General features: G+C 44.9%; 1 protein-coding gene across 1 annotated transcript; it reads right to left on the reverse strand.

Annotated features, from left to right (window-relative positions):
• Window positions 1–12,866: 12,866 nt before the first annotated feature.
• Window positions 12,867–108,401, reverse strand: LOC136573557 (melanopsin-B-like). Its single transcript, XM_066574827.1, has 10 exons — window positions 108,372–108,401; window positions 107,155–107,294; window positions 102,553–102,686; window positions 75,654–75,857; window positions 71,121–71,292; window positions 69,568–69,723; window positions 67,567–67,674; window positions 55,990–56,164; window positions 21,401–21,544; window positions 12,867–14,128 (listed from the first exon to the last, which is right to left on the reverse strand). Exons 1-10 carry the CDS (start codon window positions 108,399–108,401, stop codon window positions 13,718–13,720), a joined length of 1,674 nt encoding a protein of 557 aa, XP_066430924.1. The 3' UTR covers window positions 12,867–13,717.
• Between the last annotated feature and the right edge of the window lie 35,778 nt (window positions 108,402–144,179).

Raw genomic sequence — 144,179 nt, forward strand, 5'->3', positions numbered from 1 at the left:
CCGCCTGCAGACGGGCAGTTCAGATCCGCGCGGCGAGGACCCGACCCGACCGCCAGCAGAGACCAGCAGGGAAATCCCGCCACAGAATTTCCACTCTTTTTTTTCTTCAGTTAACCGAGCCATCATACTTGCAGTGACACGTTCCCTGTGTTTCTGCTGAACGAGGACAACTTGTCATGAAGGAATCTAGGAGAGCAGAAGTGCTGCAGCTTCACAAGTATGGCCATTAAGCTCTCCCAGACCTCACCAGTATGAGGACATCTTCACATGTAGGAGACTTTCTGCTGCCAATTTGGGTGCAATCTGCATCAAAATCCATTTTTAACAGGTGGATTTTGGTGCAGATTTTGGCAGACTTTACCCCTTCGAATGGGATGAAATCCATTCTGAAAATGCGCAGCATAAACTGACACACTGCGGAGTTAAAACCCGTCCAGCGCGTCAATTGCCCTGTGGCTCCCACATGAATGTTTTGTCAGACCATGCGGATAAGATTTGTTAAAATGTCATCCACGTGGCTTGTCCTGTAAATGCCGCAGAAAATCCATCTGAACATACCTGTACAGCGCCCTCTGCAGGGCCCACGGGAGTTTTGTGCGTTGCGAGAAGCATGCATATGAACCCTATTCTTGGATATATTCACATGAGCAATATTTTTTCTCCCCTCCCCCCACCCACCTTTTCCCCTTTGGAGCATCGCTGCGAGGATGGAAATCCCAGCAAGTTTGGCATTTTCTCAGAACTCTATTGTTTTCGATGGGACCTTTAACCCCTTAATGACGGGGCCCTTTTTTCCCCCCATTTTCGTTTTTTCTTCCCCGTTTAAAAAAATCGTAACTCCTTTATTTATCCATCGACGTTGCTGCATGAGGGCTTGTTTTTTGCAGAACGAGTTGTAGTTTTTAATGGTTCTATTTAATGTACCATATAATGTATTGAAAAACTTTAAAAAAAATTATAAGTGGAGTAAAATGAAAAAAAAATGCCATTCCCCCATCTTTTAGTGCGTCTTGTTTCTATGGCGCACAAACTGCAACAAAAACGACATGATAACTTTATTCTATGGGTCAGTACGATTGCTACGATACCAAACTTGTATGTTTTTTTTTTTTTTTTACTATACTACTCTTTTTTTTTCAACGACATTTAAAAAGGTCCCCGGCTGCCATGACACCTGCACGGCTCCCCCGATCTCACCATCATTTAAAGGGTTAATAGCCGTGATCGGCCGATCGCAGCTATTGCCCGCGGGTGTCAGCTGCAGTAAACAGCTGACGCCCGTGCAGTATGCAGAGAGGTCACCCCGCGACCTCTCTGCATACATACCCCAACGTTCCAGGACGTAAATGTACGCCCTGGAGCAGGAAGGGGTTAAAGACATCGCAGCACTTGTGATGTTTACCATTGAAAAACATGATTCTCGGACACGCATGAAACACGCCTGAGGATCACAATTTCACAAAAGCGATGCAAAGGCATTTTGAATAAAACAACTCCTTGTGAAAAATGCACATTGGTAAGTGCGATATGGGGCACGTGTCTGGGGCAGATATGACGCTTGCCTGTGTGAGAAATGATGTTACAGGCCCATAACTGGGATTTCCTTAACTTTTACTGTTAACATTAACATTTTTTGTAGTATTGTAATGTGCTTTTTGAGAATGTCCCATTTAGCTGATAGACTTGATGGTCATGTGCCTGAGTTCTTAACCCCTTAAGGACATGGCCTATTTTGGCGTTAAGGAAGCAACAATTTTTTGACAATTTTTTCCTTGATTTTTCAAAAGCCGTAACTTTTGTATTTTTCCGTCAAAATTGGCGTAGCGAATTGTAGTTTTTATTGGTGCCATTTTTGGGTACATAGATTGTATTGTAAAACTTTTATTATTTTCTTTATGATCGCAGGGAGAGAAAACACATGAATTCTGCCTTAGATTTTTTTTTACAGTGTTAATTATGCAGCATAAATGACACAATACATTTTTTTCTCTGCGGGACGGTATGATTATAACGATACCAAAATTTTAATATATATTAATATATTAAATATATTTTTTTACATTTTTTCACTTTTCCACAATAAAAATCCTTTTTTAGGAAATTATTTTTTTCTATATCGCTGCATTCAAAGTTCTATAACTTTTTTATTTTTCCATGGACGGAGCTCTGTGAGGGCTTATTTTTTGTGAGACGAGCTATAGCTTTTATTGGTACAATTTTGGGGTACATACGGCTTTTTGGGTGACTTATGTTGCTTTTTTGGAGGCAAAATGAAAAAAATGAGAAAAAGCACAAAAAAAGGTCTTTTTTTATACTATTTGTGACTTGCACCATAGCACCTATGATCGCTATGACTTCTGTCCTGCAATGCCTTATGGGTCTGATGACGTCTACATAGATCACAGCAGGCAAGGGGTTAACAGCGGGGGTCGCTGTCCCGATGCACCCCCACTGTTGCAGCAGGCGGCTGGCTATCAGTGACAGCCAGCTCCTGCTGCTGGATAGTGCAAGATCTCTTCTGATCTCGCGCTATCCCCAGGGTGTAACTGTATGCATGCTGCATTTTTTTTTATTTTTTTTCAAATGAGCAAAAAAGTTATGAGAAGTTACCCACTGAAATTAATGGGTTCTATTTAGAGATGAGCGAGCACCAAAATGCTCGGGTGCTCGTTACTCGGGACGAAATTATCGCGATGCTCGAGGGTTCGTTTCGAGTAATGAACCCCATTGAAGTCAATGGGCAACCCGAGCATTTTTGTATATCGCCGATGCTCGCTAAGGTTTTCATTTGTGAAAATCTGGGCAATTCAAGAAAGTGATGGGAACGACACAGCAACGGATAGGGCAGGTGAGGGGCTACATGTTGGGCTACATCTCAAGTTCCCAGGTCCCACTACTAAGCCACAATAGCGGCAAGAGTGGCCCCCCCCCTCCCAACAACTTTTACTTCTGAAAAGCCCTCATTAGCAATGCATACCTTAGCTAAGCACCACACTACCTCCAACAAAGCACAATAACTGCCTGCATGACACTCCGCTGCCACTTCTCCTGGGTTACATGCTGCCCAACCCCCCCGCACGACCCAGTGTCCACAGCGCACACCAAAGTGTCCCTGCGCAGCCTTCAGCTGCACTCATGCCACACCACCCTCATGTCTATTTATAAGTGCGTCTGCCATGAGGAGGAACCGCAGGCACACACTGCAGAGGGTTGGCACGACTAGGCAGCGACCCTCTTTAAAAGGGGCGGGGTGATAGCCCACAATGCTGTACAGAAGCAATGAGAAATATAATCCTGTGCCACCGCCATCAGGAGCTGCACACGTGGGCATAGCAATGGGGAACCTATGTGCCACACACTATTCATTCTGTCAAGGTGTCTGCATGCCCCAGTCAGACCGCGGTTTTTTATAAATAGTCACATGCAGGTACAACTCCGCAATGGGAATTCCGTGTGCACCCACAGCATGGGTGGCTCCCTGGAACCCACCGGCTCTACATAAATGTATCCCATTGCAGTGCCCATCACAGCTGAGGTAACGTCCGATTAAATGCAGGTGGGCTTCGGCCCACACTGCATGCCCCAGTCAGACTGGGGTTCTTTAGAAGTGGACACATGCAGTTACAACTCCCTGTGGACCGACAGCATGAGTGGGTGCCAGGAAGCCACCGGCGGTACATAAATATATCCCATTGCATTGCCCATCACAGCTGATGTAACGTCAGCTTTAATGCAGGTGGGCAAAAAATTAATTTCATTACACTGTAGGCGAGGGCCCCAAAAAATTGGTGTACCAACAGTACTAATGTACCTCAGAAAAATTGCCCATGCCCAACCAAGAGGGCAGGTGAAACCCATTAATCGCTTTGGTTAATGTGGCTTAATTTGTAACTAGGCCTGGAGGCAGCCCAGTTAAAATAAAAATTGGTTCAGGTGAAAGTTTCAACGCTTTAATGAGCATTGAAACGTATAAAAATTGTTTACAAAAATTATATGACTGAGCCTTGTGGCCCTAAGAAAAATTGCCCGTTCGGAGTGATTACGTGAGGTTTCAGGAGGAGGAGCAGGAGGAGGAGGATGAATAGAATACACAGATTGATGAAGCAAAAAGGTCCCCGTTTTTGATGGTGATAGAGAACGATGCTTCCATCCGCGGGTGCAGCCTACGTATTGCTTAGGTATCGCTGCTGTCCGCTGGTGGAGAAGAGAAGTCTGGGGAAATCCAGGCTTTGTTCATCTTGATGAGTGTAAGCCTGTCGGCACTGTCGGTTGACTGGCAGGTACGCTTATCCGTGATGATTCTTCCAGCCGCACTAAACACCCTCTCTGACAAGACGCTAGCCGCAGGACAAGCAAGCACCTCCAGGGCATACAGCGCGAGTTCAGGCCACGTGTCCAGCTTCGACACCCAGTAGTTGTAGGGGGCAGAGGCGTCACCGATGACGGTCGTGCGATCGGCTACGTACTCCCTCACCATCCTTTTACAGTGCTCCCGCCAACTCAGCCTTGACTGGGGAGCGGTGACACAGTCTTGCTGGGGGGCCATAAAGCTGGCAAACGCCTTGGAGAATGTTCCCCTGCCTGCGCTGTACATGCTGCCTGATCTCTGCACCTCCCCTGCTACCTGGCCCTCGGAACTGCACCTTCTGCCACTAGCGCTGTCGGATGGGAATGTTACCATCAGTTTGTCCGCCAGGGTCCTGTGGTATAGCATCACTCTCGAACCCCTTTCCTCTTCGGGTATGAGAGTGGAAAGGTTCTCCTTATACCGTGGGTCGAGCAGTGTGTACACCCAGTAATCCGTAGTGGCCAGAATGCGTGTAACGCGAGGGTCTCGAGAAAGGCATCCTAACATGAAGTCAGCCATGTGTGCCAGGGTACCTGTACGCAACACATGGCTGTCCTCACTAGGAAGATCACTTTCAGGATCCTCCTCCTCCTCCGGCCATACACGCTGAAAGGATGACAGGCAAGCAGCATGGGTACCCTCAGCAGTGGGCCAAGCTGTCTCTTCCCCCTCCTCCTCAACGCGCTGAGATATAGACATGAGGGTGCTCTGACTATCCAGCGACATACTGTCTTCCCCCGCCTCTGTTTCCAAGCGCAAAGCATCTGCCTTTATGCTTTGCAGGGAACTTCTCAAGAGGCATAGCAGAGGAATGGTGATGCTAATGATTGCAGCATCCCCGCTCACCATCTGGGTAGACTTCTCAAAGTTTCCAAGGACCTGGCAGATGGCTGCCAACCAGGCCCACTCTTCTGTAAAGAATTGAGGAGGCTGACTCCGACTACGCCGCCCATGTTGGAGTTGGTATTCCACTATAGCTCTACGCTGCTCATAGAGTCTGGCCAACATGTGGAGCGTAGAGTTCCACCGTGTGGGCACGTCGCACAGCAGTCGGTGCACTGGCAGATTAAACCGATGTTGCAGGGTCCGCAGGATGGCAGCGTCCGTCTTGGACTTGCGGAAATGTGCACTGACCCTGCGCACTTTACCGAGCAGGTATGACAAGTGTGGGTAGCTTTTCAGAAAGCGCTGAACCACCAAATTAAAGACATGGGCCAGGCATAGCACGTGCGTGAGGCTGCCGAGCTGCAGAGCCGCCACCAGGTTACGGCCGTTGTCACACACGACCATGCCCGGTTGGAGGCTCAGCGTCGAAAGCCAGCGGTCGGTTCTGTTCTGTCAGACCCTGCAGCAGTTCGTGGGCCATGTGCCTCTTCTCTCCTAAGCTGAGTAGTTTCAGCACGGCCTGCTGACGCTTGCCCACCGCTGTGCTGCCACGACGCGCGACACCGACTACTGGCGACGTGCTGCTGCTGCTGAAACATCTTGATTGCGAGACAGAGGTTGCGTTGGAGGAGGAGGAGGAGGAGGAGGGTGGTTTAGTGGAGGAAGCATACACCGCCGCAGATACCAGCACCGAGCTGGGGCCCGCAATTCTGGGGGTGGGTAGGACGTGAGCGGTCCCAGGCTCTGACTCTGTCCCAGCCTCCACTAAATTCACCCAATGTGCCGTCAGGGAGATATAGTGGCCCTGCCCGCCTGTGCTTGTCCACGTGTCCATTGTTAAGTGGACCTTGGCAGTAACCGCGTTGGTGAGGGCGCGTACAATGTTGCGGGAGACGTGGTCGTGCAGGGCTGGGACGGCACATCGGGAAAAGTAGTGGTGACTGGGAACCGAGTAGCGCGGGGCCGCCACCGCCATCATGCTTTTGAAAGCCTCCGTTTCCACAAGCCTATACGGCAGCATCTCCAGGCTGATCAATTTGGCTATGTGCACGTTTATCGCTTGAGCGTGCGGGTGCATGGCGGTGTACTTGCGCTTGCGCTCAAACAGCTGCGCTAGCGACGTCTGCACGCTGCGCTGAGAGACATTGCTGGATGGGGCCGAGGACAGCGGAGGTGAGGGTGTGGGTGCAGGCCGGTAGGCACTCGTGCCTGTGTCCTCAGAGGGGGGTTGGATCTCAGTGGCAGGTTGGGGCACAGGGGGAGAGGCAGTGGTGCAACCAGAGGCGGTGAACGGCCTTCGTCCCTCCTTGTGGGGTGCTTGGCCATCATATACCTGCGCATGCTGGTGGTGGTGGCTCCCCAGCTGATCTTGGCGCGACAAAGGTTGCACACCACTGTTCGTCAGGCGTCTCTATGAAAAACTGCCACACCTTAGAGCACCTTGGCCTCTGCAGGGTGGCATGGCGCGAGGGGGCGCTTTGGGAAACAGTTGGTGGATTATTCGGTCTGGCCCTGCCTCTACCCCTGGCCACCGCACTGGCTCAGCCTGTGCCCACACCCTGACTTGGGCCTCCACGTCCTCGCCCGCGTCCACGTCCTCTAGGCCTACCCCTACCCCTCAGCATGCTGTATTACCAGTAGTGCAGAAACAGAACGCTGTAATTAAATGTGCCGCTTATTGGCCTGTGGTTGGAGGCTGACTTCGCTTACGGAACGCACAGCAGAGACAGGAAAGAATTTTGCGCAAGCCTTCTGTAACACTTAGCTGGCTGCGTATGAATTAGGACAACTACCCCCAGCAGAGACCCAGTACACTTGTGGACAGGAATACAGCGGTGATGTAAGAGGCAACACAGAGGCAGGAAAGAATTTTGCACAAGCCTGCTGTAACACTTAGCTGGCTGCGTATGAATTAGGACAACTACCCCCAGCAGAGACCCAGTACACTTGTGGACAGGAATACAGCGGTGATGTAAGAGGCAACACAGAGGCAGGAAAGAATTTTGCGCAAGCCTGCTGTAACACTTAGCTGGCTGCGTATGAATTAGGACAACTACCCCCAGCAGAGACCCAGTACACTTGTGGACAGGAATACAGCGGTGATGTAAGAGGCAACACAGAGGCAGGAAAGAATTTTGCGCAAGCCTGCTGTAACACTTAGCTGGCTGCGTATGAATTTGGACAACTACCCCCAGCAGAGACCCAGTACACAGAGGACGGTCACAGGCAGCCCAAATAGATTTTTTTCCCCAAATGTTTTTGGAAAGGCCCACTGCCTATATACACTAAATATATCTTCTGTCCCTGCCTCACCACTACTGGCCCTGGACAATGTAAATTACTGCAGGACGCAATGCTCTGCACGGCCGATATACAAAAAAAAAAAAAAAAAGTGCAACACTGCAAAAAGCAGCCTCCACACTACTGCACACGGTTAGATGTGGCCCTAAGAAGGACCGTTGGGGTTCTTGAAGCCTAAAATAACTCCTAACGCTCTCCCTATAGCAGCTCCGGCACCAGCAGCACTGTCCCTGATCTCTGTCAGAATGCATCTGTGGCGAGCCGCGGGAGGGACCGATTTATATACTCAGGTGACACCTGATCTCGCCAGCCACTCACTGCAAGGGGGTGGTATAGGGCTTGAACGTCGCAGGGGGAAGTTGTAATGCCTTCCCTGTTCTTCTATTGGCCAGAAAAGCGCGCTAACGTCTCAGAGATGAAAGTGAAAGTAACTCGAACATCGCGTGGTACTCGTCTCGAGTAACTAGCGTCTCGAACACGCTAATACTCGAACGAGTATCAAGCTCGGACGAGTACGTTCGCTCATCTCTAGTTCTATTCTGTGCATTGCACACACAAATACGCTGGTGTGAAGCGGGCCATTAGTCGCGTTCTTTCTGCTTGATGCAGTTTCTTTACATGTATTGCTTATGAACTACGTTCCTGTACTGTTGTTGCATCAAGCTTCCTTTCTTATTGATAACAGAGGACAGTAGAAGGTAACAATATTGTACTGCCTGGTTATTATACTGCATACATGGGGATTCTGTAACTCAGGCAGCCTGGTGGCAGTTGGCACTATTTCATAGCACTGGGAACCTGGATTCCAATCTAAGCAATGACAACACTTGTTTAGAAAGAAAATGTTAGTGTATTTATTATAATCCTTGTGAATTCCCTGAATTGAAAGGTGTATCAAATTATATTTTGAGGCATAACTGAAAAAAAACAGCTTTATTTCATCTACCTCCTGGCAAAAAATAACATTAGTTTGTTCACATAGGGTAGAACCATTACAGCAATTTCTGTCACTCAAAAACTGTCCCATAGACATAAATGGGTCTTTTTCTGCAGATTGTGCAGGCTATTTTAGAAATCCTATGCAGATATATGGGGCAGCTGCAGAAATTTTTTGCTGGTAAGTGGGCTTGCCACCCCCCACCCCCCCTTCCCGCTGCTCAACCTTCCTTCTTCTCTCCATGCTGTGACATTAAACTACAAAGGGAAAAACTGCAGTTGCATCCCCCTCCTTCTCCCAGTCTTCCATTTATGGTATTATAGTAGTCGATTTTGCATTCGCATGTACTGCCTCTCTAACATGCTTTTTATACACAGCCATGTGACTTAGTAGAGAACTGACCCTCCAGCTGAGTCTCTTAGAGGCAAAGATGGTCAGATATTCACCAATGCGTGGAATACTTTAAAAAAAAAATTGTGGAGCAATTTCAGAAAAATATTTTTCAATTAAAAAATTGCAAAGACTTTGAATATCCCATCATCTACAGTACACAGTATTGTCAAAAACTTCAGGGAATCTGGAGAAGTTCATGTGCACAAGGAACAAGGCTGACGGTCAATATTGGATGCTCGAGGTTTACGGGCCCTCAGGCAGCACTGCATTAAAAACAGGCATGATTCTGTAATACAAATCACTGTATGGGCTCAGGAATACTTGCAGAAATCATTGTTTCTGAACACAGTTTGCTGTGCAATTCACTGATGCAAATTAAAGCTGTATCATGTAAAGAAGAAGCCAAATGTCATCAACACAATCCTGAAACGCCGGCGTCTTCTCTGGGCCAAAGCTCATTTAAAATGGACTGAGGCAAAATACAAAACTGTTCTGTGGACAGATGAATCAAAATTTTAAATTCTTTTCCGAAACCATGGACACTGTGCCCTGTGGACTCAAGAGGGGATGGATCATCCAGCTTGTCAGTGCACAGTCCAAAAGCCTGCACCTCTGTTGGGATGAGGCTGCATTAGTGCCTATGGCACGGGCAGCTTACACATTTTGAAAGGCACTATCAATGCTGAGCAGTATATAGAGGTTTAGAACAAAATTTAGATAATGTCTCTTTCTGGGAAGGCCTTGAACATTTCAGCAAGACAATACTAAACCACATACTGCATCCATCACAATAACTAGCTTCACAAAAGAAGAGTCCGGCGGCTGAACCAGCCGCCTGCAGTCCAGACCTTTCACCAATAGAACATATTTAGTGCATTATAAAATGTAAAATCCCAAAGACCCAGGACTGTTGAGCAGCTAGAATCCTACATCAGACAAGAATGGGACAACATTCCTCTCCCAAAACTCAATCAGTCTCCTCACTTCCTGGATGTTAATACTGCTGTAAACTTTTATGAGATGTGTTGCTGCCATCAACTTCTTAATTTTTTTATGTTTTTTAATGAAATGGAAAAGTGTCTCCCTTTCACCTTCTGATATCTATTCAGTCTTCTATTGTGAATAAAATATTGTTCTGAGATTTCCAAATCATTGCTTTTTTGTTTGTTTTTTACTTTTTGATTACATTTTTATGTCCCAACATTTTTGGAATTGGGGTTGTGTGTGTGTATGTATATAGACATACAACACACAGATTTTCTATATACATTCTGCTTATAATCCAATGACATAATAGACATACTTTAGGGGGAAAGATTTAAAAATGGCTTACCACTTTTAATATAAACTCATTACACTATTATAAAAAATAGTTCAACTCTAACATTTACATATTTTGTTTTACAGATTTTTGTGGGTTTCAGGAAGCTGACTTTGTAGAAAAGAGAATTAAAGGGATGGTCCCTCTTCTAGCTGTTTGTAAACCGCCTAGTATATAGCACAGTGGCCAGGGTTGGTATTGCAGGCAGAGTCGAGTTCACTTCAATAGGATTCAGCCTGCCACTTGCCCACTGTGCAATGTACAGAGCTGTCTGAAAACTAGAAGTGGGACAATTCCTTTAAAGATGAGTTTTTATAAATCTGCTTATGTACTGTCAACCAGGCAAAAGGACAATTCTTGAGAAAAATCGCTTTGATTTATTGAGATTTTGGTATATTCAGCTTCTATGTTTACACACATTCATTCACTCCATAGTTAACATATACAGTGATAGATGCAGTATATAGAGCAGTGCATATCCAGGATCATGTAGAGCTTTGGATAGATGTGCTTTTACTGGCTATTCCATATGACCTCGGCTTTCACTGCTGGCTATTGCAATAGAGGTATATTTGTTCATGTAGGTAGAATCATTTGGATGGAAGGTGATTGGAAAGAATTTGGAACATTGAAAGCACTCAGCTGCTAAAGAGGCGAGCAGAGGTCCCCTCTAATAAATGATCATGCTTGCTGCTGTTCATGACAGTCTGATGCTTTGTACAAGGCATCAATGTATTCATCTAAGGCATCCTACACATGGGCGAGCACGATATCGGGCCGTGAAACCTGGCCCAATATCGTCTATGTGCGATTTACTAACCAATGTGAGAGATTTTTCTGTCCCACATGCCTCCCATCACTTCAGCCACATTGTAGGATCAGCAAGAGTTTCCCATTGTTTTCAGTGGGAGACCTCTCATCGCATTTGCGTGCAAATTGCACGCCATGTGATATTTTTTCCTGTCTCATTGGCGATGCATTCCGAGGAACGCGAAAATATAGGTCATTCAAAAGAATGGGGTTCATATTCGTGTGTCTCGTAACGCACAACTCTTGTGCGATTTATCTCAGCCGTGTGAAAGTGGCCTAAGGAGGATCTGCTAGTAATACTGACCTGTCTGTTTTAGTAGATGCTCACATTCCCCACGAGTGATTCTGTTTGTTTTTCTTTGTCGTTCTGTTATTTCTCCTAGAAATTTATGAATAAATTGACAAGTAGGTGTCACCATTTTTCTTCTCAAAGGGGTGTGTCCCTGCACTGCTTGGCACAGTTAGCACTGATTGAACACTGCCCCTTGAACAGATAACATGCAGATGTCAATTTATTCATAAATTTGTAGTAGGGGTAACAGGCGAACACAATACAGAGGTATATAAAAAGGTGCTTCAGAATTGTTATATTCTGGAGAATACAAATATTTATTAAAACAGATGTCCACCAAGTCCTCTTGCGTATATTGCTCTCTAAGGGGCGCCATAAAACTATCACAGGCAGACTCAAACTCTTCATCTTTATCTTTGTGTAGGAAAAATATATCCACAGTCTGGCCCTGAGATGCTGGGGAAGCCGGGAAGTCGTTGCATAGTGTGGTACACTTAGGGCGGTTTTCCATCTGCCCTCAGGGGTTCCGGTTTCCTGCTCCAGTAGGGGAGCAGAAAAGGGCCAAATGGGATCTGTCTTGTGATGTAACTGAACAGTGCTGAATAGAGCCCATTGATCATAATGGAGTCACAAGAATCCATTGATTATAATGGAGTCCATTGATTACAATGGAGCCCATTGATTATAATGGAGTCACTCACAAGATATGAGTCCTTGACGTGGGTTGTGAGTTTGCATATTTTTGGCCAAAATATAACAAATATAACCTCATATTTGTTTCTTTTGCAGAAGCAGTCTGGCTTTGAGATATTGGGGAAGTCCTGGGTGTCAGTGAGGGACAGCCTATAATGTATAGGATGTATAGGGTGCGGGACAGCCTAGTACTATGGATGTCACCAATAGGCTATAGGGTAAAAGGAAAGTGGTGGAGCTATTCCATGGGTGGATGTATAAAGTTCGTTTTTGAATAGTGGTATAATTGTACTAGCAAGGTGCTACCGGCCAGACGTGTACCTGTACAAGACAGGTCAAGAAGTACACAATATGAGCAAGAGAAAAATGGCTCAAGGCGCGACTCTAAAAAATGGTGATGATGGTAAGATATAAAGTTTTTATTATATGAGTAAAACCAGCAGAGCAAATGCGTTTCGAGGAAAAAAACTCTTCAGTAATTGCTGGGGCATCACATGCTGGATGACTGCGGTGAGTATTTAGGTTGCTATGCGAGCACAGCCAATAGGTGAACTGTAGGGAGAGGACCAGGCTGCAGGTGTGGCTCCTGGTGTCTGAAGTGTAGAAACTAGAGATGAGCGAGCATACTCGCTAAGGCAAACTACTCGATCGAGTAGTGCCTTATGCGAGTGCCTGCCCGCTCGTCTCTAAAGATTCGTCTGCCGGCGGGGAGCGGCGGAGGAGAGCGGGGAGGAACGGAGGGGAGATCTCACTCTCTCCCCCCTCCCCCCTGCTCACTCCCGCAACTCACCGATCACCCGCACCGGCAGCCGAGCGGGCAGGTACTCACATAAGGCACTACTCGCTCGAGTAGTTTCCCTTAGTGAGTATGCTCGCTCATCTCTAGTAGAAACGTGTTTGTTCTGCTGGTTTTACTCCTCATATAATATTTGGTAGGTATGTGACTAGCTGCAAATCAGTACTTTGCACCCATGCTATATCTCGCATATAGCACTTTACCTTTTTCTGCATGCTGCCTGGAAATGTTTGTGCCTGCCTTGTATGTATGAGTAAATATGACCGCCTTTTGTAATTTTCTTTTTTTTATACATGGAATTATCAGTTCAGTGCAAATGAAATGAAATAAACTACAATGATCAGATCTCAGGAGCTAAGGAAAAATATGGTGAAAATCATATAAATCACATGGTCAAAAAAGATTTGTCAATTATTTGCTGGGTAGTTAAATCTATATGCGACATTTTGGGTGCCCGATAAGCACGGGGGGCTAATTTAGTTAAACTTACCGATGCATTAAAACATTGTTTCAAATCGGTCAAGCAATGTTTTTCCAAGTGCGAATTCATAAAATCCATTTTCTTAGACAGGTTGCAACATAATACACCGACACAAGGAATTTTAGTTCCGACATGCCACAACTAGAGTTGCTTGGTTTTTCAGAATTTCTAAGATTTTGGTAACAGCTGTATTTTGTTGCCTCTAGGATAAGGCTATATGTCAACAGAGATATTGTAGTCGTATCAAAGCAACAATTTCCTCGTGTCTCCAGCAACATCATACGGATGAGATATTGCTAATGCTTACACAGCCAATGCCTTAACCTTCTACTCCTGACCTGAATACTAAGACTCTATATTTTGTGCAGTACTAGCAAGATCATTTTAGCATGGTGAGTTTAACCTATTGCATATAAACTATATATAACAGACGGGAATTTGTAATCTAGATTTTGTACTTTCATGACAAAAACTTCTCAACCACTTCAAAAAGGTCAGCAGTTGGCGACAGTCCTTCAAAGTCCAATAAACTTGTGTCAAACTTAAAGTTGAAGAAATCATCATCGTCCAACTCTTTTACACTTCTTTCATCACAGTTGTTGTCCGCATCCTCCTGCAGTTCCGAGATGCTACTTTCTGAGGTAGGGATGATGACGATCCGTGGGATTGTGGCATGAATGATCCAGTCTAGACTTCTGCTTGTGTCATTATTCCACAATCTTGGATTACTTACAATATTATCTTTAACAATGGATTCTAAGCCAAGTGGATAGGTAACTGTGTTAAGTGAATTTGATAGAAGAATCTCTTGTGTGTTCGTTTTCTCAGACCACTTAAGTGGATGGTCTAGCGTATGCATGATTGGCATAATCTAGATGGCAGAAATATATGTATAATTAGTTTGATACCAGACATATCAGGATTTTTCAAAATATTTGAGAATTCATGAAATTGAAAGCACAATAATATTATAAAGTGCAGTCTTAGGCCTCGGTCAGACGGGCGTTGTTTCGCGCGATTTGCCCATGCGCATGCGATCTGCGCATATATAGAACCATTGCTTCGCAATGGGATCGGTCACATGGCTGCTTTTTATGCAGATGTCCGATAAATTATAGGACACGAGGAATCGCAGATCGCACCTATCTGCGATTCCTTGTGTTCTATATATGCGCTCAATGGGGCGGTGGCAGCAGCGCCGACCCCATTGAGAACATATACTACAAAGATCATTCTCCTCTGCCAAAGCTGTAACAGCTGTGGCAGAGAAGAACGATGTTAGCCCATTGAATTCAATGGAGTCGGCAATACAGCCGGCTCCATTGAAAGCAATGGGCTGCCGGCGAGCGCGGGATGAATTTTCGGGAAGGGCTTAAAAATATAAGCCCTTCCCTGAAAATCATTCTAAAATGTGTAAAAAAAAAATAAAAATATATATATATATATATACATATACTCACCTTGTCCCTGCAGCCGGAGTTCAGCCGCGGCCGGCCGGCAGTTCTGAACTGCTCTGTGTAGTATTCAGCAGCCGGGGACTTAAAATCCCCACATGCTGAATGGGCTGCCTCAGATTGGTCACAACCCTCACCAATCACTCACCTGGCCGCCGGCTCCGGTCTGTGCATGCGCCAGCTGCCCGGCAGCCGGCACATGAAAGAGCCGGGGCTGCCGGGCGCAGGTAAGTACGCGCTCCTCCCTGCAGGCGCTGGGGTCGGGTCCCGCGGCGAGAATCCTCGCCGCCAGATCCGACCCGCTCGTCTGCAGGCGGCCTTAAACATCTAAAGACCACAATATGTAATAGCTGTAATAAGGAGGTATTTAGTTTTATAGGTGTTATATTTGTTTGTTCAGCAACATTACAGGGATTGGTAACTTTGTCATTTTCCCAAATGTTGTAGTAAGCCACTGATATAGTTATTACAAGTTATTACATAGTATAGTTAGAGGTTTAGCACCAATGCCAACTACTGAAAAGTATTGCTCCTTGTTAGTATAGTCTTCCCCCCCTGTTTGAATGGCACACTGGTTCTCAACACAGCCATGGCATGTTGATGAAATTGACAGCATTCATCTTATTGAATTGCTGTAGTATCTGTTCACGAAGGTGGGAACATTACGTCTAGTTCCATTGAGCCAAACTTGATTATTTTCAATCTCAAGTTATTTTGAGACGAGTATCCTGGGAAGAATTTGGAATTCTTGATCTCCCAGTATTATTGTTACCAGACACTTTATCAAAGGTGGCTCATTGGTTATTCTTTCCCCATTAGTTGATAGGGGTTATATTTTATATTATTCTTTTTTGTTTGTGTGTCTGTAAGCTAGGATTTAGAGTAAACAAATCCTTTTTATTCGAGACTTTGAATAAAGGTTACGTTTTAGAGACTACCTGAGAACCCTTACTGTGACGAATTAATGTAATGCATAGGTCTACTTTTCTACTTCAGACTGTCTGCAGATCATGATGACATTCGTGGGATCTACCAACCAAAATCAATGGCCATAGTCAGCTTTAAAGTGCTCATTCACATTAGACCTAAATCATCCAAAGATGCTATTTCAGTGGAATCAGCCAACTATCAAATGTGCTTGAGTTGTCCTGACTCTCCCCAACAGCAGATACCTGTGACGAAATAATTATACATCTGGGTGTTCTTCCTGCTACTGTGAAACCTATGCATTACATTAATGTTGACACATCTTGGTGACTTTATAATTATGCCCCTGACAATATAGTGTGTGTGTGTGCGTGTGTGTGTGGTATATTTGTAGTCAAACTAGATCTCAATATCTGCAATCTGGAGAAACGGGGATTGAACATCTTGTTCCTGTGTTGTGATGGGAGATAAACAATGCCAGAGGTGTCTGGCAGTAGCTTTTTCTCTATTGAAATAAACATGCATGCTCAGTTGATCTGATAGCACATCTTGGGCTGGGGTCACATGGACTTAAGCGCATTTGCATCGCATGAATGTGTTTTTTTATTGTACGCTTTTACTCACGCAACCATACTCCCATTCATTGAAGTGGGCAATTGGTGTAATTAGTTCAATATGTGCTTTTCCTTTGCAAATGCGCCTGGAAAAACTCTGTAAATACATGTATGTAAATCTAGACTTAATGGGGTGCTTAGAATGTACAGAATCTATATGCCAGATGGTGCTTTGACATCTAGTATCGAGGAAATCTTGCACAAAGATGGAGTTTTACCTGCTTACCTGAGCACGTGTCATCTCAGCAATTGTTTGGTCTATCTTTCACAACAATCAAATACTTTGTTCTTCAGTGCAACAAAAAATACAGAAATTTGTCAGAAAGTTAAGCACAAAATATAATGAAGTGAAGAGTCATTTGTCGGATATGGAGAAGATTGGGCCTGTATAGCAATATATAGAGTTAAGGACTTATTTTTCATTGAGAGCAGTGGCGTAGCTCTAGAGGTCACAGGGGTGGTAATTGCGACTGAGCCTTTAAGCCAGCGTGTCTGAAAGGTTATGTGAAATGACTTGGCTCTAAGTGCTCTATATTACCTTGAGGGAACTTCTTTGGGGGGGGGGGGGGGGGGCCTTTACGTATTCCCCTGATTAAGGGCATTAGGAATGAATCATGAATTCATTTTACTACAAGATAACAAAGCTTTCTCTGGTGAAGAACAATATCAAACAAGGGTGAAGGTGTTCTCAGAACAATACACTAGTTACACCCAGAGCTCAAGATAATTAGATGCTTTGGGTAATAGTTAGTTATTGGAGGAATTTGTTTATCCTAATCTTAAGAGTCTGAGAGTAATTCAAACTATTATCACTCCTGTGATTTCATATGGAAGTTTGAAAAGAAAAAAATATAAGCTCCGCACTCCACGGCTAAGGGAAAAATGTTGAAATAATACAATATAGCTGTAGGTTAATAAACCATACTTTATTAGAATAATGCATAGCCAGACACTAGCTTATGATAGCGTTCCTTCCTATTCTGAGTCAATTTCTCGTGGGCACCGACCTCACTAACATTCATGGTTTGGGTGCTGTAACAGTCGTCTTCAAATCCCACCAAATATTTTCTATGGATTCAAGTCAGGCAGTTGTGACAGGCACACCAGAATCTTCCAGGATGTCTTCAGAAACCATGTCTTGGTGGACTTTGAGATGTGCTTGGGATTGTTATCATTTTGGAAGATCGAATGACTCCCAAGCTTCAGCTTCCTCACAAAAGCCATGATTTGTCTTTCTCCTAGGATTTCCTGTTACTTTTTAAAATCCATTTTGACCTCCATATGCCACAGCTTTCCAGTGCCGGAAGGAAGCAAAACACCCAATGTGATAGCCTCCTCTTTCTGCCATGTCCAGGTATTATAGCCAGTGTTCCTTTAAGTTTGAATTTTGCTATTTTTTTTTCCTTTTTTGTACAAGACAATGATCTCAGCTTGTTGGACTTGGTCATATTTCAATCAGGTTGGTCAACAAAGCCCTAGCCGGTCCCGGTATTTTATCTCAAACACACCTAATCCAACTAATGAAGCCTTTGATTAGTTGCATCAGGTGTACTTGAGAAAACACCTGATTTGCAAATATGTACTCTTATGAGGAATTCTGTTCAGGGGTTGAATAATTCTGGTACTGCAGTAGTCATTAAAGGTGGCATTTTGTGTTGCTTTTGGAGAAACCACTTGTTACATTGTGCCGATCTTTAAATTGCCAGTTTTTTTTGGTGGTGGTGGTGGTGAGAATTTGACAATATATAATAAAAAAAATTGTCCCACTAAGGGACTTGAACTTGCAATCCATCCAATTGCCTGTTTGATATACTGCAATACTTCAGTATTGCATTGTTTTCTATTTAGAATAACTTTCTATTAAATCCTGTTCCATGCAGGGCTTAGTATGAATAAATCCATGACAGGCCTAGGAGCCTTCACAAGGCCACAGGCTGCCATGGCAACTTAACAGTATTATGTGACCTCATTAGGGGAGAGAGGGAGCCCCTCTATGTCCAGCCAATAAAATATTACTGTCGGCACTGACAGCAGTATCGAAATGGTTAAATGGCCGGGCTCTATGGTGTCTCTGATCAACTGTATTTTACACTATATATGTACAGCAGATGTCAGAAAGTGGTTTATAGTAGTTGAGCATCATTTTAATTACTGCATCTGTTTTGTTGGCCATATACATCCATTTATGACTAGTGGCCGGGCAAAATCAAATCGGGTTAGTCCAACTAATTTCTGGCAAAAATTGTGGGAAAATCGAAATTCACATAATACCTACTGCAGATGTCAACATGCAGCTAAGCAGCAGGTAGTGCACCTTGCCGCTATCACCAAATGTGTTCTCCATCTTGCATATGGGCAGTGGTTTCATTAGATGCTTGCATCACATGACCTAACTATATATAACATTAGAACAATGTAACCAGCGGCCATTTTGCAGTTGAGCACAAGCCAAGAGAAGCTGCATCACAATCAAATATCTATGTAACACGTGGTCTGTTAATAGGGATAGATATTCTACTGAGGATATATTACTGCTGGGTGTGAAAGCTTGTAAACCAGCAGAGAACGTATTTCAATTACTTCTTTGTACTCCAGTTGTTTGTATACTAAACTTTTATTGGGCCCTTGACGCTGTTAAATAAGTGAGGTATGTACATCATAATCGTTCAAATTTGCAATAAATCAAGAACAGAACTTGGCACCCACTGAGTTTGATTTCTGTTATTCTTGGATCGATTATAAGTTTGAAATTGCATTACACATTGGTCTATTTGTACTCCAGTCTCCAGATCTCAGTCCAATGTCACCTTGGGATGTGGTGGTGTGGGTGCAGCAAACAAATGTTCAGCAACTGTGTAAAGCTATTATGTCAACTTGGGTCAAATCTTAAATTAATTTTTTTTACAACCTTGGTGAATTCATGCCACAAACAAAGTTAGCAGTATTGTCTGAGGCCCATAACTAAGCTTTATTTATCTACTAGCTGATATATCTTGCTTCGCCCAAGTTAATTTGACACAGGTGTTTATGTGTTGTTCCACAGAAAATTTTATGAAGTCATGGTTAAAATATGTATGCACATAGAGGAGCATTAGAGTCTGCTCAGGCTTCATGTACCAATGTCCCTCTGCAGAATGTGCCACCCCTCCCACTCTCCTCACTTAGGATTTAAAGAATGCTTGCGCCAAATTTCACACTTGTATGACACTGGGATGTTACATTACATAGGGATGCACTTACTTTTGCAATTAGCATTGAATAATCGAGTTGTGATGCCATTATTTTCCTATGTGGACCTAGGGAATGCTCGTGCCAAATTTCCCGCTTGTACGACACCGAACCTTACATTACATAGAGGTGCACTTACTTTTGCGCTTAGAATTGAATAATTGAGTTGTGACCCCTTTACTTTTCCTATTTAGGACCTAAAGAATGGTACTGCCAAACTTAATATTTGTATGTCTCCGGGAAGTTAGAAAATTAGATTAGATACATTACATTGCGGTGCCAATATTGTTGCATTTAGCACAGAATAATCAAGTTGTGACCCCTTTACTTTTCTTATGTAGGACCTAATGAATGGTCATGGCAAATTTCATGTTTGTTCGACCCCAGGAAGTTACATTACAAAGGGGTGCTAATACTTTTACACTTAGCATTGAATAATCAAGCTGTGCCCCTTTCCTTTACCTACTTAGGACTTAAAGAATGCGCCTGCCAAATGTCATGTTTGTATGACATCGGGAAGTTAGAGAATTAGTGGCGAGTCAGTCAGTGAGGGCTTTCACCTTTTTATATATAGATTAATGTTCTTCTTAACATTTTTCATTAATAGGCTGACTATTAAAAATATATTGTATGTTCCATTCTATGAATCCACAGATTGATCACATGTCCCCAGTGTCAAAATCACCAAACTTCTGCTGATCTCATGTACCAATCCATGAGCCTTTGCAACGCAAGGTACATTTGCAGCTATATTCCTGTTGGTGAACCATTCATGTGCCTGGGAAGTAGCTGCAGACACATATGTACACTCCAAGCCACAAAGACTCATGGATCTGTATAGTACTGCAAGTGCTCACTAGCTCCTCCGAGAGAAATGTGCCTGGTGACGAGCTCAAAGGAAGGGATTGCCACAATGACTGCTGCAGCAGGGGAATTGAGCAGCTAAATGACCAACAGCCAGACCTAGAACAAGGGCACCAGGCTCTCTCCCCTTATCTGAACAGATCCATTCAAAGAGGTCAGTGTGACTTAAGGCCCATTTAGACACAATGATTATCGCTCCAAATTCACTCAAAAGCCATCTTTTGAGCGATAATCATTGGGTGTAAATGTGCCCATCCTTCACTTTTTTGCCGAACAATGAATTTCAGTTCTGCATGAAATCCATCCTTTGGCAGAACAGCTGATAAGATGGACCGCACACTGTGTTCTGCCCGGGGAGCGCTGATTACATTGTCTCAGCAGAACAAAGGGAATGTATTCAGGGAACAGTGGGTGATCTGTTCCCTCAATACAGCTCCTGGCGGCTCACATGCTATTAATTGGTACTAATAGGTATTAGTACCAAATATTAGTTTATGCAAAATGATCGCTCAAAAACCATCTTTTCAGTGATCATTTTTGTGGTGTAAATGCACCTTTAATGGTTGATGCATTGGCAGAGCAAGCACATTTGCATAGTGTATGTTTGTTGCAGAGGGTCTGAAGCCGTATGCTAAGCAGGGCAGAGCTGTAGCAGTGGGCAAGTGAGTAGACAAAGCCAGCAATGTAGAGTATTGCCCTTAAGAGTGCTGAGCCATTGCCTGGTTGTGTCAGAGTCCACCCAAAGAGTGAATTCCTGGTGAGTGAAGGCTGCTAAGGGAGAACCCTAAAGGTTACCACCATTGCCAGTCAAATACCTATCCAGAGTGCCTTCCCTATATCAGAGAGGTCCCCCCCCTCAAAAAAAAGTTGCATTTTTAATGTGTAGTGTTTGGAATGTTTCAAGCAATGTGACCTTCTATGAAGTGATCACATATGAATTAACATATTATGGGTCTCTAAACTTCTTTTAAACAGTCTTTAAAAAATACAGCTTTCTCCTTAGCACTAGGAAGTTAAACTTAACAAAGAAGCCGTTAGTTAACCTATCATTTATACCTTTTGTTCAGCTAACGCATTGCAGCTCCGCGTCTTCAAAAGAATCTCTCCCTTTTGTTCATGCTTTTGGTTTGAAGAAAAGGAACTGCTTCTTTGACAACACATATTCTTGTAGACAGCTTCTTGTTCCACATCACTTAATACCTGAAAGTAAAATAACTGTTAGGAAGAAGCATGCATGTACTTTTTCCCTTTAATTAATAATACATTTTAGTGGAGATGTTGGCTAAGGATTACACTTTCTACCTACTATGGATATGCAGTCACTGAAGCGTACCATATCAGTTGTAAAAACGTTGAGGTGTAACCTTGTAAGTTGTTAATACAAGCTCCCACTGGTAACTTATTTATAACATAGTCATGAAAAAAAGTGTTTTCAAGGCAAGAACTTGTTCAGTTTCTGATGTTCGGGCAACTCTCCCCACCCCATGCCCACTCCCAAAGACAAAAATCTTCCTTCCTCCCCAATGTGGCAATAGACAGTAAAGAACTGCGATAAGAGGTGAAGAACCTATTTTAATAAAGATACTCTCCAGGAAACCTGGCACACCGTGTTGTGCCCAGTAGGGGGCCTGAAGGGGTGCTGCATGATACATGGATTCCCTCTGGTGTTCTTTGAATCCCTTTTTGGTTAACTGACACACAATAGAGATGTGTCTTATTTATTTTTATTTTTTTAGGAACCTGGGTTAAAAAAAATTCAGTGCATCAATTTTGACACAACCAATAGTAGAGAGATCCCATAATAAACAAACTCCATTATGTTCAGATTTTTTATTTATTTTTTTTGTCCCTGGGACATTATATTTCCTCCTCCACATCCTTTTCAGGACTCGTGTGCCAATCCCCAATTTCCTTATTTTCTAACAAGAAGAAAGTCCAGAGGTTCTCATTATCCAGTAGCAAAGGGGATAGGATTACCGGGCCCCCTCAGTCCAAGGGCCTCATAGCAGCCACAAAGTATTTTATGCCCTTGGCTTTAATGAGACACATGTAGACAAAGGCTACTTGTTGAAAGTTATCGAATTCTAGTTTCATTTTTTACAAAGGACATGAAAATATAAACAAGCATGCAATTGGTTGATTTTCAACATATTTGTCCTACGGATTATTTTAATGTTTTTCTGCTTGGTGCTTTCCCTATAGTAGCTACTGTGGTTGCTAGAAAGAGTATGAATCATTATTGATGCTTGTCTGCAGGGCTGATGGAATGGAAGCAAAAGCAAAGCTTTTTGGTTTGTTTTCCGTTTCTGAAAAAACCTCCACAGAAATCAATAGTGGTAAAAAGGAATCAGTTCAATTCCGTTTTTGATTCCGCCTTTCTGTTTCAAAAACAGAACGGAGAGATGGAAAGCCTAAGCTGTTGCTGTTTATAGGACAAGATGATGAAAAAGCCAGTACTGTGAAAAACAAAAACCATTGAGGCCTGTCTAAAAATGACCTTAAACAGCCTAAATGTTCTGTAATGCTTCTAAGAAAATATTCTATGGATAAATAAGAGGAAAGTGGAACCTTTTAGCACAAATGTACAATTCTTTTTTTGGTGGAATCAAGAGAAAATTGACACTACACACAAACACCGAATCCTTATCCCAATGATGAAGCATGGTGGAGGGAGCATCATGATTTGGGGCCCTTTTGTTGCCTCAAGGCTTGTATGCCTTACAATCTATCATAGAAAAATTAACTCTAAGGTGGATGAAAATCGGTGATGTAACAAGGCAATGACCCAAAAAGGTAAGGTAAAGTCGCCTGGTACAAGCACCAAGTCACGACTGACTCCTAGGGGGACGTCACATTGTGACATTTTCTTGGCAGACTGTTTTTGCGGGGTGGTTTCACATTGCCTTCCCCAGTCTTTGCGCATGTAAGGCATCTCAAATATTGATTAACTGCAACACATTTGCAGGGAGGACTGTACCAATATTCATTCTCAAATTGTATTTGTAGCTACATGAAACATTTCATGGAAGTAATTCCGCCATCTTTGGGTGCATCTTGTTTCTACGGCATACACACTGCAGCAAAGATGACCTGATAACTTTATTCTATGGGTCAGTACGAATACTACGATACCAAATTTATATGTTTTTTTCTTTTGCTGTACTACTTTTATTTTTTTTTCAAAGATAATTAATTTTTTAAAATTATGTTGTGCTGCCATCTTCAGACAGCTATAACGTTTTTAGTTTTTCGTTGACATAGTTGTGTAACATCTTATTTTCTGTGGGTTGTCCTGTAGATTTTAATTACATTTTTTTTTCTTGGAGACAGGGTGACCGAAGAAGCTCAATTCTGGTGTTCCTTATTTTTTTCTGACGTTCACTGTGGGGGGTAAATAATGCGTTACCTTGATAGATTGGACATTTACGGATGCATAATATCAAATATGTATTTTTGGTTTTATTTAGATTCTAAATTCTTTTTTAAACTTTTATGACTTTTAAAAAAAAATAATTAGTAAAACTTTTCAAACAGAGGGAACAAGAACTTGCGGTGGCTTAATTGTTCCTGCAGTATTATGCGAGCGGGCAGGCAATCTATCAAGCTACCCCACAGGCACGGCTTGAACGGCATTCTGCTAAGACAGCCCTGAGGCTTTTCAAAAGGCTCTCAGCTGCCATGACAACTCCACAGCTCCCTGTGATCTCATCGCAGAGGGCTGTACTGGACCCCGGAACATTGGTCAGGGGATTTAAATGTTGCTGTCCAAATTGGCGGTATTTAAAGGGTTTACAGCTTTGATGAGCTGCGCGGCTTATTGGAGCTGTTGCTGCCGAGTGTCGGCTGTAATAAAACCGCTGGTGCCTGTGTTATATGGAGTGAGATCACCCTGCGATCTCCCTCCATACACACCCCAAATGTGCAGGACGTAAATTTTTGTCCTGTGTTGTTAAGGGGTTAAAGGAACATTTATTGGGCATTTTATGCAACACAATACAAAAAACTTAAAGGAAAGTTCATAACTAATATTTCACAGTATTAGACCTATGATCTATTTTTACCACCTAAATGAAGTACAATATGCGGCAAAATAGAAGTCAGAATTACTTGGATATGCAAAACCTTTACGGAGTTATTCTATGTAAAAGTGACAAGTGTCAGATTTCCAAAATTTAGCCTGGTCATAAAGATGCAAATATGCTTGGTCACTAAGGGGTTAAAACACTGTTAGGCCAGCTGCACATGACCAGGTTGGATTTTTGATGTGGGATCCGACCCTGTGCCCGGCTGGCTTCTGCATGTATCACGTAGATGAGGGGAGGCTTAGATTGTGAAGTTACTGGTACCCAACTTTCTGGAACTCTGCACGTCAACCGGAGAAGCAACCGTCACCTTCTGCCACAATTCTACAGCAATCTGCTTAGCCCCGTGCCCAATATCGCTGAGATTGCAAATTTGAAGTCGCACGCATGCGAAGTGAAAACTCAAATCATCCACCTGATTGTTCCAACGCACTCCAGAGCTCTACAATGCCTACACAAACTACACGCTACAACCACCAACGTTCATGGGTGTTCGACCCGAATGCTAATTACCCACAAGTATGTCTTTGGAGATATGGTTTCATGTTAACACTGATGAGGTTCACTAATTCATTGAAAGATTAATTCTAAAAAAATTTAGAAAGTAGCAGTGCTTATATACAGAAAAATACAAAAATGATGTTACAAGGTAATAAGCAAGAGACATACATAAGATATTCGCACATAAGATATTCGCACACAATATTAAAATAAAAGGATTAAAGTAAGGGCTTAAACTCATTTGTGATAGGGTTTTTGTGTTTTTGCGATGTTGCGAGGCTGCGTTTTTTTTTGTATGACATTAAAATGCATTGAGTCTAATGTAGCTGTGCTCATTTGCAATGTTTTCACATCTGTGAGGTTGCGTTTTTTTCTCGCATGCTATGGTCCTATTTCTTTGCGATGTGCTATTTTCTTCTCGCCCATGTAAGTCAATGAAGTGCTGTAATATCGCATCGCAAAATGCATAACGCGTGCGAGAATGTGGTGCGATGGTGCTGTTTTCTGTGTGGAATAGTGACTAATGGGAAGGGCGGGCTTTTACAAGGAAACAGCAGTACGTCAGCAGTACGGAGGAAGTTTGGACAAAAGCAAGACCATAAAAAACGTAAGAGAGGCATTAAATACTCCTACCATGCGATGTGAGTTTTCAGAGAACAAAAAAGCAGTGCAATCGCACAAAAAAATGCAAGTTCGCACCTGCGATATCGCTGCGATTTTTTTTCTATCGCAAATGAGTGTGAGCCTTAAGAGTGTTACCATTCTATGTAAGGAGTCACACGGAATTATAGGACAGTGCGCACACATGATGCACTCTAAGGGGCTGACGCTAAGCACAAGTCCATGTGCGTTTTTTATACCCTCGGGGCGATAACTCCCATTTAGTTCCTTCCAGCCCACATGGAGGGTCTGGCTTACATCAATGCGCATGGGCAGTGAAATCCACATTTCCTTCATCACTTCACGTGGGTGGGATCTACAATGAAAATATGACGGCAAAGTCTCTTCTCATGATTTAACATACAGTCTGAGCACACACATGAATGTGTTCAGTTCCATATCTTCCCAGATATGCAGTTTTGGGGTCTCTGAGAGTTTTGCAAGGATAGGAGTCCATGCGTCGGATTCGTGGTGACGTGACATTGCGTAAAATATTTTTGTTGGCGGGCTGTGACGAACAGATCAGTCACAATTTCCAAATTCCTCTTTGTTTGAGCGAATTTCCTTTGTTAGAGTTTGGCTCCAAAAATATTAGGTCTGGCTGGTTTCAAAAAGGGGCGGAGAAGTTTCTGGGGTGTGAAGGCTGCCAAAGGTTGAAACATTCCCTGAGCGAGTTCCTGGAGGAAAAGATGTGGCTCTCTAGCCGAACATATGGCTGGAGTTGGTAGGGTGTAGTGTGTTGACTTGTCACGGTGGCACTTACCAACTCCTGTTCCCACAGGGAGTTACCACAGCAAAGGATAGGGCTAGTAGTCCTCAAGATGAGAGGAGTAGTAGTTGTCAGTTTGTAACGCCACCATTACACACATCGGCATTCATACACAGGGGATAAATAACAGTGGACAAGTGTATAGTACCTCGTTTCCTCCGGAATGATAGAGGTCCGGTAAAGCTTTACTAGTGACTTTTAAACATGATACAACAAACGTCAGCAGGTAGGCTTTACAGCGCAGGCAAATTAGTATTATTCAAACAACTTGACATGAAAGTCAATGGCCACAGAATGGCAGTAATTATCACCCCGCTCTCATAGATTTGGGTGTCAGTTAAAGGTGTACCACTATATGGTGATCTAGACTTCAGATGGCAGTATAGGAATCATAAATCAGATTTAAGATTATCTTCAGAGGTTTAGTAGACTTCTGCACTGATCTTGTCATAGAAAACTCTAGTAATGGGACTTTTGGGGACAAAACATTTAGGCTCACTCTCTTGCGCTTCACATACGGTTAGGTGGTCTCTCCTTATCCTCCATATTAGGTTCAAAGAAATCTGAGATGTCTCCCTGCGCCCCTGTGGTTTCTCCAGCTGATCGGGGAAGAGGGAAGATCCTCAGCTGCTCATAAGGAGCCTCTCCTTCTTCTCCATTTTCAATACAGGGAAGCTGAAAGTGCTTCCCTGCATCACTGTGGGGCCTCCAACAGCATGTTGAGAGGGAAGATCATCAACCTCCTTCCTGCTGTCATACACCCCCATTTATCTCTTCACTTGTACCACATGACACAGCAAGATAGATACATTCAACATGCAGCAAGGCTCACAGACAATGATTTTAAAGGAGTTAGCCCTTCAAACGCTGCAGCTGTGCAACACACATACAGAAAATAGACATGACAGTTTTGCACAGTACATCCACATAAGACAGACATGTATGCCAATTATAGAGGGGGTCAAGAATGATGTTCTGGGACACTACATAAATATTTCCTACTCTGGTTTAGCAAGGGGCTGGTGTACATTACAGACCCCCCAGGGGATGTGACAGTCTTTCTGAAGCCTGCTTCAAAGCCCCTGTAACACTCAGCTTTCCTAGATGCTGAAAAGCCTTTAACCTTCCACTTACAAACTACACAGCAGTGTTGCAAAACCACATGGGACTAAGGCCATACCTCACAGCCCGTACCTCTCATTTAGTCTTTGATTCTTTACTTGGGATGGACATGTGCAATAAAGATTAACATTTTCTTTTCAATTCCTACTTTTCCTGAGTTATCGCCTAGCGATGATACAGAATCCGCGGGATCGCATAGCCCCCAGTGACTTCAATAGAAGCCGTCCGGGTGTAATTGGCTCAAAAATTAAGCACGCTGCATTTTTTTTCCCCCAAGCAGAAAATTGCAATTGATTTTCACTCATGTGCAGGAAAAAGCGCTTTGCCATAGCATGCTATGGAAGGTATTTGCCGCAAAACCCGGAGGCGGAAACCCGTCCCAGGTTCTGCAATGCAAATCCAGTCGTATGGAGCCGGCCTTATGAATGCAAACACTTATTTTTATTAACGTTATTCTTATGAATTTTGTAGTAATTCTATAACTGAAATTTGGATGTGTGCGCGTATATATGTATGTGTATATTTATATATATGTATGTGTGTGTGTATTTATATATATGTATGTGTGTGTGTGTGTATATATATGTGTGTGTGTATGTATGTGGTTTAATGCACTGGCATTATTGATTGCTTCAAAAAGGTCCAAGAGAATTGAAATGTTGCAATGAGTGAATAAATGGGCCAAGTTATTGGGTTTGCTGTCCTGGTGACTTTTTCTATAGACATTTATATAAAGTGTATTTAACCCCAATATGTAATGCTGCTGTAACAAAATTAGCTGCAATTTTAATTACATTTGACTTGATGTCTTCTCCTATAAAGCCAAAAATCACAGCACAATCTGTCTAAACTGGAACATGTTTATTTTTAACACATCCATGCTTGCATATCATAATATATGTACTCTTTAGCTCGCAGCGAGCAGCTGTTGAGTAATTATAGCAGACAAGAGCATCTTCAAGAAATGGTCTCTCCTAGAAGCCAACAAGTCTGCGTTTCAATCTATGAAGCAGATTCACTAATCTGCAAACTGTGTAATAAGAGTTTATTTAGCCTGGAGCTGAAATTCAGGTCAATGCAATTATAATATGGCATCTTCATAAAAAAAAAGAAAAAGGAAATCATTCAGTATCAAAAATACTTATTGACTAGAGATGAGCGAGCGCACTCATCCGAGCTTGATGCTCGTTCAAGCATTAGGGTGCTCGAGATGCTCGTTACTCGACACAAGCACCACGCGGTACTCGAGTCAATTCCATTTTCTTCCCTGCATGTTTAGCGCCATTTTCTAGCCAATAGACATGCAGGGAAGGCATTACAACTTCCTCCTGTGACGTGCCAGCCCTATCTCACCCCCCTGCAGAGAGTGGCTGGCAAGATCAAGTGACTGCCCAGTACTTAAAGCAGTCCCGCCCGCGGCTCGCCTCAGACACACTCTGGGAGAGATTAGGGAAAGTGCTGCTGAGATAGGGAAAGTGGTGGTGTAGGTTCCTGTCTTCAAGAACCCGAACGGTCCTTCTTAGGGCCACATCTGATTGTCTGCATTTTACTGTTGTGGCTGCTGGCAAAAAAATTTTCTTTTTTTTCATCTCGGGCTGTGCAGGCTATTACAGCTATAGCGTTCTCAGTCTGCAGTCAATTATACAGAGTATAGGGAAAGTGCTGCTGAGATAGGGACAGTGGTAGTGTAGGATCCTGTCTACAAGAACCCCAACGGTCCTTCTTAGCCTAGGGCCAACACAGCCACTTTTAGAGGGAAAGTGATATACACAGTATACAGCCTGTATTCTTTTTTTTTTTTAAATCCTTCATTGGGCTGCATCTCAGCATCTGCATTTTACTGGGTGCCTGCTGGGAGTTGTAGTGCTTCAGTATTTCACAGCTAGGCCTGTTTGCAGCCTTCCATATAATTTTTTTCTGCCTGCAGTTTGCGTTACAATACCGCTGTCAGCGTGAAAGTGTACTCAAATAATTCCATAATTATTTACACCAGTCTGTGTCTGCAGTGAATTAGACCGCGGTCTCACCGCTAAACAGTACTGTAATATTACCGGGGCCACTGCAAAGTATTTCAGCTCAGCCGCTGTGCAGAACGTCCCACAATACCATTTCCGTTGGTGGGGTTGAGATCGCCGCAGTTACCAGCACTATCCACTGGCTTTACAGTCTTCTCCCACTCCACACAGCCTCTATAATCTACAAGTCTCTGCGAGCAGTAAATTACCCCAAGGTATCAGCGCGAGACAGCAGGTTACTTATTACCTAGTCACAGCATAGAGCCTCCGCTATCTACAAGTCTCTGTGTGCGGTGAATTAAGGCCCAGTTGTTAGTGCTGTACAGTGGGGTGATTTATTTGGCCCCTGCGCTATTCGTAATCTGCCATGATGAGGGGTAGGGGTAGGGGTCGAGGACGTGGACGTGAATGCGGACAAGGACGCGGAGGTCCAAGTGAGGGTGTGGGCACAGGCCAAGTTCCTGGTCCAGGGGAATCACAGCCGGCTGCTGCGGGATTAGGAGAGAGGCAAGTTTCTGGGGTCCCCAGCTTCAATTTATGGGTCCACGTGGTAGACCTTTATTACAAACAGAGCAGTGTGAGCAGGTCCTGTCATGGATGGCAGAAAATGCATCCAGCAATGTATCGGCCACCCAGTCTTCTACGCAGTCCACTGCTGCAACTCTGAATCCTCTGGCTGCTGCTCCTTCTTCCTCCCAGCCTCCTCACTCCATGAAAATGACATATTCTGAGAAGCAGGCAGACTCCCAGGAACTGTTCTTGGGTCCCTGCCTTGAGTGGGAAAAAATAGTTCCTCTCTCACCTGAGGAGTTTGTTGTGACTGATGCCCAACCTTTGGAAAGTTCCTGGGGTCTGGGTGATGAGGCTGGGGACTTACGGCAACTGTTTCAAGAGCTTTCAGTGGGTGAGGAGGATGATGATGATGAGACACAGTTGTCTATAAGTGAGGTAGTAGTAAGGACAGTAAGTCCGAGGGAGGAGCACACAGAGGATTCGGAGGAAGAGCAGCTGGACGATGAGGTGACTGACCCCACCTGGTTTGCTAAGCCTACTGAGGACAGGTCTTCAGAGGGGGAGGCAAGTGCAGCAGCAGGACAGGTTGGAAGAGGCAGTGGGGTGGCCAGGAGTAGAGGCAGGGCCAGAGCGAAGAATCCCCCAACTGTTTCCCAAAGCACACCGTGCAGAGGGCTAGGTGTTCAAAGGTGTGGATGTTTTTAAGTGAGAGCGCGAACGACCGACGAACAGTGGTGTGCAACCTGTGTCGCACCAAGATCAGCCAGGGAGTCACCACTACCAGCCTCACCACCACCAGCATGCGCAGGCATATGATGGCCAAGCACCCCACAAGGTGGGACAAAGGGCGTTCACCGCCTCCAGGTCGCACCACTGCCTCTTCCCCTGTGCCCCAACTTGCCGCTCAGATCCAACCCCACTCTCAGGACACAGGCAAGAGCGCCTCCTGGCCTGCACCCACACCCTCACCTCCACTGTCCTCGACCCCATCCAGCAATGTCTCTCAGCGCAGCATTCAGCTGTCGTTAGCACAAGCGTTGGAGCGAAAGCGCAAATATGCCGCCACGCACCCGCACGCACAAGCTTTAAACGTGCACATTGCCAAATTAATCAGCCTGATGCTGCCGTACAGGCTTGTGGTAACAGAGGCTTTCAAAAACATGATGGCGGTGGCGGTCCCGCGCTACTCGGTCCCCCGTCGCCACTATTTTTCCCGGTGTGCCGTCCCAGCCCTACACCAGCATGTCTCCCGCAACATCAATCGTGCCCTCACCAACGTGGTTACTGGGAAGGTCCACTTAACCATGGACACGTGGACAAGTACTGGCTGGCAGGGCCACTATATATCTCTGACGGCACATTGGGTGAATTTGGTGGAGGCTGGGACCGAGTCAGAGCCTGGGACCGCTCACGTCCTACCCACCCACACCCAGAATAGCGGGTCCTTCCTCAGTGCTGGTATCTGCGGCGGTCTATGCCACCTCCTCTAAACCCTCCCCCTCCTCCTCCTCCTCCTACGCAACCTCTACCTCTCAATTAAGAAGTGTGAGGAGCACGTCGCCAGCAGTCGGTCTGGCGCGGCGTGACAGCACAGAGGTGGGCAAGCATCAACAGGCCGTGCTGAAACTACTCAGCTTAGGTGACAAGAGGCACACGGCTCCCGAACTGTTGCAGGGTCTGACAAAGCAGACCGACCTCTGGCTTTCGCCACTGAGCCTTCAACCGGGCATGGTCGTGTGTGACAACGGCTGTAACCTGGTGGCGTCTCTGCAGCTCGGCAGCCTCACACACGTGCTATGCCTGGCCCACGTCTTCAATCTGGTGGTTCAGCGGTTTCTGAAAAACTACCCGCACTTGTCTGACCAGCTCTGCAAGGTTCGTCGCGTCTGCACACTTTTCCGCAAGTCCACCAGGGACGCTGCCACCCTGAGGACCCTGCAACATCGGTTTAATCTGCCAGTGCACTGACTGCTGTGCGACGTGTCCACAAGGTGGAATTCTATGCTGCACATGTTGGCCAGGCTCTATGAGCAGTGTAGAGCAATAGTGGAATACCAACTCCAACATGGGCGGCGTAGTGGTAGTCAGCCTCCCCAATTCTTTACCGAGGAGTGGGCCTGCATGGCAGACATCTGCCAGGTCCTCGGAAACTTTGAGGAGTCTACCCAGATGGTGAGCGGCGATGCTGCAATCATTAGCGTTACCATCCCGCTGCTATGCCTGCTGAGAAGTTTGCTGCAAGGCATAAAGGCCGACGCTTTGCGGTTGGAACAGGAGAAGGGGGATGACAGTATGTCGCTTGATAGCCAGACCACCCTCATGTCTATATCTCAGCGCGTTTTGGAGGAGGAGGAGGAGGGGGAGGAGGGGGAAGAGACAGCTGGGCACTCTGCAGAGGGTACCCATGCTGCTTGCCTCTCATCTGTTCAGCGTGTATGGGCTGTGGAGGAGGAGGATCCTGAAAGTCATCTTCCTAGCGAGGACAGCCATGTCTTGCATACTGGTACCCTGTGTGAGGGATTAGCGTTTAGGATCAGTAGCAACCTGGGCATAAGCAGTCAGAGACAGTGACACTTGCGATAAAGTCTTTAGTCCAGGCTTTGCCTGGGTTTATTTCCAAGCAAAACAAAAGCAAAATACAGGCCTTAACATCAGGCAAACATAACGTAAATCCTGCTCGTCCGAGCACTTACTAAACGTGTAGCGTCCCTGTCTACGTACTGGTAAACAAATGGCTCCTGCACACAGCCAGCCAGGACTCTCAGACCTGCAGAGGTCTCAGCTCTCTCTAGGCCCAGGCTTTATATGGCCTGGTACCAGCCCCACCTGGTACGTGGGAGTGACCATCCCACCCTTCACTTTGGTCACTCCAGGAAAAGCCGGCCCGGATTATGTGGCTTGGAGCCACTTACATACTACAACGTGTTAGTGGCTTAATGCTACTAACACTATACAGCCGGCTTCCTCCACCGAGCCCAGGCTGCTCGGTGGCACGTATCTGCCCAAGCGCTCCCCAAGGCAGCATAGGAGAGCATCCTAGGCGACACATACCTGCCCTCCAGCACCTTGCCGGTCACCGTCTCACATACCCTCCCCCTCTGTTCGAGCCTGTGGGGTCGGACACCTTTCGCCGTCATGCAATGCGTCCTTGATAAGGCATCAGCATTGCCCTGTAGCTCTCCGGCCCTGTGCTCTACCGAAAAGCTAAAATTTTGAAGGGTCAGGAACCATCTAGTGACTCTGGCATTTCTTTCTTTTGCCTGTGACATCCAGGTTAAGGAGGAGTGGTCTGTGATCAGCCTGAAGTGCCGACCTAGCAGGTAGTATTTTAGGGATTCCAGAGCCCACTTGATGGCTAGGCACTCCCGCTCAACGATACTGTAATTTTTTTCCGGTGGCGTGAGCTTCCTGCTCAGATATATCACGGGATGTTCCTCTCCCTCTACTTCTTGGGACAGAACTGCTCCCAGTCCCACATCGGATGCGTCTGTTTGGACAATAAATTCTCTTTTGAAATTGGGTGTGACTAACACTGGATGTCTACAGAGGGCCCGTTTTAATTCTTGGAACGCCTTTTCTGCGTCAGGGTTCCACTTGACCATGACTGACTTACTGTTCTTGGTCAAGTCTGTTAGGGGCGCTGCTATGCTAGCAAAGTTTTGCACGAACCGCCTATAGTACCCTACAATGCCTAAAAAGGCTCTCACCTGCTTTTTAGTTGTGGGTTGTGGCCAGTTCTGAACGGCTTCAACTTTATTGACCTGGGGTTTTATAATACCCCTACCTATTATATACTTCAGGTATCGTGCTTCTTCAAGACCCAGGGCGCACTTCTTTGGGTTTGCTGTGAGCCCTGCTTTTCTAAGGGAGTTCAGTACTGCCTGTACCTTGGGTAGATGGCTGTCCCAGTCTTCGCTAAAGATGATTATATCATCTAAATATGCTGACGCATATTGACGATGGGGTTTGAGTATGATATCCATCAATCTTTGGAAGGTTGCTGGGGCTCCATGCAAACCGAAGGGTAGGCAGATGTACTGAAACAACCCTTCTGGTGTGGCAAACGCAGTCTTTTCTTTCGCGCTCTCTGTAAGGGGAACCTGCCAGTAGCCTTTAGTAAGGTCGAGAGTGGAAAAGTACCTGGCATGACCCAGTCTCTCAATTAACTCGTCCACTCTCGGCATTGGGTATGCGTCAAATTTTGACACGTCATTTAGCTTCCGGAAGTTGTTACAGAAGCGCAGAGAGCCATCAGGTTTTGGTATCAGCTCGATAGGGCTGGACCATTCGCTTTTCGACTCCTCAATTACTCCAAGGTCTAGCATTTTCTTGACCTCCTCTGAGATGGCTCGTCTGCGGGCTTCTGGAACCCTGTACGGTTTCAACTGAACCTTTACCCCTGGTTCAGTTATAATGTCGTGTTTTATGACACCAGTACGCCCTGGTATATCAGAGAACACATCTGAATTACGTTGTATAAATTCCCTCGACTCTTGTTGTTGGGATTTGGACAGGGACCCTGATACACACACCTCTGGGACCCCACCATGGGGGGTGCTCACTGCAGTCAGGGCTTCTCTGTCCTTCCATGGCTTAATTAGGTTTACATGGTACAACTGTTCTGGTTTACGCCTACCTGGCTGGTATACCTTATAATTTACCTCTCCGACTTTCTCAATTATTTCATAGGGCCCTTGCCATTTTGCTAGGAATTTACTTTCTAGGGTGGGCACCAACACTAGTACCCGATCCCCAGGGTTGAAGGTTCTCACCTTGGCGGACCTGTTATATACCCGGCTTTGGGCTTCTTGAGCCTGCTGTAAATGTTCTCTAACAATGGGCATGACCGCCGCAATTCGATCTTGCATGAGGGAGATGTGTTCAATAACACTCCTGTAGGGGGTGGACTCGTGCTCCCAGGTCTCCTTAGCTACATCAAGGAGCCCTCGGGGATGTCTACCATAAACTAATTCAAAGGGAGAGAACCCAGTGGAGGATTGTGGGACTTCACGGATTGAGAACATTAAATATGGCAGCAGACAGTCCCAGTCCTTCCCATGCTTATTGACTACCTTTTTTAGCATGCTTTTTAGGGTCTTATTAAATCTCTCAACCAGACCATCCATCTGTGGGTGGTACACAGACGTCCATAAGTGCTTAATATTCAGCAGCTTACACAATTCCTTCATGACCTTTGACATAAAGGGGGTTCCTTGGTCCGTCAGGATCTCTTTTGGTATGCCCGTGCAGGAGAACATGTGAAGTAGTTTCTTTGCAATACCCTTGGATGACGTATTGCGTAAAGGAACGGCTTCGGGGTAACGGGTGGCATAGTCTACAACCACTAATATATGTTGGTGACCCCGGGCAGACTTTACCAACGGCCCAACTAGGTCCATAGCGATCCGCTCAAACGGCACCTCTATGATGGGCAAGGGCACTAAGGGGCTCCGGTAATGGGGCATAGGAGCTGTTATTTGACACTCTGGGCACGACTAACAGTAACGTTTTACATCACCATGTACCCCCGGCCAGAAAAACCGCTGAAGGATGCGTTCCCTAGTCTTTTCGCTCCCGAGATGACCTCCCAGCACATGCTTGTGCGCCAGGTCTAAGACCATCCTACGATAAGACTGAGGTACCACCAGCTGTTCCACAACCTCCCCACGGACCTTGTCAACCTGATACAACAATTCTTGATTGACTGCCAGGTGTGGAAACACAGTATCAGCCCCTGGGAATTGAGGCTCCCCATTTAGTACTTTAACATTTTCCCTCGCCTTTACTAAGGTGGGGTCTCGGAGCTGCTCAGTTCCGAAATTGGCACGTGAAGCCTCTAAGTCAGGCATAGCAACCACTTCATCCTGTACCTCTGTCTCACCCGCTAGTACTGTTAAGGGAAAGTTATCCCCATTCTCTTGGGTCACCCCTACTGCTGGAACCGTACCCTCAGGGTCAAACGGTTCTGGACACACATCATACACATTTGCATTATCATGAACCTTATTTGCAGACGACCCTCGGTGTCGCCACAAGTCCCAAAATAGGGGAAAGTCTCTCCCGAGGATCACGGTGTGCATTAAGGATTTTACGACGCCCACCTCATGGGTGGCAAGTCCACACGGAGTCTCAAGTCTTACAAGGGCAATAGGATATTCCTTGGTGTCCCCATGCACACACACCACTCCCATGCGACGGCCGGTGACAGTTGTGGGATCGACCAGGCTGGAGTGCACCAGCGTAACCAAGCTCCCTGAGTCCAGTAGAGCTGTCACCGCAAAGTCATTCACCTTTAGGTGACATAATGGTCGATCAGTCTCTGACACAGTCTCTGCAGAACATACTGGCCGTGCGAACATCGACCTCCGCCGGGCAGAGTCACAGTCCATGGGTTCCACGGTAAGTGGACGGTTGGCGGCAATATGCCCGGGCTCACAACAGCGCCAACATAGTATGGGGCCCCGGTCCCCTTGGGGTTCTACCCGGGACCGGACTGTCCAGTTGGGACTCCTCTTCTGTCCCAACCGATCCCCCTCTGAGCCGCCTCCCTTTGGGACACTTTTGACACCCCTTACATACGGAACAGTCTTACCAGGAGCTCCGGCCGACTTGCTGTTCCCGGGGTTGGAACGTCGAGGAGGCACGGCTTGCAGTAAGTCCTCCGTGGCTTTAAACCTCTCGACGAGGCTCACGAGTTGGTCCACATCCTGGGGACCCCCTTGTCCCACCCAGCGCTGAATTGCGGGGGGCAACGAGCGGATGCACTTGTCCAGAACCACTTTTTGTACGATCTCTGCTGGGGTCGACTCCTCCGGTTGCAGCCACTTTCTCACCAGGTGGAACAGGTCATACATCTGAGAGTGAGCTGGCAGGTGGTCAGCAAAAGTCCAGTTGTGCACCCGCCGGGCCCGCACATGGGTATTCACGCCCAAGCATGCCAGGATCTCACCCTTGAGTTTATTATAATCCTTGGCATCCTGCTCGCCAAGGTCAAAATAGGCCTTTTGGGGTTCTCCCGTCAGGAAAGGCGCTACTACCTCAGCCCACTGAGGCGCCGGTAACTTCTCCCTCTCGGCCACTCTCTCAAAGACCGCGAGATAGGCCTCGATGTCATCGGTGGGTGTCATCTTTTGTAAGGCCGCCTGTACCGCGGTACGGGTGGTGGGGAGCGAACCAGATGTCCTCTGCACACTTTGCGCCACCGCCAGGACTTGCTCTTGCAGCTGCTGGTTAGCTCGTTGTTGCTCCTGTGAGGCTAAACGGTTGGCTTCCACCAGGAGAGCATTAGTTTCGGCCTGAGCTCTCATGGCCTCCTCATGGACCCTTTGCTGGGTCGCCATCATTTGTTGCTGCTGAGCAAACGTTTGCTGTTGCTGCACGTTCATTTGTTGCTGCTGAGCAAAAGTTTGTTGTTGCTGCATGTTCATTTGCACCAGCTGCTTTATCAGTTCTTCCATCTTGGCAGTGTCTGATTGCTGCGCCATTGCAGCTTTCACCCAGGACATGGGGGTCACAGCACTCTCTCGTCAATCTCTGTTGGGCGGTTGCCCTTAGCAACGGTTCTCCAGCTGCTGCAGCAAAATGTCCATTAATTGGTGTATGTCTCTTTAAGACCGCTGCCCGCATCCAAACACCATATGTGAGGGATTAGCGTTTAGGATCGGTAGCAACCTCGGCATAAGCAGTCAGAGACAGTGACACTTGCGATAAAGTCTTTAGTCCAGGCTTTGCCTGGGTTTATTTCCAAGCAAAACAAAAGCAAAATACAGGCCTTAACATCAGGCAAACATAACGTAAATCCTGCTCGTCCGAGCACTTACTAAACGTGTAGCGTCCCTGTCTACGTACTGGTAAACAAATGGCTCCTGCACACAGCCAGCCAGGACTCTCAGACCTGCAGAGGTCTCAGCTCTCTCTAGGCCCTGTAGGCCCAGGCTTTATATGGCCTGGTACCAGCCCCACCTGGTACGTGGGAGTGACCATCCCACCCTTCACTTTGGTCACTCCAGGAAAAGCCGGCCCGGATTATGTGGCTTGGAGCCACTTACATACTACAACGTGTTAGTGGCTTAATGCTACTAACACTATACTACCGGCTTCCTCCACCGAGCCCAGGCTGCTCGGTGGCACGTATCTGCCCAAGCGCTCCCCAAGGCAGCATAGGAGAGCATCCTAGGCGACACATACCTGCCCTCCAGCACCTTGCCGGTCACCGTCTCACACCTGGCACACATGGCTGACTTCATGTTAGGCTGCCTTTCTCGTGACCCTCACGTTAGACGCATTCTGGCCAACACGGATTACTGGGTGTACACCCTTATTGACCCACCGTACAAGGAGAACCTTTCCACTCTCATTCCCGAAGAGGAAAGGGGTACGAAGTTATGCAATACCACAGGGTCCTGGGAGAAAAAGTGATGCTAAACTTCCTATCTGACAGCGCTAGCAGCAGAAGGCGCAGTTCCGAGGGCCAAGTAGCAGGGGAGTCGTGGAGATCAGGCAGCATGTTCAGCGCAGGCAGGGGAAAACTCTTCAAGGCCTTTGCCAGCTTTATGGCTCCCCAGCAAGACTGCGTCACCACTCCCAGTCAAGGCTGAGTCGGAGGGAGCACTGTAAAAAGATGGTGAAGGAGTACGTAGCAGATCGTATCACCGTCCTTCGTGATGCCTCAGCTCTATACAACTATTGGGTGTCAAAGCTGGACATGTGGCATGAACTTGCGCTGTATGCCCTGGAGGTGCTGGCTTGCTCTGCCGCTAGCGTCTTGTCAGAGAGGGTGTTTAGTGCGGCTGGGGGAATCATCACGGATAAGCGTACCCGCCGGTCACCTGCCAGTGCCGACATGCTTACACTCATAAAGATGAACAAAGCTTGGATATTGAAACTTTAACATGAACCATTTTTTTTTAAACAGGGCTGCCTCCAGGCTCTGTTACAAATTACGCAACAGCAAGCTGCATCTTTCAAAAAATATTTATGGGTTTCACCTGCCCTCTTGGTTGAGCAATTTTTCAGGTGTACATTTGTACTGCTGGTACACTAATTTTTCTGGCCTTCACCTATACTCTTATCCAACTAATTTTTCTGGCCTTCGCCTACACTCATGGTACCCCAATGTTTCAGGGGTTGGCCTATACTCTTGATACAGAAATTTTACTGGCATCTGCCTGCCTATACTTCTGCCACAATAATGTTACAGGGGTCTGCCTATACTTCAGCAACTGAAATGTTACTGGGGTCTGCCTATACTTCTGCCACAGAAATGCTACAGGGGTCTGCCTATACTTCTGCTACAGAAATGTTACAGGGGTCTGCCAATACTGCTGCCATATAAATGTTACAGGGGTCTGCCTATACTTCTGCCACAGAAATGTTACAGGGGTCTGCCTATACTTCTGCCACATAAATGTTACAGGGGTCTGCCTATACTTCTGCTACAGAAATGTTACAGGGGTCTGCCTATACTTCTGCTACATAAATGGTACAGGGGTCTGCGTTTACTTCTTCTTCAAAAATGTTACTGGGGTCTGCCTATACTTCTGCTACGTAAATGTTACAGGGGTCTGCCTATACTTCTGCTTCATAAATGTTACAGGGGTCTGCCTATACTGCTACTACATAAATGTTACAGGGGTCTGCGTACACTTCTGCTACAAAAATGTTACTGGGGTCTGCCTATACTTCTGCTACGTAAATGTTACAGGGGTCTGCCTATACTGCTACTACATAAATGTTACAGGGGTCGGCGTACACTTCTGCTACAAAAATGTTACTGGAGTCTGCCTATACTTCTGCTACGTAAATGTTACAGGGGTCTGCCTATACTTCTGCTACATAAATGTTACAGGGGTCTGCCTATACTGCTGCTACATAAATGTTACAGGGGTCTGCGTATACTTCTGCTACAAAAATGTTACTGGGGTCTGCCTATACTTCTGCTACGTAAATGTTACAGGGGTCTGCCTATACTTCTGCTACGTAAATGTTACAGGGGTCTGCCTATACTTCTGCTACATAAATGTTACAGGGGTCTGCCTATATGCTACTACATAAATGTTACAGGGGTCTGCGTACACTTCTGCTACAAAAATGTTACTGGGGTCTGCCTATACTTCTGCTACGTAAATGTTACAGGGGTCTGCCTATACTTCTGCTACATAAATGTTACAGGGGTCTGCCTATACTGCTGCTACATAAATGTTACAGGGGTCTGCGTATACTTCTGCTACAAAAATGTTACTGGGGTCTGTCTATACTTCTGCCACGTAAATGTTACAGGGGTCTGCCTATACTTCTACTAGAGAAATGGTACTGGGGTCTGCCTAAACTGCTGCTACAGAAATGGTACTGGAGTCTGCCTATACCGCTGCTACAAAAATGTTACAGGGGTCTGCCTATACTGCTGCTACAGGGGTCTGCCTATACTGCTGTTACATAAATGTTACAGGGGTCTGCGTATACTTCTGCTACAAAAATGTTACTGGGGTCTGCCTATACTTCTGCCACGTTAATGTTACAGGGGTCTGCCTATACTTCTGCTACAGAAATGTTACAGGGGTCTGCCTATACGTCTGCTACAAAAATGTTACTGGAGTCTGCCTATACTTCTACTAGAGAAATGGTACTGGGGTCTGCCTATACTGCTGCTACATAAATGCTACAGGGGTCTGCCTATACTGCTGCTACAGAAATGTTACAGGGGTCTGCCTATACTTCTGCTACAGAAATGTTACAGGGATCTGCCTATACTTCTGCTACAGAAATGTTACAGGGATCTGCCTATACTGCTGCCATATAAATGTTACAGGGGTCTGCCTATACTTCTGCCACAGAAATGTTACTGGCGTCTGCCTATACTTCTGCCACGTAAATGTTACAGGGGTCTGCCTATACTTCTGCTACAGAAATGTTACAGGGATCTGCCTATACTGCTGCTACATAAATGCTACAGGGGTCTGCCTATACTTCTGCAATAGAAATGTTACTGGGGTCTGCTTATACCTTTGCTACAGGAATATTACAGGGGTCTGTGTATACTATGGGTGCAGTAAGTCTTCCCATCGTGGTGCTCTACCTATCTGGCCCAAAAACACTGGCTGACTAGGGCATGGATTGTGGCCCGAGGCCAATATTTATTTTCTCTTTCGTTACCACAGCTATCCGGGGCACTGCATTGGGACAAACAAGATGAGCGATACTGCACTAATGAGACGTTCACAGCTGCGCTACTACATAAATGTTACAGGGGTCTGCGTACACTTCTGCTACAAAAATGTTACTGGGGTCTGCCTATACTTCTGCTACGTAAATGTTACAGGGGTCTGCCTATACTTCTGCTACATAAATGTTACAGGGGTCTGCCTATACTGCTGCTACATAAATGTTACAGGGGTCTGCGTATACTTCTGCTACAAAAATGTTACTGGGGTCTGTCTATACTTCTGCCACGTAAATGTTACAGGGGTCTGCCTATACTTCTACTACAGAAATGTTACTGGGGTCTGCCTATACTTCTACTAGAGAAATGGTACTGGGGTCTGCCTATACTGCTGCTACAAAAATGTTACTGGGGTCTGCCTATACTGCTGCTACAGGGGTCTGCCTATACTTCTGCTACAGAAATGTTACAGGGGTCTGCCTATACGTCTGCTACAGAAATTTTACAGGGGTCTGCCTATACTGCTGTTACATAAATGTTACAGGGGTCTGCGTATACTTCTGCTACAAAAATGTTACTGGGGTCTGCCTATACTTCTGCCACGTTAATGTTACAGGGGTCTGCCTATACTTCTGCTACAGAAATGTTACAGGGGTCTGCCTATACGTCTGCTACAAAAATGTTACTGGAGTCTGCCTATACTTCTACTAGAGAAATGGTACTGGGGTCTGCCTATACTGCTGCTACATAAATGCTACAGGGGTCTGCCTATACTGCTGCTACAGAAATGTTACAGGGGTCTGCCTATACTTCTGCTACAGAAATGTTACAGGGATCTGCCTATACTTCTGCTACAGAAATGTTACAGGGATCTGCCTATACTGCTGCCATATAAATGTTACAGGGGTCTGCCTATAGTTCTGCCACAGAAATGTTACTGGGGTCTGCCTATACTTCTGCCACGTAAATGTTACAGGGGTCTGCCTATACTACTGCTACAGAAATGTTACAGGGATCTGCCTATACTGCTGCTACATAAATGCTACAGGGGTCTGCCTATACTTCTGCAATAGAAATGTTACTGGGGTCTGCTTATACCTTTGCTACAGGAATATTACAGGGGTCTGTGTATACTATGGGTGCAGTAAGTCTTCCCATCGCGGTGCTCTACCTATCTGGCCCAAAAACACTGGCTGACTAGGGCATGGATTGTGGCCCGAGGCCAATATTTATTTTCTCTTTCGTTACCACAGCTATCCGGGGCACTGCATTGGGACAAACAAGATGAGCGATACTGCACTAATGAGACGTTCACAGCTGCACTAGCATCGGAGTCCGCTCTATGCCCGTGATTGCTGAGGGTTTGTGCAGAGGCCTATGTCCTCGGCGCAGTGAAAGTCTGCCATGTTTGGGCACTCTGATTTCTTTATGTGTACTGTCTTTAAATTCCTTGGACCCACCCATGCTGTGGGTGCACACAGACTTCCCATAGCTGTGTTTTACCTGTCTGGCACAAAGACACTGACTGACTTGGTTATGGTGCAGAGTGCAGATGGCTTTCCCCTTGCATTGTGGATGAGGTATCCTACACCCAAACAGAATGAGTAGTGTGTGGACACATGGATTCCTCATTGCTATGTCACTTGCAGCACATTCGGCCACACAAGGTGTTTGCTGGGACCAAGCCTGACCAAGGGCCCGCTCACATACTTCCCACACAGGCTACAGCGGGTCCTGGTCATGGTTTCTTGTCCTTGTAAGGCCACCTCCTCCTCCTGCTTGCGGTCAGGGGATCAGCACTGGGCATCATGTATTTTCTCTTGCGTTACCACAGCTATCCGGGGCCACTGCTTTGGGACAAACAAGAGGAGCGATACAGCGCTATTGAGACGTTCACAGCTGCACTAGCATTGGAGTTCACTCTATGCCCGCGATTCCTGAGGGTTTGTGCAGAGGCCTATGTCCTCGGCGCAGTGAAAGTCTGCCATGTTTGGGCACTCTGATTTCTTTATGTGTACTGTCTTTGGGGTCCTTGGACCCACCCATGCTGTGGGTGCACACAGACTTCCCATTGCGGTCTTTTACCTGCCTGGCACAAAAAAAAAAAACACTGACTGACTAGGGCATGGATTGTGGGCCGAGGCCAACATGTATTTTCTCTTGTGTTACCACAGTTATCTGAGAAGCTTGTTTGGGACAAACAAGAGGAGCGATACAGCGCTAATGAGACGTTCACAGCTGTGCTAGCATCGGAGTCTGCTTTTTGCCCGCGATTGCTGAGGGTTTGTGCAGAGGCCTATGTCCTCGGCGCAATGAAAGTCTGCCATGTTTGGGCACTCTGATTTCTTTATGTGTACTGTCTTTGGGTTCCTTGGACCCACCCATGCTGTGGGTGCACACAGACTTCCCATTGCGGTGTTTTAGCTGCCTGGCACTAAAAAAACCACTGACTGACTAGGGCATGGATTGTGGGCCGAGGCCAACATGTATTTTCTCTCGCGTTACCACAGCTATCCGGGGCACTGCTTTGGGACAAACAAGAGGAGCGATACAGCGCTAATGAGATGTTCACAGCTGCACTAGCATCGGAGTCCGCTCTATGCCCGCGATTCCTGAGGGTTTGTGCAGAGACCTATGTCCTCGGTGCAGTGAAAGTCTGCCATGTTTGGGCACTCTGATTTCTTTATGTGTACTGTCTTTGAGTTTCTTGGACACACCCATGCTGTGGGTGCACACAGACTTCCCATAGCGGTGTTTTACCTGTCTGGCACAAAGACACTGACTGACTTGGGTAGGGTGCAGAGTGCAGATGGCTTTCCCCTGGTGTTGTCGATGAGGTATCCGACACCCAAACACAATGAGTAGTGTGTGGATACATGGATTCCCCATTGCTATGTCACTCACAGCACCTTGGGCCACACAAGGTGTTTGCTGGGACCGAGCCGGACCCAGGGCCCGCTCACATACTTCCCACACCGAGTATTGCTGCATTGTGGAGATGTGTAGAAGTGCTGGGCTGGCACCTGAATCCCCTTTATGCCCACGTTTGTGGCTTGTGACATTTTTGCGACGGAGGTGGCATGGGATTGGAATGATGATCGTATGTCAATTTATCATCGATTCTCAACAGCATTGTGGGCTATCGCCCACCCCTTTCGAAGGGGGTCACTGTCTGGCCCTGCCAATCCTCTGCAGTGTGTGCCTCCGGTTCCTCCTCATTGCAGACACACTGAGAAATAGACATGAGGGTGGTGTAGCTATGAAGCTAATGTGTGGCATGAGGGCAGCTGAAGGCTGCACAGGGAAACTTTTGTGTGCGCTGTGGATGCAGGGTCGTGCGGGGGGTTGGGCAGCATGTAACCCAGGAGAAGAAACAGCGGTGTGACCCACAGGCAGTGATTGTCCTTGGTTGCAGGTAGTGTGGTGCTTAGCTAAGATGTGCCTTGCTAATGAGGGTTTGTCCGAAGTAAAAATTGTTAGGGGGAGGGGCAGACTCTAGCCCCTATTGTGGCTTAATAGTGAGACCTGGGAGCCTGAGATGCAGTCCTGCGTGCTGCCCCTTCCCTTCCCTATCCGTTTCTGTGGTGTTTCCATGACTTTTGAATGTTTTCCAGAGTTTCACAAGTGAAGACCTATGCGGAGCATCGGTCATATACAAAAATGCTCGAGTCGCCCATTGACTTCAATGGGGTTCGTTACTCGAAACGAGCTCTCGAGCATCGCTGAAAGTTCGACTCGAGCAACGAGCACCCGAGCATTTTTGTCCTCGCTCATCTCTATTATTGACTGCTTGGTAACAATTCACTTCAGCTGGGAAAAGGACTAAACATTAAAATAAAAGATGCCATTTTAAAAAAGTATGTACTCCTATGGTCCTTTTACTGTTGGACAAATGATGCCCTGCAGCTCGTTCCAGTGAAGTTCCTGTGCCGTACACAGGAGAGAGTATGGTTGGCATCACTCACAGCGTGGCCGGCATGGAGGAGGAGCGTCCGTGAGCGTTCTCCCCCATCTGCCTCCATTCACTGTAAGCAAACAGTCATTCAAAAGTGAAGAGTGCTGTTTACACCAAACCAGTGGCATAGAAAGGGGGTGCGGCAGGTGCGACCCACCCCACGTGCTATCAGTGAGGGGGATGATAGCAGAGGCAGAAGGGAGTAGCGGGTAATGAGAGTAGTCAGCAGGGCTTACACGGAGGAGAGGGGCTAACTGAGTGAACTCATGGCCTGCTCATAGTGCTGGGAGGGGGCGATACCGCCCACAAGACGAGCATGCTGCAGCTCTGCTTTCTTTACGCATGTATGTATCTGTCTGTCTTTCTCGCGTCTGGCTCACATCTGTCCCGCACCCACTATAAGTCAGGCTCGGCTCTCTGACTTAGCCATCTTGTCACTTGAAATAAAGTAGCGAAAGGAAATGATCTTGATGATGCGATTTCAAGTAAATCAGAAAATTACACTTGCCACTATAAGTATCTTTTTTCCCTTCTTTTAATAATATCCAAATTGGGTAAGTTGGGGGTGACAAAAATTCTCCGCACCGGGTACCACCTGACCTTGCTATGCCACTGTACTGAACGGCGCGTTGTTCAATTTTTTGCATGCATAAACTGATTAATTGTCTTTCAGTTCCTGCATTAGTTTACATGAGACTATCGTTCAGAGTCCTGCGGGAGTGTGTGATTCTGAACGAATTGTCCTGTGTAAAAGGGTCAATAGTCATTGCTAATGTTAGGACTGAAAAAAATCAGACTGCTTAAGGAGTTATAGTAGTGTGTGCTTTAATTTTACAATACTCCATAAGGGCAAAGTTAGACGGGCGTTTGTTAGCTGCGCATTTTTTTGTACAGAACACAAACGCATAAAAATTCATGTGACCCAAGCGGGCGTCATGCCGAAAAAACTCACTTGGCTGCGTTTATGCGCACATAAACTATGCTGCACCCTATCCTCTTCTGCCGCTGTGACGGCGGCAGCAGGGGATTCCTCTTATGTGAAACCCCTGGATGCTGTCATATCCAGGGGTTTCACCTTATGGTCAATGGGGCCGGCAGCGGCGCCCCCATTCACATGCAGAGAAGATCACGATCTTCGATTCAATGAATGGCTGAGTACTGCTGTTGATTGGCTGAGCACAGGGACCAATCACAGGCAATGCTCAGTTATCATTCAATGGTTGAGTGCTGCCTCTGATTGGTCACAGTGCTCAGCCAATCAGAGGGAGCCCTTTCAGCAGGTGGAGATTTCAGAGCAGTTCAGGAGAAGAAACAGCTGGACGCTCCTGAGCCCTGGCAGCTGCAGAGGTGAGTATATATTTTTTTAATTTTTTACACATTTTAGGGAGGATTTTCAGGGAAGGGCTTATATTTAAAGCCCTTCCCCAAAAATCACTGCAGGGCTTGCTGGCAGCCCATTGCTTTCAATGGAGCCGGCTGTAGCGCCGTCTCCATTGAATTCAATGGGATAGCATTCACAGTGTTCAGTGACAAGGGCACTCCCCGCGGAGATGAAGAAATCCTCGGCCACAGCTGTCACAGCTGTGGCAAAGGATCACGATCTTCTCTGTATGTCAATGGGGCCGCCGCTGCTGTCACTGGCCCTGTTAACCACAAGGTGAAACTGCTGGATCTGATAACATCCAAGGTTGCACATCCAAAATATAAGGAATGCCAAAGGTATTTGCGTTTTCAAATCGCTGCTCTATACTTACTGCTGCACATTTTTGTGCGCAGGAAAAAAAATCGGGGCATGTGACCGCTGCCATTGAAAAGCATTGCTTCTAATAGATGCTAATCACAAACGCAGGTAACGAGCAGAAAAAAAACACCCATCTAATTGAGCCCTAAAAATAAGCAACAATCGAAAAGTGAGCGAAAACTCTTCTATGGCTTACGTGTAAATGGGCCTTTACTGACAATACTGCCTGCCAATTAACCCCTTAATGACATCACTTATTTTAGCAATAAGGACGCAACAATTTTTGGGGGGATTCTAATCTCCGCTTCAATTTCTCCATCAACATGGCCATATGAGGGTTTGTTTTCTTGCATGTTGAATTGTAGTTTTTCATTGGTACCATTTTTAGGGTACATATATTGTATTGTAAGGCTTCTAGTTATATTTTTTTCTGGAGGGCAGAGAGTAAACACTAGTTCTGTCATTGTGGTTTTTATTTCTTTTTTACAATGTTAATCATACAACATAAATTATCCTTTTTTTCCTGCAGGTCGATATGATTATGATGATACTGAAATCATTAATTTTTTTTTGTTTTTTTGTACTTTTGCACAATTAAAACCCCTTTTGGAATATTTTTTCTTGCATCGCTGCATTCAAACTTTTTGAATAACTAACTTTAAAATTTTTCCATGGATAGAGTTCTGTGATGGCTTGTATTTTGTGTGATGAGCGATAGTTATTGGTAACATACTGCAGTACACACAGCTCTTTTGAGCACTTCTATTGCTTTTTTTTGGAAGCAAGGGGTATGTCCTCAAAAAGGATTTTTTCTGTTACTAGGGAGCTCAACCCTTTCCAATCCAATTTGTATCCCGGTTTTCCTAGGGGGCTTACTGTTTTTCTGCTGTTATACAATGGCGCTATATGCTGGCTAAAGCCAGTACTGCATGAGGGGACACGTTGGATAGGCTCCGACAGCAGAGAGGCTGGCAATATACAGTAAGAGAACTCCGACAGATGTCTTCCAACATCTGAGCTGTACAGCCTTAAATCGTAATGTCTTCAGAGGTCAGACAGTGGATTGGAACGAGTTAAATGAGAAAAGCTATGGTAATACATTGTAAAAGTACTTCTGTACTGCAATAATTATCGCTTGCAATAGTGATGGCAAAATCACAAAGGTGGAAGAAAAAATGTACAAAGACATAACCCACAGAATAGGAAGCCAAATGTGCATTCCCTGATACGTTGCAGAACAGGCTCAATCGCTATGTTCCTTGATAGCATGCAGAGGGCCAGATTGCAATGGGACAGCAATTGTTCAGTGCAGATTAAAATGCAGCCACACACATCAAACCAAATTGGGGGAGGGGTGACTGCAGACAAAATAGTCTGCACACGTGTACCGATACCAAAGATGTCAGCCATAGATAAGTGCGTCACACTATACCAGATTACAACCCATACTGGCAAAGCAGTGGATTGCCCTGTATTACCACAGTGTGCCACACCGGCATGACACCCCAGGCAGCCTCAGCATGTGGCACACTGTGGTAATACAGAGTAATCCACTGCTTTGCCAGTATGAGTTGTAATTCAGTATAGTGTGGTGCACTGGATTCGGAATCCACAGCATATCTGCAGAATCACATTGCGAGATTCAACCCTTGAAGTACAAGAGTTGAATATCGCAGCTGTTCCGTAAGTGAAAACGCAACCAAGTCTGTACTGATTGGGTGCTGATTTGGCCACCGTGGAATTCCGCCATGTGAGAAGGTGTCCTAAAACATTGTCGCCACAACTGTTTGTGTGTTATTAGTTTTTGTTATCCATGTCACAGTTTTAGACAATCAGACCCCTTCTTATTAGTAATCGGTGCAAAAATCCAGGCCATTCCAGAGGGTTCACTTTTTCTTACAACTCTATAGAAAATTAAAGCATGATGTATGTGGATTCCTGAATACACATCAATATGAAATACATGAAAACAAAAAAGGAATTTTTTATTATCTACAGTGCCAACTGACTTCTCAGTGTGTTCAGCAAACACTTCAACTTTTTCATCTTGACATGACTTATAGAACTTGGCACCATACCCTGTATATTTTATGTGAGTTTGAACTATTTCTCTAGAGCAGAAAATTTAAGTCCAGGGAAGTTTTACTGTGCTGCTTGAGAACTCAAAGCTCTATAGAAGCAAAAATAATGCTGTTAGATATTCTGTCAGTGAGGTCCTTCCAAGATGTATTTTGGGGAGCATACACGCAAGTAGAAGAGGCAAACCAAATAGTGAGAAACTGATTAAAGTCATGTAAAATCATGGCTGGATGGCAAACCTCCCCAGTTTGTAAGTTTAGGGTGGCACAGCAGAGTAGCTATTGTAAGATGGTGCAGACATAGTTCATTTGGGCATACTTGAGGCACTAAGCATACTGTACAGTTAAGTCTCCTTTTAGAGTAGACAAGGCAATTTCTCACATGCAGCTGCGAAGCACAGTCTCTTATAACATTACAATTACAGTTCATTTGCAAATATTGCCAACTTCGTTGATTAGAGGTGTCCCAAATATAAACATTTCTGATGCTTCTCTGCCAAATCCAGTAGAACCTCCTTAAGACTTGCAATATGGTGTTGGGGACTACCTCACAACCCCTTTATTCTTTGCTGTAGCACAGGATCACACACTTCAGTTGCTTACTCGTCTGCAATGGAGTGTGCCAAGTTTTCTTCTTCTAGCATACTAGGCTGAGAGCATACGCCCCAACTATTTTTAGGGCTTATAAAGTTGCCCCTTTTATCTAGTCTCTTCCGACATGCCCATGGCAGGTACATGGTGTATGAACACATACATTCTCACTCTGTTATAAACCAATCGCCATGAATTTCCCCAACATTTATGGCATATGGGGTAGGACTTCCCCAGCACCATGTTGATTGGGCATGGCCAAATTCAATGCTTCTCCTAACCTACAAAGCCTTACAAGCAGAATCATTTAAACATTGACTACTTAAGGACCCCCTCTGTAAATATACATCCAGATTTGTTTGCCATTTTGTAGAAATTTGTTTACATCCCTTCTGCTGCTGATTGTGTCCTCCATAGTAATCCCAACACTCAGAACCCAATCCTACTAACGATCTTTGCTCCAGGTGACAGCATTTGGAACTCATTGGTTCAGGTCCTAATCGTGTGATCTTTATGACAACCAAATTCGGAACTCACAGAAAATGTGGTGTAAAAACAAATTTTACTAGGCTCTGTATTATAAAAATACTATCTCTCCGTCCTGTCAGAGTAAGATCGGAGTAGGGAGAGTCAAAATAATTAATTTTAACACCTTAGACCCTTAGATTAGTGGGCTAATGGCCTGCTTTCTTAGATGGCACTGCTCTCTCCCGCACACAGTCCCATTGGCTGGTTGGTGAAGTGATGACAGACCAACTGTTACCATGCAGGGTGGCGCTGGGTCCCGCGGCCGGCGTTGGGCGCTCCGATGTTGGCTCCGGCATCCCGGAGCTCTGCTGTCGGGGCTCTCCCGGCGGCATGGAGCAGCCAGCGTGCAGCGGCGTGGGCGTGTCCGCCCGTAGGGTGCCGCCCGCTCTCCTCCACCTTCCATATGCAACAGTGGGAGAGTCTGCACCTCCCACTCTCCGCCCCTGGGCAGAGGCTTTAAGTTAAAAGGCTGGCAGTGACCTGAGCTCACTGCCAGTTATTGGTTCTGCTAGCCTCTAGTCAGGTCTGTCTCAGTCTGCTCTAGTTGCTCGTCAGTATCCTGTCAGTTTGCCTGTGAGCTCCATCTCCAGCCTTACTCTGCTTAGTAAGTTTTGTTGGTCTGTTCCACCTGCCTCTTCTGTCGGCACTCTGTCCCCTGTTAGTAGTTCCATCTAGGTAGTCGCCAGGTCCCTAGCCAGCGCAGGGACCGCCGCCCAGTTGTCCGCCTGGGGTTAGCCAGGGCCGAGGCAAGTAGGCAGGGACAGTGGGGTGCGGGAAGATCAGGGCACCCCACCTGGCGCTCGGGGGGCAGAGTGCCGTAACATAATAACTGGCCCTTAAAACCTGTTTGTCATGGAGGCGATCAGTTCCCTCACGAACCAGCTGCAGGCCCTGGTGCCTGTGATCCAGGATTTATCCGCCCGCATGGTGGCCCAGGAGCAGCGGGGGGTGTCGCAGAGGTCGGACGCCTCAACCAGCCCCGAACCCAAGTGCCCTCTTCCCGAGGTGTTTTCTGGGGAGAGGAACAAGTTTTTTGTTTTCCGACAGGCGTGTCGCCTGTTTTTTCGGATGCGTCCCCGTTCTTCCGGGTCGGAGGCTCAGAGGGTCGGGCTGATAATGTCCCTGCTGCGGGGCTCTGCCCAGACATGGGCCTTTTCCATCCCCGAGGGTTCCTCCTGCCTGCAGTCTGTGGACTCCTTTTTTCAGGAACTCGGGGGTATCTTCGACGAACCGGACCGAGCGGGGTTGGCGGTTTCGCGGTTGTTGGCGCTGCGCCAGGGGTCGTCTTGTGTGGAGGACTATTGCTCCAACTTCAGACGCTATGCGGGGGATACGACATGGAACGATAGCGCGCTGAAAGACATTTTTCTACAGGGCCTCTCGGACGCAGTTAAAGACCTGTTAATTTCCCATCCCGTTCCCGGGTCCTTAAGGGAGGCTATGGAGCTAGCGGTGAGGGCAGATAGAAGGCTCAGGTCTAGGAGGCAGGACAGGCAGACCCATAGAGTCAGAGAAGTCGGTTGCCCTGGTCCCTCTTCCTCCTTACCAGTCCCTGTCCCCGAGCCAATGGAGGTGGATCCGCTGGACCCCGAAGAGCGACGCCGGATCCGTTTGTTGCATCGTCTCTGCCTCTACTGCGGGAAAGCTGGACATCGGGTGATAACCTGCCCACTGAGGTCTCAACGCTCGCAGCCGGAACCGGCAGAAAACTCTGAGTCCTAGGCGATTGCAGGGAGGATCGCCTAGGACTTCAGGTACTTCCTAAACTTTTGGTACCGTGTCAGGTTAGATTCCGGGACTTTTCCCGATCAGGGCGGGCGTTTATTGATTCTGGAGCAGCCGCCAACTTGATAAGTCTGTGTTTTGTCCGTTCTCTGATGGCGGAATTTGTGGCGCTGAAGACGCCAATTCATTTTACCAGTATTGATGCTACCCCCCTCTCTACAGGCCTGGTACGATGGAGGACCCCATCATTACAGTTCACGGTGGGGATCCTCCACTCGGAAGAACTGTCTTTCCTGGTTATGGAAAAAATGTTGGTTGATGTGGTGCTTGGTATGCCCTGGTTGGCACTGCACAATCCCCAATTTGATTGGTCCACCCGGGAATTGACTCATTGGGGATCATCCTGTTATAATCACCTGTCTACCATAGCTGTGTGCTCCACAGATACGGTGCTCATTCCGGAGTATTTGTCAGACTTTCAGGATGTATTCTCCAAAAAACTGTCTAAGGCTCTGCCTCCTCATAGGGAGTGGGACTGTGGTATTGATCTGATTCCCGACAGTCCCATCCCTAAGGGAGCCATTTTCAATTTGTCAGGCCGTGAGCATGAAGCCCTCAAGTCCTATGTCTCGGAGGCTCTGGCCAACCGACATATCCGGCCGTCCAGGTCCCCTGCCGGGGCAGGTCTTTTCTTTGTAGAGAAGAAGGACGGGACACTAAGGCCTTGTGTGGATTATCGGGCCTTGAATAAAATCACTGTGAAGAACCAATGCTCCTTGCCCCTAATTCCTGACTTGTTGAATCAGGTGGTGGGGGCCCACTGGTTCTCCAAACTGGACTTGCGGGGGGCTTACAATTTAATTCGCATTAGAGAGGGAGATGAATGGAAGACGGCGTTCAACACCCCATTAGGACATTTTGAATGTCTGGTCATGCCTTTTGGACTTTGTAATGCCCCCGCTGTGTTTCAGGGTTTTATGAACGCGGTCTTCCATGACTTCCTGGGGGTATTTCTGGTCATCTATCTTGACGACATTCTGGTGTACTCGCCTGACTGGGACTCACATGTGCAGCACCTGAGGTTGGTCCTGACCCGTTTGCGCGAGTATCAACTTTTTGTCAAGTTAGAGAAATGTACATTTGGTTCTAAACAAGTATCCTTCCTTGGCTATGTAATCTCACCCACGGAGATTCAGATGGAGTCTGATAAAGTAGCAGCAATCTCCCAATGGGTCAGACCAGACAACCTCAAGGCTCTCCAGCGGTTCTTAGGTTTTGCAAATTTTTACCGCAAATTCATTAGGAATTATTCAGTTATTGCTCAACCTCTGACCGACCTGACTAAGAAGGGGGCCGACTTGGGTAAGTGGTCGCCTGCAGCCCTTGAGGCCTTTAGCCATCTAAAAAAGGCATTCACGACTGCCCCGGTGCTAATACAGCCGGACGCACTACTACCCTTTTTTATTGAGGTAGACGCGTCTGAAGTGGGGACAGGAGCAGTATTGTCGCAGGAAGTCAGTGGGAGGTCTGGGTATAGCCCATGTGCGTTCTTTTCGCGGAAGTTCAATTCCGCAGAGCGCAACTACGACTTGGGTAACCGCGAATTATTGGCTATCAAATGGGCTCTGGAAGAGTGGCGACACCATCTTGAGGGTGCTAGACACCCAATTACCGTATATACTGATCACAAGAATCTGCTATATCTCGCCAATGCGAAAAGACTCACAGCTCGTCAAGCCAGGTGGGCGTTGTTCTTCGCCAGGTTTAATTTCGTCGTGACATATATCCCAGGAGAGAAGAACGTGAAGGCGGACGCCCTGTCACGGAGTTTCGGGGTACCGGATAGTGAGACCATGACTCCCGAGAACATCTTAGCCCCCGGCAAGGAGGTGGCAGCTGTGGAGTCTAACTTCGTCCCTCAACTACAGGATGCTCAGCAGGACGCTCCTTCGGGGGTGCCGGAGGGCAGATGGTTTGTGCCAGAGACCCTACGCCCTAGAGTCATGGATGAGTCTCACTCGTCGGTTCTCGACGGGCATCCAGGGTTCCAGGGGACCCTGGAGCTTTGTTCCAGACACTTCTGGTGGCGAGGCATGTCTCAGGAGATCCGCAACTTTGTGAGGGGTTGCTCGGTCTGTGCTCGCAATAAGAGTCGGCGGCGTCCTCCGGAGGGTCCCCTGAGACCGCTACCGGTTCCTTCCAGTCCATGGCCGCACCTATCAGTAGATTTCATCACTGACCTATCAGAATCCCAGAAGTGCACCACTATCTTAGTGGTGGTCGACCAGTTCTCAAAGATTGCACATTTTGTGGCGTTAAAAAAGCTACCCTCGGCAAAAGAGTTCGCCATGAAATAATTCGCCTACATGGGGTTCCCCAAAATATTGTATCTGATCGCGGGGTTCAGTTTGTGTCGCAGTTTTGGCGTGCCTTCTGCAGAAACCTGGGAACGTCGCTTTCCTTCTCTTCAGCGTTCCACCCGCAGACTAATGGTCAGACTGAGCGGAAGAACCAAGATTTAGTGCAATATTTACGGTTGTTTGCTAGCGAAAAGGCTCATCAGTGGGCAGAGTTCCTGCCGTTGGCAGAGTTTGCACTAAACAACCGCCTTTGTTCTTCCACTGGGGTGTCTCCATTTTTTTGTGTATACGGTCAGCATCCTCGCTTTCTTACAGCAGTCCCTACTCCGTCGGTCTGTCCTGCAGCTGATGTCGCCCCAGATACGCTTCGGGGGGTATGGAAAGAGGTACAGAGAAACTTGGAGGCAGCGGGGGCCCGTATGCAGTTGCATAGTGGGAAGAGTCTGTCTGTGTCTGAACCTTACAGGGTGGGACAGAAGGTATACCTGTCTTCTAAAAATCTCAAATTGCGGGTCCCGTCCTTGAAGCTGGCGCCACGTTACGTGGGGCCCGTTTGCCATCACACGTGTGGTGAACCCACTCGCCTACGAGCTGGGGTTGCCAGCCACATGGAGGTTTCACAGGGTATTCCATAAGTCGCTATTGAAACCTTTTGTCCCTTCGGTAACTGGCTCACTGCCAGTTATTGGTTCTGCTAGCCTCTAGTCAGGTCTGTCTCAGTCTGCTCTAGTTGCTCGTCAGTATCCTGTCAGTTTGCCTGTGAGCTCCATCTCCAGCCTTACTCTGCTTAGTAAGTTTTGTTGGTCTGTTCCACCTGCCTCTTCTGTCGGCACTCTGTCCCCTGTTAGTAGTTCCATCTAGGTAGTCGCCAGGTCCCTAGCCAGCGCAGGGACCGCCGCCCAGTTGTCCGCCTGGGGTTAGCCAGGGCCGAGGCAAGTAGGCAGGGACAGTGGGGTGCGGGAAGATCAGGGCACCCCACCTGGCGCTCGGGGGTTAGAGTGCCGTAACACTAACCCTGTACTGTGATAGCGAAGGAAAATATAATTGACTTGTCCGCAAAACTGCTGGAGAGTACACTCAAAAGACACTAAAATGGAGGCTTTGTTCTTGTAGTATTATATTTGCAGTAAATGCACGCTGCAGTAGGAGTCCGGATCCAACAACTGACCAACCTCCACTTGGAGCTACCAATGGTCTAACTAACCTATCCTGTATATTACGGCTCCTTCTATAGGCCAACATGGGTGGTCGAGCAAGTTCAGGAATATCATCACAGCAACTAGTAATCAGTGACCAGTGTTTATAAATGATGTTTTTAACTCTACCACTCCAGGGTCCGTAAGTTGAAACCAACGGCACTCTGGGTGTTTTAGGAACATGTACTCTATTAATTAGAAGTTCATCTCTAGTCAACTCTCTCCTAAAACGCCCAGAGTGCCGTTTGTTTCAGCTTACGGACCCTGGAGTGGTAGAGTTAAAAACATCATTTATAAATCTCTTACCAGATTCTAATCTCGCGGGACTCGGATTCTCCCGCACATGCACCGTAAGCAATGCCAGACGCTGCAGTCTCCGGTAGCCATGGACGAGTGTTACACGTGTTGATAAGGTATTAGTTGTCTATCAGCTGTTATATGTTTGATTTTAATTTGGCTGCTATATATAGGCGGTGTAGTCTGTATGCCAGATATGCTTGACAAAGGTCTTACCATAGATCGAAACGTTGCAGCTTCTTTTACAATGGAGGAATAAAAGCTTTGGTTTTATTTGCTACCACTTATGCTGCTGCGGACCTTGTTTGTTTTTGCTTGTTGACTAGATGGTGTGATTCAAAAAGTTGAACTCACCGTTTCTGCAGTAGATACTGTAGAAATGCAGCTGTTCTTTTTCCTTGAAGCTTGGGGTGGACGGCTGTAGACCGATCCTTTAAGTGAAGAGTTAAAAGTGCCTGTAGACATACTGTCTTTTCTTGGTAGTTTAATGAGGAACCGAAGACATGGCACAGTCTTGTGAATAGTTTCTCTAGAAAGAAATGACCTGTAATTATTAGACTGAAGAAATACAATTTTAATCATAATGGCAAAATCACAAACTATATGTAACAATTAGACTACAAATACATTTAAGCACAAATTGTTGCCAAGATGGGAATGCTGTGATAATGAAAACGTTTTATAACTTCTGAGTTGCGGAAACAGTGTAGCTTGCTGTGCTATGCTATTACTGTAACTCCTATTCACGTCTAAGGGAGTTAATGAAACATCATAGAACTGCCAGTTCAACGGTTTCCATAATTGTGGCCTGGTCGCTGTGGAGGGTATCTGGGACAGTCAGTTTTGATTGAAAAGCTCATTGCAGTTCAACAGTTACTGCGTGTTCTGCAGTGTAGCTGGGAAAAGCCAATTCTGAATAGTGTAGATCTGGTTAGATTTTGCCTAGTCTAGTTTTGAAAAATTTTGGTTTTAAAACAAGACCAGGAACAGCACTCTCGCTGCAATCTAACTGGAGGTACGCAAGGTTGAAGTCAGAGCTGCATATACTTGCAGCTCTGACTTCAGCCTGAGTACAGGAGGAGAACGGAGCAATGGAAGATAAGCAGGCAGCGTGCAGGGAGACAGGACAGAAATGGATCCTTCTCCTGTAACTGTGTAACTTTAAATCATCCTGGGGAAGGTAATAGGAACTTTGGTTCATCTTATTACACCATCTTACTGGTCAATACTTGCTCCCTTTCACATACAGGGTTTTTTTTATTTTTTTCTTCAAAAAAAGGAGCGAGAAGATGAGCACTTCCTCATCGAATCACTTCCCTGCTCCATTTAACACTAAGATGCTGCAGTCAATGCTGACCAATGCATTTACTCTGTGGTTTTATGCAGAAAATAAAAAAGCTTTCCCCTTGCTCGATTTTTTTTGAGTAATAAAATGGACAAAATAAAACTGTAAATCTGTACAAATACATCCGTATCAACTAAAAAATGTAATTTATCCAGCAATGTAATCATCATAAAAGCTAACTAAAAAATTCCAAAGTAGCCTTTTCTGTTCACCTCAATTCCCTGAGGGTGGCTTCACACGAGTGTGTTTTTGTGCGTGCATACGTACGCACAAAAACACGCGTCTATTGCATCCAATGCATTCCCTATGGTGTGTTCACATGTCCATGTTTTACAGGCGTGCGCCTGTAAAGATAGGACATGCGTGCACCATAGGGAATGCACGCATTGTCTTCAATGGAGCCGCGGCTGCTGCCGGCGGCTCCATTGAAGGCAATGGTCTGCCGGCACCCTTTAATTGTTTTTCAGGGAAGAGCTTTAAATATAAGCTCTTCCCTGAAAAACAACTATTTTAGTGTAAAAAAGAAAATCAATAAAAATATACTTATATAAAATATAAATATAGAGGATCCAGCTGCCAGCACCCTGGAAATGTTTTTCAGGGAAGGGCTTTAAAGATAAGCCCTTCCCTGAAAAACCAGGCAAAGTAGTGTTAAAAATAATAAAAACCACATACTCTCCTATCTTCAGCTGCCGGGGCTCAGCCGCATCCTCTCTGCGCCATCCCCAGCTCTGCAATGCAGTTCTTTCAGCAGACGGGGAATTAAAATCCCCATATGCTGAAAGAGCTGCTTGTGATTAGCTGAGGCGCACAGCCAATTACAGGCAGCTCTCGCTGAATGAATGACAGGTGAGAGCTGCCTGTGATTGGTTGAGAGGGGACGAAGAAAACATCTTCCGCATGTGGCAGATGTGTTCATCCCCGCAGGGGACACGGCAGCGGCAGACAGGTAAGTATATATATATTTTTTTTTACACTAAAATTGTTGTTTTTAGGGAAGAGCTTATATTTAAAGCTCTTCCCTGAAAAACAATTAAGGGGTGCTGGCAGACCATTGCCTTCAATGAAGCCGCCGGCAGCAGCCGCAGCTCCATTGAAAGCAATGCGGGCACCTGCATTCACACGTGTTTATGTATGTATGTAGTATGTGGGTGCGCACTTTTGTGTGCATCTATGTACGGCACATGTACACGCTTGTATTAAGCCACCCTAAAACAGGAAAGAAAAGTAATAATCATATATTACTCCCAAATAATACAAATGAGAACTCTAAGTCATACAAAAAAGCCTTCATAAGCTGTCAGTGGAAATATAAAAAAAAAAAAACTGGTCTTAAAATGTGGTGACACAAGAAAATCCTTTTGTAAAAAGTTTTTATTTTTCAAAAGCAATAAAGCCTATATTTGGTATTGTCATATTTATAACAACCCATATAACAAAATTAACATTATTTACCAGATGATGAACACTGTAAAGTGCATCCCACAGACAGTGAAAACAAAAAAACTGTTAAATTGCTGTTTATTTCCATCCCTCCCCCGAATTGATGAAAGTTTTAAGTACATATAATGTATCAAATTGGTTTCTATAAAAACTAGAACTCCTCTCACAAAACACAAGGTCTTATATGTGTGTCATCTTACACAAATATCTACAGAGAAGAGTATTTTTTTGATGCTGAGACAATCAAAGTGTAGAAACATAAGGCTCCAGGTAAGAGTCATGATAATAGACTTTGTGGAGACTTCTGTGCGAGTCCAAGCATCTTTGTATTATGTTCCAAGCACCAAAAAGTAGGTTATAATGTACAAAAAGGCTGTCTGAATCACTATGTGATAAAAAGTCAATCAATAATGAATTAAGCTGAGAGATTTGTGCTGTACTGGCAGCTTCATTTAGAGACTTAACACTTAAGTAAGATGTTATATTTACAACTGCTATGCCTGGGGTTCTCATGTGCTGCTGCTTTCCCTAAGCATTCTATGCTACTACCGAAAACCAGTTAATTAGAGCTAATGTATATTTTCTGTGTTATGTCCAACCAGGACGTGCTGGATCTGTCACCAGCAGATATCCCACAAGTGCAAATGAATGACTAACAAAACAGGGATAAAACCAAAATATGGGAAATACTGTCCCCATATAACCTAACACAGGGAAGGGGCCCTGCCTGAGTGCAGGGCAATTGCCCCAATAAGGACGGCCCCGACCGCGTGCCTCAGCCTCTAATTGACCCCATGTGGGAAAGGGAAATACCACAAGAAAAACCAAAACTAGAAATGAAAACAAGCACAGAACTTAGCTTGAGATGCAGCAGGTAACTGAACGATCCAGGACCAGGGCTCTGAATGCTAGTTCAACCAGACAGAGACTGAAAATCAACCACAGTTGAGCTCAGTGTCAGCCCAGGTAAAATAGCCCTAGTAATTACCCATAGATGCGACTAAGCATGTCAAACCTAATACCACACCCACTGAGCCAGAAGATGTAGAAACCTCTCCAAAACGAGCACCTGATTTGTCAGCAAGGCAGTCATTCCAGAACCACTACAACCTTTTTGGCATTCTACACAAAGGATAAGTAGTGGGGAAAATTACTACAGAAACATTATTACATGTTAGAGTTAGTTGTGGTCAACATTATTGACACAATTGTTTAGTATAAAAAAGCTAATGCCTTCAGAAATAGGTGGATATGTACTAACTTTGAATATTTCAATAGCATGTCCAAATACATTCAACCAAATGTACTTGTCAATATACATGCAGTATTTTCTAAAAAGAAATAAAAAATAAACATAGTATATGACAAAGCCACCCTTTCCTAATACTTATTCAAGTAAGTAATGTGTCAGCAGCACTCACATCAACCCCGGATGAACAGGTCAAACCGGAGGGAGAGAAAAAAAAAGAGAGATTCTTTTGCATCAAAAAAGACGCACAAACATGCCAAGCTAACCTTCAGATTGTAGACCATCAATCCAAGATCAAGCAAGTGTGTAGAGGAGAGGTAGCAGCATAAAAGGTGCTTCAAAGAATCATAAAAGTTAAACTTTTATTGTTTCATCATTTTAAAAAAAGGCAACGTTTCGAGCAATGAATGGCCTTTTTCAAGCCTATAAATCAACATATGTAACATTCACTGTGTGTATTGTTTTAACATACAACATAAAAATGCATATATATGTACAAATGCATATGTATAAGACATAATTACAAGAGATAAAATGCATACCGCTAGTCATGTGAAACAAGGTGGTAAATCCATGTTCCAGGATGCCCACCATTCACCAAAGCTGGCCTTTATATAGTGCAGATTCAACAGGAAGCCCAATTGGGAACAGCCCACAAGCGCGCTACTCTTCCGGGATTGCGTAGTCACGTGATGACGCCCTGACGCCGTGACTCGATGAGGCATGACGTCTCCGCGCATGTGCAGTGCGTTATTTGTTCCCGGACGCCATATAAAGACCTGGCACACAGGGCATATGTATTGGCTGATACCCAAAATTTTCTACATAGTGGTTTAATGGCACTGACCCCGGAAGTTGATGGCTTTAACCCCGGAGGTCAGGTGCGATGTGGGCTGTTACCAATTGGGCTTCCTGTTGAATCTGCACTATATAAAGGCCAGCTTTGGTGAATGGTGGGCATCCTGGAACATGGATTCACCACCTTGTTTCACATGACTAGCGGTATGCATTTTATCTTTTGTAATTATGTCTTATACATATACATTTGTACATATATATGCATTTTTATGTTGTATGTTATGTAACATTCACTGTGTGTATTGTTTTATGTTGATTTATAGGCTTGAAAAAGACCATATATTGGTCGAAACGTTGCCTTCCCTAATACTTAGTTGCACAACCCATTTGCAACTGCGATAACCTCCAAAGGTGTTTGGAGCTATGGGTGAGCTTCTGTCACCTGTCTGCTGGTAGTTTCTTGTACTCTTCGACTACAATTCGCTCAAGCTCTTGCAGGTTTACCAGGTTCCTTTTCGAAATAGCCAATCTTGATTTTCTCCAAAGATTTTCAACTGGATTGAGATTAGGATGTTAAAGGGGTTGTCCCGCGAAAGCAAGTGGGGTTATACACTTCTGTATGGCCATATTAATGCACTTCGTAATGTACATTGTGCATTAAAGGGGTTGTCCCGCGCCGAAACGGGTTTTTTTTTTCAACACCCCCCCCCGTTCGGCGCGAGACAACCCCGATGCAGGGGTTAAAAAAGAACACCGGACAGCGCTTACCTGAATCCCCGCGCTCCGGTGACTTCTTACTTACCGGCTGAAGATGGCCGCCGGCATCTTCTCCCTCGGTGGACCGCAGGGCTTCTGTGCGGTCCATTGCCGATTCCAGCCTCCTGATTGGCTGGAATCGGCACGTGACGGGGCGGAGCTACACGGAGCTACACGGAGAAACGAAGAAGACCCGGACTGCGCAAGCGCGTCTAATTTGGCCATTAGACGGCAAAAATTAGACGGCAACCATGGAGACGAGGACGCCAGCAACGGAACAGGTAAGTGAATAACTTTTGATAACTTCTGTATGGCTCATAATTAATGCACAATGTACATTACAAAGTGCATTAATATGGCCATACAGAAGTGTATAGACCCACTTGCTGCCGCGGGACAACCCCTTTAATTATGAGCCATACAGAAGTTATCAGAAGTTATTCACTTACCTGTTCCATTGCTAGCGTCCTCGTCTCCATGGTGCCGTCTAATTTTCAGCGTCTAATCGCCGGATTAGATGCGCTTGCGCAGTCCTGTCTTCTTCTTTTCTGAATGGGGCCGCTCGTGCCGGAGAGCGGCTCCTTGTAGCTCCGCCCCGTCACGTACCGATTCCAGCCAATCAGGAGGCTGGAATCGGCAATGGACCGCACAGAAGACCTGCGGTCCACCGAGGGAGAAGATCCCGGCGGCCATCTTCACCAGGTAAGTAAGAAGTCACCGGAGCGCGGGGATTCAGGTAAGCACTATCCCGTCTTCTTTTTTAACCCCTGCATCGGGTTTGTCTCGCGCCGAACGGGGGGGGGCTATTGAAAAAAAAAAAAAAAACCGTTTCGGCGCGGGACAACCCCTTTAACCAGTCTAAAACAGTCGTTTTTTTCAGCTGCACTTTAGTAAGCATTTCTTCAAGCAGTGGGGTCCTCTTTTGGCCTTTGCTCAGAGAACCCTTTTTTGATTAGTATGTATCTTATGGTAGAGACATCAGTCCAGATGTCTGTAGCTCAAACCAAAATTCTTTGGATGTTGTACAAAGTTTCTTTGCCACATTTTGAAGGCTTCTATCCTTCTTTGCACCACATCCTGAAAGGTTCTTGACTATACCATGAGCAGAAAATTTCTTGATAACATTTTAAACTGTTGACGTAAGGTAGTAAGGGTCACTGTAAATAAAACTAGCAACTGAGCAAGGCCATAAAAGCATGACAATATTATGAAGGCATTCCTGTGACACCCTTGCTGTGTGTGGCTAAGTATTCTCCTGCTGGGAAATGCCCCTTAAAAGCCATGCAATGAGAGGCAATGCATGTGGCTGTAGGATGTGCTGAGCATACCATTGTCTCTCGTACCATTATGAAAGGTGACCGACTGTTGCATGTGATGGCCCCCCAGACCATCACACCAGGAGTCTGCTGCTCCACAGCAAAGACATGATTGAGGTGCTCACCCCTAGGTCTTAAGACACGAAAATGGCCATCGGTACCCAAACTAAACTTGGATTTGTCACTGAAGACATTCCAGTTCCACTCCCTAGCAGTCCAGATTTGTTCAGGAAACCGCTGAAAATGGAGGCATCCACTAGTCCTAACACCTCTTAACAGTCTGGTGAGAACATCCCTAGAACATGTCTATTGGTCAACAAGATCTATAGAAGTGGAAAAAGGTTCACTGCACACAGCCTTGGAGAGCCTCTTTATAGGCCAAGGGTGGAACCACTTTTAGGGCCTCAGGTGGCAAGACCAATAGCCTTATCACGACACAACTTTAATCACTTGCATATCTACTGTAGATGTCACTGCATGCAGAGTTTTGCAACAAACTACTTGATTTTTTTTTCTTGACAGAGTACATTAGAGTTTAGTCATTCAAACCAACTGATAATGACAGGGGTGAATAACACTCATGTATCTGGGGATGGTTCAACTTTCCTCTAACATCACATGATGTCAGGAAAAGGAAGAATCAGAGACATTGAATTTCCATTTCCGATTGTTTGTTTACTGAAAGATAGCCTGTCAGAGTTATCTGGCTACAGCTTGGCTCCCAAAACACACAAATGTACAGCTGAGCAGAACATTCATGTGTTTAAGAGACTCAGTGGAAACAGCTGTCAGATGAGCTATAGTACCCATCTTGAATAGCCAATTTGGTCCTAAACAGTTTATACTTCCATTTATTGTGTTGAAGATTAATGTGCTTTAAATACAGGCTGTAGTGAATCAAAGTGGACAGCAAAAAAAAAAATAATACTAGCAGGATGGCCCAGCTTTGCACAAGTCTATTTTGTGTAACTGTTTGTGGCTTGATTGTTATGCGCAGAATTTTGATGCCTTGCCAGTGGCGTCTCGAAGAGACTTTAATTAAAGGGGTTGTCCAGTCGGTTATTGGATAGTCCTGCTTCAATACGACCCTCTGTATTAAAATAAGGTGAACTTACTTGCCTCTCCACAGCCATTGGAATCCAGCTCTCTGGTGTTTATCTGGTGTTCACATGGAAAATCTTATGAAGTCATGGTTACTTTAGATTCCATACGTAAAATTTGGACGCTAATACTTTTGCACTTAGAATTGAATAATCGAGTTGGGACCCATTAACTTTTCCTATTTATGACATAATCAATGCCCGTGCCAAATTTCAAGTTTCTATGACATCGGGAAGTGAGAGAATTAGATTTTGTACGTAAAATATGGACGCTAATTCTTTTGCACTAGAATTGAATAATCAAGTTGGGACCCATTAGCTTTTCCTATTTATGACATATTCAATGCTTATGGCAAATTTCATGTTTCTATAACTTTGGGAAGTGAGAGATTTAGATTATGTATGTAAAATTTGGATGCTAATTCTTTTGCACATAGAATTGAATAATCGAGTTGGGACCTATTAGCTTTTCCTACTTATGACATAATCAGTGCTCGTGCCAAATTTCACGTTTCTATGACACCGGAAAGTGAGAAAATTACATTCCGCACGTAGAATTTGGACGCTAGTTCTTTTGCGCTAGAATTGAATAATCGAGTTGGGACCCATTAACTTTTCCTATTTATGACATATTCAATGCTTATGGCAAATTTCATGTTTCTATAACTTTGGGAAGTGAGAGATTTAGATTATGTATGTAAAATTTCGACGCTAATTCTTTTGCGCATAGAATTGAACAATCGAGTTGGGACCCATTAGCTTTTCCTATTTATTACATAATCAATGCTTGTGCCAAATTTCACGTTTCTATGACACCGAAAAGTGAGAAAATTACATTCCATACGTAAAATTTGGACGCTAATTCTTTTGCGCATAGAATTGAATAATTGAGTTGAGACCCATTAGCTTTTCCTATTTATGACATAATCAATTCTCGTTCCAAATTTTATGTTTCTATGACACCAAGAAGTGAGAGAATTAGATTCCGTACGTAAAATTTGGACGCTAGTTCTTTTGTGCTAGAATTGAATAATCGAATTGGGACCCATTAACTTTTCCTATTTATGACATATTCAATGCTTATGGCAAATTTCATGTTTCTATAACTTTGGGAAGTGAGAGATTTAGAGTATTACGTAAAATTTCGACGACAATTTTTTTGCGCATAGAATTGAATAATCAAGTTGGGACCATTAGCTTTTCCTATTTATGACATAATCAATGCTCGTTCCAAATTTTATGTTTCTATGACACCAAGAAGTGAGAGAATTAGATTCCGTACGTAAAATTTGGATGCTAATTCTTTTGCGCATAGAATTGAACAATCGAGTTGGGACCCATTAGCTTTTCCTATTTATGACCTAATCAATGCTCGTGCCAAATTTCACGTTTCTATGCCACCGGAAAGTGAGAAAATTACATTCCGTACGTAGAATTTGGACGCTAATTCTTTTATGCATAGAATTGAATAATCAAGTTGGGACCCATTAGCTTTTCCTATTTATGACATAATCAATGCTCGTTCCAAATTTTATGTTTCCATGACACCAAGAAGTGAGAGAATTAGATTCCGTACATAAAATTTGGACGCTAGTTCTTTTGCACTAGAATTGAATAATCGAGTTGGGACCCATTAAATTTTCCTATTTATGACATATTCAATGCTTATGGCAAATTTCATGCTTCTATAACTTTGGGAAGTGAGAGATTTAGATTATGTACGTAAAATTTCAACGCTAATTCTTTTGCGCATAGAATTGAATAATCAAGTTGGGACCCATTAGCTTTTCTTATTTATTACATAATAAATGCTCGTGCCAAATTTTACGTTTCTATGACACTGGAAAGTGAGAAAATTACATTCCGTACGTAAAATTTGGACGCTAATTCTTTTGCGCATAGAATTGAATAATTGAGTTGGGACCAATTAGCTTTTCCTACATATGACATAATCAATGCTCGTGCCAAATTTCACGTTTCTATGACACCGGAAAGTGAGAAAATTACATTCCGTACGTAAAATTTGGACGCTAATTCTTTTGCGCACAGAATTGAACAATCAAGTTGGGACCCATTAGCTTTCCCTATTTATGACATAATCAATGGTCGTGCCAAATTTCACGTTTCTATGACACCGGAAAGTGAGAAAATTACATTCCGTATGTAGAATTTGGACGCTAATTCTTTTGTGCATAGAATATAATAATTGAGTTGGGACCCATTAGCTTTTCCTATTTATGACATATTCAATGCCCGTGCGAAATTTTAAGTTTCTATGACATTGGGAAGTGAGAGATTTAGATTCCGTACGTAAAATTTGGACGCTAATTTTTTTGTGCTAGAATTGAATAATAGAGTTGGGACCCAATTACTTTTCCTATTTTGGAGATAATCTATGCTTGTGCCAAAATTCATGTTTCTACGACATAGGGAAGTTGGAGAACTTTTGACGAGTCAGTGATTGAGTGAGTGAGTGAGTCAGTGAGTCAGTGAGTCAGTGAGTCAGTGAGTCAGTGAGGGCTTTTGTTTTTATATATATATAGATATACTTAACATTTTGGGGTTATATTTTTGATCTGCACTTAAAAAACATCTTAATATCCTGCAATTTTTACACTGACCACTAAGGGCTCCTTCATACTGGCAAGGGTGTTATCGGGCCGTGAAAGCCCTGTGGATGCAAGGAGTTTTCATGTGAAAACAGCCTCATATCACTGCATATCATGCCTTGGGAGGTGAGAACAATAAAGTAATAATTGAGGGAGACTGTCCAATCCACTTGCGATCCACCCAGTGGAGAGCTGCAATAATGAACAAAAATAAACCCCCAATCAACACATGATGGGGGTCCACAATGAATATAAAGAAGAGTTCTATAGCGCTCCAAGCAAAAGTTAAATGGGTTGTACAAACTCGAGAGAGGGGAGGAACCCAGTGTACATCGGGTAAATAACTTCCCCCTCTCTTGGTCCAGGAAGGTAACAGAAGGACTCTCCACCTGGAGAGTCCTATGTACATACAACACGTTTCAGCAAAACAAGCCTCTTTCAAGTATCCAAGTACCTCTTTAATAAACAGTCATTCTGATCGTACGGATTGGCTGTGGGCCTGGTTATACCGGGCATAGGACGCAGGACCTACAGCATTATTATACAAGGCCTTCCTGGAACAAGAGAGGGCAGGAACCCGATGTACACTGGCTTCCTCCCCTCTCCCGAGTGAGTACAGCCCATTTCACTTTTGCTGGGAGTGCAATAGAACTCTTCTTTATATTCAGCCTCATATCACTGCAGAGGATCGCAGAGTTCTCCCATTGAAAGAAATGGGCGACATCGCAGAAAGATAGGACATGCTGTCTTTTTTTTTTCACATTGCAAGTGGGAATGAAACCATTGAAAATCACTGGTTTCATAATTATGCGTTTTCACTCTCACATCGCACGATTTTATAACCAGTGTGAAGGAGCCCTTAGCCTTATAATAGTCTGAAATGTCTTTTTCTGTAGAGAACACTTTTCAGCAGTCAATGTGCAATTACAATGCAAGTTAACACTTGTATATGGATAACCCAAGATCCACCCTTCCCAACGGGTAATGGTCAGTTTATCTTTTCCTTCTCCCTGCACAATGACCACTGCAGAGGTCACACAATATGCTTAGCATAGCCTCCCATAGAAATCAGTTGGTCAGCTCCCGTACATTGTGCGCATGAAGCTGCTGTAAAGCATGTCTCTGCAGCAAAGGTTAGATGGCCGCCCCCCATAGTCATTTACAGGTAATAGAATAGGAAATCTACAATCGGCAAATAAAAACTTAAGAAAAATTGAAAATGTTTCACTATCTAATTTTAATTAGTAAAATAAATATAGGTGATACATTTCCTTTCAATAGCGGTATATGTAATCTGATGTGAAAAAAGATTTACCTGTACTTTGGATGTATTATTCCGTATATAATAGGATTATAAATGGCAGAGGCTTTAGCTATAACTGCAGGGACGGTCTTGGAATATGGTGTTAAATATTTCCCATGGCTGTAATAGAAATGGATAAGAAATCAGTACATGATTCGTAAATTTTTTATCAGATCTTTCAAAATTAATTAACACAAGATAGATATTAGAGGTAGAAAGCTAGACCGTGCATAGAGAGAGCCAAGAAAATGGAACACTAGAAATTCACTTACAGAATTTTGCTATGAAAGACACACAAGACACAATGAAAAATTAATCAGGACCATATCTATTAGAAAAGGAACTATATCCCTAAGGAATTTATTTCAGGTTACCATTTATACTCTTTGGAGGCTGATCTTGTAGCTGAACTTGCACGTCTAAAGTTGGTTAATGTGATGGATCCAGATTAGAAATGAGCTAGCATGCTCGTTCAAGCATTAGCCTGCTTGATGTACTCGTTACTTGAGCCGAGCACGGGTGCTCAAAAAATTTCACCCTCTCCTCCCCACATGTTTTCAATAGAGCCGCGGCTGCTGCCAGCGGCACCATTGAAAACAATGGTCTGCCGGCACCCCTGAATTGTTTTTCATGGAAGGGCTTTAAACATAAGCCCTTCCCTAAAAAAACAATCATTTTAGTGTAAAAAACAAATAAATAAACTTACCTCTCCGCCGCTGCTGTCTCCCCCGCGGGGATGAAGAACACATCTGCCGCATGCTAGTAAAAAGAATTCCCTGCTGCTACATCTGCCACATCTGTGACAGATGCAGCAGAGGAATTCTTCAACTCTCTACTGCAGCTGTCACACATGACAGCTGCGGTGGAGGATCCTGCTGCCGTCACCCGGTGATTGTTTTTCAGGGAAGGGCTTTAAACATAAGCCCTTCCCTAAAAAACAATCATTTTAGTGTAAAAGAAAAAAATTATTACACTAAAATTGTTTTTCAGGGAAGGGCTTATATGTAAAGCCCTTCCCTGAAAAACAATTCAGGGGTGCCGGCAGACCATTGTTTTCAATGGAGCCGCCGGCAGCAGTCGCGGCTCCATTGAAAACAATGCAGAGCATGGGTCACCTTGAAAAATGCTCGAGTCTGCCATTGACTTAAATGACGTTCGTTACCCGAAACAAGCTCTTGAGCATTACCAAAAGCTCGGCTCGAGTAATGAGCACCCGAGCATTTTGGTGCTCGCTCATCTCTAGTCCAGATAGAATCCACCCTGGAGTTCTTAGAGCTCCAGTAATCACAGATTGGAATTCTTAACTCATTTATTTTAAAAGTTCCTTCTAATAGGTGGTGATAATGACTGGAGAATGGCATCTATTGTACCCTTCCATAAGAAAGGTAGTAGAGAAAAAGCTGAGAACTACAGGCCAGTTAGTTTGACATCTGTATTAGTTAACCTAATGGAAACTCTCCTGAAAGAGGACATTTGAGCACTTAGCCAGTGGGAGCAGACAATTGGAGGTAGTGTTAAACTGTGAAGCCTTGGGGATTCTGTGCTTAAGCACTAGATATTTCAAAGCCATGAATTAAACAGATTTATTACACATTTTTTTAAACATATCTCGCAGGGAAAAATATACATCAGCGCTAAAAGCTGTAGGTCCTCAAATAAGGTTGAAATATCTTTCAAAGTTCAAACTCTTTCATTGCTTCATAATGGTTTTAGCTTTAAGTGTCTTTCATGTTACAAAGTCTAGTATGCTGTGAACAAAAAATGTAAACTCAAACGTATAAGTGGATCCACATGCTCTGTTAGACCAACTGAGCTTATTATGCTATTATAAATAGGAATGTTTAATGAAAGTGCTGGATTCTTCTCCGGTCTTTGACTATTCACTATTTACTGCATGACCAGCCTCACTACAATGAAACAGGCGGGTGTATAAAAGTGAAAGACTTTTCAGTAGTGAGAAAAGTTTTATCGTCTGTATTAAAATACTTTGTAAATATCTTTAATTTTGCTTACCCAGCCCATGCAATCAGCGTGACACAGGCGTAAGGAGACCAAGACAACACATAGACAATTATAATGACAAACGCAATCTTTGCCATTTTCCACTCCTTCTTCATAGACGATGACAATACGGTTTGCCGTCCACATGATGCAATCTTCTGAACATTCCTGAGGATGAACATTCAGTTATTACCTTACTTAAATACATTGCAGCATCTGGGCTTTGGTTTCAGCTATGGCTTCAGATCCTAATTAAAAGCACTTCTACCTACTAACAGCATATTGTTGGGAATAGTTTACTTCTCTGATAATCTGGAAGATTAGACTTCAAGAAATTGACCCCTTCTCCGTCCATGACTGTACTGAAATAGTTCAATCAGTGCTAAGCCTATTAGTAAGTTTTATAATGTATAAAGATTCTAAGCCTATTAATAAGTTTTCACTACTAATCTATCTTTAGGATAAATTATCAATAGCAGATCAGTGGCAATCCAATGTCCATGACCCCTGGCGATCAACTTTTCCACTGGGCTGGTAACTGTGTTCATGGAGCTGGTTTTCTGTGGAAGCAGACAAGCTCCTTACATTGTGCAGTGGCCCCAGCTGGTATTGCATGCTGAGTTCTATTCCATTAAACAAGATCTCAACATGCAATATCAGCCAAGGCCACTGTGTAAGGTATGGAGCTGTCTGCTTCCACAGAAAAAACTGCTTTGTACACACAAATACCAGTCTGTGGGTAATAGCTGATTACCAAGTCAAGAGTGGCAGACCCCCACTGATCTGCTATTGATGACCTAATTTGAGGATAGGCCATGAATAGCTAAAAGTGGGACAACCCCTTAGAGGGTCCTTTTCTTAGTAATGGTACACAAGGCTCCTTAAAGATACACCATTACCATAATGTCTAGTAAATCCTTCTAGTCTTTCATATCTGGATAACTCCTGTCCTAGCAGCTGCTACATTAGAAAAGCATGCAATTAATTCCAATCCATCTTCTGAAGTAGGATCATATGAGCTAGATTTTGAAAGTCGGCAACAGGGGCGAGTGACCATGTGTACAAATGCAGATTTTAACATCCTCTACTCAGCTGCCATGTTCACAAAAGTTCTAACAAAGAAGGTTGGAGAACCCAACAATGGGGATATAAGTAGTGTGAAAGAATTGTATTAGTCCCGATATTGTAACACGTTTCGAAGCATACAAGTTCCAGATAAAACAGACATATATGTTACAGTATATATGTTGCTGTCGTGTGTGTGTGTGTGTGTATATATATATATATATATATATATATATATATATATACACGTTGTTACCGCCACCTCTTATTTCCCATGTATTCCAAAACGATAAAGAATGGGTCATGTTGAAATCTAACCTACTTAATCCATCATTCCTCTAGTAACAGTTGGGCTGTTCCCATACACTTCATATTGTTGGAATCCGTTGAATGAATGTGTTTTTAGCCTTAGAAGACATTACTGATAAACTTGCCCAGTCATGAACATATCATAAACCTCATAGAAGATTAGTTACTATGTAAGTATACAAGTATCTTACCTACTAGTACTTCTGATTGCCAGGAACATGAGTAAATAGCAGTGAAATATCATAATAAGTGGGATGAAGAAGACAAAGCAGCACAGCATCATAGTGTAACTTTTGTTTGCAGGTGTAGATGTCATATAATCCCATGTACATGATATCATTAAACCTTCAGGCACATAGGAACCTAACAGAAATAAACAATTAACACATTAAATACAAGAGGTAATAGAATATAAATTTAACATATGTCATGTTTTAGGGTTAACTGATGTATTGAAATCAATGTTCACAAAGAAAAATGTACTCTGATCAGACATAACATTCCTTCTATATCTTTCAGGTTTTTTTTGTTAGAAAATGAAACTCAACTTGAATCAGTTCCATAAGATAATGTCTCAATCACCTCCAGCAAGTAGGAGAAATCTGAAAATAACCCAAACTTAATGCAAGAATTGAGATGTCCCTAAGCTGGATGTCAATGAAGTGCTCAGAGAAGCAATTATGACCAACAGCTTATTGTGACAGTTTCCCAGAACACATGTTGCTGCAAACGAGTGGTGTAGCTGGTGGGCAGGTAGGGCATGTGCCCCGGGCGCAATAAGGAGAGAAGGAGGAGGAGGTGCCAGCTAGTTCCCAAGAGAAAGAAGGAGCTAATGTATAGTATCACTATTCACTGCAATGTTAACTTATGCAGCAGCCATCTGGGCCCCGCATAGTCAGACACAACACTATTTCCTTCCACACTAAATAAAATGGCTGATTCTACTTTGATCCTGCAGCCCTCAGTATGATGTGCCACACTGTTTTAGCTACACTTGTCTGGTGTAAGACCGTTGCTTCTTCTAGGAGTCCTGACTTGCAGCTGCCGGAGACTTACACAGGAGAAGAGCACAACTAAGTTTCCACACTAAATAAATCAACTTATTTCTGCTACTGCAGCCACCCCAGCCGAGCCTGATACACAAAACACCTCTGCCATGATGGCAGCAATTGTCTGCTTTAGATCACATCACTGACAGGGTAGAGGCACTCTTTGTGTCCAGCTCGGCTACAATGACGGTTGCTGTAGCAGAAAGGTTTTAGTTTTTTTTACAGTGGAGACTCAGCAGCACTTTTCTCCTTTTTGTGAGTCTTTCAGTCTGATTATGCTGAGCTCTGGCAGCCGCAAGTCAAGACTAGAGGAAGAGCAGGTAACCAGTTGCTCTGTGAATGCTGGGTTGCAGAAAATTAACAGCTGACATTCTTGGGGTACTCGCTCAATAAGGGGGCTTTCAAACATATAATATTAGTGATAAATGTTAGCTTGGTGGGGGAGCCACCACTGAAGGCAGAGGTACAGAGGAAATGGGGGAGTGGGATCCTCTTCTTGGGATTGGTGGGAGTTCATGCAGATAAGATTCTGATCTAAGGGGTGGTGTACTACGCCTCTGTGAAAAATACCAAGATTTTGTTAACAGCAGTTGTAATTTTAAAATAATCTACAAATTGTAGTATATCTGTGACTCCAAATTAGAGATTAGTTTACTGATTTTCATTAACTGTAAAAAAAAGTATTAGAAATTTAAATTATGCATATGATTGCAGTTGTCCCTTTCTGAACATGTATCATTAGCCACAACTCCTAGATCTCTAATAGCACATAGGTACAGTAATACTAATCCACTGGATACATTTTAGAGAAATGGGAAAGGGTGTCAAATTACTAAAGTAGGGTTCACATGGGGGGACCCTCCGCCAGCCAACTGAACGCGGAATTAAATAGTTTTCCAATGAACTACAGTCAAGCATGTGTTTAACTGCACCCTTTAAACTCTTTTTCAGTGCTGGAAACATGCATTTGCAGTGCTCAGCTGTTTTCATCACTCCCATAGAGTTTAGCTGTCCATATTATCTGTCTGTGTTCAAGTTATATATTCAAGAACTAGCAAAAAGTAAACATTTACCAATACCCCATATGTTTTCTACATTTTGGACCTCTATTAATGTGGCTCAACTTGTAAAAAACAGATAGCTTATGCAGGCACATGCTTCATCACTTTGAAGCTGGACTAAGGAGACAGGCGTTCAGCATGATATTCTCCTAAACTAGATTGATGCCATGGTGTGAGGTCATGAACATTCAAGACGATATTCTTCTAAGTTGAATTAGTATCACAATTATCTGAGGACAAGCATGAGAACAATGAAGTACACCCTCTTTGAATTATATGGTTTTACATATCAGGACATAAAAAGGTCTTAAAATTGGGTAAATGCAATCTCAGATGAATACATGACAAATTACCAGCCCAAAATGCAGAAGATGTGTAAAAAATTAAGTGCACCTTTACTGTCTTCATAGGAACTAAATGGGTAAGTACCGTAGTAGCTAGCTTCTGCTAATTAAATAACCTTGATTTATTATTCAAGTGCGACCACCTCTATAAAAGCAGTTGTTTTGGCAGCTTGCTGGTTTGGAGCATTCGGGGTGTGTTAACAAAGCCAAAGAAACCAGCAATCGTCCTTGAGAAGCAAGTGTTGCTGCCCATCAATCTGGGAAGGGTTATAACTTATAAGGCAATTTCCAAGAAATTTGAAGTCCATTATTTCATTCACAAGTGGAAAAAAATTCAAGACTGTTGACAATCTTCGCAGGAGTGGAGATTCTGGCAAATTCACCGCAAAGTCCGATTGTGCAATGCTCAGAGAAATTGCAAAAAACCAAGAGCTACATTTCAGACTCTAAATGCCTGTTAGTGTGTTACATTTCATAACAGTATAATTAGGAAAAAAAATGAACAAGTATGGCCTGCCGGCAATGAATAGCTTTTGTGAGCATGGATTTATATAAATGGAGTTTCCGTCCTTGGATGGGCTTTCTACAAGATAATTTATATTGGTGGATTGTTGATCATGGTATGATTATGCTGATGGTGTTACTCATGATTAGTGTTGAGATTTTTGAGATATTTAGGTCAGGAGTACCCAACCTGATTTTCAAAAAATAATAATCAATGGGAATAAAAATCAGCTTCACAGACATTTGTTTAAAACTGACCAATGGCAATATCTGGATAGAGTTTGTTCTTTGTGTTTGTTCTTGTTGTTCTTCTCTGGAGCAGAGCAGACAGCTGCTTTGTTTTGCTGTAGTTCTAGGCTCAAATTTGGCCAAGAACAACATCAGAGTGGAGTTTTTCAATGTCCCTGCAGAAGGGTATCTTTGATGGGATTTGAACCTAAAGCCCCAGCACTGAAAGGCAACAGTGCTAAAAACTGAACCGCATTCATAGAGAACACATGTGTGCGCATACACTTACCTCTCTTTAGCAAAACAGTTTTTGCTAAAAATCGGGTCAGGATGACCTGATTTGATTTTGCAAAAAATTAGACGATTTATTGCTTGGCAAATCACAATGGATAGCACTACTCATGAAATCCCAACTTCATTGACAAATGTTTTTTTAGATTCTTTTAATAAAAGTAATATATTTTTATAAACCCAACTGCCTTTTCCCCCTAATTTTACCCATTTTTTTTATTACTGTATGTAGGGTGGCACCACATCGGAAGGTACTGTTTAATTATACCTAATCCCCCTTTTTTGATAGCTTACATCTCAATGTTCCTTGAAGTAACACAACATGAATAGAGCCATGTTCACATCAGCATTGAAGGCTCTATTTGTAGCCTTTGTTATATATTTCCGCAAAAATGGCGTACCATTCATCTGGGAAATATTGGACAGCTGGATAGAAACCAAGCGGACCACAATATAGTAAATGGGTTCCATTTTGGCACAGTTTGATTCTGTTATAAGAAGGATCCATTTGCCAGCAAAATCTGTTTTTCTGCTCCCATAATAGAGCAGTAAAATGGAACCCACAGCAGTGATGGAACCTAGCCTAAAAGCCCATTTACACACAAAGATAATCTTTCAAACTACTGAAAGATTGAAAGATTTAGAGATGTATTTGCATAAAGTATTAATGGCCATTAAATCTTTATTATCTTCATTTGCATGTAAAAGGGCCTTCATGAGCGGTTTGCAGAGCCCAGCATGTGATTAATCACACGCCCAGCTGTTTAAACAGCTGCATTGTTCTCATCGTGGCTGCCGTCAGGTTACAATGTTATCTGATGACTCTCGTGGAGATAAACAGCATGCGGTCTGTTAAGAGATACTTTATCTCCAGTGGCTGAACAATGTATTTTAAGTTCACCGTAAAATCATTGTTCAAATGAAAAGTGCACGATGCCCGCATTTACATGTAACAATTATCGCTCATTTTTGGTCATTTGAACTAATTTTGAGCAATAATTATTACGTGTAAATGGGCGTTTAGATCAGGTAAAAACCACACTATAAACTCGAAAATCATTGTGAGCAATACGGTCTTAGACATTTAGTCTTATAATCTTAAGTAATATTGCATAAGATGAAATCTGCTTTTAGTTTAGAACAGTCGAAAGATTTAACAAAAATGGGTTAATCTGTCTGACTGCCTCTTGGCCATCATTCAATGTCTATATGTATTCTCAAAGATATGTCCAAGTGCTTGCACTTACTCCAGCCCAGCAGTGGTGCCATGCTCCACAATAAGGAATAAAACCAGACGAGAACAATGACGTGCACAGTCCGCTTTTTTGATGACCATTGTATGGATTGTAATGGTTTGGTTATAACGAGGTAACGATCAATAGCAACAGCCAGTAAAGTCATCATTGAAGTTATCCCAAATAACGCCCCACAGAATGCATAGATGTTGCAGGCTGGAAGAAAAAGCGGGAGAACATGGTTAGTCAGAGTAAATGTACTTTTAACAGAAAACATCCTAACAGCATGTAAACACGAAGGATGGTTTCACACTGGCGATAAAATTGTGCAATGCCAGAGAGTGAATGCATGATTATGAAACTAATGATTGGTTTAATTCCCATTTCCAATTTTTTCGCTCACGTGATGTTGCGTGAAAAAAAAAAAAATTTGCAGCATGTTCTGTCTTTCTGCGATATCGCCCATTGTTTTAAATAGGGCCAGAAGTAGCAGTACCAGACCCATTGAACGCAATGGGAGAATTCCGGGATCCTCGGCTGCGGCTGTGACGAAGGGAATGCCTACAGGGATGTGAAGCTGTTTTCACATGAAAACGCTTTGTATCACTGGGGTTTTCACATGGTGGCAAGTAGCATCAGCTCAGTGGAAAGTAACATCGCCTCACACACTGTGCAATGCTTTGCCGACCCCATTGAAAACAATGGGCCATGCAAAGGTGGGACATTGCATGTGCAACGGCCGAGCCACAGCGCGCCAAAGTGAGGGGAACCACAAGCTTTTTGCAGAAGGGTTATAACGGGTGGCTCTGTGGTCTCTCCAGACAGTGATGTTATGAATGATCTGCTCGGGGGTTGTGCAGCGACCCAAGGAATGTACCGTAGTGTGTGTAACAGGAAGGCCTGTTTTGTCATACGTGACACCAGTACTCCAACTGGACCCTCGGGATGGAATGCCAAAGAAATAACTGAGACAAGTCTAGTAGCTTGTGATAGTAATCTGGGAGTTCGCAGATTTACTAGGCTGATTTTTGTAACAGTAGAAAATACAATCTCCACAACGGTGCTTTGAAATGGTACAAGCAGATACAGCAGTATGCAGTGAATTGAACACGGAGTAGAATACAGCAATATTGACGGGATTAAGAACTGATTTCAGTGCTCTCTCTTTCCTTTTTCTGAACTGATTTGCAAGACAACTTCCCCACTAGTTGTTCTAACTAAAGGGTTGATTTAGGTTTAGTAAAGTGTAGGTGAAGCAGAGTGTAAAGTGGCCATTTATCTAATCCTGGCTTTGAGTTTACCGGGTAGTTTTAGACTCATTGTTTAGTAGAAGACCGACCTTAGAAAAGTTCTCTTCCTCTCTGCCGTGGATTACCAAGGGAGCGGAATGAGACTTTGCTCGACCCTGGGAGGAAACGTGCAGATACTGTCTGCTCTTTCTTCTACTCGTACCTCCTCCTACGACATGACCTGACTACAATCTCTCCTCTCTCACTCCTGGCTGCGTCTCCTTAACTGCTCATCGACTCCTCCTTTTATCTTCTCCCTTTCTTTCCAACACTTTTTTGACTCCTCCCACTTATGCATAGGGACTTGTGTGGCTACTTTCCCGCCCTTGGACTCTGCACCAGTGAGTTTGAAGTTGACTATCAGCCAATAGGACACCAGCTGACATCAGAGGTAAGCTCTAGGCTTAGTGGAGAGAAGGGGAGAAACAGGGTCTCTCCTACAGATGGCATTTTCTATGTCCAAGGGCGGCACACAGACAAGTGTGGCAGGACAAGCGTTGGTGTGAGAGTTCTGTAGGACTCGCTGGGCCACTACACATGATTTTTTTTCCTCACACCACGATGCTTAAAAAAATTGCTCATGTACGACTCAATTGAAAAGAATGGGGTTCATATTCGTGCGAGATTTATGCATTTCACAACACAAATCTCGTGCTTTTTATTTCCCCTCCTCCGGTTGCATGAAAGCGGCCTTAGAGTTCGATCGCACGTATTCCATTTTGGGCTAGAAATACGCAGCATTCCAGACTGTTAACTGAAATAAATAGTTTCTATTTTCTGTCTTTTTCGCGGGCAATTTTTGTGCGTACGAAAGCATGTGCAAATATGTTGGTCTGAAGAAAGACCTTATTGCATTTTTTTGTGCACGTATTCATTACGTTTTTCATCCAAACAAGAAAAACACAATAAGGCCGCATTGATTTCATGCGTAAATGCACATTTAATATGCATGTATCCCATACATTTACTGAGTATTTACGGGATTCCACTGACCTGAATAGGCTATTTTGCTCCTTAATATGGACAAAGATAGAACATGGTGTGTTTTTTCCCATGCACCTAAGTAATGCATACCTGAATTCCCCAATGCAAGTCAATGGGATTATCAGCTCCTCATATCTTGTGTGTAAAAAAATACATGCACAATACAGAGTGCAAATGTACCCTTGTTAATGAGGTCTTACAGTATATTACTACAGTAATTAATAACATTCTGTAAGCAATATAGAGAAATCTGAAATGTGCTGAAGTTGATGTTTTTGGAGTTCTGCACTGATACTTGTGAGTGAGAGTTAGAATTCCCTGTAACCGGCCTGCTGCTGCAATGAAAGCAATGGCCTGCCGTCAACCCTTGCAGTGTTTTTCTTTAAATATAAGCCCTTCCCTGAAAATCATCCCTAGCTGTAGTAAAAAATAAAAAAAATATATACTCACCTGTCCGCCGCTGCTGGGGTTCAGCGTGTCTAGCCACTTGTTCTCCCTGCACTGTAATGAAGTTCTTCAGCAGATGGGGATTTTAAATCCCTGCTGCTGAAAGGGCTGTGTCCCATTGAATGACACCTGAGCGCGTTCAGCCAATCACAGGCAGCGCTCGGCCATTTATTTAATTTACCACGGGTGTACGGCATCCTATTGGTTTCAATAGGGCCGCCAGCAGCAGCAGGCCCCATTGAAATCAATGGGAGAGCTTCGCAATCCTCAGCCACAGCTGTCACGGCCTTGACAGTAGATTCTTTACTCCCCGCAGGGAGTCCCCTTGTCACTGAACACTGTGACAGTGCTGTCAAAGTGTCCAGTGACAAGGAGACTCCCTGCAGGGAATATTGACACGCACCCCGGACCTATGGTGCACGCATGTCCTATATTTTTCAGGTACATGAGTTTGCACACCTGTAAAACACAGACATGTGAACACACCATAGGGAACCAATGGTTCTAATAGATGCGTGGTTTTGTGCAGACATATGTACGCACATAAACATGCTCGTCTGAATAAGCCCATAGTCTGTGAGGGACCTAACACAACTGTGGAAAGACTTTATTAGGTTCTGTGAACATACAAGCCTAAACACTGAAACTGCAACACCAAGAAAGAAAAGTCATAAGGTTATACATATTGAGGAATTGGAACATGTTGCAAAGATATGCAAATAATCACATTTTCAAACTAAACTCTGTGGCATGTGGGAGGAGTTTCAATGGTCCAAAAGCTAGATCGAAAGCTTTTTTTCAGCCACATGAAATCTCACAAAATTGGATGACGTCTTGTGGTATGATTGTGTGATGAACATGCTACACATGTAGGCCAAGATGTCAGCACTGTTCAGTGTTGGGTGTTCCAGTGTTTGGGAGAATGGCGAACCTCAATGACAACACTGAATAATTAGCTAGACATCCAGCGACAAGTGTTCCATTGACCTCACACCACCACTCACAAAGACTATCCTGGTGCAGAGTAAGATGGTAATGGAGGCTGGAATTGAGATCTTAAGTAAGGCGTCCGCCTTTTGTCTCAGAAACAATGATAGCCAGAGATTTGTCTGGAGACCATGTGGGCAACGCCATGAAGATGCCTTCTAGAGGGAACATCACAGCAGTCCTACTCCTGGGATTTTGGTGTGGCCTGGCATAATGTACAGTAGTCGGACCCCTCTAGTCTTAATTACAGGTATGCTAACAGCTCAGTGTTACGTTGATCTGGTCGTGGAATCAGTCGTGCAGCCATTTGTCTGAAGTGTCCCAGGAGATGTTTTTCAAAGCGACGCCAGGCCATATGTTTTTGCACCTGTGATCAGGCTGCATGGCCTAAAGGTATTAACATGGCCAGCAGCATCTCTGGACTTGTCTCTCATTGAACACATCTGGAACGTCATTGTTCAGCAATTGCAAAGGGAGCTTCCAGCAGCACATCGTGATGATATGCTTGCCCGAGTATATTCAATTTGGCAGAACATTCCTCAGGAAAACATTATCTCATTAACAGCATGCCCAGGCATGTAAGTGTGTGTATTTCTGCATATGGCGCTCATACTCAATACAGAATAAATCAATATGTTTTGAATATTTTTCCCCCTTTTTTTTATCATTTGCATATCATTAGCATGTCCATCGATCCTGCGATTATCCATAATAATTTTTTCTTCTTGGTGTTGCAAATTCAATATTGAGGATTGTAGTAAAACTTCTGTGTTTGGACTTGAGTTTTAAGTTAAAATTCTCCGAAGGGAAAAATTATTTAATATATCACTTTTATTTCTAAAATATAAAATTATTACGGCGAAGTACATTAGACAAGAACACACATAAATTAAACAACTCCAGTATTCTTTAAATACTAAGTTCAGAGGTCCTTAAGTGGTACTATACAAAGTATAGGGCTCAGTTCCCAATCCTTATTATTAGCCCATATATTCTTAAAGTTCCACTACATTTTATCAACTTCTCATAAACTGATAATCTCTAGCTATTACATCTGACAGCCAAATCCCAAGAGGGCAGTCTAACTAAAGGTTATTAATAGAGATGAGCGAGCACCAAAATGCTCGGGTGCTCGTTACTCGAGTCGAACTTTTTGTGATGCTCGAGGGTTCGTCTCGAGTAACGAACCCCATTGAAGTCAATGGGCGACTCGAGCATTTTTGTATATCGACGATGCTCGCTAAGGTTTTCATTTGTGAAAATCTGGGAAATTAGAGAAAGTGATGGGAACGACACAAAAACGGATAGGGCAGGCGAGGGGCTACATGTTGGGCTGCATTTCAAGTTCCCAGGTCCCACTATTCAGCCACAATAGCGGCAAGAGTGGCCCCTCCTCACAACAATTTTTACTTCTGAAAAACCCTCATTAGCAAGGCATACCTTAGCTAAGCACCACACTACCTCCAACAAAGCACAATCACTGCCTGCATGACACTCTGCTGCCACTTCTCCTGGGTTACATGCTGCCCACCCCCCACCCCCGCACGACCCAGTGTCCACAGCGCACACCAAAGTGTCCCTGCGCAGCCTTCAGCTGCCCTCATGCCACATGCTGGCCTCATAGCCACACCACCCTCATGTCTATTTATAAGTGCATCTGCCATGAGGAGGAACTGCAGGCACACACTGCAGAGGGTTGTCAGGGCCAGGCAGCGACCCTCTTTAAAAGGAGCGGGGCGATAGCCCACAATGCTGTACAGAAGCAATGAGAAATCCAATCCTGTGCCACCTCCATCAGGAGCTGCACACGTGGGCATAGCAATGTGCCACACACTATTCATTCTGTCAAGGTGTCGCATAGGTCAATCTACACTGCAAGGGGAAAGCCGTCTGCGCTCTGCCCCCTACCCAAGTCAGTCAGTGTCTTTGTGCCAGACAGGTCAAACACCGCGATGGGAGCTAAGTTTGCACCAACAGCATAGGTGGGTCCTAGGAAACCCAAGACATGAACCAAAAATTGATCTGACCGGCCAAACATGGCAGACTTGCACCGCGGCCACGACATAGGCCTCGGCCCCCAGCTTCAGCAATCCTAGGCAGGAAGCGGACTTTCACTGCACCCAGGACATAGACCTCTGCACAAACCCTCAGCAATCGCGGGCCTACAGCGGACTCCAATGCTAGCGTAGCTGTGCATGTCTCATTAGCGCTGTATTGCTCCTGTAGTTTGTCCCAATGCAGTGCCCCGGATAGTAGAGCTAACGTCAGATTAAATACAGGTGGGCTTCGGCCCACACTGCATGCCCCAGTCAGACCGGGGTTTTTTATAAATAGTCACAGGCAGGTACAACTCCACAATGGGAATTCCGTGTGCACCGACAGCATGGGTGGCTTCCTGGAACCCACCGGCGGTACATAAACAAATCCCATTGCAGTGCCCAGCACAGCTGAGGTAACGTCCGATTTAATGCAGGTGGGCTTCGGCCCACACTGCATGCCCCAGTCAGACTGGGGTTCTTTATAAGTAGACACATGCAGTTACAACTCCGTGTGGACTGACAGCATAGGTGGGTCCCAGGAAGCCACCAACAGTACATAAATATATCCCATTGCAGTGCCCTGGACAGCAAAGCTAACGTCAGATTAAATGCAGGTGGGCTTCGGCCCACACTGCATGCCCCAGTCAGACTGGGGTTTTTTATAAGTAGACACAGGCAGGTACAACTCCCTATTGTGAAGTCCGTGTGGACCGACAGCATGGGTTGCTCCCTGGAACCCACCGACGGTACACATATAAATCCCATTGCAGTGCCCAGCACAGCTGAGGTAACTACAGGTTTAATGCAGGTGGGCTTCGGCCCACACTGCATGCCCCAGTCAGACTGGCGTTCTTTATAAGTAGACACATGCAGTTACAACTCCGTCTGGACCGACAGCATAGGTGGGTCCCAGGAAGCCACCGGCGGTACATAAATATATCCCATTGCATTGCCCAGCACAGCTGAGGTAACGTCAGATTAAATGCAGGTGGGCTTCGGCCCACACTGCATGCCCCAGTCTGACCGGGGTTTTTAATACATAGACACTGGCAGGTACAAATCCCTAATGCGAAGTCCCTGTGGACCCACAGCATGGGTGGCTCCCTGGAACCCATCAGCGGTACATAAATGTATCCCATTGCAGTGCCCTGCTCAGCAGAGCTAACGTCACATACAATACAGGTGTGCTTCGGCCCACAGTGCATGCCCCAGTCAGAGTGGTAATATGTACCTTAACAGTAACCACGTTGGTGGGAATGTGGTGGCGACAGCGGACCAAGTAGCGCGGTTTTATTTAGTTGGTTTTCGGAAGGTGGCCAGGATTAAGTGGGCGGGGGGACTCTCTTGTTGTGTCAGTAAAGGTGAAATTCTTGGACTGCCACTAGACGGACCAATGCAAAGGTATTTGGCAAGAATGTTTTCATTGTTGGAGGAGGAGGGGGATTTTTTTGGGGCACTACGTGTCCTCTCCACGTGTCCGTGGTTATATGCACCTTAACAGTAACCGCGTTGGTGGGAAATGGCCTTGCCACCATCATGTCTTTGGGAAGCCTCCGTTTCCACACCCCAGTGACATAGCATTAGCAGCGGTATAGGCAGAGCCCAGAATTAGTAACATTTCAGCGGTAGCATTACGGACAGGCCCCAGTAACATATCACTAGCAGCATTATAGGGGGAGCACAGTATTAGTTCCATTTCAGTAGTAGTAGCAGTCCAGACAGGCCCCAGTAACAATTCCGAAGCAGCAGTATAGGGGGAGCACAGTATTAGTTCCATTTCAGTAGTAGTAGCAGTCAAGACAGGCCACAGTAACATTCCCGTTGCAGCAGTTTAGGGAGATAACAGTCTCTTTCACATTTCAGTAGTTGCAGTATAGACAAGGCCCCAGTTACATTTATGTAGCAAAAGTGTGGGCCAACCCCACACACCTTGCTGTAGCATGAGTGCAGTCGAAGCCCATAAAAATTACTAGGATTACACTGTAGGCGAGGGCCCAAAAAAATTGGTGTACCAACAGTACTAATGTACCTCAGAAAAATTGCCCATGCCCAACCAAGAAGGCAGGTGAAACCCATTAATCGCTTTGCTTAATGTGGCTTAATTTGTAACTAGGCCTGGAGGCAGCCCAGTTAAAATAAAAATTGGTTCAGGTGCAAGTTTCAAGGCTTTAATGAGAATTGAAACGTATAAACATTGTTTACAAAAGTCATATGACTGAGCCTTGTGGGCTTAAGAAAAATTGCCCGTTCTGCGTGATTACGTGAGGTTTCAGGAGGAGGAGCAGGAGGAGGAGGATGAATATAATACACAGATTAATGAAGCTAAAAGGTCCCCGTTTTTTATGGTGATAGAGAACAATGGGTTCATCCACGGGTGCAGCCTACGTATTGTTTAGGTATCGCTGCTGTCCGCTGGTGGAGAAGAGAAGTCTGGGGAAATCCAGGCTTTGTTCATCTTTATGAGTGTAACCCTTTCGGCACTGTCAGTTGACAGGCGGGTGCGCTTATCCGTGATGATTCCCCCAGCCGCACTAAACACCCTCTCTGACAAGATGCTAGCCGCAGGACAAGCAAGCACCTCCAGGGCATACAGCGCGAGTTCAGGCCACGTGTCCAGCTTCGACACCCAGTAGTTGTAGGGAGCAGAGGCGTCACGGAGGCTGGTCGTGCGATCGGCTACGTACTCCCTCACCATCCTTTCACAGTGCTCCCGCCGACTTAGCCTTGACTGGGGAGCGGTGACACAGTCTTGCTGGGGAGCCATAAAGCTGGCAAAGGCCTTGGAGAGTGTTCCCCTGCCTGCGCTGTACATGCTGCCTGATCTCCGCGCCTCCCCTGCTACCTGGCCCTCGGAACTGCGCCTTCTGCCACTAGCGCTGTCGGATGGGAATTTTACCATCAGTTTGTCCGCCAGGGTCCTGTGGTATAGCATCACTCTCGAACCGCTTTCCTCTTCGGGTATGAGAGTGGAAAGGTTCTCCTTATACCGTGGGTAGAGGACTGTGTACACCCAGTAATCTGTAGTGGCCAGAATGCGTGTAACGCGAGGGTCATGAGAAAGGCATCCTAACATGAAGTCAGCCATGTGTGCCAGGGTACCTGTACGCAACACATGGCTGTCCTCACTAGGAAGATCACTTTCAGGAAACTCCTCCTCCTCAGGCCATACACGCTGAAAGGATGACAGGCAAGCTGCATGGGTACCCTCAGCAGTGGGCCAAGCTGTCTCTTCCCCCTCCTCCTCATGCTCCTCCCCCTCCTCCTCAACGTGCTGAGATATAGACATGAGGGTGCTCTGACTATCCAGCGACATACTGTCTTCCCCCGCCTCCGTTTCCGAGCGCAACGCGTCTTTATGCTTTGAAGGGGGACCTCCCCAGGGGGCATAGCAGAGGAATGGTGATGCTAATGATTGCAGCATCGCCGCTCACCGTCTGGGTAGACTCCTCAAAGTTCCCAAGGACCTGGCAACCAGGCCCACTCTTCTGTAAAGAATTGAGGAGGCTGACTCCCACTACGCCGCCCATGTTGGAGTTGGTATTCCACCATAGCTCTACGCTGCTCATAGAGCCTGGCCAACATGTGGAGCGTAGAGTTCCACTGTGTGGGCACATCGCACAGCAGTCGGTGCACTGGCAGATTAAACCAATGTTGCAGGGTCCGCAGGGTGGCAGCGTCCGTGTTGGACTTGCAGAAATGTGCGCTGAGCCGGCGCACCTTTCCGAGCAGGTCTGACAAGCGTGGGTAGCTTTTCAGAAACCGCTGCACCACCAAATTAAAGACGTGGGCCAGGCATGGCACATGCGTGAGGCTGCCGAGCTGCAGAGCCGCCACCAGGTTACGGCCGTTGTCACACACGACCATGCCCGATTGGAGGCTCAGCGGCGAAAGCCAGCGGTCGGTCTGCTCTGTGAGACCCCGCAGCAGTTCGTGGGCCGTGTGCCTCTTCTCTCCTAAGCCGAGTAGTTTCAGCACGGCCTGCTGGCGCTTGCCCACCGCTGTGCTGCCACCCCGCGCGACACCGACTGCTGGCGACGTGCTGCTGCTGACACATCTTGATTGCGAGACAGAGGTTGCGTAGGAGGAGGAGGAGGAGGAGGGTGGTTTAGTGGAGGAAGCATACACCGCCGCAGATACCACCACCGAGCTGGGGCTCGCAATTCTGGGGGTGGGTAGGACGTGAGCGGTCCCAGGCTCTGACTCGGTCCCAGCCTCCACTAAATTCACCCAATGTGCCGTCAGGGAGATAAAGTGGCCAACCGCCTGTGCTTGTCCACGTGTCCGTTGTTAAGTGGACCTTGCCAGTAACCGCGTTGGTGAGGGCGCGTACAATGTTGCGGGAGACGTGGTCGTGCAGGGCTGGGACGGCACATCGGGAAAAGTAGTGGCGACTGGGAACCGAGTAGCACGGGGCCGCCGCCGCCATCATGTTTTTGAAAGCCTCCGTTTCCACAAGCCTATACGGCAGCATCTCCAGGCTGATCAATTTGGCTATGTGCACGTTTAACGCTTGAGCGTGCAGGTGCGTGGCGGCGTACATGCGCTCAAACTTTTGCGCTAGCGACGGCTGGATGCTGCGCTGAGAGACATTGCTGGATGGGGCTGAGGACAGCGGAGGTGAGCGTGTGGGTGCAGGCCGGGAGACAGTCGTGCCTGTGTCCTGAGAGGGGGGTTGGATCTCAGTGGCAGGTTGGGGCACAGGGGGAGAGTCAGTGGTGCAAACCGGAGGCAGTGAACGGCCTTCGTCCCACCTTGTGGCGTGCTTGGCCATCATATGCCTGTGCATGCTGGTGGTGGTGGCTCCCCGGCTGATCTTGGCGTGACAAACCTTGCACACCACAGTTCGTTGGTCGTCTGCACTCTCAGTGAAAAACTGCCACACCTTTGAGCACCTCGGCCTCTGCAGGGTGGCATGGCGTGAGGGGGCGCTTTGGGAAACAGTTGGTGGATTATTCGGTCTGGCCCTGCCTTTACCCCTGGCCACCGCACTGCCTCTTCCAACCTGCCCTGCTGCTGCACTTGCCTCCCCCTCTGAAGACCTGTCCTCAGTAGGCTTAGCAAACCAGGTGGGGTCAGTCACCTCATCGTCCAGCTGCTCTTCCTCCGAATCCTCTGTGCGCTCCTCCCTCCGACTTACTGCCCTTACTACTACCTCACTGATAGACAACTGTGTCTCATCGTCATTGTCCTCCTCACCCACTGAAAGCTCTTGAGACAGTTGCCGGAAGTCCCCAGCCTCATCCCCCGGACCCCAGGAACTTTCCAAAGGTTGGGCATCGGTCACGATAAACTTCTCTGGTGGGAGAGGAACCATTGCTGCCCAATCTGGGCAGGGGCCCGAGAACAGTTCCTGGGAGTCTGCCTGCTCCTCAGAATGTGTCATTTTCATGGAGTGAGGAGGCTGGGAGGAAGGAGGAGCAGCAGCCAGAGGATTCAGAGTTGCAGCTGTGGACGGCGTAGAAGACTGGGTGGTCGATAGATTGCTGGATGCACTTTCTGCCATCCACGACAGGACCTGCTCACACTGCTCATTTTCTAATAAAGGTCTACCGCGTGGACTCATTAATTGTGAGATGAATCTGGGGACCCCTGAAACTTGCCTCTCTCCTAATCCCGCAGCAGTCGGCTGCGATACACCTGGACCAGGAGCTCGGCCTGTGCCCACACCCTGACTTGGGTCTCCGCGTCCTCGCCCCCGTCCACGTCCTTTAGGCCTACCCCTCAGCATGGTGTATTACGAGATTAGCAGAAACAGAACGCTGTGATTAAATGTGCCGCTTATTGGCCTGTGGTTAGAGGCTGACTTCGCGTACGTAACGCACTGCAGAGGCAGGCAACAATTATGCGCAAGGCTGGGTATTAATTCACCAATTACTACCCCCAGCAGAGATGCAGTAAACTGAAGGCAGTGATAGGCAGGCCTAATATTGTATTTTTTGGAAGTTTTTGGGAAGAACCACACTGCCTGTGATATACACTGTATTTCGATTGCCCTGTTGGAGGCTGACTTCGCGTACGTAACGCACTGCAGAGGCAGGAAACAATTATGCGCAAGGCTGGGTATTAATTCACCAACTACTACACCCAGCAGAGATGCTGTAAACGGAAGGCAGTGACAGGCAGGCCAAATCTTGTATAGTTTTTAACTTGGTGGGAACAACCACACTGCCTGTGTCAGGACAGTGTCCGGGATATGGGGTTCCCTGAGATATCCCGCAACCCCTGTCCCTGCCTACTTGCCCCCCTGGGCTAACCCCCAGGGCGACAACTGGGCGACGGTCCCTACCCTCACTAGGGAGCGGGACACGGGAGACAAACAGACACTGAGACAAGCAACGGTAGAATGGTCAGACAATCCGGGTAGGCAACAAGAGGGTACGCAGTACGGAGGGGTCAGGCAAAAACGTAGTCAAGTCCAAAAGCAGGTGTCAGAAAAGCCGAGGTCACAAGAGCAGTCAGGATAAACGCGGGTGCAGCTGGAGAACCAAACTAACACTGGCGAGGCCTGAGAGGAAAACACACCTATTTAAATGCTGTCAGCGCTCCCGCCCCAGAAGCTGATTGGGGCGGGGAGCCTGACAGCAGCAGGGCTAATCAGGGCGGTGCTGGGGACACGCCCCCAGTCTAGCTGCACAGACAGTTACTAGGGAAGCCAGCCTGGTAGTCAGGACACTAGAAGCACCAGCTGCCTCCCTAGCAACCCGGCGGCGACCAGTCTTACAGCGGCCCGGGGAGATCACAAGAACCGGGGTACCTCTGCGCCGCGCTCCTGTACCCCGGGTGGCCGGACCGGTGGTGCGGGCACGGCGGCCCCGAGAGTTGCCGGTTCTGACAGTACCCCCCCTTCTACGGGGGTACACCGGACCCCCATGGCCAGGTGCGGGCTTAAGCGGGAAAGCCCTGTGGAATGCCTGGACTAGGCGTGGCGCATGAACGTCCCTGGCAGGGACCCACGTCCTATCCTCAGGGCCAAATCCTCTCCAGTGGACCAGGTACTGCAGCCCACCTCTAACCCGTCGGGCATCCACAAGCCTTTCTACTTCATACTCCAGTTCCCCCTGTACCAGAGAGGGAGGAGGCGGGTTCTGGGTGGGGAGAACTGGAGTCACATACTTCTTAAGCAAGTTCTTGTGAAAAACCTTGTGGACCTTCCAGGGGTCAGGAAGTGCCAACTTATATGACACCGGGTTGATAACCTGAGAAACCGTAAATGGGCCAATGAACCGAGGAGCAAGTTTCAGGGAGGGAACCTTAAGTCTCAGATTCTTAGATGATAATAAAACCTGCTCCCCGACCACAAAAGGTGCCGAGATAGTACGTCTTTTATTTGCGTATTTACGCAGTTTCTCTTGGGAACCCTGAAGGTTCTTACGAACCTGGGCCCAAACTGTGCACAGTTCTTCGGCGGATATGTCGGCGGCCGGATTGTTCGAGACCAAAGGAGTAGAAAGCGAGAACCGGGGATGGAACCCATAGTTACAAAAAAAAGGTGACAGTTGGGTCGACGAGTTACCATGGTTGTTAATAGCAAATTCGGCGAGAGGTAAGTAGTTGGCCCACTGATGCTGGTTATCAGAGACAAACAGTCGCAGATACTGGATAAGTTCTTGGTTCATCCGTTCCGTTTGTCCGTTACTCTCGGGATGGAAAGCGGAGGAAAAGGACAAATTAACGTTTAGATTTTTACAGAAGGCTCGCCAGAAGCGAGCGACGAACTGAACCCCTCTATCAGACACAATATCCTCGGGGATCCCATGTAACCGAACAATCTCCTTGATGAACATCTCAGACAAAAGTTTGGCGTTAGGCAACTTGCCAAGTGGAACAAAATGAGACATTTTGGAGAAACGGTCAACTATTACCCAAATGACCGTATTCCCCAGCGAGGATGGCAGATCAGTAATAAAATCCATGGACAAATGGGACCATGGCCTGGACGGAATGGGCAAGGGCAGAAGAGGCCCCTCAGGACGTCTCCTGAGGTTCTTCCCCCTTGCGCAAACCGGGCACGCGGACACAAATACCCGTACATCCTTGGCCATGTGCGGCCACCAATAGAGTCTGGCCGCTAACTCCAGAGTACCCCTGATACCGGGGTGTCCAGCTAGGACTGAAGCATGTGTCTCCTCTAACACTTTCAATCTCAGTGACAACGGGACAAATAATTTGCCTTCCGGAAGGGCTTCAGGAGCAGATTGTTGAGCGGCGTGAATGAGAGGTGAAAGGTCGGAGGAGACAGCAGCGAGGACCACCCCAGGGGAGAGAATGCTCTCAGGCTCCGGCTCGGAAGGTTCCGGAGAACCAAAACTCCTAGACAGGGCATCAGCCTTGACATTCTTAGAACCGGGTCTATAGGTAACAACAAAATTGAACCGAGAGAAAAACAAGGCCCAGCGGGCTTGCCGAGCATTTAACCTCTTAGCGGAATCTAGATAAGTGAGGTTTTTATGGTCAGTGAGTACCGTAATCTGGTGATGGGCTCCTTCCAAAAAATGCCTCCACTCTTCGAAAGCCCACTTAATCGCCAGCAATTCCCGGTTGCCTATATCATAGTTCCGTTCGGTGGACGAAAACTTCCTAGAAAAATAGGCACACGGTCTAAGGTTGGTGAGAGTGGAGGGACCTTGGGACAGTACCGCTCCCACACCAAACTCGGAGGCATCTACCTCCACCACAAAAGGACTGGACAGATCCGGTTGTACTAGGACAGGTGCAGACGAGAACGCCGCCTTTAGGGTATTGAAGGCCCTCAGAGCCTCAGAAGACCAGGTCCTCACATCTGCCCCCTTTCTGGTGAGGTCCGTTAGAGGTTTAGCCACCACGGAGAAGTCTTTAATGAATTTGCGATAGTAGTTGGCGAAGCCGAGGAAGCGTTGAAGGGCTTTCAACGACCCTGGCTGAGCCCACTCCGTGATGGCCTTCACCTTTTCAGGATCCATCTGGAAGTCGCATGGCGTGATGATATACCCCAAAAATGATATCTTTTGTACCCCGAAAACACATTTCTCGAGTTTAGCAAACAGCTTGTTATGTCTGAGTCGAGCTAGCACAGTCTGAACGTGAGTATGGTGACTCGGCAAGTCGGAGGAAAAAATCAAAATGTCGTCTAGATATACAACCACGAACACCCCCATGATATCCTGAAACACTGAGTTCATGTACCCCTGAAAAATGGCGGGGGCGTTACACAATCCAAAAGGCATAACAAGGTATTCAAAATGCCCGAGGGGCGTATTGAAGGCGGTTTTCCACTCATCCCCCTCCCGAATGCGGATGAGGTTGTATGCTCCCCTGAGATCAAGTTTAGAAAACCATCGGGCACCAGCGACCTGGTTGAGGAGGTCAGGAATGAGTGGAAGAGCATACTGGTTTCGGACTGTGATTTTATTTAGCTCTCTATAGTCAATACAGGGCCGGAGACCCCCATCCTTCTTCTCAACGAAGAAAAACCCGGCACCCACCGGGGATTCTGAGGGCCGGATGTGCCCCTTGGCCAGGCTGTCCTGGATGTAGTCCCTCATGGATTCTCTCTCTGGAACCGTAACGTTATAAATGCGGCCCTTAGGAAGTTTGGCCCCAGGAATCAAGTCTATTTTACAGTCCCATTCCCTATGAGGGGGCAGAGCTTCAGATAATTGTTTGGAGAACACGTCAGAAAACTCGGAGAGGTATTCTGGTAGGGGGCTCCCCTCGCAGGTGGAGATTCCCACCTTCACCGCACAAAGGTGGTTGGCACAGCGGGGACCCCACTTTACCAGTTCCAACGTGTCCCAATTTACTACCGGGTTGTGCTCCCGGAGCCAGGGGAGGCCTAGGACGACGTCCACAGACAAATCTCTCATCACTAGAAAGGTGCAGGTTTCCACGTGTAAGGCTCCTATAGTAAACCTTACTTCAGGGGTCACCAGATTAACCACCCCTGCTTGCAAAGGAGTGGAGTCCACTCCTGAAACCAGAATCGGAGTTTCTAAACGTAACAAAACCCCGGACAGTTGAGCAACGAAATTAAAGTTAACGAAATTAGCCGCAGCCCCCGAATCAACAAAGGCTTGCCCAGTACGGTGGAAAGCATGAAATTCTAGGGTGCAAGGCACTAACATTTTGGACAACACAGGGAGTACCTTGGCTCCTAGACAGTCCCCCGGATAACTGCCTAGGAGCGGGAGTTCTTCCTGCCGTGGCTTCTTAGCGCAGGTAGCAATGCGGTGACCCGGCTCCCCACAGTAGAAGCAGAGGTTCTTCTTCAGGCGGTGTTCCCGTCGTTGCTCGGGGTTCACGGCTCCCAGCTCCATGGCCTCGGTGGTGGGAGGGTAAAAGGTCGGGTCAGTCGAAGAAGTAGACGTGGGGAGTGGGGTGGTCCGAGCGGCGTGTCTGGCCCTCAAACGTCGGTCGGCTCGAATAGCCAGCGACATGGCTTGCTCCAGGGTTTTAGGCTCTGGGTGGGCCACAAGTAGGTCCTTGAGACCCTCAGACAGACCGGTCAAAAATAAGTCTTTTAGGGCGGCATCGTTCCACCGGGATTCCGTACAATGTTGACGGAATTGGGAACAGTAGTCCTCCGCCATCTTACAACCCTGGCGCAGGGCCAGAAGTTTGGAGACTGCGTAGCCCGCCCGGTCGGGTTCGTCATAAATTTGACCCAGGGCGAAAAAAAAGGCGTCAAGGGATAGTCGGGCTGGAGAGCCAGCTGGTAGCGAGAAAGCCCAATTCTGGGGCTCTCCCCTCAGGCGGGTAATTACGATTCCCACTTTCTGGTATTCAGTACCAGAGGAGTGGGGGCGGAGATCAAAGTAGAGCTTGCAGCTCTCTCTAAATGCAAAAAACTGATCTCTCTCTCCGGAGAAGCAATCCGGAAGCGTGGCTCGAGGTTCTGACATCGTTCCTGGAGCGGACGAGGGCTGCATGGGACCTGCAGCTGCCACTTGTTCCCGTGGCTGCAAGCGGGCTGTTAGGTCCTGGGCAAGGGTCGTAAGGACCTGGACCTGGTTCGCTACAGCCGCCACGGCCTCCATCGAGGGGCTCAAAGTTGCCGGGCGGATGCAAGGGTCTGACCTTAGTTCGGCCAGTGTTACTGTCAGGACAGTGTCCGGGATATGGGGTTCCCTGAGATATCCCGCAACCCCTGTCCCTGCCTACTTGCCCCCCTGGGCTAACCCCCAGGGCGACAACTGGGCGACGGTCCCTACCCTCACTAGGGAGCGGGACACGGGAGACAAACAGACACTGAGACAAGCAACGGTAGAATGGTCAGACAATCCGGGTAGGCAACAAGAGGGTACGCAGTACGGAGGGGTCAGGCAAAAACGTAGTCAAGTCCAAAAGCAGGTGTCAGAAAAGCCGAGGTCACAAGAGCAGTCAGGATAAACGCGGGTGCAGCTGGAGAACCAAACTAACACTGGCGAGGCCTGAGAGGAAAACACACCTATTTAAATGCTGTCAGCGCTCCCGCCCCAGAAGCTGATTGGGGCGGGGAGCCTGACAGCAGCAGGGCTAATCAGGGCGGTGCTGGGGACACGCCCCCAGTCTAGCTGCACAGACAGTTACTAGGGAAGCCAGCCTGGTAGTCAGGACACTAGAAGCACCAGCTGCCTCCCTAGCAACCCGGCGGCGACCAGTCTTACAGCGGCCCGGGGAGATCACAAGAACCGGGGTACCTCTGCGCCGCGCTCCTGTACCCCGGGTGGCCGGACCGGTGGTGCGGGCACGGCGGCCCCGAGAGTTGCCGGTTCTGACAGCCTGTGATATGCACTGTATTTTGATTGCCCTGTTGGAGGCTGACTTTGCGTACGTAACACACTGCAGAGGCAGGAAACAATTATGCGCAAGGCTGGGTATTAATTCAACAACTACTACCCCCAGCAGAGACACTGTAAACGGAAGGCACTGACAGGCAGGCCAAATCTTGTATATTTTTAAACTTTGTGGGAACAACTACACTGCCTGTGATATGCACTGTATTTCGATTGCCCTGTTGGAGGCTGACTTCGCGTACGTAACGCACTGCAGAGGCAGGAAACAATTACGCGCAAGGCTGGGTATTAATGCAACAACTACTACCCCCAGCAGAGACACTGTAAACGGAAGGCACTGACAGGCAGGCCATATCTTGTATATTTTTAAACTTTGTGGGAACAACCACACTGCCTGTGATATGTACTGTATTTCGATTGCCCTGTTGGAGCCTGACTTCGCGTACGTAACGCACTGCAGAGGCAGGAAACAATTATGCGCAAGGCTGGGTATTAATTCAACAACTACTACCCCCAGCAGAGACGCAGTAAACTGAAAGCAGTGACAGGCATTCCTAATATTGTATTTTTTTGAACCTTTTGGGAAAAAGCCCACTGCCTGTGATATACACTGTATTTCGATTTCCCTGTTGGAGGCTGACTTCGCGTACGTAACGCACTGCAGAGACAGGCAACAATTATGCGCAAGGCTGGGTATTAATTCAACAACTACTACCCCCAGCAGAGACGCAGTAAACTGAAGGCAGTGACAGGCAGGCCTAATACTGTATTTTTTTTTACTTTTTGGGAAAAAGCCCACTGCCTGTGATATACACTGTATTTCGATTTCCCTGTTGGAGGCTGACTTCGCGCATGTAACGCACTGCAGAGGCAGGCAACAATTAGGCGCAAGGCTGGGTATTAATTCAACAACTGCTACCCCCAGCAGAGACGCAGTAAACTGAAGGCAGTGACAGGCAGGCCTAATATTGTATTTTTTTGAACTTTTTGGGAAAAAGCCCACTGCCTATATAGGCAGTATACCTCTTTCCCTGCCTCACCAGTACTGCAGTACTGCCCCTATACTGAGTAAAATTACTGCAGACTGAGGACGCTATGGTCTGCACGCCCGATATACAAAAAAGCACTGTCCCTGATCTATGTCAGCATGCATCTGTGGCGAGCCGCGGGAGGGGCCGATTTATATACTCGGGTGACACCTGATCTCCCCAGCCACTCACTGCAGAGGGGTGGTATAGGGCTGGAACGTCACAGGAGGAAGTTGTAATGCCTTCCATGTCTTTCTATTGGCCAGAAAAGCGCGCAAATTTCTCAGAGATGAAAGTGAAAGTAACTTGAACATCGCCTGGTGCTCGTCTCGAATAACGAGCATCTCTAACACCCTAATACTCGAACGAGCATCAAGCTCGGACGAGTATGCTCGCTCATCCCTAGTTATTAAGTGTCACCTTTTAGAGTTATTTTCACACAGTTCAAGTGTAGTATTATTGCATATTATTGCGATTTTATTATGCTTTATACATATGAGAAAACTCTTATATTTATGTTTTATATCTGTTAACCTCGTGACACACTCAGTCTTATAGACTGCCTCTTTTTCAGTCATCTAGGGACAGCACAAAGTATTGTCCCAGTGCTATTCCTAATGATCCATATACAGGGAGTTTATCCTTATCATCCAACAAGGATTGTTCAGAAGGTAATGTGTTAATTTTTAAACATCGCCTAACCCCTAATATTCTATCACTTGGATCATGCTGCTGCCCGTAATAGAATTTTAAATTTATAAGGACAGTGGATGTGAGAGTAATCAATTTATGCTCAAGGATCGATACAACATTTTTTCCTCTCGCATATAGAGACACTGTTGTTTATGCTCAGAGGTAGATGCCTAAGCATAAGCATTCCTCTTGCATATAAGAGACATTCTTATCTCTCTCCTTCAATTTATTAGTGGACCTAATGCAAATAGGGGATCTGATATAATGCCCCCTTTCATTTATTTTGTAAAGCTCCCTTCCCCATCGACGCGTTTCTGCAATCACTAAATTCTGGATTGCTTCATCAGGACGGAGAATGTATCTTTTTATAAAGGTACCAGAACAATTGGATGAATATCCAACTTCTCGTTTTATTTAGAATATTAAAATTAAAATCCACCTAATAAACGCATTTCGGGGTAAACCCCTTCATCAGTAATGCTGGGATGACTTCACTCTCAGGGAAGGGAACTCATAACCCTAAATACTGGGTATCAGAGCCATGAGCTGGAGTGGATGTCCAAGGGAGAAATGCATTTATTAGCAGGATTTTAATATTCTAAATAAAATGAGAAGTTGGATATTCACCCAATTGTTCTGGTACCTTTATTGGAACCTCTGGAGAGTTGCGCCTACACAGCAGATTTTTCTTTTAGCATATCCTACCCTCCCACCATCAGTGGTTTAATCTGTCTGGCAGCACCTCCTGTTATCTACCATATCCAATCTAAGCACTTTAAGGCCACGGTATGTTTCAAGGCCTTTAGTCTCAGTCTTCACTGTGGGTTAGCTCCACTTCTCCCTCCACCTATTTCTCTAGAATCCATACACAGACAGCTGTTTCGGGGTGTTTGCCCCTCATTAGTGTGCAGTAGGTTTCTGACTCTGCTACAGAAAGGCCTGTAACGTGGGTAAGGAACGCTATCTTTTCTTTTTAGGGAGAGTACCTAGACGGTGAGTGAGGAGATTTATAAGGCCATTCATGCTTCTCTGGGTAATATATAATTGTACCAAAAAAAAACTATAAGTATTAAAAAATCTTTTATTTAAAGATTTTTACTCCCCAATAAAACTAAAAAACGGAAAAAAGTCAGTGAAAAAGATATTTTAAGAAAGCCCTATATGTCACGGAAAAAAAATGCTGCAAAAATAATTTTGGTAGCTGAACGAAAAAAAGTTAAACCACCACATGAGTAAAATCCATAAAAAGTTTCTGATCCTTAAAGGGGTTGTCCCGCGCCGAAATGGGTTTTTTTTCTTTTTCAACCCCCAACCCCCCCCCCCCCCCCCCCCCCCGTTCGGCGCGAGACAACCCCGATGCAGGGGTTAAAAAAGAACACCGGAGAGCGCTTACCTGAATCCCCGCGCTCCGGTGACTTCTTACTTACCTGCTGAAGATGGCCGCCGGGACCTTCTCCCTCGGTGGACCGCAGGGCTTCTGTGCGGTCCATTGCCGATTCCAGCCTCCTGATTGGCTGGAATCGGCACGTGACGGGGAGGAGCTACACGGAGCCGGCATCCAGCACGAGCGGCCCCATTGAGGAAAGAAGAAGACCCGGACTGCACAAGCGCGTCTAATTTGGCCATTAGACGCCGAAAATTAGACGGCCTCCATGGAAACGAGGACGCTAGCAACGGAGCAGGTAAGTGAAAAACTTCTTATAACTTCGGTATGGCTCATAATTAATGCACAATGTACATTACAAAGTGCATTAATATGGCCATACAGAAGTGTATAGACCCACTTGCTGCCGCGGGACAACCCCTTTAAGGTACAAAATAGCCTGTCCTTAAGGAGTTAACATATGTTGGGAGTTTTCCTGGCATATACATTAAACTGAGTCCATAAATGCGACATGAACATATAGCGTAAGGTAAATGGAAAACATCCGTGTGAACTCAAAAGAAATACATTTCCGATCAAGAATTTCCACTAAACAGCATTTGGGCAAGCAGATTGGTGGTAAATTTAGTTTCATTAGAAAATTAAAGATATTTGAGATATCAGCGGGAGAAAATAGTTGACTTGATCCTACTGATCTTTGTTTTTATTTCTGTGTTTTAGATAGATAGAAAGCATACCTGAATGATTCACGTTGGTCTGCCTGGTACAGTATTCTGCCATCTTTGTGATGTCACATCCAGAAGCAGCTTTTTGGCGAGCCAACAGTAATCCAAGAAGCTGCCAAAGAAGAAAGGAGTGACGTCAGAAGATGGTCGGTTAATGAAGGCATCACACTAAGAAAATAGCTTAATGCCATGCACCAACCTATTCCCGACCACACCAGACACACAAAAGGAATCATACAAGAGACGTGTTACATTCTAACTCTTTCCAAACCCAACTATGTGTGCATGTTAAGGAAGTTAAAGATGGCTGATAAACAGGCTTTGGTGGGGATACAGTAGCATGCTTGTCAAGTTTTATGTAAAAATAGAAAAAGTTGCAGCTTTGCATTATATTATCTTTGCATTTCCCATCAATTTCATTGCTGCTACCATGTCACACTCAGAAAAAACCAAAAACCCCGCGCTCACGGATTCCAGGAATTATAATAGGACACGATGGTCCATATAACATATTTATTTATAATGATGCAATGCGTTTCGGAAACATGAAACAGTCGCCCTTTTCAAGCTTGAAAAGGGCGACTGTTTCATGTTGCCGAAACGCGTTGCATCGTTATAAATAAATATATGTTATATGGACCATTGTGTCCTATTATAATTCCTGGATTCTGTGAGCGCGGGGTTTTTGTTTTTTTCAGCGTGTGACTTTGTACTACAGCCGAGGTGAGGGCTGCAACCCACAGACGACTCTCCGGAGATCCGGATCAGGAACCCAGGGTGGTTAAGCAGGCAGACGTGGATACTAGGTGCTGGTGGGCTCTCCGGCTAGAGAGTCCCACTGTGCACCAGGTGAGTTAACTGTATATTCACTACTGTATAAACCATCATACAATATGAGGCACTGATACCAACTTTTCTATTGTTGCTACCAAAAATAAGATTCTGTCTTATATTAATTTTTGCCCCAAAAGAGGTGCTTGGTCTTATTTTCGGGGATCTCTTATTATACTTACCTAGCAGGCTCAGTCCAGGTCTCTCCTGATGCTCCGATGCACTGAGCCGCAGCATTGATTTGGCCAATTCATAAATCCCACCTCCACAATGCAATGGCTGTGATTGGTTCTTCGAATGTTGCTCAGCCAATCAATGCAGCGCTGGATGAACCAATCACGACCATCACACTGGATCATTGAGCACTGTATTGATTGGTTCTTGAGCGCTGCTCAGCCAATGAGAGTCATCGCTTCTTGGAGGTGGGATTTATGAATCCTGTTACCTGGAAGTGATCTTCTGTGAGCGAACGAGGACTGCAGGACGCACAGCGGAGCTCAGGACAACAGCAGGAGGACCCGGACTGAGTCTGCTAGGTAAGTATTCCTCTTTTTTATGTAATACAGCTAAGGCTTATTTTTGGGGTAGGACTTATATTTCAAGCCTCGCCTGAAATTCCCCCAAATTTGTATGCAAATGTATCCAGACTACATATGTAGCAGGTGGTAATACCAGTTTGGCATGCTGTGACATTAACCTAACATGCCTACACTATTTCAGTACATTGGCCATTATCCACATACTATTAGAATGGCTGTGTTCCACAAATAGCATCGTGTGCCATACTGACAGTAATGTACACTGCTGTACTAGTTCTATATACAGTATACAAGTCAAGAAGAGGTGGTAGTTGGCTGGGCCATTTCCACTTGGAAAGGCCAGTAGATATGAAAACTGTTGGGGGCCCCCAAACTCTTTGCACTGGGCAGACCAATATGTCAAAATGGCCCTGTTGTAGCAATCAATCAGAACAAGAGTTTTTGCTGAAGATGTATTTACTCAACTGATCTAATGTTATTTTCAGACAGCGAAATCTGACATGGATTTTAAGCCTCCATGGATTCCGCCTCTAAAAACCATGGCAGAAGTGCATATGCTGATATAGGGCCACGGATCTGCATGTGGATTTTGATCTTTTCAAAGGGCAAATCCATGCGCGGAATTCCTGATGTGTATACTGCATGGAATTGGCGTGGAATCTGCTTCGAAAAGTGGCATGTAACTTTTTGTTTTGCTCACGTGATTCGATTCTCATCAAATGTAATGGGTTGCAGATTTTATACGGAATTTGACACGAATTCTGCATCATAAATCTGCCACGTGAACGTACCCTGAGGGCTCTTTCCCACTGGCGATCACGATTTTGCTGTGAGAAAATCACGGCAAAAATTGAGTCTTTTTTTCCTGCGATTTTTGAGCATCAGTGCTGCTTTTTCTTGCTACAACATTGCTGCCGCTCGTGATTTTCTCTCATGTTTTTATTGCGCATGTTTTTCTGCACATCAAAATCGCAAGTTCGCGCTTTACTATTCGATAAAAGGCAGGCTCCATAGGAAAACATGGGAAATCAAAAATTGCACATCACAGAAAGGACATGCTGCTATTTTTTTTTCTTTCAACGTCATGTGTGAAAACATCGCAAATATAAAGAAAGCCATTGAAAATCATTGGTTTAATAATTCTGCGCTTATACTCTTTTTTTGCATCACACAAAAATCGTGTGATTTTCTCGCCGGTGTGAAGGCGCCCTTATGTCATATACAATTATAGCAACTTATATACAACATTTTGGTCTGTGCACATAGATTTCTGTAATTAACAAATGGAGAACTGAAGCGCGAATCCCAAGAAGGTGCAGAACATTTCAGTATATGGTCGTTACATGGGCGTATTTGTGCAAGACATTTTTGCCAATGCAATACCCAGGAAATAAAACCAATTAGTTTGTTCAAGAGCTCGTATTTTGTGTGCACAATTGCGTCACGTAAAAAGGGTAGCATGCTTTATTTTTCTGCGCATTTGCAAGGAAAAAGAACACTTCTTGAACTCATTAAACTAATCGCCCACTTCAATGGCTGAGAGCATCAGTGCATGTTTTGTTGAGCACACAATTGCGCACGACTTGCGTATAAAAAGTACAGTAAAAATACTGCTGTGCACACAAATACGCAATGCCCAATGCACAAACGAGGTGAAAATGCACGTGCAAATACGCATACGTTCACGTGACACAGGCCTCAATGTAACATTAAGGCCTCCTTCCCACGAACGGATTTCCGCCGCGTAAATCGTGGCGAAAATCCGCTGCGTTGCCCGCAGCTATTAGGTTCTATTGAACCTAATAGCTCAGGGCACATGGTGCAGAATTCCACCGCGGAAAATCTCCCGTCCTCACCCGCGGCGGCGGTGGGCGGGGAAGCGTCATGCGGGAGCGAAGACGCCGGATACGCTGGTAAGTATGGGGTCTCTGGGGGGCGCCGTGACGGGCTTCGCCGCGGAATATTCCGCGGCGGAGCCCGTCACGCTCGTGTGCAGCCGGCCTAAGGCTAAAGAGTTCTGTAAATCTTAGGGCTAATTCAGACAACCGTATTTACGCAGGTATTTCAGAGCAAAAAAAAGGCGTGACCCCAAAAACCGTGACCATGCGATCCAATGGATTTTAATAGCTTCATTCAGATGAATGAGTAATTTTTCCAAAATATTAACGTGAGGAAAAAATAGGACCAATTCTATCTTTTTCGGACGTCTTTTTTTATTTGGCACGTGATGGGATAGTTCTTGCCCTATCTTTTACCGGGATACTTAGCAAGCTGCCATAGAAGTCTATGGAAGCAGGAAAAGGAGGGGGAGGGAGTTACCCTGTGTACAACACTTGGAAAAGAAGACAGCTCGCCCTAAGGGCTCGGTCTGTATAGGCGCGCGAAAAAAATGCACATGGCGTGTAGATAGATTGCATGAATGGGTGCATTTGCACTTGCATGTCACACAGACATGAATACATCATAGGAAACCGATGATTCTAATAGACACGTGGTTTTGTGCCCACATAGGTGCAAAACAACGCTCCTGTGAACGAGGCCTTAAGGTGCAAAAAAAAAAAGTCTTTCTACTTGGATACATTTTCAGCAGTTGTATAAGGCCTGATTCACGCGTAGTATTAGCGCAAGCAATACTAAGAATAGGACCCACTGATTTCAATGGGTTTATTCACGTGCGTACTTGACGTTCGCATTTTAGTCACACAAAAAAAAAAAATGTAGCATGTTCTATTTTTCTGAGCATTTGCGCAGGGAAATAACATTTGACTCCTGAAACTAATTCGCCATTTCAATAGTTGGGAGCATCAGTGCGTTTTTTTTGTGCAAGTAAATGCACATGATCTGATATGCAAAAGCTGCAGTAAAAACACAGTTGCATTCTGCTTAGTGCTTCTACCCACTAGCGTTTTTTTTAACGCTGTGATATCGCTGCGTTTTTTTCAATGGGACTTTCTAATGTTAAAATCGCATCGCACAAAAAGCACAAACTTGTTAAAAAAACGTTAGTGGGTAGCAGCCCTTATTCTGCAAAAACACTGTGGAAATGCATGCGCAAATAAGTATATGCTTGTGTGAATCCAGCCTACCAAAATCGCTTAGAGACGGCTGTCCATAGAAATGCATTGAGTAGTTGAAAATCTCTTAAATTGTTCTAATCAAGCAAATTTCTAGCAGATTTATACTACGGTTTATTTTTCACTACATTTAAAAAGTGGTATCTGCTTTTTAACCTGCATGAAAATAGTTTGTAAAGATTTTAAAACTAGCGTAAGATTGCGGTACGTCTACACGTTCTGTACACTACAATATACACGTTCTTTTTAAATGTGCTGAAATATTTGCCCGTGCTCCGTCCATCTCTCTTCACTTGTGCATTCTGGGCATGTGCAGAATAAAGTTATAGCATCGTACCATGCTGAAACAAACTGGTGAAAGATTTCCTTTAAGGGCGAGCACCCACTGGCGTTTTTTTACCTGCGTTTTGCGTTTTGCGTTTTTCCTGCACAGGCATAGAGATAAAGTGTGCTCATGTCCACTGGCGTTTTTAAAATCGCCCCGCCCCGCAAAATCGCATCGCAGCTGTCCTTACACTCTGGCTCCTTTTTTTAATCTAACTTCTCCCATGGTTTTCAATGCTCCCGGAAAAAACGCAACGCAACGCAATTCGCACGCGCCGCGTGGCATTTTTGCAGACAACATTACTGAAGACTGTGGAAGGGCGGGCATTCTTCACAGGTGCTGTAGGGTGTGTTGGTATAGAAACGCTATGCAACGTTTTAGGATGAGACATTCTCCGCGTTTTGCGTTAAAAAAACGCAGCGAAAAACGCGCGAAAAACGCAAACGCGTAGATGCGAAATCGCTGCGTTTTTCACGCACTAACAACGCAAACGCCAGTGGGTGGTCGCCCTAAATCTGCAACATGTAAATTTCCGTTATGGTGTTCACAGCAAATTTCACTTTTTTTGTAGGGGTGATGTCTGCTGTGAAATCTGTCGCAAATCCGCACCATAATCCACATATTACACATGCAAATTTTGCTGTGGATTAAAGTAAATCGTAATCTTGTAGCATGATTGTAGCAATTGTGCTTTGTAGCCAAATCACAATTCATCTCACAGACAAAATATGTTGTGTAATCATTCACTTCTATTCAAACTTGGGCGGTAAATTATAAGTAATATACAGAATGGATATGTAAATGCGATCCCATTACCTATTTCATCAAGAATCCACTGCCTGTTGAAACTGTTCATGAAGCAGACTGGTGCTTGGCTAGCGGACATGAGCAAGTCACTTACTGCTAAGTTCATTATGAAGTAGTTGGATGCGGTTCTCAGCTTCCTGTTACTGAAAATGGAACAAACTGATTGGTGATGGGAAGAATAAAAACTACAGAAAAGAGAACAAAAAGAAGAAAAAATACATCACCAAAAAGTAACATTATAACATTACATGCGGCCTTCATAAAGTACCATACTTAAAGGGATTGTCCAGTTAAAACCTATTGATGGACTATCCTTAGAATAGACCATCAGTACTAGATTGGTGGAGAGGCACCACCCAGTACCCCCACTGATTAACTGTCTGCTGGGCCAGTACAATAAAGCACTGAGCTAATTTCTACAGGTGTTACGTCTGCGAATGACTTGCTAGAATAGCACCTGCAATTATGCACAATAATAGCCCAAAGGGCAGCAACTGAAATAAACAACACAAAATAAATGGGAAGTCTTTCCCTAAATACGTGACGACGAGAGAGAGGGTCCTGCCTAGCACGGTAGACTGATCACTTCGATAGATGCAGACCTGCACTCGTTCCTGGGACCTAAATAACCCTACTTGGCCAACAAAATAAAGGACAAAGGAAACCCCAAAAGGAAACTAAAATGAAATACCACACTTAGCTAATGGTGAAGCCGCAGCACACGGAGCCATCCTCTGTTCACATCACAACGGACACCACGCTGTCCACGGGAGCCACTTATTACCAGCTTAGACAATGAGCAACTGGCAAGTCACAGCACTTTAGCTCAGTATGCAGCCCAGGTAAATACTCAACTAATTATCCACAGATGTGACTACATTACGTCACACCTACTGAGCTAGAAGGTGCAAAACTAAATCTAAAACCCACACTGGACTTCGTTAATCTGGCAGCGATCTCAGAACTGCTGCAAGAACAGAAAGCAGACAGCTCCATTCTTTCTGCAGTGGCCAGGCTTGGTATCACAAGCAAAGTTCCCATTTACTTCATTAGGTACTTTGCCTATAATACCAAGCCTCACTACTGCAGAGAGAATTGAACAGTCTGTTTTTCGAAGAAATCAGCTCAGTGTACAAGGTCACAGACCCAGCAAACAGAAGATCAATGGGGATCCCAGGTAACAGAACTCCGTGGATCCACTATTATTTTCCAATCCTAAGGATAGGCAATCAGTAGTTTACAACTGGACAATCACTTTAAAGAAACCTTAAACATAGAGAATCTGGAAAAAATATCCCAGCAGTTCCAATTGAATGTAAACTAAGACATTTATAAAGAATCCTTGTGTCCCGTGAGATATTCTATATTTTTCAGGCTATAGGATGCCTGGCTTAAGGGGCAGCATCTCTCCCCTGCCCTGCACAGTAGCCCATACAGAGTGATGAGCCATACCCTTCCAAGCCCCTCGGCTGTTCACCACCCCAAAAATGGGAAAGATCAGCAGGAAATTAATCCCTGTGTTCTCAGCAGGATTTTTACAAGATTTTTTTTTTCAAGAACATGCAGAAAATCCGTCAGACTTATAAAATGTGTGGGCATGTTTAACTACTGTTCTCTTATAAATGACTTTTAGGTTTAGAATTCATCTAAAGCAGTTTTCATACTAAATCGCTTAAGTCCTGTCTTGTATAAGGCGAAATAATGCCTACAGACAACCCATAACTTGTGCGTAGCTGTAACAGGGCACCATAGACGTCTACTGTACTTCTGTATGCCACATATTTTGTTCTAGGCAAGCAAATATGACTTGTGCAGCACCGTATATTCTGTGCTTCTAGGGAAGAATACCTCTTAAATATCTGGAACGTAACAGAGCAGTTTTCCCGGGCACAATCAAGTAGAGACTTCGAGTAAAATAAGGCATAGAATGAGGATATCTCGAGGTGTCGGCAAATGACTGGAGCTGGATCACCTCTTTCCCTGCTCTAAACTTAATTGACAAGTAATACTTTTGAATCAGTAACTACCTTGGTTTGGAGGCAGTGGCAGCTGCTCTAAGTGCTCCTACCACTACTGGCACCACTTTGGCCTTCACTTTCTGCATCCCCCCTAGTTCTTTTAAGCCCTTGTACTTCTCCGGCTTCTAATACTTGTGCTTCCTGATGTTGCTTCATACCACTACATCTATTACCACTGGTGTCTTCTAGCCCCTGTCAATTACTGCATCTGTTTGGTTGGCCAGTACCCATTTGTCTGACCATATCTTGAAGTCCCACAGATCCTAGCCCTGTTCTCCACAACCTTATGCTAAGTCTTCCATCTGGAATTAGGAAGGTTTAAGCCCACACGCTGTGCAGATGTTCCTGATACAATTTTTGCTACTTAGTGGTAGGATACCAGATAGAAGCAGGAACAGCATACACTGAACCTCACAACTGTGTTTTGGAGTGTCTTTGAGGCCTCTCTGTACAGTCTGCACCTTGGATCCTGTCTAGTGTGGTAGATTCTTGCTTTTATAGATCTGATGCTTAAAGACTGTTCTTGTGCTGGTATAAGCAGTGCCATCTGAGTCCAGCCTTCTCCAGTTACTGGTAGGATTTCCCATTGTCATTAACTTCAACTATCTGTTGATGATACCTCCCATGCAGAGGTTTAATTTGCCATTGCATTTCTTCAGTTTTTTTTTCTGCTGCAGCCTCAGGTGTTCTCTCAGCAATTCATCTTTGGGTGCCATCTTATTGATTCTGTCCTGGATGCTCGAGTCTCTTAGTATGGTGGCTTTGACCTCTATGAGACACCATTCATCCCTTTTTCTATTCGGTGTACAGTCTCTGGGTGTTGTCTTGAGGTGCAACCTCTGTACATTGTGAGGAGCTTCCAGATCTTCAGATCAGCAGCCTCCGTGTCGTCTTTTGGCCAGCTCAATATAACAGCAGTGTATATGATTACTGGCAGGACATACATGTTAATGACATGGTTCTTTTCCCCCCCATTATTCTGGCTCCTTAGGCCCAGTGTTACCCTTTTGAGGGTACTTGGATCTTGTCCTCACTATAAATCCGTGTCAGGCGGATCAGTGAGTCGAGGTCTTGATCTCTCTTAGTATACAACTTTATGTCATCCATGTATGAGGTGACTGATTGTAGTTCTTTGTACTTTTATCTATACCCAGTCCTTGCAATTATCTGGCTGAGGGGGTTCAAGCCTGTGCCGCATTGGATGGTCACTTGTGCTCCTTGAGTTGACTTCCAGTTTTGACTTTGTAAAGCACCAGGCATTCACAGATCTATCTCAAACTCAATGAGACTGAGGAAGACACCAAGACACTAAGGAGCTATGTTTGTGGCACTGAGTCACAGGCTTTCCTGTAGTTTAATCCAAGCTTTTCTAAAGTTGTTTTGTTTGGATTTTGAGTCTTGGGCAACTGCTCTATCTATAAGTAAGTGGTGTTTTGTTGCTCCCAAAGCCCAATTGAGCTCTGCTTAAGTTCTGACTCACATAGTTCTGTGGCTTGGTGGCTATGATGCCTGATGGGACTTTCCATGTTGTGGGGAGGCAGGTTATCATTTTCCATGATCAGCATTCTCCTTCCCTGCATTAGCTAGGCTGTGTGCAAGTCTGCTGCTAGCAGCTTGTTCATCTGTACTGCAAAGCATTAATTTACTGCTGTTACTTTCCTTAGCCAGTAGGCGTGGATCATGTCTGGCCCTGGTGCTGTCCAGCTCTTTATGTTCTTGATCCAGTGTTGGACATCTGCTACAGTGATGGTAACCAGTACCTGCTCTGAGAGATAGCTGTGGTCTCAGGTTCTGCAGTCACTTTACACTGGGGTTATGTGGCTTTTTTTCATATGTACCTCCAGTATTGATCAGCTTCTTGTCTTGGTTCTGTTTTTACTGGGCTGCTGTATTGCCGTTGGGTGTATACCTTGGATGGTTCTTTGAAGAACAAAGACTTTATCTTTTTGATTTCTACTTCTCTAGTGTATCCCCGTAGTCTAGCAGGTAGTGCTGTGAGGCTTGGCTTAGAAGTCTCTCTAGGGCTTCAGATGGAGTCAAGCCATTATGTTTCTAGTAGCTAAATATTAACCTTAATTTTCAGTTCTTTACCAGTTGCTTTGATCTTAGCCTGGAATCTTATTTTCCATGGGAGGAACTGTTTTTGGATATGTATGCTAGCGTTCCCAGGATAACCGTGGCTGTAGGCTCACATGAGTGTGTTGTAAAACACTGCATATATAATGCAGCGTATTGCAGCATTTTGTTTTTTTCTTGCATGCACATGACAGGATATCTCACGCACTGTCATGCACAGGCTTCCTAGATAGATATAGATTTTTTTTTTAAATTTCCCGCTCTTTTAGCAATGCTGCATATGAACACAATGTAATTTGCGTATATGTAATTGCGTATGTACAGCAATTTGTATGCGCTCATAGAGAACAATAGGGCTCTATTGTACATAATACATGGTAAAATAGAACATGCTATTTTATGCACCAATAGAAATGTGGTGTTTTGAAGGATTACACCCCATTAAGCAGTGCTGGAATAGGTCTTCATACCAAGCAATATTTAGCAGAACTACATAATGATGATTACAATACTGTACCTGTAAAATGCATAAAGAACTAATAGATTTCCAATAACGCCAACTGAACCAATAATAAGAATGCAACTTCCAACCATGTGCAGAATTTGGTTTGGAACTTCTGGCAGGGATATGCCTTTGTGAGGTCCAAGCTCCACAGCCTAAGAAACAAAGACAGTTGTTGATATAGAATTAACCAAGACATGGGTACGTTTTATAAGGCTTGAAACTGTTATTGAATTGCAGCAATTGATATACCACAGGTGTCAATCTGTAGGTATGGGACCCAAAATGTGAAAACTGAACTTTCCCAAAGGGGTGTCAAACCTTAACAGTGAATTTTGAATTTTTTTTCAGTACAGTTAAAATGAATGTTTGAACAGATATGACAGATAACTCAAGTTTATTCAAGCCACTGTGGTACTTGCCAAAGGGTAGTAGTTATCTCTGATGTGCCTTGTAAAAATCAAGGATTTCTGTTTTAAGAAATATTACTTCTGGTATTAATATAAAACATACAGTATATATATATATATATATATATATATATATATATATATATATACCCAATGCTTTGCAATGGGATTGGTCATATGTCCGTTTTTTATGTGGATGTGCCGAAAATTATATGACACAATGATTCGCAGAACGCATGTAACTGCGTTCTGCGCAAATCGTTGTTCTTGTATATGCACTCAATGGGGCCGGCAGCAGCAGCGCCGACCCCATTGAGAACATATACTAAACATCGTTCTCCTCTGCCACAGCTGTCACAGTCGGCTCCATTGAAAGCAATGGGCTGCCGGCAAGCGCTGTATTTTCGGGGAAGGGCTTCAAATATAAGCATCCAAAAAAGTGTAAAAAATAAAAATATATATATCCTCACCTTTTTGCAGCTGCCGGAGATCAGCCGCGTCCATCCGGCTCTTCTCCTGAACTGCTTTCTGTAGTTTTCAGTAGGTGGGGATTTAGAATCCCCGCTTGCTCAACGGGCTGTCTCTGATTGGTCACAGTCCTCAGCCAATCAGAGGCAGTACTCACTCACCCATTCATTTTTTAACATTGCTATATTGCCTTTTTGTACTCTATCTTGGTGCATCCCATATGCCCCTCTTCTTGGTTGTACTTATATAGGCACATTCATCAAGTTTAACGCACCATTTGTATATTATTGTTTCATTGCAGGTAAAAATCATACCAATCCTCCAGACAGGTAAACAAGGGGAAATGGCAACTACCGGATCCAGCCCAGCTCCATAGAAGTCCATAGTGGCATCTAATGTACTATACCATGCATGCTTGGGATTCCATATAGTCTCATGAGTATTACCCAAGAGCACAATCCATGGCGATGTCACAGCTGCTTCTGCCTGCTGTACCACACATGCGCAGGACTTCAAAGCCTCGTGAGTGTTGCTCATACACCCAATCAAAAGAAATTTAATTGATGTGACTCCTGAGGCATGGCAAGATTTCAAAGAACTTCAACTCCATCTGTTTTTATAACCAAAAGCTGTCTCTGAGTTGAATAATTTGGGGTTAATAACTCGCGATAAAACACCCACCACACAGTATGGCTAGCTCAATAAGTCTTACTGTATCTGAAGTCCATTCAAGGTACATAAATTGAAGGCTCACTTAAGGAATTAAACCCTAGGCCTCTATTATCAAATCAAAAAAATAAAGAACACCAAAGGAAACTAAGCCTGTGGTATGATATTGATAAAGTATCAGCCAGCTTTCTGTGTCAACTTACCATCACTCTGGACTAGCAGAGAGTAGGAGGGGAAATGCTAAAGCCAGAGCCTGGGAAGGTGGATGCCATCCTGGCCTGGGCCACCTCCAAAACAAGAAACAGGTTAAGGTTATTCTTTGATACCGCTGGGTACTACCGTAAGTTTGTTCCCCACTACATTGCTCTGGGCAAGCCTCTCACTGACCTGACGAAAGAAAAACTGTCTCAGGCAGTGAACTGGACCATTGATTGTGAACGTTCCTTTGCAGCCCTGAAGGCTGCTCTGTCCAGTGCTTTGGTTGTGCAGGCACTAGACTTCACCTGGAGGTTTATAGTGCAGGCTGATGCTAGCGCATATGGCCTGGGTGCTGTTCTAAGCCAAGTAAACTCTGGTGGGGAAGAGTACCCAGTTCTGTGTCTCAGCTGCAAGCTCCTGCCCCAAGAGGTGGCATATGCGACAATAGAGAAGGAATGTTTAGCCATCATGTGGGCCCTGCAGAAGCTGCAGCCTTATCACTCTATGTGTGTAATTTCACCATAGTGATGGATCACAACCGCTCCATCGCAAGGCTCAGTTGGCTGCATAATGCCTCGGGTGCCAATGGGAGGCTAATCCACTGGAGTATGGCACTGCAGCAATATGATTTCACCATCCAGCATAGGGGTAGTGATCATGGTAATGCCGATGGGTTATCCTATTGAGGTGAGGCAGTGGAGATGGGCATAGTAGCTGATCTGGGGGATCAACCTAATAGACCCACTCTAAAAGGGGAAGGGGTGGTATAATATTGGTAAAGTGTCACCCAGCTTTCCATGTCAACTTGCCATCACTCTGGACTAGGAGAAAGTTGGGATGGACTCCTCAGTCTTCATTCCTCCTTCTCACATCTGAAGCGCACCTTTGATGTACAGTTGTCCCAGGAAATCATTTGTCCAGATGTTCATGAAGTTTGCCAGTGACAAGGGATGTTAATTTCTCCCCTGCCCACCTGCATTGTGATTGTGACGGCATTGTAATCGTGATGGCATTGTGATTGTGACGGCAGTGTGATTGTGACAGCATTGTGATTCTGAAGGCACTGTAATTGTTATGGCGCTGTTATTGTGACGGCGCTGTGATTGTGACGGCGCTGTGATTGTGACGGCACTGTGATTGTGACGGCGCTGTGATTGTGACGGCACTGTGATTGTGACGGCACTGTGATTGTGACGGCACTGTGATTTGTGATGGCGCTGTGATTGTGCCGGCTTTGTGATTGTGACGGCACTGTGATTGTGATGGTGCTGTGATTGTAACGGCATTGTGATTGTGACAACGCTGTGATTGTGACGGCGCTGTGATTGTGAGGCGCTGTTATTGTGACGGCATTGTGATGGCATTGTGATCGTGACTGCGTTGTGATCGTGACGGCGCTGTGATTGTGACAGCATTGTAATTGTGTTGGCATTGTGATTGTGACGGTGCTGTGACTGTGACAGCATTGTGATTGTGACGGTGCTGTGATTGGGACAGCATTGTGATTGTGATGGCATTGTGATTTTGACGGCGCTGTAATTGTGATGGTGCTGTTATTGTGACGGCATTGTGATTGTGACGGCGCTGTGATTGTGATGACGCTGTGATTTGTGACGGCGCTGTGATTTGTGACGGCGCTGTGATTTGTGACGGCGCTGTGATTTGTGACGGCGCTGTGATTTGTGATGGCGCTGTGATTTGTGACGGCGCTGTGATTTGTGATGGAGCTGTGATTTGTGATGGCACTGTGCTTGTGACGGCATTGTGATTGTGACGGCACTGTGCTTGTGACGGCACTGTGATTGTGACGGCATTGTGATTGTGACGGCATTGTGATTGTGACGGCATTGTGATTGTGACGGCATTGTGATTGTGACGGTGGTGTGATTGTGACGGCGGTGTGATTGTGACGGCACTCTGATTGAGGCGGCGCTCTGATTGAGGCAGCGCTCTGATTGAGGCAGCGCTCTGATTGAGGCAGCGCTCTGATTGAGACGGCGCTGTGATTGTGACGGCGCTGTGGTTGTGACGACGCTCTGATTGCTCTTTGACTACAATGTTTTTGATGTCAGAGTTCATATGCTTAAAGTAAAAACAGCACTATTTTGTATCCCCAAATATGTAACTTTTTATTAGAAAAAAAATATACACAAAGCCAAAAAAGGTTTAAAACCCAGATCTCCTCGAATGTTGACACTAAACAATGTGGTCACGCACAGGACGACCTGAAATGGCCTGTATCCACAGATATGTAACGATAAGGACAGGGCTCTCCCTCCTAATACCGTTACATCCTCAAAGCATATGGCAGAGGTGGTGACAACTTAGTGGAACATAGTCTCATAAAGGAGATCTGCCATTAAAATAAGGCCGCAACCACTCCCACCCCACCCCCAACATACTTCACCAGACAACTGACATTCCTGGGGTAAATGGGGCTAATATAAGACTATATAGTCTATGGATCCAGATTCCCTGAGGATGCCATTGGTATGGCAAAACATGTCTGATATTTTATCTCGGATGTCATGCCTAGGAATGATGATTCTGCTCTAGCTTTCTGACTGCAGCAGAAAATGTTTGCTATGGTAGTTGCTGTATGCTCAGCTGTGATAATAAACTGCAAGTAAGGTATCATTGATATTATGGATCAATCAGTTCCAAAACGAACATACATTTTTTGCAGAGGTGTGAGCTCCGTATTTTTAGATTTTTTAGTTTGTTTGTTTTAATGAAAATACGATGGTTACATTTTAGGATCACAACCCGTATATACATGTTGCTCTTGGGCAATTTGGGTCTTGTTGATTGTGATCTTCTGATTGTCATTGTGACATTGTGATTATTACATTATCAGCTTTGTGACATCGTGATTGTATTCCACTAAATTGATCTGAATTTTGCTTGTGGTTTTATAATAAGATTATTAAAGGTTATATCTTAGGATGTAGTGTATCTTTTTGCATATTTGGGTAAGTCTCTTTGGTGGTGATACAACCCTTGTGGTTCCTTAAAGTCTTTCTTTTTTTTTTTTTTTTGCAGATATCATTGTAATTGTGATGACCTCATTGTGGCATCCTGATTGTGACATTATCATCTCTAGTATATCATTGGACTGACATTGTCATTTTGACATTAATGTGATTGTAATGAAGAAAACTTCAGTTTCTCAAAAATATTAGAAAAATGTAACCTTTTATGAATGTACGATTTAAAACACACCACACAAGGGTTAAAAACAGAGTGCTTCTGGTTCACATAGTGCAATATCTGCATTCCATATAATAAATCATGTGAAAATTAACGCTGCAGACTAGCGGGTCTCACAATAGGAGGCACAGGATCTGCTAATTAGGATCACACTTCTAAGCTCTTCCCGCTGAAGACTCCGCTTGTGGGGAGGTATGTGAGGGGGACTGTCTGATTTTAGCAGATCCTGTACCTCCTATTGTGAGACCTGCTAGTCTGCAGCGTTAAGTTCCACATGATTTATTATATGGAATGCAGATATTTCACTATGTGAACCAGAAGCACTCACTCTGGTTAACTTTTTTAAGTTAGGTGTGTTTTTAAATATTAGATAAAAAACATAACCTTTTATTAGATCTACTATATACTTTTTAGAAACTTAAGTTGGCCCTCTTTGCCCTCCTAGATAATTCTGTTTCTTTATTGCTGGTGAATTGGTCTGGATTCCTGGGGCAGGCACGTAGTTGGGGGGGGGGGGGGGGAACGGGGAGCAAGCAGGGCATGTGCCCCGGGTGCAATGAGGATGGGGAATTGGCAGACCAGCCTATAGTCAAGAGATTGCTGCAGGAGATCAGGGAAAACCGTTATCTTTAGGCTACCCTCACATGGGGGGAGAAAAATTGCTTACACTATTACTCCTTCTAAAAGAATTGAGTTCATAGACACGTATCGCGCAACACACAAAACTCATGTGTGATTCACTCTTGTGCGACTATAGCCTATGGGCTGCTGGAACCTTTTTGATGTGATGGTCATGTGACCAGTCACATGTATAGGAGGATTGCTAGAGAAGCTGACAGACATTTGATGCTGTGATGAGCATGTGATCAGTCACATGTATGGGAGGAGTCAGACTCCAGGCAGCGCAGTTGTCGGAGTTTCCTGCAGTTTTTTACCCACTGCAGAAAATGAAAATATCCTCTGGTGTTGGGGCATATAGAAGGTCAGTATCACTGTGGGGGGTGGGGAGGGCAAAAAGGGGATCATTGCATGGAGAAGAAGGAGAATGTAAGTTTAGGGGATGCTAGTGTTGCACCGATCGGTCTCAAGACTTCTCAAGTTGACATGAAATTTTTTACCATAGAAGTGCAAAATCCACATTAAATCCTCAAAGTACATGCGCTAAAATGCAGCATTTTTAACGCTGTGTTTTTCAAGCGCTGTCTGTACTAATTTTCACGCGTCTCTATTTTTTTATATTATAAGTGAACATCACAAAAGAGACCCAATGATGCAGCAGAAAGTTACAGATGGATTGTCGCTAGCAGCCATGAAAATCAGTTTTGCTGAATATTTTAATAAAGCCTTTTAAAGCTTTAGTTACATATCATTACTATGACATTGTCTTTGTGACATCATTGTGATTGTAACATCATGATTATAGAAATAAAAGCAGTTGGCAAAGAACACAAGGGTTAAATTATATTTAAATACCATATGCTGAGAGGCAATTACAACCCTATATTGTATCACCTAAAGTATAACTTTCATTAAACACTAAAAAGTTGAAATTCCAAATCTCATTGTATGTTGATGTAGTATAATATAATCAGACAACAATGTCCTGAAATAGCTAGCATCCACTCGGAGTGCAAAGTAGAGCTACCTCCAATACTGCAATACCCTCCTAAACAAACAAAATGCAAAGGTGGCAGTAGATTAGTGGAACAAATAGGGTCGCATTTTGGAGATTGGATTTAAAGTTAAAGGGGTTGTCTCGCGGCAGCAAGTGGGGTTATACACTTCTGTATGGCCATATTAATGCACTTTGTAATGTACATTGTGCATTAAATATGAGCCATACAGAAGTTATTCACTTACCTGCTCCGTTGCTAGCGTCCCCGTCACCATGGATCCGTCTAATTCTGATGTCTTCTTGCTTTTTTAGACGTGCTTGCGCTGTGCGGTCTTCTCCCCTTCTGCTCGGTCCAGGCACGAGCGGCGTTCTGGCTCCGCCCCCTTCTACGAGTCATCGCGTAGCTCCGCCCCATCACGTGTGCCGATTCCAGCCAATCAGGAGGCTGGAATCGGCAATGGAATGCACAGAGCCCATGGTGCACCATGGGAGAAGACCCGCGGTGCACCATCGGAGAAAACCACAGTGCATCCCTGGGAAAGGACCGGTGGCCATCTTGGGAGAAGATTTTTTAAAGTCCTTATTTCGTCGGATCGGTAAGTAGCAAGCGGCATAAAAATCGCTTTACTTTGCTATTTTATACCAGGGGGGTGGCAGGAGGAATGGGGTAAGGTAAAATTTTGAGGTTTGCCGCGAGACAACCCCTTTAAAACTAGCCCCCCTTTCCTTTCATCCCAAGCATTTTGTCAGACCACTGGCATCCTCAGGGGAAACGGGGCTATAGGGACGCCACCCAGTAAATGACAGTATGTATAAAGGCACAAAGAATGACCACTGAATAACTATCTAATGTCTGTTTGGCTGATAGCTATCCACCCATGGCTGAAGCAGTTTTCTTCCTTGCAACATGCCTTTCAGATTCCATGATATTGTCTGGAGTGGGTGAGTTGGTTAAAATTTCTTTCTATTGACCTTTTTAGGGGATAGCAATGATAATGCTTATGTTCCACTGTATCTGCAGTACTGTTCTATAACATTAAAGTGTTAGACTTTTTTATTTAATCTGCAATTATCTTATTTTAAAGACAAGCCTGTCAAGGGCACATATGTTACTCATCAATACAAACCTATTTCAATAAAATTGGCAGAAACGTAAACAACCTTAAAAATCATGCAAACGGTATTGCGAAGATTTTTTAAAAAAATATCAATTCTCTGCTATTTACAGTTAGTTCAGGCTCATAAGTGGTGACTATTCTCATGCTTTCTAGAATTTTCCTGTCAAAACATGTGTAGTGACCTAAAGTGTGACACTACAGTATAATTACTTAAAGGGGTTGTCCCGTGCCGAAACGGGTTTTTTTTTTTCCAACCCCCCCCCCCCCCGTTCGGCGCGAGACAACCCCGATGCAGGGACGTACAGAAAGCTTACCGGAGCGCTTACCTTAATCCCCGCGCTCCGGTGACTTCTATACTTACCTGTGAAGATGGCCGCCGGAATCCTCTTCCTCCGTGGACCGCAGCTCTTCTGTGCGGTCCATTGCCGATTCCAGCCTCCTGATTGGCTGGAATCGGCACGTGACGGGGCGGAGCTACACGGAGCCTGCATTCTGCACGAGCGGCTCCATTGAAGAGAGCAGAAGACCAGGACTGCGCAAGCGCGGCTAATTTGGCCATCGGAGGGCGAAAATTAGTCGGCACCATGGAGACGAGGACGCCAGCAACGGAGCAGGTAAGTAAAAAACTTTTTATAACTTCTGTATGGCTCATAATTAATGCACAATGTATATTACAAAGTGCATTATTATGGCCATACAGAAGTGTATAGACCCACTTGCTGCCGCGGGACAACCCCTTTAACTGCAAATAAAAAGCAACTGTCCTAGCTACAGCTCCTTTAACAAAGAGTAGTTATGCTGGATTTCATTTAATAAGAAGATGGAGTCAAGATAGGGAACTAAATAGTTAATTGGTCATTTCATTGTAAAGCAATTGCTGAAAGACATGCAAGAATCTCTGTTTGTGGTAGAAATACCTTTGATAATACATGAGATCATCTGACCCAGCAGAAAAAAAGTTCCCTGATTGGTCCAGGGCTGGAGCTAACTGGGGCTTGAGCTGACACAAGTACCCTGAAAGGAGGGGGAATTTCCTGTTTCTTAGATCTGTGTCACACTAGGAAAATATAAGAGATGAGTAAGACAAGAGCGGGAGGAATATGTTTGCAGCCAGGAGAAGCTACTGGCACAGGCTTCTGTCCTATAACTACAAGATAAAAAGTAAACTAGTGAGAAGTGACAAAATACCTAAATCCCCAATATGAGGAGTTAGGTATTTTGTCACTTTATAGTAGTTTATTTTTTGTTTTGTATTTACTCAATAAAAGTTATATTTTATCTCAATCTCGATACCCTAAGGGATCAGAACAGTGAAGCTCATTAGTCTTTAACTGATTCCTCTGCCACAGTGAATAATCTATCCTATAACTAGAGAAGCTTCATTGCAACTTCATGGAACCCGGGTTGCAGCTAATCAATCACCCAGAACACCGAGAGAAGCCTGCATGTATCTTCAAAACCTGACATTTGAAGCTGTGCTGCTGTGCCTCCTAGCTCTGCTTTCAACAAAAAGTCAATGCAGCCACAGCATTGCCAGCTGCAGAAATCAGAGATCTTCCAGATGCATGGGGTGAGCACTGGGGAATTTTAGCTTGTGTCTCATGGTTGGCAATTCACGGTTAGTCGAATGATAGGGGTTTTCAGTCCTCGTCAGTCAGCCTCTCTCTATATCTCTTCCTGATCTCAGATGCTGCCTTCCTAGGGCTTATCTAACTATATATCAAGGTTTAAATTGTGTTTATGCAAGTTATACTGTCTAAAATGTTTGCAGACTGCCATGTTCTATAATAAATGGAGTGCCTGAAGTTTACTCAAATACGTGTGTTAGTCTTATTTCTCTACCAATACACTTTAAGTCAGGCACTGGCGTCACGTTCACCTAATTCCATTAGGTGTTCATATCCTGCTGTTTACCTGTATCTGTGGGCAAGATTACAAAGAGTGTGCTGCACTCATCGCCACCGTGACATGGCTCCTCAGCCACCTCTTAGAAACCATTCAGAGTGCAGGCCTCTTGAATAATGCATTCACTATGACAGCACACCTTCATAGATTTAATAACAAATACAATGTAAAGAAAAATTCCAGGCAAAACAAAGCTGGAGTTCATACGCCACCCCCAACATACATGCCCCCTCACACTTACTTTCTCTGTATTTACCCGCTTCCTGAATATTTTGCAGGGTCATTGGATTCCACCTTGATATCAGTGCTGGGGGACAGTACATCTATATTGGTTCTAGTGCAATTTTCAATAAATGTAGTGTTTGTCAGTATTTTTGTTTTTTTATATACAAAACGGAGCTGGTTTACAAATAGAGTAATTTGTTTTCCTTAAAGACAGGATGCAGAAAGAAGATAAGCTTTTACCCTGCTGATAAATCCTATAAAATGCAAGTATGCAGACATTCTTTGGGATGATAGATTAGTTTATTTTCAGACAGTAAATGTTGTTTTTATTCCTTAGCATTTTTCTTATTTTTTTAGAACATACTGTTTAATATTTCATCCTGACATTACCATAAATACTAAAAATAAGATTGTCCTTATCCTCACAAGGCAGAACAGCTGTCTGCAAATAAATATGGGCTTAAATCAAGGCAGAAGAATGAGAATTATATTTTTGTTCTACTTTCCAGTAGAAATGGAGATATGCCTGTAACTCTCTGAACTAGTCTGACAATATAGCTGGCAACTTCAAAATATTCATTTTATAACCACAGTGAAAATGGTTCATTGTCCTATCTAAACTGTTACTCGATGCAATCAGCAGTTGTGTGTACGCATTGTGCATAAAAAGTATGCACCCCCTTGCAGTTTCTTTCATTATGCAGCAAAATTGACCATTAGATGTGACATTTTTCACACTGAGCAACAGAAGACTCCCTAGTGTCAAAAAGAAAGGGAATATTTTCAAAGTGATCCATATGAATAACAATTCATAGACACAATACAAATAAATCTAATCCCCGCTTTGGTCAGGCTCACACGACTATATTAGTATAGCGTATTATGTGCGCTGACTACACTGTACCAGTCTCCCATAAATGGCTGTTGCCGCTCGCACAAATTGCACAAAAATATGTGCAAGAAAAATGGCAGCATGTCCTGTATTGGCACATATTACGTGCGCATACATGCCAAGATAGTGCATGACGATTGACGGCATGCAGAAAGTACACAATTGATTGCGTAATTGCTGTGTGGTGCGCACATCTCTCCTGTGAGCAGCACGCAGCGAATTATGGCCATCTGATCCCGGCCTTTAGTGGTAGAATTCCATTTTTAACTATGTCCCATACTAGGCAATAAAAGGTATACTTTTGGTGTGGAATTTGCAATCCTGTAAATTACTATTCCAACTTAAACCACATTTATATAGTACTAGCTGATATACCTGGCTTCGCCCAAGTTAATTTGGTACTGGTGTTTATCTGGTGTTCACACGGAAAATCTTATGAAGTCGTGGTTACTCGAGATACCGAGGAAAAACATATGTTCACCATTCTGCATGGTCCTTTGCGTTACCCCAGGAAACACCACGGGAGGTAACCATGCGACATTTCCTTTATATAAAATGACATCAGGAAGTGAGAGAATTAGTTCCATACGTAAAATTTGGATGCTAATTCTTTTGCACCTAGAATTGAATAATCGAGTTGGGACTAGGGATGAGCGAACGTGTCCGTTACGGACACATCCGCACCCGGACACCGGCTTTGCCGAACACTGCAGTGTTCGCGCGTAAGTGTCCGGGTGCCGCCGGGGGGCGGGGAGATGCGCGGCGGCGCGGGCGGCAGTAGCGGGGAACAGGGGGGAGCCCTCTCTCTCTCCCTCTCCCCCCCACTCCCCGCCGCACCCCCCCGCGCTGCCACGGCGGCCCCCGAACTTTTTCGCCCGAACACTGAAGTGTTCGCAAAGTTCGGTGTTCGGGCGAAAAAGGGGCGGAGCCGAACGTGTTCGCTCATCTCTAGTTGGGACCCATTAACTTTTCCAATTTATGACATAATCAATGCCGTGCCAAATTTCAAGTTTCTATGACATCGGGAAGTGAGAGAATTAGATTTCGTACGTAAAATGTGGACGCTAATTCTTTTGCACTTAGAATTGAACAATCTAGGTGGGACCCATTAACTTTTCCAATTTATGACATAATCAATGCCCGTTCCAAATTTCATGTTTCTATGACACCAAGAAGTGAAAAATTAGATTCCGTACGTAAAATTTGGACGCTAGTTCTTTTGCGCTAGAATTGAATAATCGAGTTGGGACCTATTAACTTTTCCTATTTATGACATATTCAATGCTTATGGCAAATTTCATGTTTCTATGACATTGGGAAGTGAGAGATTTAGATTATGCACGTAAAATTTCGATGCTAATTCTTTTGCGCTAGAATTAAATAATTGAGTTGGGACTAGAGATGAGCGAACGTGTTCTTAACGAACACTTACGCACCCGAACACCGGCTTTTCCGAGGACTTCCGTGTTCGCGCGTAAGTATTCGGGGGGCGCCGGGGGGCGGGGAGAGGCGCGGCGGCGCGGGCGGCAGCAGCGGGGAACAGGGGGGAGCCCTCTCTCTCTCCCTCTCCCCCCCACTCCCCGCCGCAACCCCCCGCGCTGCCACGGCGACCCCCGAACTTTTTTCGCCCGAACACGGAATTCCTCGCGAAGTTCGGTGTCCGGGCGAAAAGGGGCGGAGCCGAACACGTTCGCTCATCTCTAGTTGGGACCCATTACCTTTTCCTATTTTTGACATAATCAATGCTCATGGCAAATTTCATGTTTCTACGACAACGGGAAGTGAGAGAATTAGATTCCGTACGTAAAATTTGGACGCTAATTCTTTTGTGCTTAGAATTGAATAATCGAGTTGGGACCCATTAACTTTTCCTATTTATCACACAATGAATGTCTGTGCCAAATTTCAAGTTTCTATTGCACCAAGAAGTGAGAGAATTAAATTTCGCACGTAAATTGTGGACGCTAATTATTTTGCGCTTAGAATTGAACAATTGAGTTGGGACCCATTCACTTTTCCTATTTATGACATAATCAATGCTCATGCCAAATTTCAAGTTTCTATGACATCGGGAAGTGAGAGAATTAGATTCTGTACGTAAAATTTGGACGCTAATTCTTTTGCGCTTAGAATTGAATAATCGAGTTGGGACTCATTAACTTTTCCTTTGTATGACATAATAATCAATGCCCGTGCTAAATTTCTAGTAAGAAAATTAGATTACGTACGCAAAATTTGGACGCTAATTCTTTTGCGCATAGAATTGAATAATCGAGTTGGGACCCATTAACTTTTCCAATATATGACACAATCAATGCCCATGCCAAATTTCGAGTTTCTATGACACCTGGAAGTGAGAGAATTAGATTCTGTATGTAAAATGTGGACGCTAATTCTTTTGCACTTAGAATTGAATAATCAAGTTGGGACCTATTAACGTTTCCTATTTATGAAATAATCAATGCTTTTGCCAAATTTCATGTTTCTACGACATCGGGAAGTTGGAGAATTAAATTCTGTACGCAAAATTTGGACGCTAATTCTTTTGCACTAAGAATTGAATAGTCGAGTTGGGACCCATTAGCTTTTCCTATTTATGACATAATCAATGCTGGTGCCAAATTTCACGTTTCTATGACACCGGAAAGTGAGAAAATTAGATTACGTACGTAAAATTTCGACGCTAATTCTTCTGTGCATAGAATTGAATAATCATGTTGGGACCCATTAACTTTTCCTATTTATGACATATTCAATGCTTATGGCAAATTTCATGTTTCTATGACATTGGGAAGTGAGAGATTTAGATTATGCACGTAAAATTTCGATGCTAATTCTTTTGCGCTAGAATTAAATAATTGAGTTGGGACCCATTACCTTTTCCTATTTTTGACATAATCAATGCTCATGGCAAATTTCATGTTTCTACGACAACGGGAAGTGAGAGAATTAGATTCCGTACGTAAAATTTGGACGCTAATTCTTTTGTGCTTAGAATTGAATAATCGAGTTGGGACCCATTAACTTTTCCTATTTATCACACAATGAATGTCTGTGCCAAATTTCAAGTTTCTATTGCACCAAGAAGTGAGAGAATTAAATTTCGCACGTAAATTGTGGACGCTAATTATTTTGCGCTTAGAATTGAACAATTGAGTTGGGACCCATTCACTTTTCCTATTTATGACATAATCAATGCTCATGCCAAATTTCAAGTTTCTATGACATCGGGAAGTGAGAGAATTAGATTCTGTACGTAAAATTTGGACGCTAATTCTTTTGCGCTTAGAATTGAATAATCGAGTTGGGACTCATTAACTTTTCCTTTGTATGACATAATAATCAATGCCCGTGCTAAATTTCTAGTAAGAAAATTAGATTACGTACGCAAAATTTGGACGCTAATTCTTTTGCGCATAGAATTGAATAATCGAGTTGGGACCCATTAACTTTTCCAATATATGACACAATCAATGCCCATGCCAAATTTCGAGTTTCTATGACACCTGGAAGTGAGAGAATTAGATTCTGTATGTAAAATGTGGACGCTAATTCTTTTGCACTTAGAATTGAATAATCAAGTTGGGACCTATTAACGTTTCCTATTTATGAAATAATCAATGCTTTTGCCAAATTTCATGTTTCTACGACATCGGGAAGTTGGAGAATTAAATTCTGTACGCAAAATTTGGACGCTAATTCTTTTGCACTAAGAATTGAATAGTCGAGTTGGGACCCATTAGCTTTTCCTATTTATGACATAATCAATGCTGGTGCCAAATTTCACGTTTCTATGACACCGGAAAGTGAGAAAATTAGATTACGTACGTAAAATTTCGACGCTAATTCTTCTGTGCATAGAATTGAATAATCATGTTGGGACCCATTAACTTTTCCTATTTATGACATATTCAATGCCCGTGCCAAATTTTAAGTTTCTATGACATTGAGAAGTGAGAGATTTAGATTATGTAGGTTAAATTTTGAAGCTAATTCTTTTGCGCTAGAATTGAATAATCGAGTTTGGACCCAATTACTTTTCCTATTTTGGAGATAATCTATGCTTGTGCCAAAATTCATGTTTCTACGACATCGGAAAGTTGGAGAATTTTTGGCGAGTCAGTCAGTCAGTCAGTCAGTGAGGGCTTTCGTCTTGATATCAACAGTATCCCCAAAAGTGGATTTTGCTACATGGATAAAATGTGCCACATAGTGCCTCCAGAAATAGTGCCATTCTGATGGCCATGATTGGAGGAACTGTGTGCACTTTTATTTTTTTGGGCACAATCTGCATTGCACTGTTATTTTTGAGGGCCCCACATGTATAATACACATGCAATAGTGATAACTCCCAAAATAGTGACACAAACATAGTAACCCTAAAATAAAATTAGTGGCACCAGAAACAAACAAATTCAGATAGTGCCCCAAAAATAATAGTCCCTTGCACTTACTGCCCACTGTAAATTGCCTTCCATTGAATGGGGCTGAACTGCAGTACCAGGCACATCCTGAACCATGCATATATGGTGAGTAAATAATTATATAATGTAAGACCATATGAAGAAAATATGACATGAAGTCAAAATGGACATGATAGTATGCAATCTATATTATGACAATTACATAGCTGGTAAGTTGAAATATATATATATATATATATATATATTTTTTTTTAATCCAATGGGTATATATTTCAACTTACCATCTATGTAATTGTCATGATATAGATTGCATACTATCATGTCAATTTTGACTTCATATTATATTTTCTTCATATGCCTGTGAAGTATATGCAATGCTTTGTTTCAGATAACAATTAGATTATATACCATGGTTATTTGTTAATATACCTATATGGTCTGGTATTTTGATAGCACACCTCTGTCATCTATATATAATTCAATGCGGATATACCTCCGGTTTGTATTGCCCTCAGTGGTGTTGCCCTGACATGACATACTTCCTGTTGGAGCTGGTGTCATGTCGATATGCCTTTGCAAAACCTGATAGTGTCTGACGCATGCGCTGTTAAGAGCTCTTTGGCACTTCCGCCCTTAGTTGCTGTGGGCACTGACGTTCTTCCGGCGCTGTGTTATTCAGCTTGTAGATGCCGGGGGATTCTTGAGAGCCGTGATGGATGCGCATCGCCCAGGATACAGGTGATATTCATTGCACTTATTTTATGGGGAGGTACTTGTACTATATATGGGGCACTTTTTCTTCTGTTATATGAGCTTGACAAAGACAGCGCTGGCTGTCGAAACGTCACCATGCTATTACATTTACTGGACTGTCTGATATGAATAAAGGAATGAAATTCAAGTAATCTACTTGCTCTTCTGCTTAACCTCGGGAGCCTGTGCTGTCATCTACAAATCAACTACTCTGAATTTTCCTTTGGGTTCTTTGTGTCCAGGATCCGGAAGGCGAGCATGGCGAGTATTAGTGATCCCTCCACGCCTATTGAGTGGTGATTTTGCTTGGTGCTGCTGTTTGTTTAAATCTATTCTAGTGCGAGCCTCACAGAGGCTCCCACTATCCACGTCATCACTGGCCCGACGACTCTGCACTGCGCATGTGCGGCTGTGCACCAGCTGGCGCATCCGCAGAGCAGAGAGAAGACACTGGACAGGTAAGCGGGGGTCACTGCCGGGGCACAGGGTTGCATTCTGCTAAGAGTATCTCGCAGTCGGAATCTGACCCAACCGTCTGCATTTGGCCTTAAACTGGGCAAAACAAAGCAAGGAAGAAGCAGTCATCAAGTGGCTTTGAGGGCCATAAGTGGGGTCTCTTCTTAAAGGGGGAATCACAAAATCATCAGACCTGCGTAGTTCTACAGTAAGAGGTTAAGTGCAAGTTCAAGTTATCTCAAGAATGTTCCCAAACACAGGAAGGCCTCCCTCACACAGGGCGTTTGCAAAACGCTGCCTTTTCAGCTGCCTTTTCAACTGTGTTTTCAGCTGCCTTTTCAGCTGTGTTTTCTGTACACAAGCAAACAAATCAGCTAACAGAGTAAAGTTATCATTTTAAATTAGGGATTTTTGAGTACAAAATTGCAGTATACAATCTGCAGTGTTGTACAATTTGCATAGTACAGACTGCCTTGAGAGGCTGAGGCTTCCAGCAATTAATAGATGGAGCTGAGGTAATTGGTCATCCAATGATATTGGTGAGTATACAGTTGATTGTATAGATGAGTTCAAGTGATCTCAGATAGTGCCATTGATGTGAATGGAGCGGAGGTGTGCATGCGTGCCTCAACTGCTCATACTTTGCGATGCATTGGGGCTGAAATCTTGAGATCAGAGGAGGTCCCAGCATTTGGACCCCACTGATCAGAAAGTTATCTCCCTATCCTGTGGATAGGGAATAATGTTCTGTAGTGGGAATAACCTTTTAACTCATTCACTGCCCTAGAAAACAGGGATGTTATTAACCTCTTCATTTTCCGTGTCCACCAGGGATGTTACCACTAACCTCTTTACTGCTCTAGACCCGCAAAACTATTACCTTTAAGGCTTTCACTACAATAGATTACCAGGGATTTTATCCATCAATGACGGTCAAATAAAGATTATCTGACCAATTTAAGATAATACTAGTTATTAGGGGTCAATCTTAAACTGAGATTACATAAATTGCAGGTATGCTGGTGGAAGGGTGCCCACAAGCTGTTTTAGCACAGGGGCCCTTGGTTTTTCTGTGTCCATATTTTGCTAAGGTTTTATTCTATGATAGTGGCCACAATTTTTTTTATGATAGTGGCCACAATTTTTTTTTGTTCTAGCCAGATCCTGTATGATCAGAATTGCTACACGAACAAGCGGTGGATTCAAGCAACTTTGCTGTGAATAGATGTCCACTGTTCTCCACTTTTGTGTTAGGGAAATAAATATGACTCCATGTTCTATCCTATGTGATGCCATTTTGTGAGCAAGTAGCCATCTTCTATGTCAATTATTTTGTACTTTTCCTTTAACAAGATTTGCTAAATGTATGTGTGTGTGTGTATATATATATATATATATATATATATATATATATATATGAATAAGAAGGGTCCTTGATGATTAGAACATTCCTAGGCCCTAGATTAATGTCTCAGGTCATTGCTCCCCATTCACCTTTCTCTCTCTAACCAATTATCGTTTATAATTAAAGTACCTTTCTATTCTGAGAAGTTAATCATGTAGGATTCTACTGCGTCAGCGCTGCTTTCCTTTCAGCAATTTAGATGTTAAATTCCTTATCTGGCAGGTTTATGTTTCTTAGACCAATAGTAATAAATTAATTTATAATAGATTTCTTTCTATTCTGAGAAGTTAATCATGTAGGATTCTACTGCGTCAGCGCTGCTTTCCTTTCAGCAATTTAGATGTTAAATTCCTTATCTGGCAGGTTTATGTTTCTTTGACCAATAGTAATAAATTAATTTATAATAGATTTTATTTATTGTAATTAGATCATATGCACCTATAAAAGCTGCGATCGGTCAATCAATTAACAGATTACTTTGGATCACATTCCATACTGTGTGATTTAATGTTAGTCTCCTGAGCTCAGCTTACCTCGAACATTGAATTTGGACTCCAATAGCATATCATATAGCAAATATTGGTTTGCACTAACGTGTATTTGCCTGTCAGGCCAATCATGACATGACATTTCAGATTATGTATAGCATATTTAGCAGCAAATGCTCATGCAACTTTACTATAAACTATTTCCGTATTTCTCTTTCATTAAGGTGCACTGAAAATGACTGTTTAGTTTTTATGACTCAACCATGTTTATTGCATTTTATGAACACTAGAATTATCTTGACACTTACTAGAGTCCTCGATAAAAGGGAAGATTCCCACTGGATAATAAAGGTTAATATGTTAACATTCCCATAGTTTTTTATTTTATATTTATTACAAATCAAATATAACTTGGTATGGTTTCTACCACACAATGACTCAACAGCACATGGTAAAACAAAATTCATTAGCTCCGTCAGCTGTATTACTCCAGGCTATGTCTAACCTTTTTCTTGTTCTTTACCATCATAGACATACTGCCCTGAAGGCTTCAGAGGGCTACCTGGAACATATTCTTTGTTTTTAACATTTTCTAGCTTTATGATTTTCTCATTAGTAGCAACATGGTGTCAAATTAAATAACTAATTAGTAATAGAGTACATAACAAGTTGTAGTAATTTATAGCAATATAAGTTCAGAGTTATTAAATACATTATAAATTACTGCAACTTCAGATTTATTGTAACACCAACCTCCAAAACCTACTTCATACAACTCAATATCTGCTGGAGTTCATGGTTTACAATGACTCATTTTGTTCATGCCTATATCAAAGTCCTTTATGTTCTCCTATAGAACACTTCAATATGCACCTGCAGAACACATGTAGTACAGAAATAATAACAATGCCCTTCGATTACTTCTTATGATTCTTTCATCCATCTCAGCTGCATATGCTTTTTGTAGCTCCTAAATGCACTGCAGCACATTATATAAATTGGCTTCACCACCTTTATGCTTATGTTCCTTAGTTGTCCAGTTATTGAGAAGCAATAATTATGGTAGATGAATCGTAATAGAAAAATTACACTTTAGAGTATGTTCTCATCCACTCTGTGAATGATAGCATCTCATCATATGATAATATACTATGGCATTAAATACTAGTGGAAAAACAAAGCTTTGCTGCCATAAGCTCAACATTGTGGTGTGAAGATAAAACAAATTTCCATTACATTTACTGCACTAGAGTATACACTTATTGTGTTGTGATGAAAGTCATAATACTTTGAGGTTCATTGGCTTAAATACTAGGTAAGCTCATTAGTGTTGGCAAAGTTATCCCGCCTTAGAGTATCGGAACCATTTTACAGCTCTATTCAATATGATAGTATTGCATAGTGGAAGTGCCGTACTATGAGGTGGAAGTGTTGGGGCCAAGAAGGATGAAACCAGTTCAAAGATGCTGGATGTATTCTGGAGTTATAGAGCTGGACATGTGATGTCTCCTTGACACCTGCTGTTTATATTACATTTCAGTATACAATGATAAATTACATCTATTTATGCCATCACCATATGCTAACACTCAGTAGCTAAACATGGCATTTAAGGTTACTGATTTCCATTTATGATGCACATATTTAGACATTTCTAATTCCAAGAGTGAATAATCCATTACTATGTTCTCCATTTTATACAAAAGTGCAACCAAGAAGTTGTCTTTGAAGCTGATCTAAGGTAGATAAGAAAACATCAGACATAGAAACTCACAATTGGCGCACTGTGATATCTCTCCAAGGTACGATTTCATATGGTCGGCTTAATCCATAACATGTACACTGCAGTGATTGAACCTTGAAGAATTTTCAGCAAAGGAATTTATAATCTCATAAATAATATTCCATCTGATATGTTGGACATGCTTCAGAAGATATGCCGTATGTTGATCATTTAACTCATTCTTTATTAGAGCACACATCAGTTTATTATTGATTTCCTGTAGCTCATTTACCGGTGTTCCGAATAGAATTACACATTTCAATATCCTGTCTTGATTGCCTCAATACCCAGTACATTCTTCCTATATCTTTCTCTTAGGTCTAATTGGAGAAAGAGATCTTTTGGATCAACTTTTTGATCTTATCTCATAGAATCTACTGTATTGTACATTTCATTTTCTCCTTTCTATTCCCAAAGGAACTAATTTGCATCATAATAACATAGTATGTTAGACCAAAACAACACATGTCCATCCAGTTCAGCGCATTACCCCCCCATGCTGATTCATCAATATTTTGTATTATACACTTGCCATTTATTAGAGACTCCTGTCCTTTCATGATTAGAGCTTCTCTGTATGCAAAGAGAACTCTGCAATCTTTCAGTTGTTTTAATTTCCTTCAGTGCAGAGTGTGCATCCAAATATGGCTACCTCTCTATTTATAATAGGGAATGAGATTCCTTTATTTTTGGAAATAGTGGAGATACAAGTAGTTGAACCACACTGATTACATTTTTACGACACGTTTGATTGACATACAAAGATTGGTTGAAAATTTATAGAGAGCGCCTCAGGGGATTGGTACTGACTAGAGATGAGCGAACGTACTCGTCCGAGCTTGATGGATTATTAGGGTACTTGAGATGCTCGTTACTCAAGATGAGCACCATGCGGTACTCGAATCAATTCCATTTCCTTCCCTGCATGTTTTGCGCCATTTTCTGGCCAATAGACATGCAGGGAAGGCATTACAACTTCCTCCTGTGACGTTCCAGCCCCATCCCACACCCCTACAGTGAGTGGCTGGCGAGTTCAAGTGACCGCCGACTATATAAAGCAATTCCGCCCGCTGCTCGCCTCAGACACACGCTGGCAGAGATTAGTGCGGGTGCTGCTGGTGCTATAGTTAGAGTCTTGGCGTCTTCAAGAACCCCAACGGTCCTTCTTAGGGCCACATCTGACTGTGTGCATTACTGTTGTGGCTGCTGGGAGCTGTTTTGCACAATTTGTTTTTTCATCTTGGGCTATGCAAACTATTGCGCTCTCAGTCTGCAGCCAATTATACAGAGTATAGGGGCAGTACTGGTCAGGCAGGGACAGTGGTAGTGTAGAATCCTGTCAACAAGTACGCCGAAAAAGCTCCTCCTTAGGGCTATCTGTGACTGTGTGCATTACTGTTGTGGCCGCTGGGAGTTGTAGTGGCTCACTATTAGCCAGCTAGGCCTTTCTGCAGCCCAGTGTATAATTTTTTCGGCCTACAGTGTGCGTTACATAACCGCTGTGACCCTTCAAGTGCAGGCCAAAAATTGCCTAATTCTTTACACCGCTCTGTGCGTCCCGTCAACTTCACGCACAGCGTATGGCCACAGCCGATGATAGAGGAAAAGACATATACACACTATCTAGGATGCTGGTTTTTTCAAAAAAATCTGAAAAAAACCTGCTCCTTAGAGCTACCTGTGACCGTGTGCATTACTGTTGTAGTGGCTCACTATTAGCCAGCTAGGTCTTTCTGTAGCCCAGCGTATATTTTTTTTCGGCCTACAGTGTGCGTTACATAACCGCTGTGATCCTCCAAGTGCAGGCCAATAATTGCCTCATTTTTTACACCGCTCTGTGTGTCCCGTCAACTTCACACACAGCGTACGGCCACAGCCGCTGATAGAGAGAAAGACATATAAACGCTATTTAGGCTGCTGTTTTTTTCAAAAAAATCTGAAAAAAACTCTCCTTCTTAGGGCTACCTGTGACTATGTGCATTACTGTTGTAGTGGCTCACTATTTGCCAGCTAGGCCTTTCTGCAGCCCAGCGTATATTTTTTAGGCCTACAGTGTGCGTTACATAACTGCTGTGATCCTCCAAGTGCAGGCCAATAATTGCCTAATTTTTTACACCGCTCTGTGCGTCCCGTCAACTTCACGCATAGCGTACGGCCACAGCCGCTGATAGAGGGAAAGTCATATACACGCTATCTAGGCTGTTTGCTTTTTCAAAGAAAATTGAAAAAAAGCTCCTTCTTAGGGCTACCTGTGACCGTGTGCATTTTACTACGTGGCCGCTGGGAGTTGTAGTGGCTCACTATTACCCAGCTAGGCCTTTTTGCAAACTAGTGTAAAATTTTTTGCGGACTGAAGTGTGCGTAACATAACCGCTGTCAGCCTCCAACTGCATGCCACTAATTGTATAATTATTCAGACCGCTCTGTGTCTGCTCTATTGGTAATACACCATGCTGAGGGGTAGGGGTAGGCCTAGAGGACGTGGCCGTGGACGCGGGTGAGGACGCGGAGGTCCAAGTGAGGGTGTGGGCACAGGCCGAGTTTCTGGTCCAGGTGAATTGCAGCCGCGTGATGCGGGATTAGGAGAGAGGCAAGTTTCTGGGGTCCTCAGCTTCATATCACAATTTTTGGGTCCACGTGGTAGACCAATGAGCAATGAGCAAAATGAGCAGTGTGAGCAGGTCCTGTCGTGGATGGCAGAAAATGCATCCAGCAATGTATCAACCACACCCAGTCTTCTACGCTGTTCACTGCTGCAAATCTGAATCCTCTCGCTGCTGCTCCTCCTTCCTCCCAACCTCCTCACTCCATGAAAATGACACATTCTGATGAGCAGATAGACTCCCAGGAACTGTTCTCGGGCCCCTGCCTTGACTGGAAAAAAATAGTTCCTCTCTCACCTGAGGAGTTTGTCGTGACCGATGCCCAACCTTTGGAAAGTTCCCGGGGTCCGGGTGATGAGGCTGGGGACTTCTGGCAACTGTCTCAAGAGCTTTCAGTGGGTGAGGAGGTCGATGATGATGAGACACAGTTGTCTATCTGTGAGGTAGTAGTAAGGGCCGTAAGTCTGAGGGAGGAGGAGGGGGAAGAGACAGCTGGGCCCACTGCAGAGGGTACCAATGCTGCTTGCCTCCCATCTGTTCAGCGTGTATGGCCTGTGGACGAGGAGGAGGAGGATCCTGAAAGTGATCTTCCTAGTGAGGACAGCCATGTCTTGCGTACTGGCACCCTGGCACACATGGCTGACTTCATGTTAGGCTGCCTTTCTCGTGACCCTCGCGTTACACGCATTCTGGCCACTACGGATTACTGGGTGTACACTCTTCTCGACCCTCGGTACAAGGAGAACCTTTCCACTCTCATTCCCGAAGAGGAAAGGGGTTCGAGAGTGATGCAATACCACAGGGCCCTGGTGGACAAACTGATGGTAAACTTCCCATCTGACAGCGCTAGTGGCAGAAGGCGCAGTTCCAAGGGCCAAGTAGCAGGGGAGGTGTGGAGATCAGGCAGCATGTTCAGCGCAGGCAGGGGAACACTCTCCAAGGCCTTTGCCAGCTTTCTGGCTCCCCAGCAAAACTGCATCACCACTCCCCAGTCAAGGCTGAGTCGGAGGGGGCACTGTAAAAAGATGGTGAGGGAGTACGTAGCCGATCGTACCACCATACTCCATGATGCCTCAGCTCCATACAACTATTGGGTGTCAAAGCTAGACACGTGGCACGAACTTGCGCTGTATGCCCTGGAGGTGCTGGCTTGCCCTGTGGTTAGCGTCTTGTTAGAGAGGGTGTTTAGTGCAGCTGGGGAAATCATCACGGACAAGCATACCCGCCTGTCAACTGCCAGTGCCGACATGCTTACACTCATAAAGATGAACAAAGCCTAGATTTCCCCAGACTTCTCTTCTCCACAGGCGGAGAGCAGCGGAACCTAAAGATTCTTATCGCTACAACCGCAGATAAAAGCACTCTTCTCTATCACCGATAAAACAAGGCATTGGTCTTTGTCAGTCTGTCTCTGACATTAGTCCTCCTCCTGCTACTCCTCCTCCAGAAACAACATGTCATTGGGCTGAACGGCCAATTTTTCTGCAGCCCAAAAGGCTCATCGAACAATGCTTTTATAATTTTTCAAAGTTTCAAGAGTATTGAGACTAACATGAACCAATTTTTTCAACAGGGCTGCCTCCAGGCTCTTTTACAAATTAAGCACCAGCGAGCTGTATTTTTAAAAAAATGTTTATGGGTTTCACCTGCCCTCTCGGTTGCTAAATTTTTCAGAGGTACACTTGTACTCTTGGTACACTAATTTTTGGGGACCACGCCTACACTCTTATCCAACTAATTTTTCCGGCCTTCGCCTATGCTCATGATATCCCAATGTTTCAGAGGTTGGCCTATACTATTACTACAGAAATTTTACTGGGGTCTGCCTGCCTGCCTATACTTCTGCTACAAGAAAGTTACAGGGGTCTGCCTATATTGCTGTCACCTGAATGTTACTGGGCTCTGCCTATACTTCTGCCACAAAAATCTTACAGGGGTCTTCCTATACTGCTGCCACAAGGATGTTACTGGGGTCTGCCTATACTGCTGCCCCGTTAATTTTACTGGGGTTTGCCTATACTGCTGCCACAAGGATGTTACTGGGGTCTGCCAATACTGCTGCCACGTAAATGTTACAGGGGTCTGCCTATACTTGTGCTACAGAAATGTCACTGGGATCTGTTTATCGTGTTACTACAGAAATGTTACAGGGGTCTGCGTATACTTCTGCTACAAAAATGTTACTGGGGTCTGCCTATACTGCTGCCATGTAAATTTTACAGGGGCCTGCCCATACTTCTACTACAGAAATGGTGCTGGGGTCTGCCTATACTGCTGCTACAGAACTGATACTGGGGTCTGCCTATACTGCTGCTATATAAATGTTACTGGGGTCTGCCTAGAATTCTGCCACGTAAATGTTACAGGGCGTCTGCGTATACTTCTGCTACAAAAATGGTACTGGAGTCTGCCTATGCTTCTGCTACATAAATGTTTCAGGGGTCTGCCTATACTTCTACTACAGACATGTTACAGGGGTCTGCTATGCTTCTGCTACATAAATGTTACAGGGGTCTGCTTATACTGCTGCTACAGAAATGTTACAGGGGTCTGCCTATACTGCTGCTACATAACTGTTACTGGGGTCTGCCTACACTGCTGCCACTTAAATGTTACAGGAGTCTGCCTATACTTCAGCTACAAGAATGTTACTGGGGTCTGCCTATACTTCTGCCACGTAAATGTTACAGGGAGTCTGCATATACTGGTGCTACACTAATGTTACAGGGGACTGTCTATACTGTTACTACAGAAATGTTACTGGGGTCTCCCTAGACTTCTGCAACATAAATGTTACTGTGGTCAGCTTATACCTTTGCTACAGGAATATTACAGGGGTCTGTGTAAACTATAGGTGCACTAAGTCTTCCCATAGCGGTGTTCTACCTATCTGGCCCCCAAAAAAACCCTGACTGACTAGGTCATGGATTGTGGGCCGCAGCCAACATGTATTTCCTCTCACGTAACCTCAGCTATCCGGGGCACTGCAATGGGATTTCTTTATGTACCGTCTGTGTGTCCCAGGCAACCAGGGAAAGTTGGAGTCGGGGGTCCCTGCAACGTAGCCCACAACCCCTGTCCCTGCCTACTTGCCTCCACTCCTGGCTAACCCCAGGCGGGCAACTGGGCGACGGTCCCTACACTGGCTAGGGGAATGCTGGGGAAAGCCACAATCCCTGGAAACAGAAAACAAATGGACAGACAGACAACCAGAGCGAAGCACAAGGGAAAACTGCAAACCAGTCCAGGAGCAAGCCAGGGTCAAGCACAAAAAGTCAGTCCGGAGAAGCCCAGTACAGAAGGAGGAGATGAAGTCAGGTCAGGGGAAAAGCCGAGGTCAATACACTAGTAAACAGGAATACAAGGTAATGCTGGTGAGTGCAAGGAAGCCTATACAAACACGGGCAGTGTCAGGAAGCAACTGAGGGGTTCAAATGCTGTCAGAGCTCCCGCTCCAGCAGCTGATTGGGGCGGAGCACCTGACAGCAGCAGGATGATCAGAAAGTGCTGGGGGAACCTCCCTCAGCACTAGCAGACCAGACTAGGTCAGTGGAGATGCAGCAGGCTGCCATGGAAACAGGAACACGGCGCCGGGCAGCAGCTGCCATGCTCCTAGCACCTCTGCGCCTTGTAGGAGCTGGGCGGCCAGGAGTGAGACCTAGGAGTCCCCTTGCGTCACGCACTCGCAGCAGGGGCGACAGCGTCCGCCATGCGGGCACGGCGAGCCTGATAGCAGCCCATCCTGACAGTGTGTTCCTGCTAGCCACCTATGCTGCGGGTGCACACAGACTTGCCATAGCGGAGTTTTACCTGCCTGGCACTTTTTTTTTTAAAAAAAAGGATGTCTAGGGCATGGAGTATGGGCCGCAGCCAACATGTATTTCCTCTCACGTAACCTCAGCTATCCGGGGCACTGCAATGGGATTTCTTTATGTACCGTCTGTGTGTTCTTGCTAGCCAACCATGCTGCGGGTGCACACAGACTTGCCATAGTGGAGTTGTACCTGCCTGGCACTTTAAAAAAAACCCAGAATGTCTAGGGCATGGACTGAGGGCCGCAGCCAACATCTATTTTCTCTCACGTAACCTCAGCTATCTGGGGCACTGCAATGGGATTTCTATATGTACCGTCTGTGGGTTCCTGGAAGCCACCCATGCTGTGGGGTGCACACAGACTTGACACAGCGGAGTTGTACCTGCCTGGTACTTTTAAGAAAAACCAGAATGTCTAGGGCATGGCGTGTGGGCCGCAGCCAACATACCGTCTGTGGGTTCCTGCTAGCCACCCATGCTGTGGGTGCACACAGACTTGCCGTAGCGGAGTTGTACCTGTTTGTCCCCAAAACACTGACAGACTTGGGTAGGGTGCAGAGTGCAGATGGTTTACCCCTTGCGCTGTCGATGAGGTATCCGACACCCAAACAGAATGAGTAGTGTGTGGACACATGGAGTCCCCATTGCTATGTCACTCGCAGCACCTTTGTTACCATGCAGGGTGGCGCAGGGAGCCACGGTCGGCGCGCGTCGCTCCGGCGTCCTGGAGCTCTTTGTCGGGGCTCTCCCAGTGGCTTGGGGCGGCCGGTGAGCAGCGGCGTGGGCATGTCCGCCCATAGGGTGCCGCCCACACTCCTCCACCCTTCCTATACAGCAGTTGGAGAGTTGGCTCCTCCCACTCTCCACCCATGGGCGGAGCCTTGCAGTTATAAGGCTGGCAGTGACTTGAGCTCACTGCCAGTTATTGGTTCGGCTAGCCACTAGTCGGTTCTGCCTGTCTCAGTCAGTCAGTACTAGTTGCCAGTCAGTCTCTTCCTAGTGTGCCTTTACTCAGTCAGTTCTGGTTCTGCTAGCCACTAGTCGGTTCTGCCTGTCTCAGTCAGTCAGTACTAGTTGCCAGTCAGTCTCTTCCTAGTGTGCCTTTACTCAGTCAGTTCTGGTTCTGCTAGCCACTAGTTGGTTCTGCCTGTCTCAGTCAGTCAGTACTAGTTGCCAGTCAGTCTCTTCCTAGTGTGCCTTTACTCAGTCAGTTCTGGTTCTGTTAGCCACTAGTTAGTCTGCCTGCAGCTCGTCTCAGCAGCTCCTAGTTTGCTAGTCAGCTTCCTCCAGCCTGTCTTTGCTCAGTCTTTGTTCTGTTGGTCTGTTCCACCTGCCTCTTCTGTCGGCACTCTGTCCCTCGTTAGTGAGTTCCATCTAGGTAGTCGCCAGGTCCCTAGCCAGAGCAGGGACCGCCGCCCAGTTGTCCACCTGGGGTTAGCCAGGGCCGAGGCAAGTAGGCAGGGACAGTGGGGTGCGTGAAGTTCAGGGCACCCCACCTGGCGCTCGGGGGGCAGAGTGCCGTAACAACCTTGGGCCACACAAGGTGTTTGCTGGGACAGAGGCTGACCCAGGGCCCGCTCACATACTTCCCACGTCGAGTATTGCTTCATTGTGGAGATGTGTAGAAGTGCTGGGCTGGCAGTGGACTTCCCTTTATGCCCACGTTTGCAGCTCCTGACGGAGGTGGCAAAGGATTGGAATGAAGATGGAACGTCAATCTATTATCAATTCTCAACAGCATTGTGGGCTATCGCTCCCCCTTTCAAAGAGGTCGCTGCCTGGCCCTGCCAATCCTCTGCAGTGTGTGCCTCCGGTTCCTCCTTATGGCAGACGCACTTATAAATAGACATGAGGGTGGTGTGGCTATGAGGCCAGCGTGTGGCATGAGGGCAGCTGAAGGTTGCGTAGGGGCACTTTTGTGTGCGCTGCGGACGCAGGGTCGTGCGGGGAGGTTGGGCAGCAGTAACCCAGAAGAAGAGGCAGCGGTGTGTCCCACAGGCAGTGATTGTGCTTGGTTGGAGGTAGTGTGGTGCTTAGCTAAGGTGTGCCTTGCTAATGAGGGTTTGTCCCAAGTAAAAATTGTTGGGGGGGGGCACTCTTGCCACTATTGTGGCTTAATAGTGAGACCTGGGAACCTGAGATGCAGCCCTGCATGTTGCCCCTCGCCTGCCCTATCTGTTTGTGTCATTTCCATCACTTTCGTAGGTTTTGCAGATTTGCACAAATGAAAACCTTAGCGAGCATGGCTGATATACAAAAATGCTCGAGTCGCCTATTGACTTCAATAGGGTTCGTTACTCGAAACAAACTCTCGAGCATCGCGGAAAGCTCGACTCGAGCAATGAGCACCCGAGCATTTTGGTGCTCACTCATCTCTAGTACTGACAAAGGAAGGAAACGTCAATGGCAAGGGTGAAGGCTGGAGTGTCTCCACCTAATTTTCTTTACCTCACTTCAGTCCTCTTGATATAAAAAGGAGAGCTGTAGAGAAACTAGGAGTCTTGAGAATCAGGGCTTTCCCAAATAGAAAGTAATACAAATATCAGAAAAAAGTTCTGCGCCCAAGAGGTGAGAAAAAAAGGTAATAAATGTAAGGTCAAGAAGTTTGTCCTTGATAGACACTTACTTTGGAAGGAGGGGTGTAAAAAACAGAAGCGCCCTCCTCTGAATGTAATCCACAGATTTCAATCCACATGGACGTCAGAATGTAGGATAAAGTGAAGCTTTATTAAGGCGACAATGCATTTTGGTGTTATCAAAACACCTTTCTCAAGCCGACATACAAATACAAACAAAAATAGTGCATACTTATGTAAAATATGGTCACGCTGGTTGAGTCACATGACATGATGACGCAACCAGCGTGACCATAGGCCGGCCCCCACTCCAGTGCCAGAGCTGCTGAGCAGTTCAGACGCATGTGTAAGGTATTTTCTTTTACATATTTTATATAAATATGCACTATTTTTGTTTGTATTTGCATGTCGGCTTAAGAAATGTGTTTTGATAACACCGAAACGCGTTGTCACCTTAATAAAGCTTCACTTTATCCTACATCCTGACATCCGTGTGGATTGAAATCTGTGGATTACATTCAGGAGGGGGCTTCTGTTTATCACACCCCTCCTTCCAAAGTAAGTTTCTATCAAGGACATACTTCTTGACATTACATTTATTGCCTTTTTTTTCTTTTTTCCTCACTTCTTGAGTGCTGACCTTTTTTCTGATATTTGTAATACAAGAGTAGTTGTCATACAAAAATATCAATTCGTTGCTTGAAAAAAAAAAAAAAACTGAACACAATTGCTTGTCCCTAAATTTCAAATCAGACATCAACCAGCATCAAAAACATTGATGTCTGATTAACATGTCATAAGAGCTAAACACAATTATACCCCATTCAATAGTTATGACTGATCTGGCTTTTTTAGTTTCTTCTTAACCTAATTTTTAGGAAATGTTTAAATATGAGTCTAAAGAGTTTCCATTCATTGAAGAAGTCTAAAGACTGGAGCTAGATCTATTTAGAGAATTGATCAATCATATTCATCATGTTTAGCAGTGAGGTCATATGAAAGACCAATCAGGTGTAAGCGTGTAGAAGAATGCGGTGTATATCCTGCTGAAGTATTGTGAATACCTAATAATTTACTGCTACTTTAATTTAGATCAGGGTATTTAATCGGCCAGAAATTCCTAGACAGGCCGTTAAAATACTCCACTTTTTTCCAGTGTCCGTGATTTTTTTCTTCTGAGGCTGTTGCCACTTGAGTAGGTGATTATACTTGTAATTATCATTGTTTTACAACTCACAGTAAGGCTGGGCTCACATGACCATGTTGGTATAGTTGGTATACCAATCTCCCATAGGCGGCCATGTTTTTGCTCACATACTGCGTGAAAAACACGTATAAGAAAAATCACAGAGTGTTTTTGATCTTGGCATGTATTAGCATACATGCCAAGATAGTGCATGGCAAAGGTCGAAGTGAATGCTTCTCATGGGCAGCACACTGTGAAGTACTGCTGTCTGAGTCCAGCCTAAATGCTGGTAATGAATTCATATAAGTATTTGACCCATAAACATGTATCACTTATATTCTTCATTGTTGTTTTCTCAATGTGTCCATAAAGATTGATGGCTGTCCATGATTTTTGCATAGATAGTCCCAGAATAAAGAAAAATTCAGGTTGGTAACTCTGATTTAAATAGACTGATAAAATTTAGGAGCATCAGTGTAGTTTATGTGATGAAAATAACCCCAGGGGTGTCTCACATGACACAGGCAGCTGCAGCATATCAGCAAAAAAAATGCGCTGCAGTGAGGAAATCCCTTGATCAGCAGAAATCCTCGGAATTAGTGCTAATGCTTAAATAGAGCCAGCTGTCTTCTTTTCCCAGCGTTCTATGCAGCTAAACTCCTTCCCCCTCCCTTTTTTCAGCTCCAATAGGAGTTTCAAGTATATCTTGGCCAATGAAAGGGCAAGAAAATTGGCGACCTTAGACAGTCGCCGATATGCTATTTTTGCCGGCTGAGACACCAAGTAATCTTGTAGATATGATACCTTTTAATGGCTAACAAAAATACATGATGTTACAGCAAGCTTTCGGATCTTCTATGGACTCTTCATCAGGCTGAATAAAACAGAAATTTGAGATATCTGTTTGTGAACATTTAGATTCAGATCAAGAGGGGTGTCGTCTCTGCATTTTTATATGTGTGTGTATATATATATATATATATATATACCCTATCAAAATCAGTTTCATTTAGACTGATGAAGGGTCCATAGAAGATCTGAAAGCTAGTTGTAACATCACGTATTTTTGTTAGGCATTGAAAGGTATCATATCTACAAGATTACTTGGTTTCTCTTACTGAGAACAAACTCACTTTGCTCTACTGTCTAAGAGTGCGTTCACACGAGCGTGTTTCTGTGCGCACATACGTATGCACAAAAACACGCTTCTATTTGCAATAATGCATTCCCTATGGTGTGTGCATGTCCATACTTTGCAGGTGCGTGCCTGCAAAGATAGGACATGTATGCACCATAGGCAATACACGCATTGTTTTCAATGGAGCAGCAGCTGCTGCCGGTAGCTCCATTGAAAACAATGCTCTGCTGGCCCCCTGCATTCTTTTTCAGGGAAGGGCTTTACATATAAGCTCCTCCCTGAAAAAGAACCATTTTAGTGTAAAAAAAAAAAAATGCAGGCATTCTCTTCAATGGAGTCGCTGCTGCTGCCGGTGGCTCCATTGAAGAGAACGGTCTGCTGGCACACCTGAATTGTTTTTCAGGGGAGAGTTTTACATATAGGCCCTTCCCTGAAAAAGAAAAATTTTAGTGTAAAAAAAAAAAAGTTACTTACCTATCTGCCGCTGCTATGTCCCCCCCACACAGTGCAGGGGATAGCAGGAGAAGACGCGGCTGTGCCCCGGCAGCTGAAGCAAGGTGAGTATCTATTTTTTTTGTTTTTTAAACCCCTTTTACTTGATTTTTAGGGAACGCTTATATTTAAAGCCCTTCCCTGAAATCAGTTGCCAGCAGCAGAATCCTCTACCACAGCTGACATGTGTGACAGCTGCGGTAGAGAATTGAAGAATTCCTCTGCTGCATCTGGCACAGATGTGGGAGATGTAGCAGCAGGGGATTCTTTTGACTAGCAGGGATGAAGGAAACATTTGCCGCATGCGGCAGATGTGTTCTTCATCCTCACGTGAGACACAGCAGCGGCCGACAGGTAAGTAAATTTTAAATTTTTTTATACTACTTTTAATTGGCTTTTCAGGGAAGGGCTTCATAAGCCATTGATGGGGATGCCGGCAGCAGAATTCTCTACCGCAGCTGTCATGCGTGACAGCTGCGGCTGAGAATTAAAGAATTCCTCTGCTGCATCTGCCACAGATGTGGCAGATGTAGCAGCAGGGAATTCTTGTAACCCCTTAGTGACGTCCCCATCGGGATTCTACGTCCTGCCTGAGTGGGCTTTAACCCTAGAGGACGTAGAATTAGGATTAATGCCCCTCAGGCTCTGGAAGTGACAGCTCCATGCTGTCGGTGCCCGCAGGTAGCCGACAGCAGGGAGCTGTCATCCAGGGCTGTGAGCAATTCCCCCCGGCAATGCGATCGGCGCTATCCAATGGATAGCGCCGATCACAATAAAGTAAATAAAAAGTTAAAAAAAGATGGAGTTTCAGCTCCCCTCATGGATCGCAACCATGAGGGGTGCTGAAACTACTCACCTAGGTCCCCGGCGGTCCCAGGCTGTCCCCGGCAATGTCCCCAGCCCTCCGCTGTATTCTGCGCATGCGCTCCAGGAGAAAAATGGCTGCACAGGCGCTGAAGCCATCACCGCCCGGGAAATTTAAAATTTCCCGTCTCCCAGCTACCTGCAGGTAGGTGAGAGACAGGCGATGCCACCAGGGATAGCCGGGCGCCAGTGGATAGCTGCGATCACGCAAAAGTTTTCAAAAAGTTTAAAGTTGCAAAGTTTCATCTCCCCTCACGAAAAACTATGTCCGATATAGAGAGTGAAAAAAACGGAAAAAAACCCCGCCGTCATCCCATAATCACCGCCCCTCATACTCTTATTACCCTGCTATACCCACGTTCGTTTTTTTTAAATTTTGGGGGAGAAATTAAATTTTTTTAAAATTTTGTCTACCTCATTACCCTGTTTTTGCCGCCCCTCATACCCTAATCACCCCGGTATACCCACGTCCATTTTTGTTTGGCGGTTACATAATTTTTTTTCATTTTTTCTACATCCATTTTTATGGATCGTAGGCGCTACAGCACTGAGCAAGTATACGCGCTGTTCTTTGCTTCAAGTTCCGGTAGCGATGCTACCAGTGAGTCGGAAGAGGAGGTTTTTTTTAATAGCGCCGACTCAGCCTCTAGCGCTATGGAGGCTGAGGAAGTTGTTGGGGCAGCAGGGCCAAGTATTGCGGCGCCTGCTACTGCGTAGAGTTCCGCAGATATATTTTTGCCCCGCATCCCCGCATTTACCGCCACGCCTGGCATCAATGCGGAGGTCGCAAATTTTACCCCATTTAATTTTTTACATTTATTTATTACTGATGCCGTCCTGGAGCTTATTGTCCGGCAGACGAACATCTATGCTGGACAGTACATTACCGCGCACCCCATGTCGATGTATTCTAGGACGTGGACCCCTATAAATATTCCAGGACTAAAAAAATTCCTGGGAATTGTCCTTTTAATGGGACTCATTAAAAAATCGTCTATACGGTCCGATTGGTCCGCAAGCGCCATTCACGCGACACCTGTGTTTGCGTCTGTAATGCCCCGCCAGCAGTTTGAAAACACCATGCGATTTTTTTCCACCTCGCCGATAACACACAAATTCCCCCCAGAAATGACCCGGCGTACGATCGATTGTGCAAGTTGAGGCCCCTTATTATTTTATTAAAAGATTCTTTTAAAAACATTTATACCCCAGAGAAAAATTAGTCTCTTATGAGTTTTAAAGGCCGTCTATCCTTTCGCTAATTCATTCCATCGAAACACGCTAGATATGGCGTAAAACTTTATAAAATTTGTGAATGCGCGACCGGATATACATCTGATTTTTTTTATTTATGAGGGCAGAGACCGCCACCTAAATCCCCCCAACTGTCCTGAAAATATCAGCATAAGTGGGAAAATCGTGTGGGAGCTTGTGGGCCCATTTTTAAATAAAGGGTACCACATTTACACAGACAATTATTATACCAGCATCCCCCTTTATAAGGCATTACATGACGCAGACACAGGTGCCTGCGGAACGGTGCGCATAAACAGGGTGGGATTCCCACAATCCCTGGCATCCAGACGCGTAGACAAAGGAGCGTCTTACACGCTGGCAAACTACCCCTTACTAGCCATAAAGTGGTGTGACAAAAAAGATGTATATATGTTGTCCACCGTTCACACAGACGCCTGTGTTGCAGTAAGGGAGAGGGGGGGGCTCCAATGCAGAAAATAAAAACGGTCTGTGTCACGGACTATAACAAATTTATGGGGGGGTCGATTTGTCCGACCAGGCTGTACAGCCATATCTGGTAAAACGAAAGATGCAAACGTGGTATAAGAAGGTAGCGATCTACCTAATACAGATCGCTACCTATAATGCACACGTTATTTATAAGTCATCTGGGGGCACGCTAAGCTTCCTCCAGTTCCAGGAGGAGCTCACTGAACATCTTTTATTTGAGACCACCGCACCTCAAGATGCATTGCAATCTGAGGAGGTGTGAAGGCTCACAGAGCGCCATTTCATGCACCCCATCCCTGAGACACAGGGTAAAAAATACGCTCAAAAAAGGTGTCACGTCTGCATCAAGCAAGGGAGGAGGAGGGATACGCGATTTTATTGCCCCATATGACCATCCCATTCGGCCTTTGTAATTACCCCTGCTTCGAAATTTATCATACCATTTTACATTATTAATTTTATTTTTTTAATTTCTTTATCACTTATGCCGCCCTTTAACTTATTGTCCAGAAATGCCAAAAGGAGGGGGTGGGGGGAAGTATTCTTTTTAGGGAGTCATTTTTATTTTAGTTGCGCCCTGAAATCCAATAGGTGGTCCTTCCATTATAGGCCTAGCAATGTGTCCTGTATGCAGCTGGGGCTATAATAGGGGTATTGCTGAACACAGAACAACAAGCGCTATAAAATTTGGGGTGCATCTCCCCAGTTTTCCCTGCTTAAAACAAAGAAAACTGTCATGAAAATGACAAATTTATGGGGAAAAAATGACACAATTAGCTAAAAAAATCAAAATTGGGATTTTGTTCCTTCTGCTTTAGGCCTCGGTCACACGGGCGTTTTTTCCCGCGATTTGCGGATCGCATAACGGATGCACATCTGCAAATCACGTGACCGGGGCCGACGATTCTCTGAAAAAGCTGCACCTAGCAGCGTTTTCAGTGAAACCACCCCACACTGCCCGCTATCCTTTGCCACAGCTGTGGCAGAGGAGAACGATTTTCGCCCATTGAATTCAATGGAGCCGGCAATACAGCCAGCTCAATTGAAAGCAATGGGCTGCCGGTGAGCGCGGGATGAATTTTCGGGAAGGGCTTAAAAATATAAGCCCTTCCCTGAAAATTATCCTAAAATGTGTAAAAATTTTTTTAAAAAGTATACTCACCTTTTCCCAGCAGCCGGAGTTCAGCAGCGTCCGTCCGGCAGTTCTCCTGAACTGCTCTGGGTAGTATTCAGCAGCTGGGGATTTAAAATCCCCGCCTGCTAAATGGGCTGCCTCTGATTGGTCACAGCCCTCACCAATCAGAGGCAGCTCTCACTCACCCATTCATGAGTTCATGAATGGGTGAGTGCTGCCTCTGATTGGCTGAGCGCAGGGACCAATCAGAGGCAGCTCTCAGCTGTCATTCAATCTGCAGATCGGACCAAAAAACGGTCGTGTGACTGAGGCCTTACTCAAATTCATTCAAAAATTGTGCAGTCAAAATACGCAGTACATCCCTAGATGAATTCGTTAACGGGTCTAGTTTTTAAAATGAGGTCATTTGTGGGGTCCCTCTATGGTTTTGGTTGCTCAAGGGCTCTACCAGTGTGCTATGGGGCCTAAAAAGCCTTCAAGCAAAATTTCTGTTCTGAAAACCACCGACTACTCCTTTTATTTTGGGCCCCGTTGTGCATTCAGACATAAGACTAGGGCCACTTAGGCTATGTTTCTGAACACGGAACAAACAGGGGTATCCATTTTGGGGTGCAAGTCATCATTCATATGTGTGCTGTACAAAAAACCTTTCTATTAAAATGACACAATTAGCTACAAAAAAAAATCAAAATTCTGATTTTGTTTAGAGATGAGCGAACGTACTCGTCCGAGCTTGATATTCGTGCGAATATTAGGGTGTTCGGGATGTTCATTACTCGTAACGAGTACCACGCGGTGTTCCGGTTACTTTCAGTTTCCTCTCTGAGACGTTAGCGCGCTTTTCTGGCCAATTGAAAGACAGGGAAGGCATTACAACTTCCCCCTGTGACGTTCAAGCCCTATACCACCCCCCTGCTGTGAGTGGCTGGGGCGATCAGATGTCACCCGAGTATAAAAATCGGCCCCTCCCGCGGCTCGCCACACATGCCTTGTGACTTAGCTGAGGGAAAGTGCTGCTGCTGGTGCTGCTGTAGGGAGAGCGTTAGGAGTCAGTGTAGGCTTCAAGAACCCCAACGGCCCTTCTCAGGACCACATCTACTAGTGTGCAGTACTGTGTTAGCACTGTATTTTTTTTTTTTTTGTCCAAAATTGGATCTGCAGAGCATTGCGCCCTGCAATAGGGACAGAAGTGGGGGTTAGGCAGGGAGAGTGTTAGGAGTTAGTGTAGGCTTCAAGAACCCCAATGGTCCTTTCTAGGTCCACTTCTATCCGTGTGCAGTACTGTCCAGGCTGCTGTTAGCAGTGTTGCATATTTTTTTTTTTTCTCAAAACCGGCTGTGCAGAGCATTGCACCCGGCATTAATACTACAGGGATAGAATTGTGTAGGCAGGGCCAGAAGACATTTATTATTCATTGAATACACGCAGTGGGGTCTTCCCTAAGCTAAAAAGGAAAAAAATTATATTT

Source organism: Eleutherodactylus coqui, chromosome 7 (assembly GCF_035609145.1).
Source record: "Eleutherodactylus coqui strain aEleCoq1 chromosome 7, aEleCoq1.hap1, whole genome shotgun sequence".
NCBI lineage: Eukaryota > Metazoa > Chordata > Amphibia > Anura > Eleutherodactylidae > Eleutherodactylus > Eleutherodactylus coqui.

Excerpts from the sequence above, each read along its gene's own strand:
- LOC136573557 (XM_066574827.1), bottom strand. The coding sequence starts at position 108,401 with ATGGACTTCTATGGAGCTGGGCTGGATCCG. Across the intron at positions 69,724-71,120 it reads GCAATCAGAAGTACTAGTAG|GAATGTTCAGAAGATTGCAT; the intron begins GTAAGATACTTG and ends GTTCATCCTCAG. Across the intron at positions 14,129-21,400 it reads ATGCGTTAGCTGAACAAAAG|ATTATGCCAATCATGCATAC; the intron begins GTATAAATGATA and ends TCTGCCATCTAG.